Here is a 144,179-nt window from a genome sequence, read left to right as displayed (position 1 = left end):
GTGTGCACCAAATATGTGGATTCAGATGAAATGGAGAAGCACCTGTTCGCGTGTTTCACTAAAACAAGCCTCTCTTACAATAGTAAGTATAACACAATATATAGCTTGTTAACACAGTAGTAAATGGAGGAGAAAAAGAGAGAGAAAGAAGAGACAGATATTCAGGGTTAAGTCTCACTTTAAACACCTTGAATAAACATACACTTCATTTTATCACCATCACCTGACTAGAATAACTGGATTTGTTTCTCTTTACTCAACCAAAACATGTGTCAGAATATCATATGAAGGACAGAAAAACAAAAAGTGAGAATTTCTCTCAATGTCTTTCATGTCATGTGACACAGTAGCACAATCAGTTCTCATTTGAAACCTAGTTACAGTACTTAAAGCACTACTGGACATACAGTATGTGTGTTCTTATGTTGGGCACAGAGGGACCTCTTGCTTTTACCTAAATGGGAGTCAACAATACTGGGCTCTGGACCAATGTTTGAAATGCACATTTTATCTATGCTAAGATTCAAACCTCCAAAATTATTGGAGGTTTGACCATATTCACACGAAAGCCATTTTGGTGTATGGACCTTTAGGAAAAACATTCTGACATTTGACTCATGATTTTTGAATCAAATGGATATAGCTTACAGCTGATTCAGCTTATATACTGTACATGGATGCCAATGGTTTGTTGGGTCTTGTAGCCCGTTATGTGACCTCATCCATCACAGTAGCTTGGGATTCTTGTCACATAGCGTTGCCATCCAGCATGGGTGTGATACAATGTTGGAAAATACCCCCTATCCATCCCTAGGATGGCAACAATCAAACTTCATTGAGCAGTGCTATGACCCTGGCCTAGGGGTACAAGAGCACATAACAACAAAATAGGGGAGACGCAATCTAAAAAGTTAATTAGTATTTATTAAATAATCAAAACCAAATAAACAAACTAGGAATAAGCAGATGAGGTGTGGAAATCAGTATAGGGCCAGTAGTGTGGGTAAGAGTGTTGTATGTATTAACATAAATGTTTGAAGGAGTGCATAGTGGATGAGTGCATAGTGGGTGAGGTGGGGTGAGGTGAGGTGGGGTGAGGTGAGTGGGTGGGTGGAGGTGAAATCAATGATCTGCCAACTTGGGAGACAGGCTTTTAAAGGGGCATGAGCACCCGGGCCCAGATGCTCACCAATTTCACTGATGGCCTTCATCACACTGCTCCCCAAGTCCTAGGAACCAATGAGAAGGGCGAAGCAAACACAACTCATAACCAACTAAACTAAGTGAAGCATCAAAGTGAAATACATATAGCCAACTACATACAGGGAACCGTCACAAGCAGCCATAACTGAATGGTCTGGGAATCAGAAGGTCCCCAGTTCACCCCCGGCCTGCCCCAGTTGGTGTGTCAAGTGTCCCTGAACAAGACACTGAACTGCTAACTGCTTCCCGTGCACTATTAATAGCACCAACTGCTCCTAATAGTTAGGAAGGGTAAATGCAGAATACTGTATGTGACTATGAACGATGCGTAGCCTGTGAGCAAGTTCAGGCAGATATACTCAAATGAGATATGCACGTCCTCAGGGGCTTATGTAACTGACGTGTCACTAGCAGCTGACCAATCAGGTGGTCTGTTTTAGCTGATCATTCCATTGTTGTCAAACACTATCGCTGCTGGAATGTAGATAGATAGATAGATACCTTTGTTATCCCACTGGGGAAATTCAGTCGCCCAGAGGCGGCACAGCAGTTAAGGTTACAGAGTTACAGGTAAAGAGAAAGGGAAAGGGAAAAGTACTGTTGTATACAGCAATACAAGGCAAAAGGAAAAACAAGAAGCATCAACAATGCAGAGCAATGGTATACGGAAGTAAAAACAAATGAAGTGTCCATTACAGTCAGTGCTTCATAAGTGTCTCACCGTATCTTGTCATAAAACAAATAATAATAATTATCAGTGCAATGCCAATAAAAAAAATAGTTCATTCAGTCAGTGCAAATGCGCAAGAAAGTGAAAGTGCTCACAGTGGGAAAACAGCACAAAAACCCTAACCTAGGAATGTCATTAGAGGTCATAGTCTTTGAAACATCAATGTGTTTCTGTGCTGAGTGTGCTCCCACCACCACCATCCCAGCTCCACCTGTAAACTCTGTTTTCCCCCTGGGGGCGGTGGTTGTGATATATCTCCCAGCTCCCTTGTCTTCTAATTGTGCTGACCAGGGAGGAATATGTAGCAGAGCCTGAATGCCAAGATCAAAATATTCATGGTCAATTGACCTGTGTGTTTTTGTCTTTCTCAGAGGACATTCTGTCCAGAGACTCTGGGGAATGTTCTATCTGTCTGGATGAACTGGAACAGGGAGACACCATTGCCAGACTGCCTTGCCTCTGCATCTACCACAAAGGGTAAAACATTTACTAACCAACGGGTAAATCTTCACCTTCACCCCAACCTGTTGTAGGGCGAAAGAATGCCATGTTGAATAAAAGATCTACAGATGGTGCATTGCTATGATGCTGCTACCGCCCGGGGATGATTCTGCTGACAGCTCAAAACCAGCCCCCAATGCTCAAAAGGACAATGTTGTGTCTCGTTTCCACGCTGAAACCCAATGTTATTGCTTTTTATTTTAAGTGGACAATTGTTGTTTTAGCCCTTTTTGTCACAATGTAGTTATGCCAATTAATTCCTCCCCACACATTTCTGTGTTGCCACTACTGTTGTACCCTACTGGCCCTATAGATTCTGTGGTGATGGACAGATACTTTACCCCTGCTGCGCTACCCGAGCGCCCCATTCAAAGCATTATTGCCCCTATCCCCACTTCCAGGAGACCATCTGGTCTTTACAATAATAATAACAATAATAATTGAACCTTTATTAATCCCAATAGGGAGATTTAGTCTCTGCATTTGACCCAGCCTAAATGTTAAGAGCAAGGGGCTTCCACCTAGGGGTGCTTGCTAAGCAGTTAGGGGTTCAGTGTCTTGCTCAATGTCACATTGACACGAAAACAGAAGGAGCTGGGGATCACTTTCAGTTTCCAGACGGCCAATCTCCCTCCTGATCCACTGACGTCCCCCTTCCCCCCAGCCAGATAAATCTTTTAAAGCATCACCTTCTCTGTTCCTTTTCAGGTGCATAGATGAGTGGTTTGAGGTGAATCGCTCATGTCCAGCACATCCCACAGACTAGAGATGCATACAGGATCTACTGTATGTCACTGCAGTCTCCGGTAGACCCAGACCTCATCTCCACATTGTCTGTGCCAGCCCAGCATCAAAAGGTTTCTCAGGGACTAATTGTCTGCACATTTATCTGCATCACCTCATGGAAGAGCAAAGGGAGTATGGGGCTATTGTACTCGTGGAATGTCTTCCGGGGACCAATTTCTTTTCTACCTACAGTAGCTACAACATGTTCATCCAGGTACTTGGTGGAGTGAGTTTGTTTTTTAACGAGAAAGGTGCACTCAACAGACCGCAAATCTGCACCAGGGGGCAGGCCCTAGAAATAATAGCAATGTAGGCAGTTAAGTGTCTACCTACAGCCATGAAAAAGTAGTGCAGCATGTGTTGTACATTGTCTCTACAGTCTTCCTCCCTCTCTCTCATACACATTTATTGTCTACCTCTCTCCATCTTTCTCTCTGCTTTGCCGATCATCGGCACCCTAAACTCTGTAAAAGTAGCTAAAGACTGGGTTAAGAAAGCCGGACTGAATTGAATGTACATAGACATTACTCATAATTGGGGGGTTTTGGGGTACGTTGTCACGTTGATGAATGTATATTTTGTTATTATTCTAATGTCAGCTTGCACCAGTGCACTTGTATGTTTGCGATTGGTTATCCCATAAAACAGATGGACAGGAGCATTGTTGGCTAGTAAGTAAATATATTTGAGTATTGAGGTCCCTTGACCTGCTGGCAGTGTGCACAAGAAATATGATGCCTCCTCCTCTCCTGGTGGAGATACAAAATAATGTACTTGACACTCTACCTGCTGGCCCAAGATGGGATAGCACAACCTGGAGAGTCAACCAGAACGGCTTCACTGATCACTGTGTGTTCAGTTTTTAGCAGAGGACTATAACAGAGAACTATAAGGTTGAAGTTCTTGCATGAAGAATTTACAGATTTCATCTGCCTAATGGCGCACAATGTAAATAACCACGAAAACTTAGCGCCCTGCGTACTCTGCAACAGCTGTTTTAAAGTAGGATTTGCACACTTATCTCTGAACAGTGTATCCAACAGTATGGATATTCAACAGATCAATGCACAATCAGGCACGCAACACCAATCATGTATTGATGGGCCTGCTGAGCCTCCTGCTCCCCACTTTGTTTTAGTCTTTCCAGTGAGCAAGGTGGAAAAATAGACCAAGAGAATAAGATGGTTTAAAGGAATGACTATTTGGGCTGGACCACAAGCCAAAATACATATTGTCCACCTCAGTGTAAAACCAAAGTAATACTTAATTAATTAAAATAAACTTCACAAACTCTTATTTAAAAGAAACAACAACATAATAATATAAAATACATGACTTTGTCTCAAACCAGTCATGTGATCCTATAGTTTAGTTGAATAAATTGATTTGGGCTACGACTTGTCTAATTACCATTCAGTGCCATACTATGCTGCTATGTAACAGCTGTAATGTTTTCCTGTAACCTTTCTTTCATTTTATTCTCTCTTTGTACTGTACTGAAGTGCCCACAATAAACATTGCAGTCTGTCTGTCTGTCTGTCTGTCTGTCTGTCTGTCTGTTTCCATTGGGGTCCTGTGTATTCAATTCATCGAAACATTTAATGACAAACAATAATATACAATACTATGCAAAAACATCATATAAACGAGTAGTAATCAAAAAGAAAAATATGTACAGTAAACAGTTTGGGGGGCATTTCACTTTTTTACAGGGGCCAGTTCCAAATTACAGCCACCTGTAAGTGCTCTTTTGAAGGAGAGTAAGGATTTTTTTATGACTATAGGTACTAGGTAGTTCTACATTTTGGTGGCATAGTAGTAGAACCAATTTAACCCCTTGTTTGAGCCACATCTAGGTTGAACGGGATTTGTGGAGCTCCCTCTGGTGTTGTGTTTGTGGACATCTTTAAATTTTTTAAAGTAGTTTCACAGGTACATGGGTGTCTTTGTGGTGTAGTGTATCTTGTAGACCAGGCCCATTGCAAGTTGTTGTACTCTGTCCTACCCTGAGCCATCCCACCCTAGTAAAATGAGCAGTGGTTAAATGAGTTGTAGGTGTGAGGCCAAGCAGTGGCCTGACCAGTTTGTTTTGGGGGCTAGTTTGTTTTCTACCCTCTCAACTTAGTAGGTTTTTGTTATTTTACATATCTACCCCTCAGATAGGTTTCGATATTTGTGCATAGCCAGTGGACATCATATGATCACATAACAAGAACAAAATGTCCCAGAAAAGGAAAAGAGCTCTCATTAGACAATTGGAACAGGAATTGGATCTGTGATGTGTGCTGTAATGGAAGAAAAGAGAACAGAGATGAAGGGCCAGGACCGGACCAGAGGCCCCACAGGAAGAAATAAAAGATCTTGGTGACAAATTCAATGTTTCCGACTCTCAAGTCAAGTGCTGCTAGTCACCCATGAACGCAAATTAAAATCCTTGAATTCACCATCTGTTGTAGAGAATTCCAGGTATTAGTGGGCAGAGAGGTGGACATTGGACAACTATGAAAGTATAGTCGATTCAATGAGCGGAAATTAGGGGAGAACAGACAAAAGACCCTATGCTATGGGGAAAGTCAAGCTGAAAAGAGAAACAGCACACCAAATGAAAAAGTATGTCAGTCAGATTAAAATGAATGCTCAGAGAAAGGAATAAACAGCACATTAGAAAGATGTGGTATTGCATTGTGAAAATAGTACCAGGATATGTGTTATCTGAGGACTCTCGGTTGATTAAAGTTAATCTATATTGGCCTGATATGCAACGAGATGTTGAACACTTTGTAATGAAAGAATGTGTGTTTCCAGATAAGAAACCTAAACAGACCAACTCAAGGACCAATGTCTCTCTAGCATCAGAACTAATCACTCTTTTGAGTTACAGTGGTCTCAGTCAACTTCCATCACCTGGTCCACTCCAGAGAAGACTAAAAGTGACTATGAGTAATACTAGTCACAATCACTATAGTTGGGAATTTCTTTGTCACCTTTTTTAGCATCTTAAGAACTGGGTGGTGTTAAATGCTCTTTTATGAACCAATATCACCCACAAAGGACAGTTGGAAATATTCAACAGGACCTTAACACTTAAATCCTATATACTTCATTGAGCAGGGTCTCCCACGGGTCTGTTCTTGGCCCTCTCCTTTTTTCCATCTACAAACCAAATTTCTTTGTCAAAAATAGCCAACCTACAGCTCACGTGTTGTGGGCTGTAGATCTGGTATTTTTGCCAAATGTCCGCCTATTGACATGCCCAGAATAGGGAGGGTTCATGTGGTTAAAGCATAAAACCGACTGGGAAAGCCATCTCTACAAGGTTCTGCATGTACATATAACTCGGCAGGCAACCGAGGTTGTTGATCGTCCTGTTTGGCACACGAGCTGCAGGCCAGCGAGTCACCTACAAAGACTTTGTGAACAAATGGAAGGAAAGGATGACAGAGGCATACCGGATTGCATCTAGGTCAGCTTAAATGTCTGTGTGAACACAATATGACAAAAATCTATGAAGCAGGCTGGAGCCAAGTCTGGGCAAGATCCTCAATATAGATGCTACAGGGCTTCAACAATATCTTCTGCAGAAAAAGGTATGACTTTAAGATTCTGTTCTGTATGAAAGTCAAGGCATTAATGATTTAACTTGGGACTGGCGAACCATGCATAGACTTGCTCCAAGTCTATTGTTTGTTTGATTGATTGATTGATTGATTGATTGATTGCTTTAATGACAGACAAATATACACTACTATGCAAAACATCACATGAACAGAATACAAAAACAAAAATATGTACAGTAACATTGCACATAAAGGCCTTCAAGTGTCCTGGAAACACTTATTTCTATTGGTTCAATCCTTTGAATGTGTTTTCATGTCTTATGTAGAGCAGGTAGAATTGTCTCTGTGTGTGAACTGTGCTATCTAAATAAACTTGCCTTGCCCTGTCTCACATGAACTAACCCTGTAAAATAAACGGGTCTAGTTGAAAGAGTTTGTGCCCCTGCTAATAATCGGAAAAGCAATGGAAAGAAATTATGCACAGTGCATCAAGAGCAGCATATTAGTTTTGCTTCTTTGACTTATTGTTTGAACATTGTAGTCATTCTATCGAAGTGGATTGGGTCAGTTTGAGGAAGGAGGAAGCAGTTAAGCCCAGTTAGGAAGTTACATTATGCGTGTAGCCTGTTTTATACTATGGTGTGGCCTTTGCTGAATCATAGGTAATGGGTAAAATCACTCGATAAGGTTACAGGAGTAACAGGACAAGCACTAAATTGATTGAGATCTCACAAGAGAGAAAAGAAGTTTGCCACAGCAGACTCCCATTCACTCCATCATCTCCACCTTCTCTTCCTCAATGGCCTCCCATTCATCCACCTTCATCTCCCACTCTTGCAGAGTCTTCTCCTTCTCCAACTTTCTTGTACATATTTCTTATGTTTCATACCAGTAACCTGTAAGCTGATTGTATGACGTTCTGTATAGTAGTGTATATTTGTCTGTCTCTTATATGTCATCATGAGTTGTGTGCGTGGGATAAGGATAATTCCTTAAGGATAATTCCTTTTAACAGGTCGTTCATGAAAGTCCTTGTGGTCTTGTTTCCAATGAGAACCTGTGAGCAATTAGGGGTTAAGAGTCTTGCTCAGGGACAAATTTCATTTCATCGACACATATGCTGACCTGGCCTGGAATCGAACCTGGGGCAACCAGGGCCTCTGGCTCCCTAGGCGGGTTCACTAACCATTCAGCTATGGGAACTCATTTTAAACAAGCTTAGTGCTTTCTGAGTTATCCAGTTTAGTAGACCTTGTATTGTGAATTGTACTTCCATGTACTGTTTCTCATGTCTTACTAAATAAAGTACATCAATCACTCCAGTCCAGTTGGTGGCAGTAACGCGCCTATAAGGAAGTCACCAATAATACGTAACAAAGTAGAGTTACGTCGTTTACGCAATCTTACGCTTGCAGTCCCATACAATCCACAACACAAGCAACGAACAACACACGTTCACTAGCTGGCATCCATTAATTGTATATTTCGAATGAACTAGCAGCATTTTTACATAATTACTTATTTCCTGTATCCAACGTTAGTTACTAATCTGGGGTAAGTGTTTGAATACATATTACTAAATGTACGTGAGTTTCCTGTCTCCAGAATGTGCTTAGTTAACAAGCTAATGTTACGCTAACAAGCTGTCCAGCTAAGAATCAAGAAGGTTTATTTGTCACCGATTGATTGAATACTTTATTGTAAGGTTTTTTTTAAAAGCACACATAGGTACAGATTTATACAAAAGGATGCTAGAAGGATAACCCCTAGAAAGCCTATGGCCGCGGCGTTACAGACCCAGCACTCTGCTCACAGCTGACCACAACAAACAACATTAGCAGCTAAGCTAACTGTCTGCTGCTAACCCTAAAGAAAGGAATTGTGACTCATTCATCACAAACAACCTCTATAATCAACAGTGGTGGAAAGTAACTAAGTACTGTACTTAAGTACAATTCTTAGGTATTCGTACTTGAGTATTTCCAATTTCAAGTACTTTTACTACTGGTGATTTAACGTCGTTTAATGCAATCAGATGGGACTTTTCTGTTTGGATGAATGGGCTGTCAAGGGTTGGTGTTGCAACTCTAGATGCCAGATAGCATTATAGCATCTGAGTTGCTTGCGGCTAAGGAGTACCTAGTGTTTTATAGACCAATTATTTGTTTACTAACATTGAGCCTGGACGCACAGGTGATTGTTTCACGCAATCAATTCCCAACCTGTTTCGGGGTGCACTGGTTTCAGCACACCCCAACCCCCTCTTGTGTGTGTTGGCTAGTGAGACGCGTCCTAACGAGACCTGATATAATGGGTTTCGTTGCGCGCATACTGGCTGCACGCAGCCAGTATGACGTCGTCTGTTAAGGGGTCTATACTAAAGCAGCAGTAGTCACATAAAAATGACTAATGCGGAAGATACCTTTGTATCTATACATTACATATTGCTAACTCCAAGGGTGTTCAAATGTAATCAATATTTGTACACTCTGAGTTAAATTGAACTGTAATTATTGAATTCTCCATTACGGTATGTATATGTTTAGTAGAGGAGATATATGGCTGGTAAAGTTAATTGTATGCATAATGTGAAGCTCTCAGACTCTGACAGTAACCTGTGCTTCCTGGTGATTGTGTGTGAATACACAGTGTTTGTTTCAGTGTGTGAGCGGACAGTACCAGGAGATCAACATGTCGTACATGCTCTCACATCTCCACAACGGCTGGCAGGTGGACCAGGCCATTCTGTCTGAGGAGGACAGAGTCTTGGTCATCCGCTTTGGTCATGACTGGGACCCAACCTGTATGAAGATGGATGAAGTTCTCTTTAGCATAGCTGAAAAGGTTTGCTTAAGCTATCTATCCACATCCTCCCACCCATCCACTCACTGACTCACTCTACCTATCTGGTAGTACACACGTGCGTGCGCGCACACACACACACACACACACACACACACACACACACACACACACACACACACACACACGCCACCATATGCAAGAAATTATTGCAAAATAATCATCTAAGACTATGTGTAACTGTCAACATATATTAAATATTCAGTTGACATTATTGCCAGCTTGCTAATTTGTGTTAATTCTGTTTTGAGCACATGAACAGTATACTGACTTCAGTTTACTGTACAATCATTCTGCCAGGTGAAGAACTTTGCAGTCATGTACCTGGTGGACATCACAGAAGTGCCTGATTTCAACAAGATGTACGAGTTGTATGACCCCTGCACTGTCATGTTCTTTTTCAGGTAAAGTACTAAACAGTTTTGCCTCCATTATAAAGTAGTCTAAATGTCATTTCAATGTACGTGATTTTCTTAATTGAATTTAGATTTTAGCAAGCAAGTTCAAGGTGTCACTCGAGGAATTACAACTTAAACCTTAGTATTCCTATTCTGGGGGGAACATTTCACCGAAAATAGCAGATCTGCAAGCTTGCAATACGTACAGGGAAAAAAGAGCGGACCAAGTACAAATCCAACTCCAGTCAACTAAAATATAACCAAGTAGAGTGTTTAAGTGGTTGACATTTTTTAAGGTGGTCTACAATGTACCGTTTTTCATGTTTCTGATATGTGCATTTTCCCAAATTAATGTGTTCTAAATGAATTGGCCAATTAATCAAATCAAGGCTCCTTGCAGCATGATTGATTATCTTTGTAGAGGCCAGTAGTTATGGTAAATGCTTCTCGAAAGCCAGTCGTGTGTGTGTGTGTGTGACCAGGAAATAACCAGCTTGTGAAAGTTACTTAAAGTTTTTTACATGCACAGATTGATAATCTGTGCATGTAAAAAAAAAAACGTTTTATCAGTGAATCTCATACATCGCGTCTTTATTATTGCAAAGTAGTTACAAACCTGTCTAGTTAGTAGACAAACCCACCGCAAACTGGGCTGGCTGTTTTCTTGTTGACAAATGGAAAATGTCATTGATAAATACTTGACTTGTTAGTTTCGCCAGGGAAAAACATTATGAACCATATACAAACTGGGGTCTTATCTGTATGAGGGAATGAAAGAGGAAATCATGGAGAAAGTGAAACTACTAGCTAAACATGAAATCACTAATGCTGAATGTTTTTGTTGTTTTCCAGGAACAAGCACATCATGATTGACCTGGGTACTGGCAACAACAACAAGATCAACTGGACCATGGAGGACAAACAGGAGATGATAAACATTGTTGAAACTGTGTACAGAGGTGCAAGAAAAGGAAGAGGTCTCGTTGTATCCCCTAAGGATTACTCTACTAAATACAGATATTGATGTGGTTTCCCCCTCTTTTTTGTGGAGTCCAGTTGTTTCCTGATGTTTTGGACAAAGACTACAAGTTGCAGAAGACAGACATTTTGTTTTTGTTTTTTTCCTTTACTTTACTTAATTGTTTCCAAGCCTTGCTTGTCACCGCCAGTCATATGGGACAATATTGTATTTTAATTTTATGAATAAACATTATGGTCATGTGATCTTGATATTTTAATTAAATATACTGTGTTATTTGTATAGGTTGATAATGAATTATTCATTTTAGATAAATCAATTTTGTCTGGGAAACGGTCAAATCCAGTCAGTGTACAATTCTGTAACATGTAGTTAAAAGCTAGGAAGGGTGTCATATGCCATTGAAAAAACATGAATGGCACTGACCAGAAAATAACAAACTGGTTATTTATTTTTGAATCTAGGTGTTTGATGGAACAGCCAATCCAATGGTATAAATTATATCATTAAATCCCGTAGCCTATGGGATTAACATGGCAGTGTAGGTACTTATTGTGTCCACTAGATGGAGTCAACGGTGTATATACATTTATGTATACGGTTGACACCAAGGCTTCAGAAAGCCAAATCTGCCTCCCTCATGTGCGTGCGTCATTAATACAAATTAATACAGTCAGTGCCATATTAATCTGAAGTTGAGCACTACCATTACAATATTTCTCCGATATTCCTAGATTCTAAACATGCTGTGAAATTCTTTGTAAAAAATGTTTTCTTTTTTTAAAGTGAGGGTTCATCACCATACTGGCATGTGGACATTTTCATGAAAATTGACTTTTGCCACAGACATACAAATTAAGCGGTCAATAATATTACCAGAAATGCATAGACCTAGCTAAATGTACTATATTGGTGGACTCCTAATGTGCCATAGACTATATAGCACTGTCAATGTGCTACACATTTTGATGATGGTAATTCTACATTCATTAAAGTGGTGTCTTACCTATTCTGAAGAAAACCTGCAGACTGGCAAGTCAGCCACTGTACAGTATACTGGCTGTATACAGGTACCAATGCAGCATGGTCCAAGTCTATTCCATATATGGGATTTCAATAATTGGGTTTTATTGGTACAGTCAATGCTTTTGTAGCGGCGTTTCGTTGGCTCGGTTCAAACTTCTCAAGTCATCAACAAACACTGATGCACCTTGGAGACTTGTCATGTATGCAGGCAAAGAACGCATTGTCCACAACTTAACTTACAGTTTGCAGATTTACTGATCCAAAATGTGAACATAGACAGTACAAAACAGCTCTGGCCTTCTCTGTTGTTGGTAAAAAGCCATTTTTCCACCCAGGTGCATACCCTTCCCCAATCACCTGTCCTAGATAAGCCCTGGAGAGGCGTGCCCACACAAACAATAAACCAATAAAGTACCAAAACTAATACTACTACTAATACCTAATAATAAAACAAACACTGTGAAATGGCTTCTACAGCTTTCATTATAAGTTACATGTATAACAAAATAAGAACATTTTAATGGTTTTAATTAAAGGTTTGCCACAGACATGGACAAGTAAGTCTTGCCACGGACACATTTGTCTTCTATGTCCATGTATTAGCAGGGGTCACATTGATGACCCCTGCTTAAAGTGCTTCAGTGCAGTAATGAGTCTGTAATGTATCATATTGTCATACTGTATCACCACTATGTACCTTGAAGGATTTGTGTTGAGCTTGTTTGCACCCCTCTTTAAGAAAATAGATCTACTAGCTCACAACACAGTGCACTGTGAGCTTGTAGATCAGCTTTGTAGTATAAAATATATCACTTTTAACTTTATTAAAATGTATTTACCACACACCACAAACAAAGCTCTTCACTCACACATAAAAACATTTCGACATAGATCTAGACATGTCATTTATCTCATAAAGCAGACCGTCACCAGTGGTCCACAGATTGTTAGCCCCCTTGCTAACTGGGCTCTCTCCATTACTGGGAATGATTGAGGGACAGAGGGGCATTTAATAGTGAAGGAATGTGTCGGAGAATAGAGAATGTGAATAGACGTGAGAGCCGTTCAAACCATTCTCTCATTGATATCTATTAGCTGTCACAATGATCATTTGTAGGCCCCTCATAACCACACACACACACACACACACACACACACACACACACACACACACACACACACACTCAGCATTATGGGTAACGGAGAGCAATCTATTGAGTGATAGATGGGGTGAAAGGGCACAAATTCTCCCCCTGGATGTCCATTTAGAGAGAGAGAGAGTCTGTGTGCGTGCGTGCGTGCGTGTGTGTGCGTGTGTATAGCCTGGTCTCCTGACCTCTCCTGAGTGTGCGTCTCTGACTTGTGACAGAATCAGGATGGTCAAACTTTACCACTCCACCTACACACTGCAGTGATTAAGTACAGCCATTAGCCCTGAACTGAAGACGTAATTAAGTCAATGGAAAACAGTATGACCCCCCTCCACCCCCTACCTCCCTCCAAGATCTTTCTACCGCCCTCCCTACCTCTAGAGGAGAGTTGTATCCTCAAAGTGTCAGGAGAGAGGGAAGAAGAAATGGGTAAATAACAGCTGGTCATCAAAAGGAAGAGAGGGGTAGCAGAGGAGAGGAGGTGAATCACCGCTCTGACCACAATAACACACCGGGTGGAAATGAACCCCAGCATCCATATTCTGGGGGGGACATTAGCCAAAACAGCAGATCTACAAGATGCTTTTTTTGTTTGATTGGCTATTTTTGGCAAAGAGATTTGGTGTAAACAGAAAAAAAACGGTCCAAGTACAACTCAGGTCCAGTTTACTAAGTCAACAGGGTTGAAGTGATTATGTGACTATTAGCCTATAACAACCTGCCTGAGGAGATCAGGCTTGTTAAATAATTTTCTATTTCTATTATTGCTTTTTATAGTTTTATTTTTAGATGAATCACATGCCCGGAATTTAATTGCCCTTGTGGACTAATAAAGTGGTATTGTATAACTATAAAACATACTTTTATTAAAATGGTCTTTCCATGAAGAAATTACGAAATTTTATTGTTTAAGTCCCTTAATGTTTTTTATTTCTTTTACATTTTCCTCAGTTTTTAATTGAAATCACGCAACTTTGCTTTGATAAGTACTGCGATCTCATCATACACAATGAGATCTGTCTCATTTTGCAAAATGTCTCATGTTAAAGCAATATTTCTCTACAGCTATCAAATCAAATTCTAGTACATCGTTCTTCAACAGGGGCCTCAGAGTTACTACAGGGGGGCTGCCAAATTGTTTTGTGATACAAACGTTTTATTCATTTATTTATCTAGTTAGTTATTCAAACAAATAATTTAAATGTCTGAAAATACACATCAACATGAATCTAAAATATTAACAAGGTAATAAGTAAACAAACAAAACATTTGATTTACGCAACACTGATGATAGTGCTGTCAAACGAATCCATAAAGACATGAAAGCTGCAGCATCACTTGGAAGCAACCCTTTTTTTTTAGCAATTAATAGAAAAACCTTTCCAAACCAGTCTCAAACTTGTCAACGTGGGGGTTACAATTGAGGAGTTCCAGTATGGACATTGTAGATCATTAGTTCTCAAACTTTGTCATGTCAAGGACCCCCAAATTGACACATATTAGCCCGTGGACCCCCATTTGAAAAGATATGCCAAGGCTCTAGCAGTGATTCTTAACCATTTTAATTTCAAGGACCCCCAGTTTGACATGCATTAGGCTACGGACCCCCATTTAATGGCATTTCTATCTCTAGGACCCCAATTTTTATTGTAAAAATCAATGTTAATTTAACTGTGTGTACACAAACGGAACCAAATGTACCCGTTAGGGTCCATTTGGTTCCATTTGTACACTCTCTGAGTTACAGACTCACAAGGGTCCATTTGGTTCCATTTGTACACTCTCTGAGTTACGGACTCACAAGGGTCCATTTGGTTCCTAACTACCATTTAGCTGGGGACCCCCTGGAACTCCCTCAAGGACCCCTGGGGGTCCCCGGACCCCACTTTGAGAACCACTGTTGTAGATCATTATGGATATGTAATAGACCTAAGACATTCACTGTTCACACGTTTGTGTGTGTGAGAGAGAAGGGGGGAGTTGTATAGTATTCAGTATATAGGGGACTTCCATACACACACGCACATACACTCAAAATTGTGGTAATCCAGGATCTGTTTTCCACTGATAGTGTTTAAGTGGATCACTACCAAAGAAAGGGCAGACAGACAGTAAGGATCATCTGGGTACCAGGGGAGGTTGTGCTGGCATACCTCCATCCCTTCCCACTCCCTCCTCTCTCTCTGTCTCTCTCTCTCCCCCCATGTGGTTGCCCACAATGGGGGAGGGTAATCTGCCACAGTTCGGGAGACCCCACTTCCCCCCACTGGCATTGCCACAGAAACACACACATAGATACATAAACCTTCCCGCTAACAAAGTGACTGCTGAACAGCAATTAGCATATCTTTTTACAGTACACTTTTCTTACACTCAGATACGTATAAGAAAACGGTACATCTTGGGAAATGTGGACAATCTCAACGTCAAACGTCCATCATATAGTCATCACATCGGCACACAGTCATTGATGGATTTCTGTAAAAGTAGGGTCCAAGGTGATCTTTATTGTTATCATCCTTTTTGTTCGGCTCCTCTGGCTTTGTAGCAATGCTGAACCTTTGTAGAGCACGGACCACAGAAGCATAAAAATGGTTGACAATATTTGGACTTATACAGTATTACTCCCAGGTAGCTATACAACCCAAGGTTGTACCAAAGTTCAACTTCACTTTAAAGCAGAGTGCAGAGAAATCACTCCTCCTCTAGAGATAGGCTCTGCCTCTACATACAGTCAGCAGTGTCTTTCAGCCCCAGGCGTGGTCTGTTCCAGTTTACTAAGCACACAAGCTACTGAGTCTATGCACAAGGATCCCAGAAAATTGGCACTACTCTGCACTGTTATTTTGAACGTTCTTTGTCGGGTGTTTTGCAGCTCTACTGTAAATGTTTGCAGTGAAAGAAAGAATACCCCAGAAGCTTCTCACAAATGCAGTGTTGTGTGAAATGAATGCATGGGTCCTTATTCAGAGCTTACATGCAATTTCACATCAAGAGACCAAATAAATAAATGTATACATATACTACATCTGTATAGAAACACACATGCACGGATGCACGCACCTGTACGCACTCGCACGCACTCGCACGCACTCGCACGCGCGAGCGCGCACACACACACACACACACACACACACACACACACACACACACACACACACACACACACACACACACACACACACACACACACACACACACACACACACACACACACACACACACACACACACACACACACACACACACACACACACACACACAGCTAAAACCATTCTTTCCTTCCTCTAATTCCTTCAAAGAGAATGCGGAACGAGGGGCTTGACAGAGACTTTAAAGATATGAAAATATGTCAAACACTAAAACCACTGAGAGAGAGAGAGGCAGAGAGAGAGACAGACAGACAAGACAAACAGACGGGGGGGGGGGGGGGGGGGGTCATTCTGGCCACCAGGGAATGCCTCAATAAGTTAAGTAGGACCATACAGGTTGGAACCAGACCAGATGTGTCATCATACAGATAAAATGACAGAACACACATAAAAAGCACACACACGCCTCTCCCTGTGCGGCATAAACAGCCCTGGCCAAGACGACCAGGGCTGTTTATGCCGCACAGGGATAGGCACTGACACACTTAGGGAGTTGGTGTTGTGTTTGCTTAATTCCCTCTCTTCCTCTCCCTCCCTTTCTCCCCGTACTTGTGTATAGCCCTCCCAAGGACTTGTGACTAACTGGATTTGCATCTCTCAGCTCATAATTCCCAAAGGGAGCCCCCCCCCCTCCAATGTGCGCACACACTCCCCAATCTGCAACAGATCAGATGGGGGAAAACAAAGCTCTCCACATCTATTTAACTGAAGTCCCTGAGTCACATAACAGCCCAGCTAGTTGCACAATGCTGATGCAGTAGTACAGATACTGCACGCCTGCATATTACACACACATACTGTACAGGTACATTAAGCACAGATGCATTGCAGATGCATCCATACATATAAAATGTACATACACAAGCACAATGCTCAAATGCGCATGTACACAGACACACCTAGTTTAGTGAACACGCAGGGTCCAAACCATTCACCTCCATTTACAAACAGGCAGCTTCATTCACAAGCCTAAGCCCTAATTAGCACCTGCTCTATGCTCATGCATGGGCCAGGCCTCCCTGCGACACAGGAGGTGTGAATCTGAGAGGGTGCAGCTGAACCAACAGGACCAGCATACACACACTCTCTCTCACACACACACACGCGCGCACACACACGCACGCACGCACGCACGCGCGCACGCACGCACGCGCAAACGCACACGCGCGCGTGTCCAAACAAACACGCGTTACCATGAAGGACTTAACTTTTATATAGGGCCCCTCACCTTTGAAAGAGTGCACATTTTATTGAGGTAATCTCTCCCTTTAACTTTAGTGTCAGATTTATAAACTTCCTCCATCACTTATGCACGCAGTGACACACACTATACAGCAGATGTCACGCTGGTGATAAACTGTTGGTGTGAGAACGCGTAGGTGTATGAGTATGCATGCATGTCACCCTTGGTCAGTCTTGTCCTTGTGCAGTTTTGGTCGCACGGGTGAGATAATAAGGCGTTCTCTGCAGAAGGTATAGTAAAAAAAAAATAGATTGTGTCTGACAGCGTAAATATGGACCCATTTTTACACTCTCCTGAGTTAAATGAATACACAGGATTTTACTGTGTGAGCGTGCATGACTGGCCAGCGTGGCCGCGCTGCCGGGGCGCTGTCCTTTCAGAACCACTTTCTCCACTCATGTTCCCAATCTGTCTCCATTCCACTTCTGTCTCCCTATAACACCCATCCCTCTCTCACTCCACCGTCCCAACCCATGTCTATTTTTCCCAGTCTCTTCTCCTCCACCTCTCCATCAATCCCTCTCTCTCTCTCTCTCTCCATCTCTCTCCTCTCCTTTAAAGCCACTGTCCCCTACCTGCCTTCCTGCACTGGTACATCCCCATGTCTCAGCCTCTGTCAATGTATTTTGCCCTTATAAGGAGAGAGGGAGAGAGAGCTCAGTCAGACTGTACTAACAGCGCACACTCAGCAGGGGTGCTCCGAGCAGGAGGCCACTGCGATTGTGGTGAGGGGGTGAGGGGTGAGGGGGTGGCGGATGGAGGGAGGAAACGTTGAGTAACTACACTTCCGTCAGTGACTCCTAATAAGACGGAAATAGGCATACAGAGGAAGAGAGATGAAGGAGGACCAGAGAGGGAGGGAGAGAGAGAGAGAGAGAGAGAGAGAGATTATGTTTAGCAAAGGCAGGTGAATGTCTACGTCAGTAGGTTGCTTGTACAGTTGCTTATACACCTTAACCCAGGAGTCCCTTTTTCGACCATGTCGTTGTAGACGAAAGTTCTCCAAAATAGCCTAGGCCTATATGCTTTATTTATACACGACGCCTACAAGCGTATAGATCAGCTACTCTCGTTATATGACATTGTCAGGTTTAAGTGGTTAATGCATAATGCTCAAATGTTGACCCATGTTACACAGAAAGTGCATTTTTCTCCTGCGTGATGCCATGCCAACTCACCGGCTATATAAATGTACAACCTCCGGGGGAGGTGATATAGATGAACGGTGTGCTATGACGCATGAGTAAAGTGTCAGTCCAAACACTGCATGTTCCTGAGAAGACTTAAAACTGAGTTTTGAATTCATGAGACAGAGGTACTGTATGTACTGTACATGCCTAATTTGCATTTGAGTTTAATATGACTCATGCTCACACAATAAAACATTAAAAATACATTTACATAGTAACATACATTTTATATAAATATAAAAGGGTATAATAACCCTTTTAATACCACACAAAATAAAACAATGTTTGAATATCAGTCTTGTGCCGTGGAGTTTCTGCAGCAGGGTTGCTACTTTCAGCCTGTTCTGAACTGGAATTCTGTGGAATTCTGTTACTAAGAATTGATATATAGGTTAAAATGTCCCTTGGGGTATAGGGAGGGAAAGCAGGTCAATTCAATAATAATAATAATAGATTATTAAATAGAGAGAGATAGATTAGATCACAGTATCTTCTCTGATATCCGTAACGTTACAACTATATAGAACACGCCACCTTTGGATCAAAGTAGTTGTGCCAAAATAGAGTTAAACTGTCCTCTGTTTTGATTTGATTGATTCATGGCATGGCTTCATAGAAAGTGATTTTAGGCAGGTACTGTGCACACTGGCATTCATGCAATGGGAAGCAGGATAGGACAATTGACCTACAAATAAATAAATGTGAAAGCCCATTAATAATCCAAGGTGCTCCACCTTTTAATGCTCAGGTATTAATATTTTAGCAAACAGACTTCCACATCCATCCTACATACTATGCTGCTGCAGGCTCCATCTCAGCTGTCTGAAAAAGGCATCTGGGGCTAATGTATGTAATGACAGGGAATAGCAGATTGAGAATGTCCAAATATAGCCCTCCTCACTTCTCAGACTTGTAGGACTCCAGATCGGTTCTAATGGCAAAGGGGAAGTCAATTCACACTGAAACACATCCAGTGCTTCCCTTCAGCTAAACAGCTCCAAGATTGCCAACTAAGCTCTCTCGGTATGTCTGATTAACAGAGTTAATGAATGGCTCAATAATTATCACCTCTTTATCGCTAATGGAAAGCTTTCCACAATATCTTACACCAATTGACTTCATCATCATCATCACCGCCCACTATCACTTTACACAGTGAAGAGAATGTCCATTCATTGTGGTCTCTTGACTCCAGTGAACAGAGGCTGGCTCGCAAGGCTACCTTGACTCTGAGGCTACTGCTGCAGAGAGAAGGAAGAGCAGCAGCATCCTCTGGTCAATGTGTCGCTTGCTTGCACAGACGTGCGTGCGTGCACCCACACACACACACACACACACACACACACACACACACACACACACACACACACACACACACACACACACACACACACACACACACACACACTAGACGAGCAGTGTTCTCACGTCAGTGTGAGTCTAGCCTTAACAGCTTAGAGGAGCTACTGAATTTCATGGTGTGGTGAGATTTGAAGAATTTAGATTTGTTAGAATAGATTTGTTAGGATGGATTTCAGGGTTCCATGCAAGGCCTCACATCAAAGCAGTTATTGATTCACAGAAAATGGGCAAAATATTCACTCTTTCCATCTCTCAACGTACAGTAAACATGTGGTTTATATACACAATATACAATATACAATATACAGTATATATACAGTATACATATACAATATATATTCTATATATGCTGTAAAGCCTATTTGACATATTTGGGTCATTAAGGGTCACAGGTCACATATGCAACTTGCCTTAGGCCAGCCACTGTTTAGTATCATGCATTCTGACTTCTCAGAATGTGAGAAAGAAGAGTGCATGAACATATTCTATAAGGCATTTGTTCTTTTAGGTGGCTGGCTATTAGACCATCTCTATATGAATTCCCCAACAGATATTGCAACATCGAACCTGGTGGTAATGATATTTCATAAAAGGGAAGGCTATGGAAAAAAACAGCAATTCCTTTCGCTATCATAGCACACTATACTAAATGCAATATTTGATGTCCATCCGTTTGCATCCGTGTCTTGTGATGTGAAAGTAACACTTTGAACAAAGTCCACTTCTCAGAAAGACCACAACAGAAACAGGAAGACTCACATTATATAATTAGTCGCTGCTGTCTTCCTCTGGTTTAACAGAAACACCATGGTTTTCACCAACAGACATAGCAACAGACTCTGGGCTGTTGTCGCAATCAGAACTTCACGTGACTGCTATAGTTGAGCAATAGCCTAATAAAGTTCTGATAAACTTCGGCGTTGTTCAACAGAGTATTAAATTAAGTATATATGTTTGGAATGTTGCATCGATTCGGCTGTCACATCCAGATGACAAGCAGACACTCGCACTCAGCCGAAGCTCAATTTATACTCCATCGCATGACGTCGCTTGCCGACAACAGCTCATCCTCAAGCTAGCTTATTTTGAAGATCAGCTTTTGTCGGCATATGACATGTTGTACCAGAGTATAAATTAGGCATGCTCTTCAAATATTGATAGCCGGCCCAAACAGCCGTGGCAACTCACTGGGCCAACGTCTACCTCCTCTCTTCTTTCTGTAACCAATTACAGGAACATAAACTGTTTAAAGGCAGCATGTGTAACTAACATCACTTCTCACTGGATCCCTCATCCAAAGGTTTGGTAGAGAGAGTGGATGGATTATGGCAGAGTTAGCTGTCCAAACTCCAAAGTCTTCTCCCCTATGTCTGCCTCTGGGTGGGCTCACAGGCAGCCGGTCAAGCTGGCTACCGGGGTCCCAGACAATAGACAATTCTGTTCCCACCCTACTCCCTACACACTCACACACACACACACACACACACACACACACACACACACACACACACACACACACACACACACACACACACACACACACACAGAATGGGATTTAGGCATGGCTCATTTAACCCGGCCGGCCGGGCCCAGTCGTCAGGGGCACGACCCTCAAGTAAGGGGCCCAACCGGGAGTTTCACTAGCCCAGTACACAAAGTATTTGCATACACACACACACACACACACACACACACACACACACACACACACACACACACACACACACACACACACACACACACACACACACACACACACACACACACACACACACACACACACACACACCCACACACACACACACACACACACACACACACACACACACACACACACACACACACACATCTAAAATAAGTACAGTAAAGAACAGGCGGTCAGTGTGAACCCATATGTTCTTGTGTACAGGACTACAGTCTGTACATGTCTTAATTTGAATGAACTTTGACTGAGCTCTCACCTACAAATAAAGTCGCAAGTCATTGTTTTTTTCTTTCTCTTTTTCGTTTCTTATCTGCAAAGTGAGAATTTCCATTTCCTCTCTTCAGCACAGAGGCGCAACAACGTGCAGGCTGCCTCACCCACACACTTTGACAAAAATACACTCAAACGCACAGCCTTATATATTCACCATGGCTCATTTTCACACAGTAGAGTCCTCAGCGTTCATTGAATTTTGCATAGACAGAAAGAGTCACTCTCACAGAAACAATGTCAAGTACAATACAACTGTACACGCACACACACACACACACACACACACACACACACACACACACACACACACACACACACACACACACACACACACACACACACACACACACACACACACACACACACACACACACACACACACACACACACACACACACACAGGTCCTACCAGTCATCAGGCTAGTAAATGTTAGTGCAGGGGGGGGGTCGTATTGCAAGGACATGCTGTGTGTGTGTGTGTGTGTGTGTGTGTGTGTGTGTGTGGTGGGGTCTTTGTGACACAGAGGGAGAGGGGGAGGAGAGAGAAAGAGAGGAGACAGAGGGAGGGGGCACACAGCGTTCCATTTCCCATAGATGAACAGCTGCTGGGCCAGGCCTGCTGTCTTGAGTGCAGAGTGAGAGAGAGAGAGAGAGAGAGAGAGAGTGCAAAGAGAGCGAGAGAGGGAGGGCTGTGTGGCAGCGTGAGGCAGTGCGTGTGCTCAGTGTTTAGGTGAATCCACAGCCCTCTGGCTCACAAGGATAAAGGATCCTCTCCTCTCCAAGGCAGCAAAACAACACTGGCACACTTTTCACCCCCTCCCCTCTCTCTCTCTTCATCCACGCTTTCATCGCTCCGTTTCATTGCAAGCGGCATCGGCTCTGGGTTTCGGCATTTTTGTTTCTTTCCCTCCTTTTGTCCCATTCTTTGTTCTCTCCTTCCATCTGTCTCCCCGCCACCTCCAGTCCAGAGAGAAGGAAGAGCAGCAGTACATCGGTGGAATCATCCCTCTCGCACACCCAGCCGGTAAGCAGAACCATCACTCCCTCTCTCTCTGTATTCATCATCCTCCACCCGCTCTCTCACGCTGGCCCGGGAGGCGGAATGTGGGGGGGTTCTTAACCTGGCTACCACCTCCCGTCCCACCCCAGACCAATACCGGGGTCTACGCCGAGCTAGAGTGGGCTTGGCCAGGGGCACGGAGGTTTTGGAGGAGAGAGGCTTGAATGGGAGGGAGGGAGGGGGGATACAGAGACCGCTGCTGAGTGAGGAGGATACGGATGCAGTTAGATGCTAGAAGAGGACTGATGGCTGGTAGTTGAGGATGGGACAGAGATGGGGTGTTTGACTGTGGACTGGTGCTGTTGTGTGTGTATGGGGGGCTGCATAGTGGGTCATGTTGCTGGGGTAAGGGTCAGTGCTGATTTAGCCAGAATACATCAGCTTCCTACGACTTGCCCTCTTTCTCTGCAGTGCATAGCGGCGCGAGCACGCACACGCACACACACACACACACACACACACACACACACACACACACACACACACACACACACACACACCTAGCATGTTTGAGCAGTAAGTCTATGGGAGCCATTCTTCCAAACAGCTCTAGTGTACATAAACGTGTCTGTGTGTGAGTGTGAGCCCATGAGGCAATAAACATGCATGACAACACATCGTGTGTGTGTGTGTGTGTGTGTGTGTGTGTGTGTGTGTGTGTGTGTGTGTGTGTGTGTGTGTGTGTGTGTGTGTGTGTGTGTGTGTGTGTGTGTGTGTGTGTGTGTGTGTGTGTGTGTGATAATAGAGTGGTCACAGTGCATATGTGACCTAGAACCATCGGCCCACATGCACCATATATCACATGAATGTGTTTATGATTGGGTGTGTTGTGTGTCGTGCTGTTACGTGTGTATGTGAATGTGTATGTATGTGTGTGTGTGTGTGTGTGTGTGTGTGTGTGTGTGTGTGTGTGTGTGTGTGTGTGTACACTGCATGTCAAGCATGTGCCTGTGCAATTCAGGTCCATTATCACATCCATTATATCACCTACGGTTAATGTCAATATGCCAGGCACTCATCATGGGGCATAAGAGAAGATGTGGGAGGTGTGGGGGCGTATGTGTACGCGGGGGTGTGCATTTCCGCGTGCACTTGTGCAAGCACTCTCTGCAAACACCCAGCTAAAAACAATAGCCCCACATTGCACGGCTGAGCAGGAGGGGTGGGTGCATGCGGCTAGAGAGGTGATGGAGGGAGGGAGGGAGAGAGAGAGAGAGAGAGAGAGAGAGAGAGAGAGAGAGCGAGAGAGAGGGGGAGAGGGAGAGAGAGAGAGCGAGAGAAAAAAAATGAATGGCAGGGTGAATGAATGAGGTTTTCAGGAAGCGTTTGGTTTTCAAAACGTTACGAGACCCGTGCTGTTCCACACAGAGAGAGGAACAGACGGAGAGGTGCTGTATAAGTGGGTGTCCATTTTTAGCACGGAGCAGAACCGCACCATGGGTGAAGCTAGCGTGCTACCATGTGACTCTGCAGGTCTGAGCATTTCTTTGTGTGAGAGAGAGGTTAAGGGATGAGAGAGAGAGAGAGAAAGAGGAACAGCAGAGAAGGTGATACAGTATATAAACAGATAATTAGGTGGAGGGAGAGACAGGGACAGGCATTCTGGAAAGACATATGCTGTAATCTTCAGAGTCCGGGTCTAATCCACATGAGTGGATTAAATTGATGATTTTACTGCCATGCTGACTTTACGATGGATCATAACAACACACGTGCACGCTGTGCACGGATCCTTTCATTGTGCGTGTCCTACATGAAAACCTGCCACATTATAAATCACACAAACTGTGAATAATACTTTGATTTTAACTACTCAAGGCCTCTTTCAAAAATAGTGAAATTAGCAGATCTACAAGCTCACAATGCTTTGCATCACAACAGTGCTGGTAGAGTTTCTATTTTCCTTTCAATTAATTAAATAACCCTCGTCTTACATGACCTGTGTACACTATGCATAATGGTTGTAATAGGCATTGGCACAGCCTAATAGACAGTAACACGGGTTGTATATATTTGGTCATGGGCACAACTCCCTCCACAAGGCTACATGGCATTAACACATGTATAAATATGTAGATCATGCCCCACTTTGTATGAATGAATGAATAGTAATTCACACTGAAACAGCTAATGTGTGTGTTCGCCGTATGTCAATACGAGTGTGTAAATATGTGTGTGTTTTCCTGTCTGAAATGGAACGATGGCCGCTATATGGTATTTACTCCCGCTGTTGCTAGGACACTCCCTTTGAACATTTTAACCGAGGCTTTTCATTGGCTCACAGTGATGATGCAAGATTCTCTCTCACCCACCCTCCCCTCCCCACCCCCAAATCTTTCCCGAGCACCCATAGAAACATGTTCGTGTGCATCTTTCACTTCACTCTCCTCCACCATCACTCTCCTCTGTCTCTCACACAATCTTACTGTCCCTCTCGCTCTCTCTCGACAGCTCTCCTTTTTCACTCTCTCTCTCTCTGTCTCTGTTCATTAATCTTTCTCCTTCGTTAAGTCCATCCTCTCATTAGTTCATCTAACATCTCTCTTCTTTCCTCTGCTTCTCCTTGGACTTTGTAGCCTCAGCATTTTCTAGACACTTCCGTCTCCCCCCGGCCAATCAAATGCTTGCCAACAAAATGTTTTTTTTAGGAGGTGCTTTATTTCAGATAGGACAGTGTAGAGACAGGTAGAGAGAGGAGTCGTAACAAGGAGCATTACGGTCTAGCTGACACACCCTACATTTTTTCTTTCTTTCTTTTAAGTAGTGGCAAGTAGTGGTCTCTTATAATGCCACAAAAGTAATACCAATAAGAATCTCTCCCATTGTTTTTAGCAGGATTAGCAAGCACACTGTATGTCTCTCGCACATTACTCACATTATTCTGTACTAACGAGGGTACAGTATCTTAGCGACTTGAACCGTAATCTCCCTATTCTGGTCATGTTATAATAAGTGAACATTTGGCGAAAATTGGTGAACATTTGGCGAAAATAGTCTGCTGTACAAGCTTACATTGTGTTGCAGTACGACACATTGTGAGCGACTAAAAGATTTGGTGTGGGGGGGGGGCAACTACAGACCCCTGGGGGACCCCGGTCAACGAGGTATATAGGGTTTAAGTGGTTAGTAGCCAAGTAGCATTAGCATGTGTCAGGATTATCAGATTTGACGAGGCGGAAGCTAGCATAGGGGAAGACAGTGTTGCTCTCTTCATGCTCTTTCATTTGCCTTGACATTTCCTCCACCTTCTCTCACTTGCTCCACTTGCTTATAATTTATAATAATAATTGAGTTCCCGCTCATTTGGGGTATTTTTGTCAGTGTACATTTGCACATACGTGAAATTTGTCCTCTGCATTTATCCACCCTCATTAGGAGCAGTGGGCTCTAGTAACACAGCGCCCGGGGAGCAGTTAGGGGTTAAGCGTCTTGCTCAGGGACACTTCGACACATACTGGGTGGACGGAGGGGGGGACGGAGGGCGGGGGAACTGGGGACCTTCTGAGTCCCAGACGGCCTCTCAGGCAATTCACTTCATTGCTGTTAATTTCACAGCTAGCTGCTGTGCATTTCACATCACAATGCATATCGTGTGTTAGTAGAGGCACACAACCTTTTGTTCCAAATTGTATTGGGTAAATATATAGGTCAGGAAATTGGTGGCTGGGGGTGTGGCTATTTTATGGGTTGAGGGTGATTGAATGTATGCAAAGAAGTAAAGGCCAGGGGTAGGGAGGGAAGGAAAGGATTGTGGGGGTTAAAGGGAGGGACTGAAGGACAGTAAAGGAGGGTGAATTGTGGATAATGCTGGAAGTGTATTACTGTAATAGACCAATTATTTGTTTACCAACATTGAGACTGGACACTCAGGTGATTGTTTCATGCAATCAATTCCCAACACATTTCGGGGTGCGCTGGTTTCAGTTCATTCAACCTCCTCTTGTGTGTTGGCTAGTGAGGCACGTCCTAGCGAGACAGAATGGGTTTCATTTGGTGCCGGCCTGTGCATACTGGTTCTTATCAGCGTGACGTTGTCTGTTAAGGGGTCTATAGTAAGCTTTAAAGTAACGTTGAACTTTGGTGAAACCTTGTATTGCATAGCTACTTGGGCATGTTATGAATCCAAATATTGCTTATGTGCCCTTCCACAAGCAAGGAACCAAAAGTAGCTCTATTCTATTTACTGATCCACGAGGGGAAATAATTTTCCCGTATGTGTCCCAGCATTGTGCTGCGCACGCGGGAGCACTTATAGAGGTTAAGTGTCCTACTCAGGGAAAAATCGACATGAAGCCTGAAGGAGCTGAGGATGGAATCGGGGACCTTCTGATTCCCAGAGGGCTGTTGTAACTGTACTACCACCCAAAATCTCACTGCATGGTGAAACGTGTCTCAAAGTCATACTTTCAGTAAATAAATGAATGCAGACAAATTGGATTCTCCCAACAGATGACAAAAACAGCCCCAATATGCAATTTTGGAAAGGTGAAATGGCTGCATTCATGTTATATTACCCTTGGCAACGCACAACAAGTGCTAGGTCACCAAAATGAATTTTATGTGAGCGTCGAGGCCAGCAGGCAACAGTACCAGAACTAGTTTTTTTAATATATAATGCCTTTGCTTTGTTCGCGTTTGTTTGTGTGCTATGAACATTTTGCGTCAAATTACTGCTTCCATTTCACAGAGCACAAAAGCAACAAATAAAAGATGGACAACATATGGACTTGCGTGTATAAAGCCCAGGTAGCTATACAGGCTTCTCCATCTAGAATCTCTCGTTTCCACATGACATATCCCATCACCTTTTTCTGTCACCATGGAAGCGATGTCACCTCACCACATCCAATCATGATGTGTAATGATCTCCTCCAGCCCTGACCGTGTGTGTGTGTGTGTGTGTGTGTGTGTGTGTGTGTGTGTGTGTGTGGGGGGGGGGGGTAACCCCAGCTGATAATAAAACACAGGAGTGCTGTGTAATGTGCTCTGTAATCACTGTCTGCAAGGTGCTATTCTTCACCCTTAAAAAAACAAGCTGTTTGTCAAAGCATTCAGGCAGAGGGTGTAGTAGTGATTCATCCGTTCAGAATGGATGAAATATACTAAGAGCTGCATCAGAGCGACACTGGGTGTGTCATCGTAAGTAGGAGAAACTCCCCCAAATGACTTTGGATAATGTGTCACTATGCTTGAGTGGAGGCCAGAGAACAGTGAATGGGCAATAACAGTGATTCTCAACCTTTATTCACATAAAGGACCCCCAGCGAGCCACTGAACCCCATTTGATGTAAACTCCTCAGCGTTAATTCAACTCTGAGTGAGAGATTGTACAAATGAAACCAAATGGACCTGTAAAGGGTCCGGTTGGTTCCATTTATCCACTCTCTCTGTTACAGACCTGCAAGGGTCAATTTGGTTCCTAAGTATCAATCATCAGCTGGGGATACCCCACAACCTCTTTTAGAACCAATGTACTTTTAGAACAAATGCCCTATTAAAACAGTATATTATCCGTAATACGTTCCCCAATGCGTCCCTCTATATTTTGAAAATTCTTGGGAAAACATTATCCCTACATTATCCCTATCCCTATTATACCCTATATCTAAACACAGTTAATCCTATTGACTGACCTAATCTGTCACTCCAACAACATCTGTCACTGCAGGAGCTCTTTATTCTCATTGTTTGTTTGTTTGTTTGTTTGTTTGTTTTCACTGACACAGTTTTTGTATTAATGTTTTACTAACATTATATTCACTGAAGGTCAAAAATCAAAGATGAGGAGAAGAACCAGTATTGGGGTCAGGCAATGGTGAAGGTTTTGGGAGCGTCATCATATCTGATCCTCTCTACCTACAGTAATCCTGTGGTTTAATCCAGTCATGTTAGGGAATCAGAGATTATTCCCTTGGAACTGAGCTGATCCCATTATAGGGGCACAGGGTGGCACCACAGGAGGTAGCAGGTGGTATAGACCCGGTAGCAGGTGGTAGAGACCCAGTGTCTGCATTTAACAATGTTCTTTTTTGGGTGATTTTAGACCATTTTGTTCATTTAGACTAGACTTTAGGCTAGAGAGACAGGCAGCTGAGGGTCGCAGGTTGGAATTTAACTAAGGGCATTGCAAATTATGTGATCAACTCTCCAGTCAGTTACCTACCGGCATGCCACACTTATTCTATCCAAGCTAACAGGACGACACTGAACAAGAACAATGTACAGTTTGGAGATTTGTTGTTACAGAGGAGGGGGAAATACATGCAGGAACAATACATATGGCTACATGAAGTAGGGAACCCAAAATCCTGTTATTTCAAACCTAGGCTTGATCAAGATCTCAGATTTTCTGGGATAAGCAGAACTACTTTAAGAAAGGTCAACCAAAAAGGGGACGTTGTAATATGGAGATCAGCGGCAAGTCTAGACTAGTCTCGCGTGGCCAGCCGTCCAATCTCACTCCACTCAGCATGGAGGTCTGGGAAAGCTCTCATTTGAAACAACACTGAATGAGCGAGCAGCTCACTCGCTGGGGTACGTGGCTAAACTGTGATCGACTAGTAACAATTTATATCTCTCAGCCAAATCGGAAAAGAAATGTATTAATACATAGCCGGAGGTATGTGCACTGCACAATATAAACAAACACGACACATAACAACAGCTTTTGTTGGCTCAACGTTACTTGCTACAGTCGCCATGTTTGTACTACTGATTAGTAGTTTAAAGTTGTCAATATTCTTCATGTCAAGGGACCCCCAAATTGATATGTATTTGGCCACAGAACCCCATCCGAAAAGGTTTTGTGCCAGGGACCCCATGAAGAGAAGATTGTGTTAAAAAAAAAAATGTTTTAGGTTAGATTTGTCAAAATGTAAAAAAAATTGCAGATGTTCAAGCTCGCGTATATCTGCTATTTTTGAATAGCCAAAGTATAAGATATGGTTAAAGTGGTTAAAATGATTGTGATGCCATTAACTAATTACGCTAACCGTGCATGCACACACACAAGCAGTTCCTCTTGCTATCAGCTATTACATCCAGCACTGCAAAGCATGTACACATCTTAAGAGGTTTGATCACACATACAAGGGACCAGAGGTTAGCACTTGACAGACCAATAAGACTATTAGCGCATGCCAGATGGATGTTATTACTTTGACACTGGAAACACAGACTTTGTTCAAGGCTTTCTCCTATGAGAAAGACTGGGAACGAGGTTAGTTGAACTCTGAGATTGCAAACATGAATTACTTATAAGGGTATTTTTTGACACTTTTAGTGAAATGAATGCTGTGGATTTTGTGTAGTGCAAAATCTCTCTACGTCGTCCTCAGACGAGCCCTCCATCGGAGTCTCCAGTCATCTCGGTTCTCCAAATAAATGTATTAAATAAATCATATAAAATCCCGCAGCAAATTGTACGACGGCTATCATTTCACTTGGTTAGGATACTGAAGTCTACTGTACAACATTTAAATTAATACATTTCTGTGAGACATGGACACTGAGATCAGATCCCCCCCCCCATTCATCCTCCATCATATCACTTCATGGTTGCTTGGTTGCACTTAGAAACGACTGAAAGTCCAATTACACTCAGTTAACATTCCTGCTCTGTGAGTCGAGATGAGTGATACTTTATCCACTAAGACAAAGCGACAGGCTGGAGACAATCACTTCCTGCTTCTATGAGCAGTTGTGGCAGACTTTGCTTCTTAGCTCTTTCTTTCTCTCTCTCTGATTTTGATGGAGACAAGGGTAAATATCTCCCTGTTATTATGAGATTATGTTTGATACAGTCTCTGAAGACTTCCTACAGATATCATGGTACACTGGCTATCAATCAGATCAATCGCTGGCCGCTAACATCGATAGTTAGCTGAACTGCCCGCCCTCTGGCTTCATTTAAAATCAATACCACCAATTCAGTGTCTTAAAAGAGAAAGCGAGATAGAGAGATAGGTAGAGAGAGAGAGAGAGATAGATATAATATAAAGAGGTAAATTGTCTTTTTAGCACGAATATCTCAATTGATGCCCCTGTTACATTAATTAGCCAGGAGAGATGCATGAAAAGAATCATTTAGAACAGGCAAGATACCTGCAGGTATAGGGCTGGGCGATATGACTTCAAATCAATATCACCATTATTTCAAACCTTTGCCTCGATCACGACTAATGAACGATTATTTCAAATAAATAGAGAAAATAGCATATCTATGAGCTCACAACTTGTATAATACACGGTTAAGTGAGTAATCAGACTAATCGATTTAGTCGATTATAAAACAACTCTGTGACATTTGTTGATGTATAAGAAAAAACTATTAAAAAAAAAACTTCCTTCTAGATTATTCGGTTTTAAATCTTCTAAATGTCACTTTCAATAATTGCTACAGGTATACAGTGTTTTTCTGACTTGAATGCAGTGTGTAACTGAGGGACCGAATTTAGCGTGACACAACTGATGGGACAGTATTTGGTGCGGAACAGCCCAGTATCACTCTGTGTCTGTTCAAGTTCCAGTTCTGCTATGGGCTCACAGTAGGCTTTCTAGTGTTTGATCAATCAAACTGGCTGGTTTACAAACATGCCTGCCTGTTTGCACCCATCCCACCGACCCACATACGCGAGCACACACACACACAAACACACACACACACACACACACACACACACACACACACACACAGACACAGACACACACACACACACACACACACACACACACACACACACACACACACACACACACACACACACAGGTAACCAGGGGACCGACAAAACAACCAACCATGGGCACCTCCAAAAAAGAAATAGAGAAAAGCGAAAATTCACATTGATCTACACCATGGGACTGTTAACAAACACTCAGCTTTTTTCATCTCATTCTCACCAAATCCATCATTTATTTTCTCTCTCAGCTTGAGCCAAACCTCCGCTCACACAGAGCTATTTTTCATACCTCAGAGCATCACTAGCCTCATCTACTCATCCTCCCACTGGGATGGAGAGGAAGTGTATATTTTCTTGCCATGGGAGAGACACACTGCAGCAGCAGCAGCAGTAGCATGATGAAGCATCATCTCCGTCAAGGACACGGGTCCTCCTTCTCCCAGTCTGTGGAGAATGGATGACCTCCACACACGGATCTGAATATAGATTCTAGGTCACACAGAGGTTAGGGGCCATTCATTCATTCTCCATGGTCAAGAGCTGAAGAGATAGGGAGGGATAGAGAGGGAGGGGGGCTTGAAGTGAGACATTTAGTATCATTGCCTAGTGAAATATTCTGTGAATGTGTATGTGTTAGGAGGAATAAAGTAACACTGATGAATGGAGTGACAGGGACAGACAGACAGACCGACAGACAGACCGAAAGGCTAACAGACAGATAGGCAGCAGGTTGACAGACAGACAGAAATGAAAGATTGAAAATCTGAAGACAAAAGCACCATTGCAAGACAGTGGGACCCCAGGGAATGCAGTTGATAATGTTATCTGGTTTTATGGTAGTCCCTCTGTGATTTACTCTATCTCAAGCACACACACACACACACACACACACACACACACACACACACACACACACACACACACACACACACACACACACACACACACACACACACACACACACACACACACACACACACACACACACACACACACACACACACACACACACACAGAATAGTGGTAGGGGGGTTCGATTCAGCATAACATTTTTTTTTGTCATTATCTGTATCAAATTGTTGACGCCAATAATCGATTTGTAATGATTATTAAATATAATTATACATTTATCAATTCAAGTTTATTTTATCTTATATTATGGCAAGTGTTTCTGAATACTTTTTTAATGGAAGATAACACAAGTGAAAATGTTATATCAAAGAATCACAGAATCCCAACATATCGAAGAATCACAATCTTATCGAATCATGGCCCAAGAATCGTCAATGATTCATCATATATCGAACCACGAGGTTCTTACCCTGTCACAGAATACATGTTTTCCCTGAACCACATAGATCAGTACTGTATGTACAGTAACAGTCCTTCAGACAAAGACAGTCTGTCCATGCAGACGTGTATCATTTCACAGGGGGTTATGGAGACAGAGAGGGAGGGGCAATGCTACAGCATGTAGAGCAGTGGTTCTCAAACGTGTTCAAGTCAAAGTACCCCAAATTGATGAAGTATTTGGCCGCGGACCACCATCTGAAAATGTTTTGTGAGCCAGGGACCCTCAGAAGAGAAGATTTGTGTTAAAAATTCAAAATATATCTTTAGATCAGATTTGAGATTTTTCGTTTTTTTCAAAAATTGCAGATGTGCAAGCTTGCGTGAGCTTGTACAGTATATCTGCTATTTTTTGAATAGCCAAAGTATAAAATATGGTTAAAGTGGTTAAAATGATTGTGATGCTATTACCTAATTATGCTGAGTTAACAGACAAATGCACGCACACACACAAGCAGTTCCTCTTGCTAGCAGCTATTACATCTAGCACTGCAATGCATGTACACATCTTCAGAGGTTTAATCACACATACAACAACAGCAGCAGGAAAGAGCTAAAGTGATACTGAACGCTACCATTTCTTTTCTTTTTGTACGGAAGTCCAAGTGTTATTGCAGGCTTTGAAAGGCCCTGGAGCAAAACTATGGTATTAAAATATTAATGGATACATTAAATAAGCTATATATCAATCTTGGTGAAGGATTAAAAGCAGAGCTATACTTCTTTTATTTTGGGCATCTATAACATATATACAGTACATAGATATATGTACACACACGCACACCATAGAATGCAAATTAATCATTATTTAATGATACAAAATATGCAAGTCCTTTAATTTACACATTCTCTGAAGAAGAGAGTCATGACATCAACCCTTTGATTTTCATCTCCTCTCAAGTAAACGAGCCATGATATGTCTCTTCCTTGACCCCAATTATTTTATTTACTTTAAAAAGTAGATCATGCTTTAGTACATTTTCAATCTACTGTATCAGACAATGGATCTAAACAACGCTTAGATATCGATGCTCTCTCTGCCTTCTTGTCCCATCCCTTTTCCTCTCCTCTGCCTCTCTCTTCTTTGTCAGCCTTGCAGTGGAGAATCACAATGCTCATTTGCAATCATGGTTTCATGAGGCACCATGCTCTAGTCTGGACTCAGGATGCCTGTTCTGTGCGCGTATGTGCATGCATGTAGGCGTGTGTGTGTGTGTGTGTGTGTGTGTGTGTGTGTGTGTGTGTGTGTGTGTGTGTGTGTGTGTGTGTGTGTGTGTGTGTGTGTGTGTGTAAGAGAGGGCTAGGAGATGGGGGGAGGGGTGATGCCAGAGAATCATAACCCTCCTCCTCCCCCTCTTGCTTTCCGCTACTTCGTCCCTTTCTCTCTCGTTCAGCCGCTCTACCCTTTTATTCACCCTCCATCCTCACCTCACTGAGGGTCGGTATACCATGCTGCGACCGTTTACATTCAACAGACCAGACATGGAAGACCCCGCATCCATGTGTTTGTGTGTGTGTGTGTGTGTGTGTGTGTGTGTGTGTGTGTGTGTGTGTGTGTATATAATTTTTGCTTGTGTCTTCTTTGTGTGTGCGTGTGCGTGCCGAGGGCTGATCAGCTGTAACATTCCATCAGCGGTCAATCTTTAGGGACGGTCTAGCTGGCTCTGACGCTGCCACCTCCCATTTACTGCTGAACATGACTCTTTGTCAATGCACATCTCCTCTCCTCTCCACCCAGTTTATCCTCTCCTCTCTACTCCCCCATCCCTTCCTCTCATCTGCTACAGTATAGACAGTGAAAACTGTAATGTTAATTTAACCCTGAAAGTGTAGAAATGGACCCCTCACAGTTAAAAAAAACACACCACATTTTACTGTGTACCTTCCTTCCCCTTGCACTCTTCTCCTCCTTCTTCTCTTAACTAAAATACAAGCTGGTGGTGCAACAATAGCTGTGGCACTGCCTCAGAGGGAGAGAGTGAGAGAGTAATATGAGAACAAAGAGGGATTGAAAAGCGAGAGGAAAGAAAAGACACACGATGGAAAGGAAAAAGGTCAGAAGGGTATGAGTCAGGAGAAGATGAGTGAATGGATGACAGAATAAAAGAGGGAGAACAGAATGAAGAGGAGCAGGCAGGGGTGGAGAGAGGGGCGCACATCAAGAGAGGAGGAGGTAGGGAAAGGAGTCAGGGAGGTGGAGAACGAGTGAGAGGAAGAATAATTGTCCTTTGGTCTTCAAAGGGATGTTTGTTGTTCATCGGGCTGAACTAACATGAACTGAGTACTTTGGACTCCAACTCCAATCAGACAGATTTTTCACATGATGTCATTTTATACCTCTATGTCTCTCTCAAACACTTAAAGGGAACCCAATTTTGAACATAAATCCTATTGTCCTGACGTGAGGAGATTCCCCATGTCTTCTGTGTATTTCTCTGCGAAAAGATGATGTCAAATGCATAATTTCACGGTGAAACAACCACGCTTGATGTAATTTCACAGAAAAATACACAGAAGACATAGGGTATATTTGGGCCACACTATATTCTGATCTGATCTGAATAATTGGAGTTACAGTAGGTTGGAAATCTGTGAAGCTTTCCTTTAACACCAAAACATTTGAAGTTTAGAGGCCGTCTCTCCTTGTCTCAATTTACTAATCTCTAGAGATGACAGAGTAGTTTTAAAGTTTGAGTTACGTCGTACGTATCAGGTGATAGGGATTCATAATAGGGCTCATAAAATGACACTGCTGATGTTACAAAAATGCATTCCTGGAGCCTGGTAAAATATTATTGATTGTGGTATATAGGCACAGTAATATAGTTTACTAGAGATGCTTACACAGGCTGAACTAAAAACTGTAAAATGTTAATCATTTTAGTTTCACTTCCATCCTCGTTGAAAAGAAACATGCACCTGACGATAGCATTCTGTGGAGTTCGGGTATTTCCTGATTCACGTCTATTGACCTCTCGTGACCTCACCGCGTCCTGACTGACCTTTAGTCTCCGCTACGAGCAGATCGATATGCATCGGTGGAATCATCCACAGAGTAAACCATAGTCAAAACAAAGCTCCCTTGACATGGGTACAGACATGTAATTCTGGGGAGTGGGTGTGGTATGGTTTACAACTCCCTGGACTACCAGAACAGTCAATAGTTACATTTATACGGCTTGGCTGTCAGATGCACTCTGGGGAGTGCATCTGATGGAATGGAATGTATCAATGGAATTTTTATCTTTTCCCCATTTTCCCCCTAATTTAGTCGTTCTGCCAATTCCCACTTCCCCTTATACAGCAGTCTCGCAAGCCAGACTGTTACCTTTCAAATGCTTCCGTCATACAGGAGCACGGAAGATCTGAACGCGATCCGAGGGTAAAGCGGATGTCCCGCCTCCTCCCTGCTTCTGTTTCGTCTTTGCAGTCGGATACATTTGTCCTACTGTAAATCATATTAGTCGAAGCATACATAGCTTGCTGCTTAGCAGAAATGGGAGTTCAAAAATACATTTTAAAGACATTTTAAAATACATTTTTGTGAACAGAAATGACAAACAGTTGACAGCTTCTTTTCTCAGCTTTCGGGGGGTGTAGTTCCAGACTCTATAAAGCATCCGGAGATTGTGGAATACTGTAGTTATTTCGCTACGCGAGACTACTTATACAGTAATGCCTTGCTGCTGCTGACCCCTAATGGTTGGTTTGTTAGGGACCGGTGTAGATGAGCACATATCCCCTCCGATACATGTGAAGTTGCCAGCCACTTCTTTTCGCCTGACAGTAAGGAAACGCTATTGTTTCTAGTCGCTAGCGCAGCAACAGAGTTCGCCCTCTCCCCACCCGGCTTCCCTCTAGCGAACACAGCCAATTGTGTTTGTTGGAGCACCCGGTCAAGCCCTAGCCACCGCGGAGGTGTGGTGAGCAGGAACTTTGCCCCTGTGCCACCCTAGTGCCTCAGTGGACTGGTTGTTGGTCAGTTCCATCATCATCATCTACCTCAGGGGTGTACAATATTTCTTTCCAGAAAATGTTATCCATGTTTTGTTTATTCATGATAATGAATGGACAATTAATTGTTCGACAGCTGATAACAGCCAAGTGCACGCACACACCCACACACAAGCACCATGGTTTGACCATAAAATTGGTCTTCATCAGGCAAACAAATATTTCTGTAAGGTTTTTAAAGGCACACCAAAGCTTGTTGTGTCAAATGCAGATACACAAATGCATGTACGGAGAAACAATAGGTTATTATCAGCAAATTCAGTTCAGAAATTACTCTGTGCAGTGTTTACAGTATAATAAACAAATTAAATACAAGTATTTGTTCATTACATATGATTAAATTGCCATTCTAATATTGCTCTATGCAATTCTGCAACCCAGCAGACCATGACCTGTAACTCACAGTTTGTGCACTACTGATCTACCTACAGTACAGTACATGTACACTACCTACCTATGTGTCTGTATTAAAGTATCATCCATTTAACCATGCATCTAATCCATCCATCCTATCTGATTGATAACTCTGAACAATATTGACTCATAGCAACCGCTGCGCGTTGCCATGTGAATCGAAAGGCTTGGTTTCCTTGGCAACTACAGTATGTTCCAATGCCACTCTCACTCCTCCTGCCTGCAAATCGGTGCCGTCGCGCGGGAACCTTGTATCTCCATATTTCAACTTTTTATGTTTTTTCGTAAATGAATGCCCTATACTTCGTCATAGGATAGTGTCAGGCAAAGGTAGCCGATCCACAAGCTCACAATGCACCGCGACACGTTGTGAGCTTGTAGATCAGCTATTTTGGAAAATGTTTGAAAGTGAAAGCAAAAGAGGGTCTGTGGGTTTTAAAAATACTGAACCAATGAAAAGTATTAGCAAGAGCTTGTGACTAAATAAGAACTACAACAGATCCATTGGAACAGAGGTTCTTTTTTTCTGTTTCCTGAAAAGTAACGCTTTTGGACATACAAGGTTTCCACCTGACAGCGACAAAATCATTCTTGATAAAATGCGATGATGCAAGGGAAGCAGAGGGAGTGTTAATAGTTACACCAGTCAGTAACACAGTCTACAGGCAGTGGTGAGCAGGACACAATGAATTATGTCCTTCCTTTATCTTTTAATTATTTTCTGCCGTTGTCGATATTACCTCATGTGTACGTAATAAATGTATAATTAATATTCATTTATTTACCCATAATGCCCACATTAGCCTCTATATATATCTTGTATATCGTTTCTAATAGGCATGAATTATCTCAGAAATAATAACTAACTGATATAGTTGTATAAGATATAAGTATTTCTTGTAAGTTAATTCTGATTCTATTAAATAAAAGGAGGCTGTAGGCTGTAATGTGCGGGGTTGTTCGTTATTCTCCTGCCCTTCATTTATGCCGTACATGTGCGCCTTTCTTTGCCCTTGCTGACTTTGTGCAACTTGACACCTAATGCCTTCCTGACCCCCAACAATGTATGATGTTGAAATCTATGTTGACCTCCATCGTTCTCTTTCTGTCTCTCTCTCTCTCTCTCTCTCTCTCAGGTGGTGGGTGCTCATGCTGTAACCAGTGTGTGGAGCTGACGAGCCCTGGTTGATGCAGTGAAGTGTTCCGCGGGGATAAACGCGAGCAACGGTAAGAATGAAAGATGAGGGCTCGGGAAGAGGAAAGGGAGGAAATACAGTACAGTTAACACGTCAACACAACATCTGAAAGCAGCAGACCGCGGACAAACACCATATGGGCCACGTCGAGAGGAGGAGATGGAGGGGAGGAGGAAGTGAGATAGAATGAGGAGTTGACCAGGGAGAGACATGATGATGGTTTAAGGAGGAGAGACGAGGGGAACGGGAGGATGTATTAGAAAACAGAGAAAATGTTCTCTTTTTGTATTCAAAATCGTTCACATTTTTACAAGATTGGCTATGTCTTAATAGCTGAAGTATAAAATAGGGTTATTGTGGTTACATTGACTGTGACGCTACATTAACTAATTTAGCTGGGGACCCCCTGGAAGCCCCTCAATGATCCTTGGGGGTTTGAAAACCATTGATGTTCAGGAGGTAAATGGAGGAGTGAGGAGGGTGTAGTCATAGCTTCATCTGTGTACAACACAGCTGCTTCACAGCCCACTGCATTCAGCTAGGGCAGGCCTTTTCAAACTTCAGCATTGGTTTAAATTAAGTAGTATAAACGTCACAATTGTAAATGAGAAAAAAATCATAGTGAGGATATTGTAAGAATAGTCATTCATACAGTAAATGTTTCTGTATTGTAATAATAACTGAAATAAATTAAACTACTACTAATTCAGTTGTTACGCCATGGAACCCCCTCTAGGTCCCACTTTGAAAACCACTAAGGAGATAGGGCTTCAGCAACAGAGAGAACGTAGCAGATGGATGGACAGAGGGAGGAAGGGAGAGAGAGAGAGAGAGAGAGAGAGAGAGAGAGAGAGAGAGAGAGAGAGAGAGAGAGAGGGAGGTGTAATGATTTTATCATTGATTTCTCAGTAGTGAATCGCAGACAGGATGGTCAAAGGCGAGCGTTTTTGTTTCTGTACTGTAGTTGTAGTCTTGTATTGTACACTTAGGGTTTGATCTCAGGGTTGAACATGCAGAATGTTTCAGGGACACTCCGTCTTTTCAGGCTGGGCTAGAGAGAGCTACGTCTGTATGGTGGTGCTTTTCAACCGTTCAGTTAGAGAGTGGAGATGTGTCTTTATAGAATCTGAAGGAGCCACTCTAGTTGGTTCCTCTTGTTAGACTACAGATGAGCGGTGTGTGTGTGTGTGTGTGTGTGTGTGTGTGTGTGTGTGTGTGTGTGTGTGTGTGTGTGCTGCGTATAGGCCCGGTTATATAAACGAAGCACTTTGCTCGATTTTCAGGACGACTGATTTTCCAAGTGTAGGCTGAGTACATAGTGAAAAAGAACAAAGTCCACACACTGGTTCTCAGCATCACTTTTTAATTGCTGCTTGACAACATTTCGATCACTTGACCTTCACCTAAAATTCTTGTAGAAGGTCGAGTGATGAAAAAGTGGATCTGAGAACCAGTGCGTGGAATTTGTTCTTTTTCACTGTTGATCTGCCGTTTGTCCAGCACCTGTACTTTGATTGGGCAGTGCATGCACTATCTCTTCTAGGCTCAGTACATACTCATTATGTATAAGGGATGGGCATGGCCACACATACGCATCAGAATTGTCAGCATGTTGGCAGGTAACGTTCAATGCATGGAGTTCAACATTGGTGAACTTAACTGGGCATCAACCAATAGGATAGAAGCGCGTGGCTGACCCCACTTGGCAGGCAATTCGCTGATGAAAATGAAAATGAAAATGAAAAGAAGAACAATCCGCCCACAATCCGCAAGACAACATGGCGTTCGAAGTCTCACATGCATTTGCTACTCCCATTCAGTGACCGTACATTAAGGGTACGGTCGGTCACACATGCACAATTGCAGGGGATTGGCCAACGAATACAGACGCATCAAAGGATACGGTCACAGTCGCATACCTTTCATGTCCATTCTATGCGATTCTATGCGATGGGGTGGCGTTTCTAGCTGCGAAGCATTGTCATGTCACGTGCCCTCGCCTAGAACTGAAACACGTTTTGCCGCCTCAATGCCTCGGCATGCAGAGGCTCCACCCCTTCACTTACTTAGAATGGACGTAAACGGAATGTGACTGTTCAGTCGCGCATGTGTGACTGTACCCTAAATCAGGCGTAAGTATGAGTTTATTAAGATAGAGGATGTAAAATAACCAAGTGGCCACAAGGCACACTTCCGAATTCATAGAATTGTCACTGCTAAGTATAACTTTCTTAATCTTTAAGTGTGTGTGTGTGTGTGTGTGTGTGTGTGTGTGTGTGTGTGTGTGTGTGTGATGACTAGAGAAACAATCCGTGGTTGTGTAATATATGGAAGCATCAGTCACCCGCATTAAACGAGTGCGCGAGTGTGTCTTTGCTCAAACCAATCACCACTTTCATTTGCGCACTTATCATCTGTTTGCACCCGAAGGCCACCAGTGAATCTGGATGGCACCATGACAGAAATGCTCTGTGACACAGACAGGAGGCGCCGGGAGTGTGCAGCTGACTAGTGAAATAGAGAAGTAAGGAGGCCACGATGGCTGCCGGCGCTAATTTTTGAGGAACCTAAGTTGGCATCAGAGACAGAGAGATAAGAGATAGAGAGTTTTGTCGTCACAGTCCGCAGCTAAATACACTATATCAGGGGTCTTCAATGTTTTTTAGACAAAGAGAGATGAAGCAGGAACCCCCAATACATATTGTACTGTAGAAAATGGTGTTGCCTTTTCATAGATTTCATATATAGCTTCATAGACTTGTTTGACAGCACTATCATCAGGGTTGTGCAAATTAATGTTTTATGTTTGTTTACATGTTTCCTTTTCTATTAATTTTCTATTAATTAATGTTGGATTAATGTTAATTATATTTTCAGACATTTAGCTACTTAAACCCTCAAGACTTAGTAAACTTGACCCTTGGCTAGGTACTTGGTCTGCTCTTTTTTTCCCTCTACACCAAACCTCTTCACCGAAAATGGCCAACAACGTGTGGCACTGATGCGTTGTGAGCTGGTAGATCGGCAATTTTCTGCGAATGTTCCCCCAGAGTAGGGATGCAAGGGTTCAAGTGGTTAATTTGAAAAAGAAAAAAGGTTCCTATCACACAAAGATTTGGTCTCCGACCCCCTGTTGAAGACCCCTGCAAAAGACCCCTGCAAAAACAAAGAAAAAAACAAACAGCGAAATGATTTAGAAAGTATATGTTATGTTGAAGCTAAAGAATACAAAATAATTTAAATCGTGCAACCCATCAGCCACGGGAAGGAAGCAGAGAAAACAAAACAACAGTCTTTAAATAGAGGGCTGAAAAAGAGAAGTGTAAAGTGAAGTGGACAGAAAGATCAACAGACAGATAGACAGACAGAGAGAGGGAGAGAGAGAGAGAGAGAGAGAGAGAGAGAGAGAGAGAGAGAGAGAGAGAGAGAGAGAGAGAGAGAGAGAGAGAGAGAGAGAGAGAGAGAGAGCGAGAGAGAGAGAGAGCAGAACTTCAGAGTCTGTGTCACTAAGGGAACGAGAACTGGTGCCACCCTGGGACACCTGTGCCCACTCTGAAGAGAGCCAACCTGGTATTAGCTCACTAGCACCGAAAGGTTGCATTTCCACACAGCCGAGAGCGAGAGAGAGAGGGAGGATAGGAGGACAGGAGGAAGAGAGGAGGAAGAAGAAGAAACTGAGGGCAAGAGATACAGGAAGAGGCAAGATAGTCTTTCAGAAAAAACGGTAAGGAGAGAAGCTGGTTTTGCAGAATGTCATGAGGGGATTTCGTCTGCAAAGCTAATTCTGATTTGTCTTAAATATATCAGTGTTGTTGGGTGGAAACCTTGCTCGTCACAAGCTTTCATTAACCTCTTAAACCCCTTATGGGTAACCGGAGTCCCTTAGGGCTCAATACTAGTGGCCTTTCGGTTTTCCGTTATTGTGGGGAAAGCTTTTGCCGAAAATAGCCGATCGACAAGCTCACAACGCGGCGCGTTGTGAGCTTGTCGATCTGCTATTTTCAGCAATACCGATACTGGGGTTTAAGTGGTTAATACTTTTCATTGGTTAAATATTTATGAAAACCAAAGACTTAACCACTTTCAACCCAGTGTCCATAGCTTAGGTATTATAGCCGATCGTTTTATTTAAAAAAAAATCTTTCCAAAACAGCTGATCTTCAAGCTCACGCGTCACATGGCCACTTTTGCTACTTTTGTGTGACACTGTCACACGACAAAGAATAAACTAGGGCACTCATTTATGGAGGGAAAAAAAACAAACATATGGCGATACAAGGTTTCTGCCTGATAGTGACAAAGTAACATTGGGTGAATTGTCTGATGCTTCATATTAACAAAAAAAAAGTCTGCTCCTCCATTTGACCTGCCAGATGTTCCTAAAGATGGTTGTATCAGTTTACTATAGTTGTGTTGCAGTAGTGCTGTTGTAGTCACCTGCACAGCGTGTGTGTGTGTGTGTGTGTGTGTGTGTGTGTGTGTGTGTGTGTGTGTGTGTGTGTGTGTGTGTGTACCTATGAGCTTGTCAGGCACAAACACGTACTCCTAGCTGGATGTTGTTTTCCACATGCACTGCTGAGTGGCAGCAGACCATTATAACCAGGCCAACAGTATCCTGGCAACCACCAGCCAAGGCAGCACTCTCTGGATGGATGCATCACATACCATTGTACTGTATGCATATAGTGTGTATACATATAGTGTGCGTGTGTGTGTGTGTGTGTGTGTGTGTGTGTGTGTGTGTGTGTGCGGGCGCGCGCGTGCGTGCGTGCGTGCGTGCGTGCGTGTGTGTGCGTGCGCGACCTCTAGTAGTGGTTCTCAATCTGTGGGCCAGGGCCCCAAGTGAGCACGCAACTAATTGGCAAAACACCAACATTTTTATGATCATATGAAATTAACATAGAAAAAAAAATAACAATAACGTCATGGTATGTTTTTCCTTGAAAAGTAAGTTTTCATTGTAATACCACTAAATGGGAGCTTAAAGTATACTATGTTAGTTCCATTGATCGAAGCCGGAACACAATCAATTAATTGATCATAACATGCTCTGAAAATGCATGCGGCCCACCAGTCTGTCCACTTAACACGGCAGTCAATGAATGGCTATGAATTTCTTTTGCTGGGGATCCCTTGGAACCCCCTCCAGGACCCCTGAGGGTCCCCGAACCCCACTTTGAGAACCACTGGTATAGGCCCAGTACAGTAGCTCCTCCTAACACACACTCAGCCTGTTGGATTTGGCAGTGATCAGAAACCTTTGATGCTTACAAGCGAGACTTCTACGGTATCTTGGATCTCAGCATGACTTCACCTTTGCAATGACCTTGTCAGGCTCCAAGTGTGAATATGTAATTAATATATTCATAGCATGGAAGTTCAGCCTGTATCTTAGACCAGGTGGTCTAAAGTCAAGAGGAGTCAGGGTGATTTTCATCACATTTTGGAGCTTTTATCTATCGTTATAATCTTGCAATAATTATAGCTGGAGCCATGGACAGTAACTAAGTACATTTACTTGAGTAAGTAAAACGTTTAGCTTGTAGATCGGCTATTTTCACTATTATTGATATTTTTGGTACTTTGTAATTAGTACTTTTGAATACTTAAAAGGCTAGGACTCTTCAGTAGAGGTTTGGGTTGTGTAGTTACCTTGCCATGATGTAACTCCAAAGGTGGGCAAGAAATCTCATAATATTATGATATGTAATATTTGACCAAGAGTATTTATACTTTGACTACTGGAGTTGAGTACTTTGTCCACCACTGTATAGCTGTGACTCAGCAGGCCAGCAGGCAGCTCTCTCCATCTCTCTTTCTCCAAACACTATTGATTTAACTTGGTAAGATAAAACTCTTATATATATATACACCGGTATATATATATATATATATTATAGACAACACAGAACGAACATCTACCTAGAATACCGTGCTGTCTTCTCAGCTACTGTACATCGCGGGTGGTAATTCTAACTTCCTCCCCATCTCCCATCTCTATCTGCTCCTCAGTGCTGCATTGCAACACCAATTACTGCTGAGCATCAGTGAAAAGGCCTGTGCTTTTTGCAGGACGGTGGCATCTCGTAAACATGCTAATGCTAGGCATACATTACTCGTGGCGTGGCAGTAGCACAGAGATGTAAAAGGATATGAAAGCGGAAGTGAAACTTGGTAGTTGCCTCAAAAGGCAGGTTCCCTCTCTGATCATAGCAGGTGGAAACTGAGACTAAACAAGGCCTTTGTATCTTACTGATAACAGTGAGACTAACATTGCAGAGAACATGAGTGTGTTTTTGCATCTGAGAGCAGATTTAGACCTTGTAACAAATTAGGATGTAACAAGTGACAGATTATATTTGGTCAAGGGGCAATGAAATCTTTAAATTGGTTGAAATTGCATTTTCATTGATTTTGTGATGACATTGTGAGTTGGTAATGGATAATGAAATAATCACCAGATATTAAAACAAATCAAGCAATAATACAATTATAATAATAATACAATATAATGAAAAACGCATTTCAATATCAGTCTAAACGTGTACTGTATATTATCTGGCAGTTATACTATGTTAGCAGATTGTAGTACATTTGTTTCACTAAACTTTGCCCAATAAAGACAGTTTTTTAAAGACTCTAATCCACATCTCTATCCAAACATTTATCTTTTCTCCCCTGAAACCAAAGAACCATGGTTTCAACCTGAAAAATAAGCAAAAACTTGACTTGTATGATATCTTTTCCACTTTTAGTAGAGGTGCACAATATTAGATGCAAGCACAACAGTGCTTGCATCTAATGATTAATTTATACTCCATCATAGAAGATATCAGCTGTATGTACTACACACATGTTCATAAAGGAATCTTGTCCTAATGGATTTGTCCCACTTCCCTTTAGGCCTATTATCCGAGTTGTTTTATTACAGTGCTTTTCTATTGCCCATGGGCATGGACGTCAGAGAGCTTGCCTTCTCTCATAAAGGTTCTATAGACTCCTGTACATGAAGGGTATTAAGCAAGAGTACCTCCCATATTGCAGGCTTTTATTAAGTTACAACAGTAATGTAAACGGATTAAAACCCCTGCTCAGCTCTACAGCGGCTCCCAATGAGCGAGCTAAGTGATTCAATGCTGGATTTACAGTCTTTTCTAATCAAATACAGCATGCATTCTAGATTTCAATGCAAACTGTGGTTAGTGTCAGTCATTTGTGATTGGTATGTCTGACGAGATGCCAAGATGGAAGAAGAAATGCGGAAAGAGAAATGAGAAACATGCAAAAAGGTTCAAAAACTAAACATCTAAAACTAAACTAAAACTAAGACATCTAAGAATAGCAGTGTGGCTTCCATGTGGATCTCTCACTGTGACGCCAGTCATATACATATTTGAGCAAGGTTTCAGCCCTATCTGACCTAATTGAGTTTAATTAAAGTTTAAAATAAAAGTTAAAAATAAAACATACGTATATTTGAAACATAGTACATCCTTGGCATACTTGCAGCATGCACAAAAGATCTGGCACCAACTGGTCCAGCGGTTTGCAAGATTATCCCCGAACTCACAGACACATACAGCCCCTTTTCAAGCCCCTAAAGCGCCACTCCACAAGAGCTTTAATGCAAAAGATAATTTTATTTCAGATACATATATACTGTATACACACTCATGTATATCCAGTGCATTAAAACTAGATGTAAGGCTAAAATATCAACAAAAGGAACAATACAATATTGCAAAAGATGTGCCGATCTCTTTGGGTTGCCAGGTTCTGTGTACTGTATGTATTTTGTTGTTTCCTTCCGTCCAGGTTGCCAGACATGGGGAACCTCATTAAGGTCCTAGGCAAGGATTTAGAGAATTGTCCACATTTTTTCCTGGACTTTGAAAGTAAGTGAGCACTGGGATGTGTGTTAGTGTTTGTGTGTATGCAATTGAAATGTGTGTGTGCGTTAAGTGCGTGAACCAGGGGCGCTGGTTGTGTAGTTGTGGGGTTGTGGAGGGTATGTTTGGACATGGGGTCGGCAAGGTTTTGATGGTGTGAGGGAGTGACGTTGTGGATGTGGTTTGTCATTATCAGACGCTCTCTATTCCCACTCCTGGACGTTGAGGGGCGTCATGTTCTATCTGAGCCATTTGGTTCTCTGTAGTCTCGCGAAGGCAGATGATAGGATGTCTCCACCTACCGATATGTCTGGTGCCATCTAAATTCAGTGCAGTTGCTAAAACTGTGTGGAAATACATTTTAAAAATAACTGCATTGCAGAACTAATGCAAAGTCTTTAGGGAGGTCCTTCATATCTGAATAGTGACTTGATGATTTGTTTTCAAAGTGGTAGGCATACATTTGTAAGTGGCTGTTGTTAGCTCTCCACTGTTCTAGCTATTACATTGAATTTAGATGTCACCACCAGATGTATTGGTAGGCGGTGATCTACAAATCGCCTGACTAGGTAACATTTGAACTTCGAGTCACATTTTCAAATGATAAACTTCCGGGGGCAGCTTCTTCTCTTAACCCATTCAATCCGGGAAAGCATCTGTCTGTGTCATTTTAGATTTCTTTGGCTATTTTTGAAAAACTTTGAATATATATATTTTTAAAGCGAACATTTGTAAAATATTTTGTTCCAGGGACCTCCAGAAGCAAAGATTTGAGTTACAAATGTTCGCTTTAAAAATATATATCAAAGATTTCAAGCTTTTTTTCAGAAGCTCATAGCGCTGCACCGAGTGCCTATTCTTGAATAGCCAAAGTATAAAATAAAGGTTATAGCTCAAATCTAAAATGACACAGATGCGTTCCCGGATTGAATGGGTTAAAACCACGCCGTATCAAAACCAAGAGTGGGATTACAGACTGTCTTGAGCACCCGTTGCCATCCCACCTTCACCCATCATGACTCCATCGTATACCATTCCAACGACAACCCCAACCTGTTATAGCCAACTCCCTACACTCCACTCCTCGCACATCACACACACAAACACACACCACACATCCCCCAGACACCCATCCCTCATCACCCACAGACTTCTCCCCTCTTTCTGTTCCAGGGGGCTCATGGGAAATCTCCTGAAAGTCCTGGCTTGCGCCGAACTTGAGCATGGCCAAATAGTTTTCCTTGACTTTGAACGTGAGACCATCCGCTTTTTTTTTTCCTTTTCTTTTAGTTCTCCCTTTCTCCGTGTTTCCTTTGCTTTTTTGTCTGTGTTCATTCCGTCACGCAGGGTTCGATTTGGTGGGGGAATGGGGTGAAATCCATCCTCTGCTTTTGATATCCCCCCCTCTATGATCATACTATTTGTATCGCTGGTGGGGATATGTTTTATCCCTGCTTCTGGTCAGACTATATTTAATACAGTACATGCATTTCCTTTTGGGAAATGTAGACGTTTTATCTTAACACAACAATGTAATAATTTAATTAAACATGCCACATTAACCCTGGCATCCCTATTCTGGGCAAATGTTTCAAAATCGGTCCAAATGTGTCAACATGTCACAAGATTTTTCTTTTCTTTAAGATTTATACAGGCCTATAGCAAAAATAGCAACACATCGCAATGTGACATGTTGTGACATTGAATTGAATTGAAATTGTGAGCTACCACTGTAGATCAGTTATTTTCGTTATTTGTCATACAAAGAGGTATACAGGGCTTAAGTGATTAAGAAAATGTCTCCCCGTTTCTTTTTTCTTTTTTCAAATCGAACCCTGCAGTCACTCTATGTTTACCAGTGTCATCATTTCAATGCACCCATTGGCCCCTGTTCCCTCCCTCACACGCTCCTTAATCTTTTGTTTTGATTTCTGCTCAAGGGACTGGTATTTAAACACCACTCAGCTTCTGTTTAAACTTTAAACAGAAGAATAAAAGCCTTTAAACGTTAAAGCCATCTATTCAAGTATAGTCAGCTGTGCACGGTGGGCGGCAAAATGGAAAAGAAAAGAAAAAAAACAATAATATAGTAATGCTCTGATCAACTGTTTTATTTCTCTTATAAACAATCTGTGTGTGTACATATACACACATGCTTAAGCATGTGCATGTGTGTCCAAATGTCTAAAACAAATATGTATATATTATATGTATACACAGTACGGTATCTAGACATGTGACCCTCTGAGGGTATACTTACAATGTATCTTTGGTGCTTCATTACATTCAGTATACAGTAATACTGTATATAGAGTGACGGTCATTGATATGCTATAAGTGTACTCTAAGTCTACATAAGTACAACACATTTTGATATAGGTAAAGGTATCCAAGAACACATCAATAACATAATGACATCATAGTTATACACATCTTGATTATAACCTTTAACACAGTATGTATAATTTGAGTGGTTTCAATTATTTATTTATTTTTACCTGGGTGTATGAGGTGGAGAGAAGGCAGGGGAATATAAAGATACTCAGTGTACCTTTATGAGTGTACGTTTACCCATTGGCGCTGGTTAAATTAGACTCTTCAGGTTAAAAAGATGTTCATGAGATAATGCTCTGACCTCAATTTGGACTCTGCATAAATACAAAAGAAATGACAATGAATACCAGTCCTTTTGATCTTTCTATCGCTTGGGGATAATGATACAAAAATTACATCATTATCCCTCTAACTCTGCATCTTCCCTCTGTTCTAACCTGTTGTGTGAGCCAGAATGATCTACCAGTGTGTGTGTGTGTGTGTGTGTGTGTGTGTGTGTGTGTGTGTGTGTGTGTGTGTGTGTGTGTGTGTGTCACTCTAACCAAGTAAACATGGCCACCTCCATTCACCACCCTCTCATCCTCCCAGTCAATGGATTTTAGCCTTAATCTATTCCAGCATAATTCTTCCTCTCCCAAACATCCCTTAACAGCTGCTTTCTTACTTTTTGACTGATTGTATGTTACAAAAGGAGCGGGCAGGCTCACTGATGGCGAGAAAGAGAGGTTGTCTTAAAGGTTGAATCACACCTTCATCCATAATGGCAGTGATTCACTTCAACTTCAAAAAGGACCTGGAATTGATTAGGTTGAACTGTGACAACTCTAGACACTCCCCTTCCCCCAAGCCATCTGTGAGCCGTCCTACTCAACCCAGAGACAATAGTCACCTCTGTCACACAGTTGGAAGTCTGATCTAAAGTTAATCATAAAGTTCTACGGAGAGCGTAATGTTAGCGTATAGGGGTGCAGCAGTTAATCGAACTAACCGATTTATCGATTATACAAAATAATCGATTATAATGCAAATAGTCGATTTTGGTGGGGAAAAATGTTTTGCTTCGATAATCAGTAGTTGCAGCGATATCAGCGTAAAGTCAGGAGCCGTAACTTGATGCCTTTCTGTTAAGTGCAATTAATGATCATAAGCAAAACGGCAAGTGACTTCCAGCCACAGGCTACAATGCAGTATCATTTGGCAAACCAAGAAACTTAAAAGCATCTCTGGACATGAGCCTAACTAAACCTGGCATTGATGCCAGTATTGCAGGGAGAAAATTTACTTAAAAAATACCTCTACCCATACTAATTCGTAAATCATGCTCTGGACCAAATCCATATTTGCTTCATTGTTAGTCGATGGACAAAACAGAACTTTGAGTGCATTTTGAGCCCTGGCTACACATCAGTTAACATTGTGATTTTACTGTGACTGTTTATAACAGCAACAGAGGTGGCTGTACAGTGTGTATATACTGTGCATTTACACTTTCACTTTGGGTGCACAAAAGCACTCAGGTGAGCAGCTTGGAATTCTGGCCTCTACACAACAAAATTGTTTAATTAATTTAATACATTTATTATTTAACACATACATTTTTGGACCAAGTTAAATTACCACTCGAGATTTTACTGTATGTGATCTAGAATAGAACCAAGATAATTACAATTACACATAATACACAATAAAAGCTATAAGCCCGAGGATATTTGAGGGACCCTGTCTGCTCAGGGGTTTTGGAACCACCCCCAACCATGAAGGCATTCCCATACACACGCTTTAAGCAGATGTCACATACAGTACCTGAGTCATACATTAGGCACAGATGACTCAAGAAGAGAAAGTCCTTGTGTATGCAACACATACACGTGTTCTGGCTTGTGCGCCAACAGTACACTGCATAGGCAAACAATGCATTACAGAACTGTTACTGGGAGATGCCCTGCAGCAAAATCGAGTGCATACAGTTTGTGTATAGTGTTCAATGTGTACAGTATGTATGCCTGAAGGCCCTCCCCAGTTGGCTTAGCTGATCTCAGCATCAACCACATACGCTATTTAAACTCCATCATACAACAAAATAACAAAAATGTATGATCTACACCTTACAACATTCAGTATTTGACCATTTGTGACGATTTTTGACATTGTCATGACATGCCTAAAATAGGCACGGCAGGTTGAAAGTCTAACCATACCCCCAAAAAAGTCTAACAAAAATTGTACATACTGTAGTAAACGTGATAGAGCTAAAAGTAAAGATCATTACAGCTCTCTGATGGGGGACTTGTGTCATTCCAACCCCATATAAATCTTTGCCAAATTATTTTTTTGTGGCATTTACAGGTCACTAGTTGGACAACAGTTCAGTTCACCAGACGTCTGGTGATGATGCGGTTCTAAATTATCCCCTGAAAGTTCAACTGAATTATTGTCCATCTAGATCCCACACAAGCGCCAGCTACTCCTTAATCAAAGCCAACGTGTGTGACAGAGCATGACTTGTGGCTTGGGTTTATATCCATCTCTGGTATTCCGATCAGAACGACTAATCTATAAATCTAATCTACAGTTCACAGGCCAGATCCTGACCTCAGATGTGCATGGCTGTGTTAACTCATAGACAGCTCGAAGTGAACTCGCATTTGATTACTTTGAATTGTGGTGATACCTTTTAAAGGGGATTAAAGGAAGTGGTTACACTGGTGACTGATGTCAGGTTTTTATCTGGTCTTTTAAGGGCTATATCACTTGACATCCCATCAGCGCCTCCTCTGCTCTCTAACGCCTTTCTCTCTTCCCACCCCTTCCCCTGGTACATTCTATTTTACCCTCTTTTTTTTTCTTTCTCTCTCTCTCCCCCTCTGGTTTATCTCTCCTCTGCCGTCAAACATCATCTCCATCTCTCTCGTCTCTCTATCATCCCCTCCTCACTATCTTTCGACCCCTCGTCCACACCTCCAATTCTCGCTGCCTCGCTCTCGTTTCCTCACTCCCTTCCCCTCTTTCGCTCTCTCTCACTCCCTCTACTTTCTTCCTTCCCTCTCTACCTCCCCACCTCTTGTACTTGTTTGCTTCGTGCCTCTCGTCTCTCTCTCCTTCCTTCTACCTATTCTCCTCCCTCTGTACCTCTCCCCCGCTCTCTCGTATGTCTCTCTCTCCCTCTCCAGATGCCCAGCCCACGGAGGCAGAGACAGCCGTATGGAACCAGGTCAGCGCCGTGCTGGAAGAGGCTCATGGGATCCTAGCAGAGCTGCAGTCCTATAACGGGGCGGGCCAAGAGATACGAGAAGTGAGAGGAGGCTGCATGCGCACATTAACCAGTCAATAACACGTGTTAAACATCAATACACTGCCAGTTGGCTATTGCTGTTTAGTGCGGAAAATGACACCCACGTGCTAGTTCCGCCAGCACTGCCAGAACCATTCTGACATGCTTTTAATGACAGAGTGTCTATTGGGTTCTGGAAAACAATTTAGATTTGGGTGTCAATGATGATATTCATTGCATAAGTAATTATTTATATTGCAGTTCAATAGTGGCTTCACAGTTATCGCAATGACATAAAGCTTTCGTTAACCACTGTAGATCGGATATTTTCGGACAAAACGTAAAGTGAAACATGTTTTAAATAGGGCTTAAGTGGTTAAACCACTGGCATGCTTCGTCTGTGGTTGATCAAATGTTTGCTCATGGTTTGATGGCTATGCACCGTTGCCCATTTTGTTCATCTGCCACCCTTGTATGAACAACTCCTGTTGCTGTCTTTGACCTGGCTTGCTAACAAATACTGACAGAACAGATATCTCTCATTGCCTCCTAATCTTGAGGGCTTTAAAGGCCAAAACAATTCCATTCTTCCGCCCCAGTCATGCATCATGCATGCTAATTTGAAACAGAAACTAGTGCTCGCCAGTGATGTTGTCTCAGTAACGCAAGTGGTGACCACTTGGGTTATGTCTGCTGGTGAAGCGGTAAAAAATTGTCTCTCCTGTTTGAAATTCCGTGTTTTTGTAACACTTCAAAATTATGCGGGACCAACGGCTGAGACCTTTAACAGTTTGTCTTGTGAATAGCAGATTCATACTCTCAGCACAATATGACCTTTAAAGTGATATTTCACTTGGCTAGACCACTTCAACTTTTCCACATGATGCTTGCATCTTCAACACAGTTCAGGAGCGGTCACCTTCAACATTCAGGTTTCGTTCTATCTTGATCCCAAAGCCATTACCAAAGTGAAATGTTGCTTTGAAGGGAGACAGGAAAGGGGACGTGTGTAATATTTGGAAAGTAACGTTTGTTTGTGTTTGTGTCTTTTTCCTCTGTAGGCCATCCAGAACCCAGGAGACCTGGCTCTTCAGGAGAAAGCATGGAATGCAGTGTGCCCCCTGGTGGCCAAGCTCAAGCGCTTCTATGAATTCTCCCTGCGACTGGGTGAGCATGGGCAAAACCTTCTACCTGCTTTTTGCGTTCCTGCTCTCCCAGAAGTTAACCACTTTCAACCCGGCATCCCTATTTTGGGCAAAATGTTTCAAAACAAAAATGAATGAAAAAAACAATCCCAAAATTAAAAAATCTTAAATCTTCGGGGGGAAAAAGAGAGAAAACAGCCAATCGGCTATAAGCGCTATTTCACCTGTCGCTCATTCGGTCTACTAGTTAGGCCTGGGGCAGCAGGCAAATGCAATGCCATTGCATTTGCCTGCTGCCCCAGGCCTATCCTGCCAGCTATGCCATTGCAGCAATGGCATAGCTGGCAGGATGGAAAACCAGGAGTACCAGCGGACCCAGAGGACCTAGTGGACTGGGAACCATTGACAAAGAACATGACAGGTGTATATAGAGCGAGGCGTACTGAAGGGCCTAAAGCAAGGATGAGATGAGGAGGGGAGACATACAGTAACAAGGCAATGGAGTGCCATAACAATGATCAATGTGGTGATGTTTTTACTTAAAACACAGAACGACTCAGGCAGCATTCATAACCTACACACCACGCATCCTTCCTGACATACACCACACTCTGCCGCATACATAAATACTCTTACATACTGTATGTGCATGCGCACAACCTCTCTCTCTCTCTCTCTCTCTCACACACACACACACACACACACACACACGCACACACACAAGTTCTCATCTCAGCCAGCCCTGCAGCAGGCTGACCTAGCAGGCAAGCAGCCGTTGCTACGGAAACAGTGGAACATGGTCGTCAAGCGGCGAGAGAGAGGGAGGGAGAAAGAGAGAGAGAGTGAATACAGGCAGAGGAATCTGTTCAGTGGACACCGCCTCTGCACATGACACACCGTTTCTCAACATCGGTTCCGGGGTCCCTCCAGGGGGTACAAATGGACCCTTACAGGTCTGTACCCCTGAGAGTGTACAAATGGAATCCATTTGTACACTCTCAGAGTTAAACTAACACTGATAACCTTAGATTGGGGTCCCAAAGATAACATTTCTTTTTTTTAAAGAAAAGGTACCATTTGTACACTCAGTTACAGACCCACAAGGGTCCATTTGGACCCCTGGTGAGTCCCCGGACCAGACATTGATAAACAGTGTGATAATACCTCCATCTACTATACCTCATCTGGTCACCCAACCACAGCAATAACAAGCTCCAACTAATAATTAATGGTAATGCATCAATGATTCATGCCTGCACTCTAAACATTATTACCTCTTGTTGACATCGCCCTAAACCCCCCTTCCTCCCCTATCTGCCCAGAGAAACAGATCTGATCACATGACACTTCTGTGCTTCTGACGAAGCCCCCCCCCCCAAAAAAAAAAAAAACACAGAACATATCCTTGTATCTTTTCCCAATGCACCGGCAGATCTGGTGCTCTCCCAAACATACTGTAGAACCACACCCCCTATAATGAGCACACATCTCAATGCCTTGATTTATATTGACTTGGATGGAATGGCAATCAGCATCATGTCAAGAAAATTGCCACGTATTTAGAGCTGCACCTTCGATTAATCAAATTGAGAAGCAGTCTGATTAGCCACTTAAGCCACTATTTTGTACTTCCTTGTACAACGGTGTCATGCAAAAATATACAAATATAACCGATCTACAATTTCACAATGTGTCGCGACGCATTTTGAGGTTGTTGCTGATTTGCTATTTGTGAAATCTATGATTTTATTAAAATCAATTACTTTTTATAATGAATTAAATCGATTACTTCGATTACCTGTTGTACCCCTATGCGTATTTCGACATTCAGCCCGCCTCGGTGGCGGTGCTGCCAGGCAGCGGTCATGGCTCTGCATGTGGGAAGAACATCAGCATGTCGGTGTCTAGTATTCACAGCTCTATGCTTGCTGAAGGGGTGACAGCAGGAGGGAGAGTTGGTAGAGTGGGGTTTCTGCCCGGGCCCTTTAGATGAAACGCATCAGCGCTGTATTTATAGAAGGCCCCTGTTGCATTTTTAATGCGAAGGAAGAGATGGGTCCTCGGGAGACTTTGGTGCTGAGGCGTTACTACACTGACTGTACAGTCTCCATACGGTCAGGGTTCAATGGGTTATCTTTTAGCATACATGTACAGTATGTGTGTGAAAAAGAGGGCATGCATGGTCACTGTTACATCAGGTCATGTCAAAGCATGGGCTCCCGAATCACACACGGTGTTGACTGGTACTACTGTACATGTGTCGAATTATGTTCTGCGATATGACTTTTGCTTTTGAGGTCTTAAGCACAATACATACTTCTGCCGAGGTCCGAACTCTTTTTCGGAAAGGGAGGTGATATAACTACAAATTGACCTCATTCTGTGCTTCAGAAAGCTTATAATGGGAGTCAGTGCTGCGTATTTACGCTATGCTGGAAACATCAGCAGCACGAGGAGGCGCCGAGTGTCTATTGTGCGCTGTGTGTTCACGTCTGACTTTTTATTATGCTTGCCAAGGAGTTTAAATATTTTCAACTCGGGCGTCTTGCGTTTTCAGCTGGGAAATAACGCTTTGGTGGACTTACAGCCTTATAGAAACATTAAGTTTCATCTTACAGTATGTGTGAAATATTGCTTGATAAGCATAATTTCTGAGTGTATAATCAAACTCTGAGAGTATGCAAATGGAACCAAATGGTCCCTTACAGGTCCATTTGGTGCCATTTGCATACTCTCAGAGATTGATTATACAGTCTCTACATTTGTACAGTCTCAAGAGTTCTAAGGGGATAAATTAACTTTGTCCATTGCAGTATGAGTATAAGATTTGGGGGTGGGAAGCTAACGCCTTTGTTTGTATGTATTCAGAGAATGCCCTGCGCAGCCTGTTGGAGGCGCTGACGAGCCCGCCATACGCTCCCATGCAGCACCTTGAGAGAGAGCAGGCACTGGCCAAACAGTTCGCTGAGATCCTCCATTTCACACTCAGCTTCGACGAACTGAAGGTGAGCAAGGAGAGGGAGGAGAATGAGAAGAGTTGCTTGAATAACACCAAGAAGCCTCGTACAGGAGCACATCACCCATTTTCAACCATATGTTCAATATAATTGGTCCTCACTAGTGCTCATTATAAGTTGCCACAATTTCCATCTACTCGCTTTGTGTCTTAGAGGTGGGCTGTGGAAAGTTCATAAACCTGCCTACTAATGACATCATCAATGGGGATTCCAAGCTAACTACAGCCTTTCTCTTCCTAGAAGGTTTGCATGCTATAATAGAAGTTATTGTTCTTGCACCAATAGAGTAAAAGAAAAGTCGTTGCCATCCATTGGTAGGTAGGCAGGTTTCTGAACTGTCCGCAGCCCACCTCTGAAACACAGACCAAGTAGACAGAAATGGTACCATCTTATAATGGACACTAGTGAGGATCAATTATATGACGATACGTTGACAATTGAGGTGAAGTGGTCTTTTGAGTACTAGTGTTGTTTTATCGTGTTTGTTTACCGATCCAATAGCTGCAGTAACACTACTGGTTGGTGGCTTTCACACAAACAAAAAAAATGAAATAAAAAATTGCAGAAATAGCAGAGCTACAAGCTCTGCGTGTAGATCGGCTATTGTTTCTGTTGTTGTGTGACACTGTAGTTTAGGCATTAATTTACTGGAAAAAATGTACAAAGTTGAACTACAGATACAAGGTTTCTGCCCGACAGTGACGATAACTTCTTATTAATCATTTCCCCATCACCTTCCCTCTCTCTCTAGATGACAAACCCAGCCATTCAGAATGACTTCAGCTACTACAGGAGGACTATAAGTAGGAACAGGCTGAACAACCAGCAGGTAGGCCTCGTCAGTCCATGTTTAAGTTCATGGCAGCAGTAACATTCATGTTATAAACGCATGTAAAAAGAGACAAGAAAATACATCACAACCAGAAACATTTACAAACTAAAGTGCTATGGTGCTGAAGTGCAATTGCCTAGGTCAAAAGTCAATCATTAAGCCTAATTGCGGTTGGATTCAAAGTCACTACAGTGCTTTGTGTGTATTCAATATGCTGTGGCAGCATACAAATATAGCAGTAAATCCAAATAATAATAAAAAATCACACCCTGTGTGAAGGTAGCGGCGCCTTTGATACATTTTGTCATCGATATGTGTTTATAATGTGTTTATAGCCATGTGTCACGTGAAGCTTGACCAATCACTTTGTTGACGGGTCTGACCAATCAGAACGTTGACGGTGAACACGGACAAAGTCAGGCATAGAGCAGCATATCCTGCATAGAGCAGTCCTATGTTGTCACGTGACACGTGACAACATATTGTCACGTGTCACGTGACAATATGTTGACGGATATGTTGACGGACATACGGACGGACGGGCATACAGACAAAGTCAAATGTAGGAGTGGTTGGCACCACTCAAAAACAGATCAATATTAGGTCGTTGAATATCTCTGTAATCATTTTGTTAGCACTTGTACACTTCCACCCAAGTACTCATGCTCTTCAAAGTTCATGTACGTATACACCTGACAGAATAGACCGTTCCACTAATAATCTGTCAATTTCAATCACTTAGCGCAAATGAATATTATCTTATATCTTAATGTTTTTTTTTGCCGTGAACACAGCTGCATTAGTGTAAGCCACGGTCGGTTGGTCTTTGATTGAGTGATTGAATATTTTATTGACAATTGAAAAATACAGCAGTTCTATACAAAAGTCAAATGGATTAATCACAAAAATGCCAAAGGCTTCTTTCCATTGTGTTCCATGTAAACATTCAACATCTATACAGGCAATAATACAACATACGAACAAGAAAATACATACTAAAAAATATGGAGTTCATCAATTCAAGTAAACTTAAAAAAGGAAATTGGGGGCCAGGGATAATAACGTCTGTCTGTCTGTCTCAGTTCAACAAGTTTTCGAGAGCAGACCGAATGTTGGATGCAGCATATCACAAATTATATGCTTCTTTAAAGCCACAATCTATCACTTTCATGTACATTGTCTCCCTCTCCCGGCACAGATAGGTAATTGACGGTGCAGCCAGTGCACAGTCTGCTTCAAACTACTTTATAGACATAAAACCAGTAGGTGTCCTACCCAACACTAAAGTGGACATTTATCAATGGAAAAGTATCAAACAACCACTGCAGATGTGTTAGTTGTATTGTATTAACATACTCTAATATTCAGATTGGTTCAAATAAAACGTTATTCATTAAAATAAGCCCTGGATTTCAGCTATAAGCACAATGTATTTGGCCAATAAAAGACACTGAAATGGATGTGTTAACTGTATACAACAAAGCAGAAGACAAACTATCACCCAGAATTGAACAGCTAAATAGATTAACTTATGAATTGTATTCATTTATTTTATCTCTGCAATCCTGATCCACACTGTAAAATGTTTTAATTGTCTCCGCCAGGCCGAAGGCGTGGCCGGTCGGCTGGATGGACGGGCGAAAACAGTCTCGACACTATGTTTTCACCCCTGTCCGTCCGTCCGTGTACAGCTAATCTTCGGCACTGTTGGACCGATCGGCGTGTACACGTGCACACTCCCTGGAGGCCAGAGCAGAACCTCTGCCCCAAATTTTTCCAATCGGCCTCCAGGTGGACGATTTCTGCAAATATTACTCCTACAGATTTTGTCCAAACATCACGCAAATCGGTACATATTATCTCTATAGTTATGTGATCAAGACAAATCTGTCCAATTTTTCATATTCTATCCTGATTGGCTATGATTGGCTTCTAAAGCTTGCAGGAGTGGCCCATATTGAAGAAGATGCCTCGAATCATGAGGCATTTTCCACCCAATTGTTTTTCAAATCACCACCATCAGACAGATTTTAGCTTAACACATTTTTTCTTACAACTCCTACAGATTTTGTCCAAACCTCATGCAATTCTGTATACATTATCTCTGTAGTCATGTGATAAAGACCAATCTGTCACATTTTTCATATTCCATTCCGATTGGCTTCCAAAGTTTGTGGCGGTGGCCCGTTTTCCACAAAATGCCACACATCATCAATGCAGCGCCCGATTGCTGCTAAACTTTGCACGCACATTCTCACTCGTGAATTTTGCAACATATCTATCTCCATAATGAACCTCCATCCCAACATTTTTTTATCTTCTCATGGTGGCACGACAACAGTCCACTTCACGTTTTGGCCTATATCTATGAACTATGAAACTATGAAAGTTGAGCAGGGAACCCCCTCAATGACCCCTGGGGGTCCCCAGAACACATGTTGAGAACCAGTGAACTAAGTGATTATTTGATTCACAGCTGGAAGCTGAGAATGAGGTGAACAACGAGATGGCCAATCGGATGTCTCTGTTCTATGCCGAAGCCACGCCCATGCTGAAGACTTTGAGTAATGCCACCACTAAATTCGTCTCAGAGGTAAACCAAACCTACTCCCCTTATTCATAAACTCCCTCTTCTGGCTTTAACCACTTAAACCCTATATAGTTTGTTGCACACAAAATAGCGAAAATAGCTGATCTACAAGCTCAAACTTGTAGATCTACTATTTCTATTGAATCTTCTGCAATTTCCGTCTATTAAGACGTGCACAGAATGGACGCAAGGGTTCATGTGGTAAAAACGCCTTGTCTGCGATATACTGTGCATGCTGTACTTTTCTGACTACTTCAATGCGTCTGGACAGAATATGCATTTAAGAAATACCATTCAGATAGATCAAAACTTCAGTTGCCGCCATGGCCATGTTTTTTGTTTTGTTTTTGTTTGTTGCAAAAGTGCAAATAAATGTTTTACTAATATGCTTTGTCTCCATCTTGTGGTTAAATGCTGTTAGTGTACTTGGATGGATAAACTTGAGTCTCTCTAAATTGCCATCTTTCTCTCTCTTTCTCACACACACACATACAAACACATTCTCTATTGACCAGTGTCCTCTTATATTTCTTTCCAGAATAAGACATTGCCCATAGAGGACACCACAGACTGTCTAAGCACCATGGCCTGTGTCTGCCGTGTCATGCTGGAGACTCCGTAAGTGGCCTCCTTTCGTTTGCCTCTCCTCTGTCCATCCCCCGTTTACCTCTCACCCGTCCCTAGCCCATGAAACTCGAGCAACTCCAATGACTATTTACTAGTCCTTTTTAATAGAGTAGACTACTTGAGACACTAAATTGATGACAAGTGCTTGAGTTAAGTGTACAGTACCTCTGCCCTTCACCTCAGGTTTTATGCTAAATTGCCTCAAATCGAATATAGGAGTCGTTAGTGACCTGGGACCGTGATTACAAAGTGCTTCAGATGCTTGTGGTCCTCGATTGGCTCATTCTAAGCTGTAAAACCAGAACATGTACATATCAATTTAACTCAGAAAGTAATAAAATAGACTTAAAGAGTTATTGTGCAATCTGTAAGTTTTATGCCTTTTTTTCATCTTACTTTTTCCATCTGTGTCTGTCGTAGGGAGTACCGTTGTAGGTTCACTAACACAGACACCATGCTGTTCTGTATGAGGGTGATGGTGGGCGTCATCATTCTCTACGATCATGTCCACCCAGTGGGGGCTTTTGCCAAGACCTCCAAAATCGATGTAAGTGCTGCAAATGCACACACACACACACACAGATCTACAACAAAAAAGCCATAGAGAGCATGCACATATACACTACCTGTAAATAAACTAAAGTCTAGTTGTGTAGCTGTACAGTATGTGTGTTTCTGGTTAAGAGTCTCTCAACATGTTTAAATGTGTGTGGGTGTGCGCTGTGATTGGGTGAACGGTAATGAGTTGGTTGACCTTTCCCTATAGACTGATTTATACTTTTCCGTAAAATGGTGTCACGTGCTGAAAATAGCTGATCTATAAGTTTTTTGGCAAGACAGCATAACACTGTGTTGTCTTTGTGCGCTGCAGATGAAGGGCTGCATCAAGGTGCTGAAAGAACAACCATCCAACAGTGTGGAGGGACTCCTCAACGCACTGAGGTAGTGTGTGTGCATGTGTGTTTATGTGAGAGAGAGAGAGAACAAGGGAGAGAGAGGTAGTAACAGAAGGAAAATACGGAGAGAAAAGAATGAGACACGCAAAAGAATATGGATACAAAGGGATCATACTGTAGATGGTGACAATGGATTTAAGTTCATTAATACATTGTTAAATGACCCTTTAGTTTTAACATCCTTTAGCAAATAAGAAAAAGGTGTTGATCGACCTAGGGCTGCAACTAATGATTATTTTCTACTTTGTAGATATTTTTTTCAATTCATTACCAGTTTATTAATTTAGGCCAGACATCTTGAAATGGAATAAATTGGAATGAATTTCTCAAGCTGTGAACAGTGCACACAAGAAATGTTTACAATACACATCCCTAGACAGATTATTCAATTACAAAAAAATGTTTTGATATATTTTATGCCAATTGATTGACCAATAATCAATTATTTGATTAATGGTTTCACCCCTGGACGACAAGTACATATTTCAGGTTGATTTAAATAGACCTTCATCTGTTTCCATGTGTCTCTCACATTAATTTCTCCTCTTCCAGGTATACGACACGGCATCTAAACGATGACAGCACTTCCAAACAAATCAGGGCCCTCCTGCAATGAGAGACGCGCGGCAGAGAGGAGGACGAAGGAGAGAGGGAAAGAGGGCACACAAAGGAGGAGCGGAGGAGCAAAGGGAGGAAACCAACACCAACGGCTGAAAAAAAAAAAAACCTGTTTGTTTACAACGAACGAAAAACGGTCCCCAGGTTCACAAAGACCTGATGATAAAAAAAGAGGAAAATTATTATATATATTGTCAGCTGTCCATCATTCTGTCTCTCATTTTATAAAATAGAAAAAAAGAAATAAAGACAAAAGCCAGGAGAATAAAATATAGATATATATTAAAGAAAAGTGCAACACGGACGCCAGATGAACATAGGTAGTACTAAAGAAAAATAAGAGGAAGCTATATCGCAGAATCAAAGACAAACATAGACTGAAAATGTATTAAAAGAAGAAAAAAGAAGGTTCATATCCCAACGTTAGTTTGACGAGTATTTTTGCACACACTTTGAAAGCAACACGGTCTCTCCACTTAGTAAACTGGTGAGGTTTAACAAAGCCTCTTTCCCAATCCAATTCCTTAAGCCTTGTCTGCGGTCCCTCGTGGAGGCATGCAGAGGGTCAGTTTTCGAGGCTGTAGACATAATAGTGGTGTGGTAGGGTGCCTGGCCTTGCGCCTTCAGCTGCACTGACCTCAGGCGACGCACTGAGCAATGTGATGGATGCCCTCCGGAGATTTGCTTACGCCTGTTCACGTCTTCTTTTTTTTCCCCTCATCAGTGCAGCTGAAGGACAGGAGGCGAGGGAAGGACATGAGGAGATAAAGCCAACTTCGACTTTTAGAATGCCTCCATTATAGTCAAAATTCCTCTTCATTCATCATCATCAAGCCATTCATTTGCATCAATGGGATATGTGGGTTTTTTTCTTTCTTTTTCCATGGCACAAAAAACATCTTAAGTAGTGTGCTCGGCTTATGCGGTTCGTTCTCCACACAAAACCGTTGTGTGTGTTGTTTGGCTTTACTTTGAACGATGTTGTTGCTCTGTGGTGCTAATGTGGTTTAGGACACAATAATAGCTTATAAGAAATCATTTGGCTCTAACTGGCGCAAGGCCACCGGACATGATAACTTCATTTAGCCTTTTGATCAACACAGACATGTGAATTCAGGAAAGCCATAACTCCACAACCGCTCTCATCCATTCAGTGATTTTAAACGGGTGCTTTTAAGAGGGACAAATACAACATGTGCCGTGTTATGTGTGTCCCAAGACAGGAGAGGACAATAGTAAAGGCTGAAGAAAGGCATTCTGGGAAAAACCGCAGCACACTTAATCCTTCAACCAGTGCCAAAGCTGATTGGTTTACACACTTCTTCTTCTTACATCATCTGCCATGGGAAGGGGGGGGGGGGGGGGGGGTCAGAAGTGTGTGGGGGTGGGAGTTATAGCCTTGTAACAATGCTTGGTAATAATGAAAGAATGACATCACCACACACGAGATCAAAACACAACAACACACAGAGGTATGTATTACTATAGTTGTGAGGACAACAACGTTTTAGGACGGCATCGTCTATTGACACTGGTGCGCAAACCATTTCTCTTGCGAGGACCAGGAGAATGGTCCTCACAATGTCTGTTTCTGAAATTCTTCTATATCTTCCAAGTATAGTAATACAAGTACACACACACACACACACACACACACGCACACTCTCTCTCTCACTCTCTCTCTCTACAGGAGATCAGAATGTTTCCGTGTACATAAGTGAGGCTTTTTCCCCCCATCTACCATCTACAAGACTAGTTTGGTCTTTTCTTGAGGAAAAACACACAAACAACTGCATACAGTCCATTAGAGTTCTTTCTTTTTAGCGAGGCTGGTTAAGAAGTAAACAATTGAATAAATGGGTATTAAAAATGAGAATTTAAAAAAAGATTCAAACAGAGATTCAAAAGAAGTGCTGTACTTTGGATGTCTATAGCCCTTAGTCTATCTTAATTTGAACTTATAATATATTTTCTATACAGGGGTATGTGCACAAGCATATTCTGTATAAATATATAGATGGCATGTTGTAAAAGTTCTGACAAGAAATGTGTAAATAAGGTGTTTTTATTCATTTTTAATTGTTCAGTGATGCTGAAATTGGGTATGTGTTGTCTCTCAGAATTACCATGCGTTTTGGCTTGGACCATCGGACTTGCCGTAGTCATAGGTTTTCAGAATTCCAACTTCATATTGGCGAATGACTAAACTGAGGGAGGGGAGGGGCTATCATTGTTGGGGGGGCTGTCCATTTGCTTGTTATTTTGTACATTTTGTGCAACAATAAACTTGTCATTTATTACATTCAACCATGGATGTTCTGTGTCTGCGTGGTTAGTCTTTTATTTAGAAAACGGATCGATCCGTTGAGGGAAATGAGAGGAAAGAAGGCTGGATGACAGGGGGGTAGCAAACCAGAACGTGAGAGGGAGTTGGGAAGGAGGAGGTGAGGGCAGCCATGAAGAGGAGGAAAAATGGGAAGGCAGTTTGCCCAGATGACATACTGGTGGAGGTGTGGAAATGTTTATGAGAGACAGCAGTTAAGTTCCTCACTAGACTGTTCAACAAAATCTTGGAAGACCAGAAGATGCCTGAACAGTGGAGAAATAGTATACTAGTACCGATTTTCAAGAACAAGGGGGATGTACAGAGTTTTGGTAACTACAGAGGTATACAATAAAGCTGATGAGCCATAGCATGAAACTATCGGAAAGAGTAGTGGAAGCTAGGCTAAGAGGAGAGGTAACAATTAGCGACCAGATTAAGCCAAGGAAGAGCAGTGTGGTGCGAGTGACGGACATGTTCACGGTGGGGGTGGGCCTGCGTCAAGGATCGGCACCGAGACCTTTCTTATTTGCATTAGTTATGGACATGTTGACAGATAAAGTCAGGCAGGAGACCCGCGGACAACATTGTTATATGTAGTGAGACGAGGGAACAGGTTGAAGAGAGCCTGGAAAGGTGGAGGTATGCACTAGAGAGAAGAGGAATGAAAAACAGCAGGAGTAAGACAGAATATGTGTAACTAAACGAGAGAGGACAGTGGAACAAGTTAGGATGCAAGGAGTAGAGGTGGCAAAGGTGAAGGAGTTTAAATACCTTGGGGTCAACTATCTAAAGTAATGGGGAGTGCGGAAGAGAGGTGAAAAGGAGAGTGCAGGCAGGGTGGAACGGATGGAGGAAGTCAGGAGTTATCTGTGATGGAAGGTTACCAGCCAGAGTGAGAGGGAAGATGTATAGGACGGTAGTGAGACAAGCCATGCTGTAGTGTACGGCTTGGAAACAGGGGCACTGACGAAGAGACAAGAGGTGGAGCTGGAGGTGGCAGAATTAAGGATGCTACGATTCTCATTAGGATTGATAAGGAAGGACATGATCAGAAATGACTACACTAGAGGATCAGCCCAGGTTAGGTTTGGGGATAAGGTCTTGCTCAAGTATACTTCGACACTGACTCTGGGGGAACCCGGGATCGAACTGCGAACCTTCCAGTTCCCAAGCAGTCGCTCTACCTCCTGAGCCACTGCCGCCCCGTGGTTGCTCATTTCTCTCGCAAAATCTGGCAACACTGGTCAGGAGGACTCTCTCAAGCTGGACCAGTGGTTCCCAAACTTTTTTGCTTAAGACCCAAAAGAGAAATTTGATGTCTCTCCCGGACCCAAACTAGTGAAAATAGCCAATCTACAAGCTAATTAATGGACTTTAAAATGTATTTTTATAATTCTTTTGAAAAAAATGTTTGAATTAGTTTAATACACTAAAATTGTGATTTTTTTGAAAATCTTTTGAAGAAATAATAATTAAAAACAAAATGTAGGAAACAAAAAATAAAGGGGTATTTACTCACGACCCATACAAATTGGTCCGCGACCCACACATATGGGTCCTGACCCACTGTTAGGGGAACAGTGAGCTAGACAACTCTTCCACACTCTTCGAATGCTACAGAGAGTCTGTACTTCCGCCTCCTGAATGTCATTATGCATAGCAATCTACAAAACAGAAGAAATCCGCATTGCTAATAGCATTTTTAAAAGGTCTTTAATGATTAGATGATTATCAATAAAGAAGCTATAAGCGAGTGCAGGTATTTCTATTGTTTTGTAAAGAATCTGGCACCCAGTTGAACCTGAGAACCGTCCTTTGGGTTGAGTGCGCCATTCCTTTGAAATGCACAGTAATCTGTCATCTGATCATTTCTGTTCACAGAAATAGATCTTCTTTCAGATATATTTTTGAATTTCCATTTCTGTTAATCAGCAAGCTAGGCTTCAACTAATTCGATTCACATCAGGACTTACAGTATTTATGCAACTGCAAAGGCAAAATGGAAGTGGGGGAGGCTGGACATCTGCTTTATTTTCTGCCGCTTACAATGTATAGACTGTCACGGTGCGTTTTAACAGCGGGCGATTAGGATAGTATTTTCCGGAAGTGCATTATATGTCTATGAGAGCCGGCAACTACTGGCGATAGGGCGAAGTGGGCGGGGGGCGATGAAAGATGGATTTTCTTTATCTTTTGGACGATGTCGCCCGGCGATCGCCCGAGAGTCGCCCGCTGTTAAAACGTACTGTTAAGTTAGCATTTGAAACTTTTGTGGGCCAACAGTCTTTCTAGACTAGGAGGACTCCCAATACAGGCCTAAAAGCTTGATTTATACTTAGAAAGCGGTGTAGATAGCCATTTTCAGCATGGTACACTGTCACGCAACGGGTTATAAATTAGGCATGAGTAGTAAGACGCTGTCTATTCTTGTCAACGCTGTGCGACGTGGCTATAAATTAAGCTTAATGGAGCTGTGTGATGTGACAGACAGATGCTCCAGTAAAACAGAAATGGGATACAGGCCAGAAAACTTGTAAACACCCACTGAATCAATCTTATTCTTTCAACTCAAAGCTGCAATCTGAAAAAATTGATGTCCAACCCGAGATTCAAACACAGGTTTCACGCACAAGGGCTGACATTTTCTACTGCTGAGCAAAGATGGAAAGCCCATTTTGGCTGGGGAGATATTGTGCTATTGCGCTTTGAGCTTCAGGCAATACCTTGTGTCAACCAGTAGTGGTCCTACCAGAACACATAAATACATTTGTTTTATTTTACAATACAAATTGACAATACATTCCCAGCTTAATTTGCTTCGTGGTTTGCGTGGTCACCTGTAAAGAAGTGTTTTTTTACCCATTCTGAATGATATTGCACATTGTATATGTTAGTGCCTTCAGTGGTGCTAACAACTTATCTTTATTTCAAATAGCTTCAACAAGGACAACCACATACGTATATGAAGTAGATGCATTGAATATATTCATGCTGTAGCCTAGGTAACAGCGATTTACAGCTGGTTGAGGTGGGGTTAGATTCTGACAACTCTGCTGAACTAAATCTGCCTTATTTTGCAAAAGATTGCACTGTTAAGCCTGATTTATTCTTTGTCGCATGGCAGAGTAGTGCGCCAAAAATAGCAGATCTACAAGCTCACAATATGTCACACAACATGGAATAAATTACTCAACTCACTCTTTCTTCACTCACTTCACTCACTTGAATTCCCCCAGTGTTGATCTGCCTTTCACTTAAGCAGTAATGTGCTAATCTAACCAAAAGGGGGCAGCTTGAGATCACGTTGAGGAAAAACTATACTGTCAAACAGTACCAATACAAATGCATCTCTAAACATTCAATAGTACTGTTCATTTCCTGGCCTTGTGGAACTGTGGAGACAAAACAAACAGCGACGTTCTCTGAGCCAGTCAAAATTTCCTCATCAAGTAATTTTTGGTTTCGGGCCTTGTGGCTGATAAGCTATATTCAATAAGAGCGAGGAGGGTGTCTTTTCTTCCTGACCGGTACAGCAAATACTACGATAAAACACACAAGCACTGGGCTCTGTTGGAGTCTATACAACACCGGGCCCATGTGAGTTCTGGCGGGCAATGAGGAAGGATAGTGAACTAAGCTGGTGACCTTAAAGTGGGCTTAACAGATATTTTGGCAAACCCAACGCTGTCAACTGTAGCATTAGCCTGGAAGTGCTGTACAGTATGTGAGTGTTGGAATGTGTAAAGTAGGGCAGGGGGACACAGGAGAGGGTGCGAGAAGTTATATATGGAAAAGAGAACAGCGACCAGGCACAAATGTACCATCTTGTAGGGTAACGCTGCCCCAGTCCACTGTTGCAAGGGGGATGCAACCAAGTCCAAATTAACATGATGATAAGGGAGGTGGACCTGTAAAGATAGCAGGCAAATACCTCCCTAACAGTGGAGGGGTAGATGGTGGGGAAAGAGAAGGGAACGGAAAACAGAGAAAGCATCAGCCTGTTAGATTAATGACTGCAAGTGTTAACGAGAACACAGAGTGTAAAAATGGTCTTGTATTTGCAGTTGTGTGTCTGTATACAATACACAATAACATCCTGGTGTTGATTTAACATTTGTACACTGAATGAATGAATTAAATTAATAAACTAACTGATTTTCCTGTGGCTTTGGAGGCCTAACAGGCAGGTGAGGAAGTGCTCCAAAGATTACTTTCACACCTGAGCATAATATTCAAGTCCTCATCTACATTACTTTCCCCTGTCAATGTGAATAAAGTGTGCAATATACTAACTAGTCATTGCTAGATGGGACCTGACATTTTTCAAAGGTAATGCGCAGACTCACCAGGTTATGTTATGTGTTATGTTAGTATGGTTCAAGTTTAGGCATGGGTTTGGTGTGGTTAATGTTAGGGTAAGGATATGGGGAGGGCGTTCAACAACAGAATGAAGTCGGCTTTGACCAAAGTCGGCTCCCATCAATAAATTGGTTACTTTATTATTCCAGATAGATCATTAAAGTAATAAAGGTCTGCAGGAGAGAGCTCCGAGTCACAAGCAGGGGAAAAACTCAACTATGTGCAGCGGATCACTCTTCAACTGGATGTCTCCAACAGTCAATGTAGCTCGGATAATCCAAAGGTTCCCCTGGAATGTTTAGCAAATTCGGTTTTCCACTTTGTTGGCTTAAGTCCTTTGTCTGTTAAGTTTGTAAGCTGCCACAGGGCTTGGCCGGGGGAACCGTTTAACCGTTAACTGCCCTGGAGGGAACACCTTATCAGACAAACTGTAACTAACTTATTCAAAAGCAGTTTCCCTCCCTTTGACTAACCTACCGCCTTTCATAAGAGTTGAGACAGCCCACACGGACAGTCCCTTTCTCTCGATTTATCACACACTTAATAGATAACTCACCATAACAGCAGCTATATCAACAGACATTGTTCTGCGCAGAAATGCAAATCAGCTTTGTTATTACTAACAGTTACCAACTGCCACTCCACCCGCACCACACAAACATAACTTCACATTAGCAACCGTGCGCGCGCGCGCGCGCGTGCGTGCGTGCGTGCGTGCGTGCGTGCGTGCGTGTGTGTGTTTATATGCAATTGTACTGGTACTCTTCTGATGGGCAATGCATTTTTATATTTTGAAATGTCTTTTTGAAGCAGTTAAAGTATTGAAAATGACTTAAAATGGGCAGTTTTGTCAAGTATCAGTAACAGTTTATAGAGAATGATTCTGGCCAATGGAAGGTTGTGTTCATGTCTATAAATCCATATGATCACCAAGAAATTCACAAATACAGACGACGTATGCAAACCATATAAATAAGGATAAAGTCCTTCACACAGCTGGACCGGGTTCGATTCCGACGTGAGGCCTTTTACTGCCCGTCTCTCTCTCCTGCCTTTCCTGTCTCTCTCTCTATCACTAGGAAAATAAAGGTCCCCACCCCAAAAAAAGAAAAACGTCATTAAAACATCAATTTACCCCCCGGTAGAAAAACATGTTCTTTGTAGAGTGTGCACGCTGCAAACAACACAAGCAAACAACAGTACAGACTATCAAAACATCTTCTCCACTGATAATTATGTCTACAATGTAATAATATAGGCTTCTATCAGTGCAGTTCCATTTCGAACACCCCTATACTTAAATCTTCCCCAGGCTAAGTACCACGTCTATGCTTTGTAATTTACAAATGAAACACCATCATAAAATATCACATAGCGATATATTTGTATGGCTTGTAAAACGATACCCAGTGCATAAGATGTCATCATCTAACAATATGAATACCATTTTCTACACACAAAGCCCATGGCATGAACATGCCCAGTGAAAGAATTGACAGACCCCATTACATAACCCCTGTGACTGGGATCATATGTCGCCCTATCGTATGGCATTCCCCCCGAGATGATACAGAACAGTGGAAGCCAATCCATTAAAATGATAAATCTGACATATGGTGCACTTGTTTCAACATTGGATCTACAGCCTTATATGCACACATCCCTGTTAAAGAAAATAATAATGATACTTTATACATTAATATATAAAGGGAATATGTAGTGATTATTATTTGATAATGCACAAGGCATGACACCATGGTAAGTCCCCATCTGCCCTTTTGCAGAGCCATATGACTTCTCTATAACAGGGCCCTTTGTTTGAAATGAGGTAGAGGTATGTATGAAACAGTGTGTGTGTGTGTGTGTGTGTGTGTGTGTGTGTGTGTGTGTGTGTGTTTAGCAGCTGCAATTGGCCCACATGCTCTCTCAGTTATAAGATCTAAAGTTACACTAAGTTGCATAACGGCCCTAAAAACATGCATGAGCCATGTGCTTGTGCACACATAAGCACAAGAAACAGACACACAGATACAAAGCCTCTCCTGTCCAGTCTGTGTCCAGTCCAAAATTCAGTCGCAGTACAGAAAGGGTTAAGCACTGCAGAAGGGGAGGTGCCCAGACCCGCCCACCGTGGTCTCATTTGCATATTGGGCGGGAAGCTCTGGTTCTTTGTTGCCGCTACACCCTGCAGAAGCCCCGCCCCTGCAAAGGACCGCACTGGCGGGAAAAAGCCGGCTACAGCGCACACACACAGACACACACGCAATCAAAAACGACAGACAAGCAGGCAATCTAGAAGGTGAAGGTGCAACCGTTTACAAGTGGCACGCCCGTTTCCTCTCTCTCTCTCTCTCTCTCTCTCTCTCTCTCTCTCTCTCTCATTACTGCAGCAGGAGGAGCACAGTTACAAGGAAGGAAGGATGCAACCAAATACTGATAAACAGGATATCTAGAAACACTGATAAACTGATACCTAGAGAGACTTATCAACTGTTAACTAGAAAGACTGATAAACCACTTGAACCCCAGCATCCATATTCTGGGGGGAACATTAGCCAAAAATAGCAGATTTACAAGCTCACAACGTGTAGAGCTGCTTTAAGTGGTTAGAAAAACTGGTAAACTATTAACTAGAAAGACTGACCAACTGTTAACTAGTAAAACTGATAAAATAGTCCAAACCACAGTGACGGTTGGTGGTCAAACAGAATAGACATAAGAACTGCTGCTATCTACACTCTTATCTAACACACACAGACACACACAAAAGAATGTGAGCGGTAGAACAATGACATTTATGTTGTCAGTCAGACACAAAATGTGGAGGCTAAGCAGAATTTGCTTGTTCTAAAACAATGCTGCAGTCTTAATGTATGTATGTATGTATGTATGTATACAGAACATTTACCTCAAGTGACAATGTGCATTGTGTGTGAGCGTGCATATATGAGTGCGCACGTATATATAGTGTGCGTGTGTGTGAGAAAGTGCTGTGTCTCTGCCCTCATATGAAGCCATGCCCTGGGAGCGGGTTCACTGGGTTGCTGGAAAAACAGGAAGAAATGTCACGCTCTGGTTTGTGGAAGAGAGCGAGAGAGAAAGTGTGTGTGTGTGTGTGTGTGTGTGAGAGACAGAGAGAGGTTGTGAGAGAGAGAGAGAAGCCCCACTTTACATAACCAGGCAGGAAATATGCAGCAGAGAGAGAGGAAGAGAGACACTGAGAAAGAGTAAAGACAGTGAGAGGAGAGAAAAACAGACAGGCACGAGAGAGAGAGAAAGAGAGAGAGAGAAGAAAGTGTTAGACTCACAGGAGACGGAATGAGAAAGACAGAGGGCACAAGAGAGAGCGAGAGAGAGGCAGACAGAGAGGAAGATGTAGAAAGAATGTGAACAAGACGGTGAGGGAGGGAGGGAGAGAGAGAACCTACTGTATAAGGGATATAAAGGGATGCTTGCATACGCCCAACCTAAGCTAGCTCCCCTGGAGGCTGTTCACATCAAATCAGCTCTCTTTCTCTCTCCCCACCCTCTCCCTTATTTCTCTCCCTCTAGAACACTGACTGTGGGAGCCAGGAGCCAGACAGGGTGACAAAGGGAGACAGAGCGACAGAGAAACGGAGACAGAGACAGACAGACAGACAGACAGAGAAAAAGATGCAGAGAGAGAGAAGCGCACAGAGAGAGTCCCACGGCAACGTGAACTCGTCCAACCCCTATAAGCCGCGCTCACACAGGCATCAATAAGTGATGGTTTGTGCCGTGCTCGGGATGCATGCATCACTATATACGACTCCTCTGTCACAAAAGCACACCGTGTCCTTACTGCATTAGACACCAACCCGCTCACCCCACACAGCGCGGCTGCATGTGTGTCCTCATTATACACCTGTGACGAGGTTCACACTTAGGGTGGCCCCCATGCACCCAACATAATATTTTTTTTTATTCTCTATACAATTAACTTGTGTATAGTGCATATTGAATCACCTTGTACATCACAATAGCTGTCAACATTTTCAGGGTTCTTTTTGCAGGTGTCTCTATTTATTTTATTTACAGTATTATTCATTGTGATTTTTACTCTCAATATTTTTCTCCCCCATCCTTAATCCTATTGTACTGCCATTATAAAAATGTCATATATCCTTGGCGGGTGGGGATGGGTGGGAGGTGTTGAGGGATAAAGGAAAAAAGGAAGGAAAAATCATAAACCCTATTTTGTTGACCAGGGTCCCCCATGGCTCTATACTAGGTGTGCTAGTAATTCCCTGTACACCAAATCTCTCTACTGAAAATAGCCAATCTACAAGCTCACAATGCATCACAACACCACATGATGTGAGATTATAGATAAGGTATTTTTGCAGGACGTTTGCCCCCAGAATAAGGACTCTAGGGTTCATGTCGGTAATTATGATGTGCAACTAACCTCAATAAAAATGATGTATACATGAAATAATTATATATTATTATTATTATTATATTATATATATTATTATATACAGAAACGGTGGGAAAAACAAGGCTCATTCATGAGAATGGCTTCTGTGCTGATCGTGTAATCTGAGGCATGTAAATAAAGACATTCAGCATCCTTCAGACAGACACGCACATACACGTGTGCACGCTCATGCACGCACACGAACAATGCCATCTTATCTGATAAGACTTACACCTGACCGTGTTGCATTTCCCCTGTTACGCAACAGCAACTTTTGTATTTTGTATTGTCTTGCCCTCTTTCCCAAAGCCAGTCAAACAATGACTCTATACGAAGGCAGCACACACACACGCACACACACGTGCAGATGTGCATGCGCATAAGCATGCACGCAACAAAACAGGGGTGCCCAAGCGGTTCCATACCAAGGACCCCCAAATAGACTAACTTAGACTCTGGCTGCAGCCAACCTATTTTGAAGTGTTTTTTCTTTTTTTTCGAAAATTGCCGATCTACAAGCTGTAATCTTGTAGAACTTTTTTATTTGTTTGTTGGGGAGGGGGTTTGGTGACAATGACATGCCCAAAACAGCGATTCCAGGTTGAAAGTGGTTAAACTGGCAAAATAATTTACACATATGTGCCTTTTGCGATTCCATGAATGCACCCATAGAATCCACACACGTTCAGTCACATGCACGTGCATACACAATGGGGTGCAAGCAAGCACATATTTTAAGAGAGGTGATGAGAGAACAATGTCAGAAGTATGGACACATTGTACTCAAAACAGAACTCTCTCTCACACACACACACACACACACACACACACACACACACACACACTTATCAACTGTCTGGGACTTGTGTTGTCTGATATCCGACCTCATGCCAACATTGGTATGTGAACTCAAGATTTTATTTTCTTGAGAATTTTCAGACAGCCTTGCCTTGAGCAACAAATGCAAAGAGTTCGCCGTCTGTTGACAATAATCCTTCGTATTCCACGCATTGCTGCAGTAGGCAGACATTCTGAGACCTTCAGAACGCTGCAACCTGCTGACATTCAACCTTCATAACATGTGACTTAGGCCAAAAAACTTGCCAAAGTCTGGAGTAAGTCAGTTACTCACAAATAATTTGGTCAGTCAGGCAAAAGTCAGGTTTATAACTGCCAAGTCTAAACACAAATTGGCCTAAATCACTTAATCCTCTTTTGTTACATAACTGACAGACAGTGTTATTTGTCTGTCAATAGTCATATATTGTTATAAACGTTTTGGGTGAAATGATTAAGAAATATCATATAGTTTGTTTTGGTTCATTTTGTTCTGTGTTCAGAAAAACTTAAAAGATGACATTATTTTAAGAAGGTGACAACCGTAGAAGCAGAGTGTCTCCATGATGAAAAGCAGGTGCGAGTGGAGGAACATGAGCTATGGGAATCACACAGGTGAATGAAATCATGATTCATCATTATTCATAATTCAGGGCTTATTGTTGGTGTAACCACGCATTATGTTATCGTTTGACAGGAAGTAATTAAAATTGGACCTTTAGGGACGTTTGACATAAAAATACAAATGTAATCTATTGTTAGTTATATCTCTATTATGTCCACAGATATGCTCTAAAAATGCGATTGGTATTTTTCATGACATCTTAAATATCAACAGAAATCTCTGCGCAAGTACGTTTGTTTCTCTTGTCGGATGCATATGTGTGTTTACGGTCCAGATGGCAGAGAGTGTTTGGTCAAATGGGATTAGAGATTAGGATTAAGTGGATTTCAAATTACCTAGACGCACAGTCACTAGATGACATACTACTATTGCCGGAATGGCAGGGATAGGCTTATGCCGGGAGGTCCAACAACACAACCACACGCTCGCTTTCATTCATGCACACGCGTGTGTGCACACACACACACACACACACAGCATAAATTCACGTGAGCATCCCGGCTGCCCTGTACAACAGGTATCCCTCAAAAACCCATCATCATCATTTCATAACAAGCATTAGATGGTGGGCAAGTCCCTCTGTCAGGGTCAGTGGGCAAAAACAAAATCCATGGAAAACTGGACAGCGAGACAGACACACTATAGGCTATACAATGTGTTACATAAGGCAGCCTGTAGCTTACCCCTGATGGGCCTCATGCATAGGACAGAATGTGCTCTCACACTGCTGTGTGAATAAAAACTGCTACCAGAGTTGAAGTCACTACAGCCCAGTATCAGACTGTGGGATGGAGATAGAAATAGAGCAGTGGTTCTCAACTTGTTTTTTTATTTCAAGGATGCCCATAACTCTTGAGTTAGAGCCATTTGGAACCCTTACAGGTTTAGCGTCACTCGTTCATTGACGCAGCTATTGATATGCATACGTACATAGACAGAAACTTTGCGTGCACGCGCAAATCACAGCTCCCAAGCACTCTCAAACAGAAGTGGTCGTCAAATGTATTTACTCAACAAAAGCAGGCAGGAGGAATGCTTGACTTTTAGCACAGTGGAGTTGTGTGTGTTGTCTCGGTGTGTTCGACACCGATCTCGTGGATCTCCTATTTCAAAGACGGCTCCTTTGATGTGGCGCTCCAAATTGCTGACTTGCTGAGGCTAATGAGTTCACCGAGTGAGTCTGTGTGTCTGTGGATGATCTACCATACCACACACACCGCTTAAATCACTAATTAGCCTTGTGACCGTGTAGGCTGACCTACTTCTATACTTGTGTACTGTGTGTGTGTGTAGTGTTTAGAGACACAACGCAGAAACCTATGTCACTGAATTGCACAAGTATGCCTCTTTTATACGTCGTGTGTGATTCAGCAGTGCTTGGAGGTGCCAATCTCAAGCTCGAGCACTTTTGTTAAGTACGCTTTAGATAAGCACACACACACACACACACACACTACACAGCTTCTGAGAATTATGTTACCCAACACTCCGCATCAGCTGAGAGGGTTCACTGCCAGAGGGGAATGGATTCAGTGACCTTTCATGGCCACTTCCTTGTGATGTAACGATCTCTTGTGGGTTTTTATTTGGCTTCTGTGAAGGTTCATAGTGATGCACTTTCACAGAGTCGTCGTGGAGGACTGAGGAAAGCAAAATACAACCATGAGGGGGAAATGTTATGACCCGCCTAGCGAAAGGAATCAACTATGAGTAACAGGATATGCAAAGAGAAGAAAGAAATTCTGAACAAAAGGAGGATTTAGATGGAGAACACACGTCGGTTACCAGGATGACCTTTGCTATCAATGTCTCTCTCATTCTGTACGATAGCCACCTGCTAAGCAAGCTTGAGGCCTGACCTAGATCGGCTTGAGCAAATGTGGGACACACACACACACATCCAGCTATTATATAGTTTGGTATATATTTAGCTGTGTAGTCAGAGCTTGAGAGCTTGAGAACTAATTTGCTACTGTATGCGTTACGAGTGAAGTATAATTGTTAAGAAAAGAGACTGTAAAAGAGAGACTGGCGTCAGTTGGGGTTTTGTGTGTGGGTGTGTGTGTGGGGGGGGGGGGGTGGAAAACAGAACAAAAGAGAATTAAGAGGAAAAGGGAGGGGGCGAAAAAAAGAGAACGCAGGCAGGTGAAGAGAGGGAGAGAGCGCGCCAAAGTGCACCTTGGAGCGGGGCCAGATATTGTGTAAGCAATTTTACAGACTTTAGAGCAGGCAGGCGAGAGGCAAAACAGACAAACCGTGGCTGAAAGGGGAAAGACAGACATGCAACTGGATAAACAGAGACTTGCAATCTGTGTGGTGAGATCATGCTTCAGACCTGGCAGTTTTTCCCCTTATCAGAGCAGTGTCATGATCTAGGCCAACACACACACACACACACGCACACACAAAACGCCAACCAAGGGCAAAGTCATTTTCAAACTAGGTATTAAAAATACATCATTTTTATTATGGAAATCATAAGTGGGAGGCAGCAATAAGCAAGCATACACCCACACTTCATAAACGTATCAGTAGATAAGAGGTCACAGATGTAACCAGGAAGGTGCTACAAGATTGGCAGCATAACAAAACCCGATTGTCTTATTTAAGGCATGTTCAGGAGAATACCGCCTTTGATCTCACGGTTTCACACTGTGAGTTCGAGACTTCTGGCACCTCATAATCCTTCCAAAATCTTCCATCCAATTTATGTCTCTGTGTGTCCATAGTGCATATAACCGTTCCAAGTATTACGAGCTCCATTCCAAAAGACGACGATGACCAATGAACAAAAACCTGCTACAAGTAGGGAAAACAATATATATTTGGGACATTATACGCATGATGCTGTTGTCGAGTTTAATTTATACTTGGCCCGTTTTGACAAGCTAGCTTAATTTAGCTTAATACAAACAGCATTTTTAAAACGGAAAAGAGTTGGGCCTTTATTCTCAGTAAACATGAATCAGCATTACAGCACTCTGGTTTTAAGTACACAGGGTGAGGAAAATATAAGACATAGACCTTCATTGCTCCAAGGATCGTGATTCTTATTAAAACGGTTTGGGCTTCCATCCTCACTTGGGCCAACCATGTTTAAATGGGGGAGAAAGAAGCAAAGCTTCCGATAATAAAAAAAATATCTACCATCTGTTTGTGCACACTGGAAATGGAAGGCTGAGTCAAGAGGAAGGCCGACAGTCGGAGAGACAGGAAGTGCTTCCGTTGAGCGAACTTCACCCAAGCGAACAACAAGTGACGTTAGCTTATGAAAACCTCCATTAGCTCATTATTGGAGCCCTGTATAGTCCCATATCTACAGTGTCTCAAAGTGCCACAGGTGTTTCCCTCTTTGTGGGCCTTGTGTTTTGCAAGGTCTCTCTGGAGGCCTCACAGGAGTCTGGGGCTAGATTCGTGGAAGTGGTCTGAGTGTGGCTCTCTACAGTGGGTGTGTGTGGTGGTAATGTGGTACCCTGGGATTGGTCAGAGGCTGCATCAGACTTCCTTTTCTTCTTCACATGGTAGTGGTGCTTCTTGGACTTTAGGTGGGCTGCATGTAAACATCATGAACAAAGAAAGTTACTTAAATGTCAACTCATATCTGTATGTTCGGCTGTATTACCCGTTTCTGTTTGGTTCCCAGAATAGAAAAGTAGAAATATGTGAGACTAAGGCCCCACTTACACGTTAACGATCAGAACAGAAAACGCCAAAGTGCCATTAAGTTCTCACTTTTTATTCTACGTTTACACAGAGACGCCAAAGTGATTGAAAACACTGTAGTGTGCATGCCAGGTGGCTAGGTGGCGGTGAGCTGTGCTGCCAGATAGACCAGTCACACGCACGGAGGACCATTTCTGTTCTACTTCCTATCACAGCTGTTTGTTTAAATCGATGTAATAGCACACACGCCGTGAGCCAATGTGAGCCATGACATCACACGTTTTGCCGTTTACCCCATATTGCATCTTTACACAGAGACGCGAGGCGGAGCATTTTCAAAGATTTCCACTCTGGAAGGGGGTTTCACTTTGTTGCGGTTTTAACCCCCGAAAATGCCAGCACATCTGAAAATGTATTTTGCCGTTTTCTCTAGAGACCGTTGTCATCTAAACGGGGCCTCAGGATGTGAACTAAGTTACACTATATGTTCCAAGATGTTGCTGTTCTGCATAACCTGTAATATGTGAACTGACGCTCTCACCTGTCCACTCCATGTCACCGATGATGACCTTGTCACAGAGCTCACAGGTGTGGCGGCTTCGCTTGTTGCTCTGCTGTGCCCCCTCTGTTCTGATTGGCTCAACAGCTGGCAGCTCCCCCTGATTGGAGATTGATTGATTGACTGTATGTGACATATTTTATTTCACGATCAATAAAGACATCATACATCTGTAACAAACATCTGACCCACCATAATCAACAGGATAAAAAAAGCTTACAGCTTGTTTCCCATTGCGGGCCTTTAGTATGAGGTGTGTATGATAACATGCAGTGTGGTGCTGTTGGGTGCATGAGACGCATTGAGTTCATGATGTGAGCAAGTCTCTGAATGACAGGTACACCCACGCATTCACTCATGTGTGTGTGTGGGGGATACATCAGACACATATTCACAATATACATATCTACAATATCGATGCGACAAAAAGAGACGTATGCAGGTTTTAAGTGCTTACTGTAGCTCATGCCAGCGCCCAAACTGAAACAGAAAAGCTACAGTAGGTGGTCGCAAGGCAAGACACAAGAGGAAGGAAGCCAAACAAATAAAAGAAAGGAAGGAACAAAACAACGGACGGTTGGAAGATAACAGAAATGAGGAAAAAAGGAAGTAAGGAAAGAAGGAAGCAAGCAAAGGAGGAACAAAAGCAAGAGGGAAGAGAGGAATGCAATGGAAGAGGAGGAACGAAGAAGGGTGGACGCTTCCCCTTTCGTAACAACAGGAGGTAGAGAGCAACGGGGAATGATGCCAGGCCAGGCTGGTTGAGGTCGGTCGCAGCCCCACCTTTCTCAGACAGTCCAGTATCTGCAGTGCGGGGGCCAGCGCTGTCTCCTCCCACCGCGACACATCTGTCACGTCCAGACCGTACACCGCAGGAACGTTGTCTCCTGGCCCTACACATCACACACACACGCACACGTGCACGCAGGGGTGAGAGGCCATGCAGATTTAGTGTGAGTCAGACTTAAGCTTTGTAACCAAAGGGGAACCAGGCTTATGCTTGGTGGCGTCACACTTCGGTGAAAGCAAAGTCTTCTGATATGAACAGTCTGCAGTTACAGTAGGAATGTCAATTGGATGATGAGGCGGAATGGACTCCTGGTGTGAATGACTGTACTGAGAAGGAAAGAGAGAGAGATAGGGTGAGAGAGAGAGGTGGCTCTGCGTCGGAGAGAGCAGCCGCACCCCGGGGCTGTGTCAACCTGCTGACTCACACTCGCTCGATAATGTCTCTTTCTCCTCTCTCCTCCTTCCTCCCACTCTCTCTGTCTTTCTTTCCTTTTGCATGCTTTCTCTCTCTCTCACTCACTCCCTCTCCCTCTCTTTCCATCAGTCTCGCTTCAGCTTTCACTTGCTCTCTCATTCTGCTCTCTTCCACCCTCTCACACACATTCTCTCTCTCCCTCCCCCGCGTTACTCTTTCGCTACAGTCAGCAGTCTTCCAAGCCAAGCCTCAGCACTAAACAGCAGCAGAAGTCCCTGCCTGCCCGTCGATCTGTCTGTCAAATGCCTGACTATCTGTCTCACACTGCCTGTCTATCAATTATATCGGTCGGTCTGTCTGCAGTATCAAACAGATCTGACTGCATGTTCAACACTTAAGTGCCCCTGCCCTACATTGACTCAAGGCTCGAAAAAACTATGGGTGTGTCGTGAGTGTGTGTGTACATTGTAGCACAGTGAGAGAGTGATTTAGCAAAAACAACATACAGATTAATATAAAATCACACCTGCGGCAATGTATTTAAAAGAGGAGAGATCGAGATATACACACACACACACACACACACACACACACACACACACACACACACACACACACACACACATTAATCCTATTAACCTGTAAGGCTCAGTCAGTCAACTCAATTATGGCCTAATCCTTTACACACACAAACAGCATGTGTCACTAAGGACCACACAACCTATGGAGTGAAACTAACCCCTCTAGAACTGTCCAAACTCCATTATGGGAGGTAAATAAAGCATGTGACTATATGACTGATTTGACTGTACAGCTTCAGCGGATAATGTCACTTAAATAAATTAGCCTGTGTATACATAGTGTGTGTGTGTGTGTATACTGTTTTACTGAGTGTACAGCACTTTGGTTCAACGCTGTTGTTTTAAAATGTGCTCTATAAATAAAGTGGATTTGAGTGTGTGTGTGTGTGTGTGTGCGTGTGTAAATTGTTCATTTTTATGCAGCGCCTTTATCCAAAGTGTTTTACAATATGCATCACATTCACCCATTCACATAGACACACCGACATGCATCAACCTGCTTAACTGTTAGGAGTTCAGCGTCTTGCTAAAGAACACAAAGACTAAAGAACACATGCGAGTGTGCGTGCATGCGTGCGTGCGTGAGAGAGATCGGTGTTGGTACACAATGCATGCCACAATATAAACCCAATTTCAATGTGACGCCTCATACGATGAAGTACCACATGTGAGCTCTTCTGGCCTGAATTTACATTACTGCTGTGAAATGTTACACCGGCCACTTACATCCACATGACCCTATTATTCAGTGTGTCAGGACCAGCTGTTGTTCATTAAAAAGCCAAACACGACGTGGTGACAATGACAAAGAATAAACACAGAAGCCTTCAATTGCAAGTTATTAACTCTACTGACCTCCTAACGGCTCGAGCACCCGCCCGTTTAGCTCCGCTGAGTCCGCTAATGAGCCAAAACTATTGTCTTCCATTTCATGCGCCTATGTAGCCTTATACAGTAAAATGCTTAAGTGTTAATTTATGGGTCCATTTGGTGTGTACACTCTCAAGAGTTAAAACGATTTTACTGTTTACAGACTCAGAGCAGGCTAATTTCAGAGGGGGAGTGTGTGCACTGTGCAGTGAACGTTAACCGTAGCCTCTGGTTCCACTGACGCGGTTGCCGTGTGTGTGTGTGTGTATTTTTTCTTGTATTTTAGTGTGTTAGTCTTTTGTGTTCATGGTAGAACGGCAAGCATGTGGTATTTACAAGCGGCACCTGGCATAGCTATGCCATTTCCAGGGTTGAACTTGTCTCTACTCTCCTCTTACAGGTCTTCAGGTCTTTGGTAAATACTTGACCTCGACGGCAGCTGCTCAACAGTCTCTTGCCTTTTCTCTTTAAACATTTACTTCTTCCTTTATCTCTCTTGCCCTCTCTCTTCCCTCTCCACCTTCTGTTTTCGCTACCTTCCCGTCTCCTGGGCTCCGCCAGGCACAGTGGAGCAGAGAGGTAAATAAAAAAGGTGGGATGCGGTGGGTTGCCAGATGCTGGACGGACCTCTCCCGCTACCAACCCCTCCCTCCCCTTCTTGTTTGGTGAAATCTTACTCTGCTAATCCACTCTGTAGAGAAAGAGGGATGATAAGGAGAAGTGGAAGGACAAAGGGTGCCCTGCCCCATGGATCTCACACACACACACATCACAGACTGCATGCGCTCCCTTTCAGGCGCAAAGGGAAGATCGCTTTGCCAACAAGAAGGGGCAAGCCGTGTCGCACGGCAGCTGCTGCTGCTTGTGTGTGCCTGCATTGAAACGGTACCACCTGTTGCAACAAACGGCCAGGAGTCATTATTATGCCCTCTGCCCACAACCTGGCGCTGCCTTGTATGTTTGTCGAGTGAGTGAGTGAGTGTGTGTTCGTTCTGTTATAAAAAAATTAACGAGACACAGAGTCCTCATCCTGCCTCTAGTGGACAGCTGCCTCACCCAGATTCTCCATCACAATATTTATGTCTATTTCCGTCTTCTTTTTTTGTGTGTATCGCACTTTATTAACCATTATTTTCTCAATCACCCCTCCCCCATTACCACCATCTATAACCGTTCCTTTCTCTCTCATACTCCATTTTATAACATTTCCTCAGATCTCCAGCCCTCTCATCAGTTTGTCCTTAAACAACGAGGAATATAACAGAACCTGAATATACTGTAAACGTGGTGATAAAGAATATACTGTAAACGTGGTGATAAAGTGACCCACGTTTTTTTTCGGAATGAGGTACATTTTTCATGGCAAATAAAAGGCATTAACCTGTATGAAATGAATAAGGCATCAAGTATATGGTGCATCAACTATCCTACTATGATGTGAAATACTCGCCGGCGATTTTCGAATGTCACGTCACGTCATGCCCTTGGTGTGTAAAGACCTTAACAGAGGTGATACGGAGAGTTTTTGTGGTGGCGAAGACCAAGGCTTGGCTTTTATCTCTGGGTGGGGGCTGCAGCCTACCGGTTGGCAGCACATGCTTCAGCTGTGCGAGTGTATAAGTGTGCTTGTGTGTCAGAGGGGGGTGTGTGTGTGTGTGTGTGTGTGTGTGTGTGTGTGTGTGTAGGGGGGGGGGGGGGGTTGTCACTTCCTAACAGACAAGAGTGCAAACTCGCCCAGCACCTGTCGCCACAGCTGTATCAAATTTCCTCCACTATCCATCCATCCATCTCTCTCCTTCTCCATGCCCTCATCCCTCACTCACGTTTGGGACTAAAAAGACACCGATGTTACTTAATACTCACCATGCTTCAGCTAAACTATACCTGGGTATCCTGGTTACAGGTGTGTGTGTGTGTGTGTGTGTGTGTGTGTGTGTGTGTGTGTGTGTAAGACAGGATTCTTTTCCCCTATGAATGATGAGACATGCAGGGAACGCACGCACACACACACTTTCTCTTAGAAATTATAATAAATGATTTCTTATTTCTGTAACTAGCCTTGCTCTACGGGCTTCTGTGTGTGTGTGTGTGTGTGTGTGTGTGTGTGTGTGTGTGTGTGTGTGTGTGTGTGTGTGTGTGTGTGTGTGTGTGTTTTAAGCGCGCGTACTCATCCAGCCCTCAGTGACCTCCTGCTAACTGGAGTTTGTGTGGTCAGGGCAAATTCCCAGCAGCTCTGTAATACTTCAAAAGATTAGCCTGCTCAGCTGAGACCTACCAGGCATTGGGGGCCTTTGTGTGTGTGTGTGTGTGTGTGTGTGTGTGTGTGTGTGTGTGTGTGTGTGTGTGTGTGTGTGTGTGTGAATACACTGGGACTCAGAAAATAGTCCCAGTGTATGATGGTTAAATATTAAAAATAGTAAATATTTGGATTTAACCACTTAAACCCTATACTTGGTTGACCGGATTCCCAGGTGCTCTATACTAGGCATCCTAACCTGTTTTCACTCTACATGTGACGCGTTGTGAGCTTATAGATCGGCTATTTTGGCAACAAATTCCCCCCAGAATGGGAACACTAGGGTTCATGTGGTTAAGATGTCATGAAGGGGTTACTGGGCAAGGTGTTTGCCTGGGACAACCCCGGATGAGATCTGTTCTGGGCTGATGCTTCGATGCCTTCGGGTGAAAGACATGAGATGTCAAAGTGTAGCGCCGCCCTAATGTGTCATCCAGGGTGAATCTTTTGGTGGGGAGTGAAGTGCATTCAATGGTTTATACATGTATTCCCTGAAATTATTTTAAAAATAATCTGGATTTTTATAAAATAGTATTGGTGGGCCCAGACCGTTGGCCTAGCAGTCCGGGCACTTAAGCTCTAATGTAGCCTGACAGTGCATTGCGGGTTCGAGTCCCGTTCCTGACGATCTTTGCTGCATGTCTCTCCCCATCTCTCTCCCTCTCTGTTTCCTCTCTATCTCCACTGTACACTATCAATTAAAGCCAGAAAAGCCAAAAGAAATCTAAAAAATTATAACAATAGTATCTGTGGAGCAAATCACTGGCTTAAAAGCTTTGAGAGAGCACTTCGTGTTCATACAAACACATTTTGAACTGTCTTAAGATCCTACAAACGACATGTAGGAATACTGATTTAACCACTTTCAACCTGGCGTCCCTATTTTAACTCATTCACTGCCTAGAACGACTAATTTTTTTTTTTATTTGACCCAAAGACCAAGGAGATTATGATTTTTCGAAGATCTAGACTCCCATCCACTTCCTTGTTAACTTAAAACTTAAACATTCTGTATCTCGGCTCCTGAGTACTTTTTTTCTTCAATGAAAAATCTCTGGCAGTGGGCAAACGCGGCCAGAAATAATTCAGGCAGTGAATGAGTTAAGCATGTCATTGGTGAAAATATAAAAATAAATAAAAGATAATTTTAAAAAATGTCTAAAATGTCTAAAATAGCAGTTTATCGATCGGCTATTTTTGCAATTCGTTGCACAACAATGTATACCGGGCTTAAGTGATTCAAGCGATGTGGTGGTGATTGAGGATTAGATACTGTATTCAGGGAGGGAAGGAAGGAACGGAGGAAGGATAGGCTGGACGCCGGACAGATGGACGAACGGATAGATGGAACAGTGGAGGAAAGACGGAGGCAAATATCTGTACTGCAATGGCCAACTAATCTATAAAGGATTTGTAACTAAGGCTTTGGCACCATGTCTGTGCCAATTGAGTTGTTGAAAAAGTCAGACTTTCTGTACTTCTGTAATGAGCTTCATTCATTTGTTGTCCCTTTCATTAGCCTCGCTGACCCCTGGTGCTGACAACAGCTGAATTGCAATCAGAATTTGCTCAGCTGATGTCAACGTGGAGATTCCAAGAATGATTAATGGGACAATGACTCATTTATTTATTGATATTATATTGATATTATATCAAAATAATTAATTCGGAGGACAAATGTATTTTTTATTTTCTTAAAATAGAGAAAACAGCAGATCTACAAGCTCACAACACAGCACAATGCAAAGTGATGTGAGCTCGTAGGTTGGCCATGGTTGTATAACCGGGTATAAAATAGCATTAACTCTCTCAGTGCCACACAACGAGATATCCTGAGTTTTTTCTGAATGCCCTCAGTGCCAGAACGAAAAATCCAGAGTTTAAAAAAAATATACATATATATATTCTTTTTTTTTTTTGGAAACAAATGTTCAGAACCCAATATATCATTATCTGAAGATTTGCAGCTCCATCCACTCCTTGTTTAACTTATAACTGAAAAAGGCTGTATCTCGCTTCCTAAGCACTTTTTTTTTACTTAAAAAAAAAAAAGAATTGCTGGCACAGTATGAACATATTTTTTTATGTCATTGAAGTGGTTACTCAGACTTATCAATAAATAAAACCATATATTTAATAATTAAACACTGCGCTTCTCAATTATTCGATTAATCTAAATAGTAATCGATCGAGAATAATTGCCAAGAAAATAATCGATAGTTGCATCCTTAAGACACATGCATGTACAAACGCCCACAGGCCACCCATGCACCTGGGTCCACCAGCGTTACATAGACAGGTGACAACAGGGGACCATATGGTGTGCGGCGGGTAGGTAGGCGGCCAGGCAGGCTGTCAGACAGAGAGCTATTGAGGTTTAGAGCCTGGCTTGTCCTAAGCCACCTGGGCCTAACAGGATTAGAAGGCTGCTGGGTTACTACAGGACACACTGCTAGTGGGGCAGAGAGGCTGCTGAGGCACCGTTTGGGAGGGATGTGCAAATCCTTGGTCCTGTAGTGTACACACTTGGACACTGTGAAAAGATATGGAGTTCCAGGGGAATTCTGAGAAACTGTGACCCAAGTGGGGAAATCCATAAATGGACAAATGCTGGTTCATTATGGCCAACAGCGTTTGGAATGTTAGTGTGACCCCAGAATAGGGATGCTAGTGGTTAAAGTTGACATGAAGGGGTTACAGCGCAAGGTGCCTGGGCATATCCTACTAAAAACATGTTTAGGCTGTTTAGTTAGTGTCACCCCAGCATAAGGATGTTGGGTTCAAATGGTTAAAGGTGAAGTGAATGGGTTACAGGGCAAGGAGCTTGCCTGGGCCTGTTCTACCAACTATAGGTTTTGTCTGTTAAAATCTTTAACATTGCTTGGTCTGGGTGATAAAATTGGTACAAAAACTCCAGCGTAAACAAATAAACAAAATTAATTAACAATGTTTGAAATGTTACTCAATGTGTAGACTCAATATACAACTCTGGAGTGGGTTCAGATTATTTTGTCTATAATTAATCAAAACACTGCTACATTCTAGGATTGGACATTATAAACAATGAAGAAATATTCATGCTGCTATAGCAACCACTTTGCCTGTTTGACCTCGTCCCATTGCAAACTGTAGTAGTGATAATGTTGCACTGAATGGCAGGTATGATAATGTTAGGATCCAATTATAATTTAATATAAGAACTGGTTACCATGCATTGAAACTGATAGAAACTAATGCTGGAAAAGTACTACTTTATCCAAAGAGGCCAAAAATACAAGCCTGTCAACAAATCACATACTGGATCAAAGATGTCTAAATAAGATGAATGACTCTGAGCCACCATCCTGACCTTTTTTAAATGTTTGGAACAGGGTTCTTGCATCTTCTTGAATGGAAATTGTTCTTTATGACCCAGGGGGGCGTGGTTTTGACATCAGACAAAACGGCAATCAATAGCTATTGATGAGTGACATCAGCTGAATACAGCATTACTGTGCAGACAGAGGGCAAGGACATCACAGTTAACTTTAGCCAATGAGGCTCACATTGTAGAAAAATATAGCTACACAATATAATACAGAATATCTTGGACTATGTATATCTACTACATCATGTGACCACAATTATCTTGCAATATTTAGCTCTGTAAGTAATCTTTATTTATATAGTACCTCTCTAAATGATGTCCCCTATACTTAACAGCAAACCAAATAGAGTACTGTGCTTAAAAATAAAGAATCCAAATGATTATAATTTGCTCAACAAATGATTACCAGTACTTAATTATCTCTAAATAATTACAATATATTGTGCAGCCATATCTGCAATTCAACTTTATTCTTGTTGATCCCATAGTCTGCTAGTAGGGTATAGGCATGGTTGGTTGTTCTACACGTACGTATCTAGTAGAATACTTTGAGCATTCGGACTTGATTGTTTTTACATATTGTGTGACGCTGCAGTACAATGGAAAACTGCACCACTATACTGAAACATTTGCAACCTAACTACATTGCAAGTGTTTAAGAAGCTTTAGATGTGGGGTACATAAAAATACAAATAAAAGTCCTCATAAAGTGCAACTGGGGTATAAAAAAACCCCACATATGGTGCATATTCAACTAAATGTAGAAACCATACGGTCCACACATGCACCAGAACTGAGGTCAGTTCAGCTGTATTTTATGTGGTTATTAGTGCTGCAACAACTATCAATTATCCTTTTAGTGAATATTCTATCGATGACTTTTCTGATTAATTGAATAATCGAGAATGGTGAGGGAGATTTCTTTTTTTTATACAAATACGTTTTATATATCAATCAGCGTAAAACAATTCTAATGATTAGCCTGATTAACCACTTAAGCCCTATTTTATACTTTACGGTGTAAAGTATAACACCGTAAAGTATAACGGTGTTGCCGTTATACTTTGTGTCGCGGTGTCGTGCAAACATAGCGACTATAGCCGATCTACAAGTTCACAACATTGCGACGCATTTTGAGCTTGTAAATTGGCTTCTTTTTTTATGAATTAATGTATTAGTTTGATTAACTGTTGCACCCCTAATGGTTATCACTTCATTCATGGTTATTTATTTAAACTTCTGGAAGTAAAAATCGCTTCATATCATTATTGATTTTTTTACCCCTGGTGGAATGCCAGTTCCCATATTGATCACATTGATATAGAGGACATGGCTGCCGCAGCCCTGACACACCACATTACTGCATGCAACTTGATTATCTACAGTAGCAGATAAAAGTACGCAGCGGCTGAGGGGGCGGGGTTGTAGTGTGTTTAATGGAGTGTGTAAATCCCATCATGTTAAGTGAATGGTGGTTAGAAAGGCTATGGAATGACACACACACACCCATGGTGGTATTACTATACTTGTGAGGACATTGCAATTTGGCATTTCACAATTTTTGGCATTTCACCATTTTTCTAACCTTAACCCATTTAGACCTGAGGCCGATTCTAAAAACACCTTCTAAATCCTGACCTAAGTTTTCTGAAAAACTTCAAATATTCATTCAAAAATTACACAAAATGTATGTTGCTATATAGTGTACATAGCAACAACAACCCCAAAAGGGGTTCACGTCTTGAAAGGTACAGTATAGTTACAAATAGGGGTTCCCATCCTAAATGGGTTAAAGCCTAGTTATATTTAGTTGTGCGCCAGTGTCGCACATCAAAATAACCAATCTTTTTTTTACCATAAAAACAAACATTTCTCTTGTGAAGAGCAGGAACATTTTCCTCAGAATGTCTATTTCTGAAGTTCTACTACAGTGGAACAAATTAAGTGTACACACACAGGGGGGCACTCACGTTTGAGAAAACGGTTGCGGACCCATTTGTTCTGTTTTCGGGCATAGCGTCTTGTAGCGACCTTCAACGCTTCAATACCTGCAGAGAATGAGAGACAGATATGGATCGAGAAGACGCACAAAAAAACTAAAACAAAAAATCCATAAACTGATTTTCTTTTTCAGTTGATCCATCAACCAGTCATGGGATCAATGAATCTCCATGGCTGTGATTAGTATGTGAGGTATGGTCTGACCTCTGTGTTTGAGTAGGTCCTTCTCCTGCTGGGTAATGCTCTCTGGAGCGATCAGGTACTCATGGAACTCCTTAAAACCTATTGACTGGAAGATCCCATGCTGATAGTCCTGACTGAGAAGAGGAGGAGGAGAGGAGATCAGGAGGAGAGAATAGGAGAACAGGAGGAGACGACATAATTAGGGATTCAATCGATTATTGATAAGTTAATAAAATAATCGATTAATAATCGATCCCTATTTGGGCATGTCATTATATGTTAAAATTCTCAAAGTTATTCAAAGATTTTCAAAACATTTCTAAAATAGCAAAAACAGCCAATCTACAAGGCGAGCTTGTAGATTTTCCATTTTACTTTTAGGTATAAAAATAATGCTTCAATGCATAATCAATTATTCGATTAATCTAAAATGTAATCAATAGAATAATCACTCAGTAAATAATCGATAGATGCAGCCCTAGATATTTAATATATTCCTAAAAAGAAATATCAAACAAAATATAAAACCAACAATTCTTTCCACCCAGTCTGACAATTCTACACATTTAGTGGCTTCTCATCTCAACTTTATCTCACTATCCCAACCCTTTGGCTGACTGCACATGGAATAGCCTCCGGGGGACATAGTGACAAGCAATGATCTCCATGGCGCAGGCAGAGCGGCTCACGGTGCCAGGACTCTATGGCCAGGCTGCCGTCAGACGTGAGGTTAGGCTGGGTAGAGCAGCAGGCAGAGGCCTGAAGCTTGTTCATGTTCAGACATACACTGTACTGTACATGCTCAGACAACCAGACACCAGGGAGAGTGAAGAGAGATTGGGCAGCAATACGTTTAAACCACTGGTCTACAATAAACTGGATGGCTAATGTACGTCCATTAAGGTTGAAGCAACTTGACTGAAGGGTTATGAGACCATATTTAACAAATTTTGTAATTTTGTAAAACGTGACAGAATGACAGCAATGTGTGATGAAAGTGGGATTTATCACATTTATCACTACACTACACTGCATTTAGTAAATAATCTATCTGTTAATAGCGGGTATTGCCATATTGCCAGTAGGGTACAATAGCAGTGGCAACACAGAAACGTGTGGGGGCATAACGCCTAAATTGGCTACTATAAATGTATACGTTTATAGGGGTTGCTTTTTTGTAAGCTCTATAAGAAATGAATTTGTATTGATCAATGGGGAATACCAACATGATGTTTTTACAAATGAATACATCATCAATCCAGACTTTATTATATATCATTATTACAAGGCTCAGATAAATGCATGATACTGATTCTGACAGTTCTGCGGTCTGTTATATCAGAGTGAATAGCAGACTGCCGTTCTCAATAACAGACCACTGCTCCGCCTCTTGCTATGGAAGCACAAACTTGTAAGCAAATAAAATAATTTTCAAATCAACGCTTTGTGTCAAATTATCGACTTAGCTCATAAGTAGCCGTGTAATAAGCAAGTCATTACTGGAAGATTCACCCAGACAGGGTTTATTTTAAATAAGGATCGCTTCACTGTATATTATCCCTTACGTGGGTTAAATGCGTTGCACACAAGAAACCATAACAGAAATCCAGAGAGGAAAGAGCAGAAATATGAATATGACTAAATGGGCAGATGTAGAGACAGAAATCTGAGAATAGGGCCGGAGCACACAGGAAATGCAGAGTCAAGGGAGGAAAAGACAGAGCGAGCGAGGAGAGGGAGAGATTTGACCTTGATGTCTGGCTAGCCTCACAGGGAGAGGGAGAGAGAGGGATAGAGAGATGGAGAGAGAGAGAGAGAGAGAGAAAAGTGCTTGGGTGATCAGATTGTTTGTGAGGCTGAGAGGGAGTGGAGTAGTTGCAGAGATGGAGAGAGAGAGGGGGGGGTGAAGGAGTGGCAATTGATGGGTGGGATGGTCTGATCGTGCGATGGGGGGGGTGAAGTGATTCGGCGGAGGGCAACATGCTGGGCATCGTGCCATCGGTGCATCAATTTCCTGCAGCCACACCCCAGTCAGAAACATGCATGAAAGCACACACACACACACACACACAGTTGGCAGGAGCAATAGTTCCTGACTGTCCTGCCTTCTGAAGAGTGAAGAATCTTAAACAGAACATCTGTATGTTTCAAAACATACATTAATCAAATAATTTGAAAATGTATTATGGAGCCTGGAAACATATGTTCACAAATCTTTTTTTTTTGCCATTTCTTAATATATTTTATACATGTATGTATATATATATATATATATATATATATATATATATATATATATATATATATATATATATATATATATATATATATATATATATATATATATATATATATGTGTGATGTACAATGGTATTAGCTAATACAGCATCACACATGTATTAACATTTCTTTTTAATGTATTAACACTCTTGATCACGATGTACCCATACAGACCCTCACTCTCCATTATGTAGTACGGCCTGCCTCTAGTTCAGTCTGTGAGCCTCTTTGGAAAGAGCAGTGCGTAGTGTGTGACCTGTCTGAACATGCTGCGCAAATAACTAGCTGGATATATAACTGCTCGGCTGAACTCACATCACCCTGGATATTGTCGCTGTCGGGTGGAAACCCATTATGTCCAAAACTGTTACTTTTCAGGAAATGGGGAAAAAATAACCTGTGTTCAAATGGATCCACTGTAGTTACTATTTAGTCACAAAGTCTTTTCATTGTTCAATATTTAGAGTTCAATATTTACAACTCATAGACACACTTAACCACTTTAACTTTCAAAATGTTAGCGGAATAGCGGAAATAGCTGATCTATAAGCTCAAAACACGTTGCATTACGACACATTGTGAGCTTATAGATCTGCTATTTTTTCTAGTTCTGTACGACACTGTTGTATGACAAAGTAGGGCATTAATTGATGAAAAGACATAAAAATGAGAAATATGGAGATCCAGGTTTTCGGGCCCTACAGCAACAATATGCATATTTGATCAGAGGACACGAGGATGTGTAAGAGGGTAGTTCTCTTTGGACTCAGGAAAATAAGGTTCAAGACCATTTATATAATAGTTTAACAGTATCATTTAGAATCAGGGTAGAAAGAGGCCCATTCATATTTGTCACTTGTCTGTGTTTAGACAGCTAGAAAGCAGAGAGAGAGACAACTAGAAAAAGTGCTCCTCGGAGCACAGGTGTCCGCCAGGTCAGGTAGATTATTGTGGTCCAGCAAAGTTCAGAATTCACCAATCAGGATGCAATACGAAAAATCGGACGGTTCCGTTTGCGTGATGTTAAAAAAAAATGTAATGAGTAATGTAAAAAAAGTTTTGCAAAAATCGGCCTCTATAATAGAGCAATGTTAAAAGGGTGGCATTTGCTCCTCAACGTAGTGCGAATGTGCGTGCAAAGTTTCACCGCAATCGGACACTACGTTCATGATTTGCGGCATTTTGTTCAAAAGAGCCACTCCTGCAAACTTTAGATCTTAGCCAAACAGGATGGAATATGAAAAATCAAACGGATCTGTCTTGATCACATGACTTTAGAGATCATGTGTACCGATGTGCATGAAATTAGGATAAAATCAGAAGGAGTAATATCAAAACATTTGTTTTACCTGTCGGTCTCCTGGTGGCGCTATAAAAGGCTAGCATCTTTTTGCACTGGCAGATTAGTCTGGTTTCTAGGCTAATAAAAGCCAGAATGCAGGGTACAGGTTTTTCACCGATCGGTGCAGTTATAGGTAAAAACACGAATCGGCCTGTTATAGTGCCACCATGACAAATTTCAAGTGTCATTTCTTCCTCAGCCTAGTGGGAATGTGCGTGCAAAATTGCATGAAAAATGTTACGCCATGTTCATGAGAAAAATCTGAAAGACCTGTTTCGTTTAATGACTATAGAGATACTGTGTACCGATTTGTGTGATGTTTGGACAAAATCTGTAGGAGTAGTCCAAAAATGTATTTTCGCAAAAATCAGCCTCCTGGTGGCGCTATAAGAGTCCCATGTGAAAGATATGGGGCAGGGGTTCTGCTCTGGCATCCAGGGAGTGTGCATGCACACTTTCGCTGCGATCAAGCCAACAGTGCCAATTAGCTGTTCACAGACGGACAGGGTGCAAAACATAGTCTTGGCCATGCCTTTGGCCTGGCGGAGACAATGATGGGGAGACACAGACAGAGAGCACGGATCTTATGTGGTCCCAGTATGGTAGCTATCCATACCCCCCCTCCCCCAACCAAACACACACACCCACACACATAGAAATGCTAGTTGAAGGTGAGTTTCCAGACAGTGGGTGGTGCCCGTTACCTGCTCAGGGTCGCAAAGGTCAAAAGTCAAGTCAACAAGATATATAGGTGCAGGCAGGGTATTTGCTACCTGTGATCCTGGACTTTCTGTTTGTTGAAGCACAGGTGAAAGTCTCTGAGCTCCTCTATCAGTCCTGCAGACAGCATGTCATCCACACGGGCATCCAGCCTCTTGTCCAGAGCTAAAGGCCAGGGAGGGAGAGCGAGAAGAAAGATGCAGTGATGGAGAAAAAGAAAAAGAACAGACACAGAGACAAGGGAGAGTTAGTGGGCTTTCTAATAATGCCCTGACATTAACATTGACATATATATTGCTTTGAGAAGCAGACATCTCTGCCAAATTAAGGTGTACCCTCCTTACCATCCATGCTGGCATGCAGCCAGAAGATGCAGGGGTCTGGGTACCTCAGTGGGCCCCCCAGCCCTCCCCCTCCCTCTTGTGCCTTCTGCTGCTCCAGCCAATAGCTGTGTGGCATGCCCGTCTCCTCGTGCACCTGCAGGCTCCTGCCAACGTCAGTCATGCAAGACACTGTCAGAAATCCATCCCCTTTTCAGGTGCAAAGGCAAGTTCACCTGAGTGTTGCATCACAAAATGGCTGCCATAACCATAATTGTAAATCCAGAACGCTAAAGCCACTTGCAAACAGAGTCTGTTTTATTTGCACATGAAGCAATAAACAATTGATGACGTTTACATGTAAAACAAACAATCACTTCTCAATGACCTCATGCACACCTACACGAAATGAGACTGGCTGCAACGAGACCTCATTTTTTTCCAGTCAAACCCAGTTCGCTTCCTGCCTTTGTTGTTTTTTGTTGCCGATTAAAAACTGACTGACCAATAAATAAACTGCATCAGACTCAGTGTGCAAAGACCTCAATATGGGGATTTTAAAAAGCACTGAGATAAACTCAAGAAATGCTACATCAAAGCTTTGTTGTATGCCATTCATTTGCCTGTGGCAAATCGTCTCAGTCCCTGTGATCTTCATTCATGTTATACTGACTGAGCAAACGCCTGAAATCAATGAGATTACAGTCTACTACATCCAGCTCTTTAGTCATGCCTGGTTGGGCTCAGAAGTCAGAAAAGAGAAGATGATAACTGTCATTTTTCTGTCCCAAGATTTCCCTGTCTGTCTTTGTCTCCAGCATAAACCTTTAGCACCTCACACAAACCAAGAAAAACCTCTAGGACAGTGATATGTAATTCACATGCACACGTATGAACAAGACGCAGCAGAGACCCAGACAGTGTCAAACAGTTCCAAATGGACATACTATATTACACAGGTACAAACACAAAATGCACAGGCTGTGGTGGAGGGAGAGAGAAAGATAGATAGACAGACAGACAGACAGACAGACAGACCGACCAACCTGGCAATCTTGCGTGTATCATTGGGGTGCAACATTGCAGCCATTGCAGGATCGACCTGCGTCAGTCTCTGGTGCAGCTCAGCTCCACCCAGTTTTTCAAGCTCCACCTTCCTGTCAGGAGACCCGCTTCCCCGTCCTTTCTTTGACTCGTCATTCCCCAGCTGCAAGAGGGGTATACTATACATGTGATGAAACCAAATGGAACTTTTCATTGAACCAGCAACTTCCCTTTACTGGCCTTTATTAATTTTTCCATTTGGCAAAGGTACCTGGTACTCTTTAGTAATGACCTCCATCGAGGTTCCAAGTGAGCTGAGGCAATACCAAAATGTGACATGTCTGCAGATTACTGAGTTGTCACAGAGAATCATCACTTGCATGATTGCATCACTACAGACCCCTATACTGCATGGAAGCTCCCGTTAACTGTTTGCTTCCTTTTAAACTAGCTGTTGTAAATGTGAACTGCATGGCCTATTTCTCATCATAAACAGTTTTGTTGGACTATACAGGTGAAATAGAGATTGTCAGCATTAGCATTAACTTTAGCATTGTGTAGCACTCACATCACTATGATGACCAGGCCAGCTACATTGAGGGGATCTTACCTGCACTGGAAAACTAAGTAAAGCCAATACAGTGGAGTTGAGCCGGTACCATGCAGTGGAAAAAAGATCTAACAGACCTAAAGGTCCACATCAAAAGAAGGAATTTATCCCAAATCCCAAAAGGGTAGCACATCCAAAAAAATCAATTAAATGGAGGACAAAGTACTCACATTTCCACTTTTTTTATTGGCACACCAATAAAATGAACGTTTACGCGTTTCGGCTATGAGCCTTCCTCAGACCTAAAGGTCCTTACACACCAGGGATGTTTTTTTGTGTGATTAAGTCACCCAAAAAAAGTATTATTTATGTCATGAGCACATCTACACACAATGCGGATATTATGCAGCGATAAAGAGACATCATTTTTGGAACAAGGTTGATATTTCACCAGGAATCATTTAGATGTGAAATCAATTCCGTTGTTCTGATGTGAGGAGATAATATAGTAGTGTATATAAATAGGGCTGTCGCGATTACAAATTTAAGTTGACGATTAATTGTCACAAATAATTGCGGTTTTGGGCATTGAACATTGGAACATATGAATAAAAACTACATTTCTGTTTAGCTTTTAGGCTTCGTAATCAAAAATTGCACAGGGCAGATATGACAAATAACCTAATAGTTAAAGAACTTAAAGAAATTACTTATATTTAATCATTTTATACTTTAAAATAATTAAATAGCAGGACTAGCTAATCTGCAAGCTTATTTTTTATATTTGAAAATGTATGAACATTTTTCAACATGGAAACGATTATGCAAAGAATTATTGCGATTATCTCAAATTATTGCGAATAGACGATCATGTAATAATTGTGACAGGCCTATATATAAATTACATCAAATATACCCAGTCTTTCCGTGAATTTCTCTGTAAAATAATGTTGCAAAATGACGACATCAAACACGTCATCATTTTGCGACGGCAACATTTCGCAGAGAAATACACATTTTCCCCAACACCATATATTATCTCCTCACATCAGAAGAATGGGATTTAGGTTCAACATCGGAAACATTTCTCTTTACATCAGAATGGACTCCTCTGGTACCCACCGCCGTGTCCACCAATACCTTCCACAATAGGGACTCAATATAATAATTGGTTCCTCCAACGACGATTGGCAGCTTGTCTCTGCTGTGCATGTCATCAATGTGGGAGTGCGTTAAGTAAGATACAGGACATGCATCCTACATACGGCAATATACAGTATGAAAGAAAGACGTAATAGGAATACTGACTTGGTAAATGGCCCTAAGGTTAAGCACTTTCAATCTGGCATATGGCATCCCGTCCATACGGGCTATGGCACCTTCACCACAGATCCCATGGCTTTGGGAAAAGTGAAAAATAGACTTCCTCACTTCCTGCGTATAATATATGCCAATTGTCAATGCCCCTGTGCAAGTTCAGACAAAAATGAACATGGTCAGATGGACTAACAGAGTTTCTCATAGGATTGTACGTGAACTAACTGCTCAAACTCCCTCTCTCACACGCCTCCCGCCACTACGTAGACAGATCAGTGTCTCTCCGAGCATGCTGGTGTGTCAGACACCACATCTTCTCCGTCGCTCTATCTTTCCTCTTCCCTTGGGTTCTTGTCTCCCCACCTTTCCCTTTTCTCCTCCCACTTTCCCTCCTCCTCCCCGTCACATCCCTCCCTCTGTCTCCAAGCGGACGTAATTAAATAACCGCTAGGACAAGATAAGGCCCATCAGGTATCATCACTCAACCTTCCGCTCCAGCTCACATGTGTACGCATGCATGCACGCGCACACATGCACGCAGATGCCCCAAATAAAAGCAGAAAACAAAAACAGCCCCCCCATCCTTGCATCCCTGTCGGGTGACAGAGGTGCTGAAACACAGGATGGAGAGTGAGAAGGGGGGGGGGGGGCTGGCAGAAGGCAGAAAACGAACACGGGAGGAAAATGAGGTGCAGTGGAACAGAGAAAGGAGTCTGGAGAGGATGAGATGACAAATGAGTAAAGACACCCAGAGCGAGAAAGACAACCATCATGAGATGCACAGTGAGTGGGTGAGAGAGGCAGGAGAGAAGGGGGGGGGGGGGGGGTATGTGAGCAGCATGTTGAGTGAAGGATTGATAGCTCATGATGCATCATTATGTCCATTGGCTGCCTCTTAAAAGTCTCTGGAGCCTCTCAGCCTTCTAGAACACGATCACATCCTCTCTCCTCTCCACCTCTCCCATTCAACTCCTCTACAGTGTTGCTTTCCATCCTAATCTTTTTATTCATCTCTCCTTCTTTCCACCAACCAGCAGGCTAGCACTGCACTGAGCCTATTCTTAGAGCTACTGCAGCCTCTCGCCGCACTGGCGACTGAACACGTGTGTGTGTGTGTGTGTGTGTGTGTGTGTGTGTGTGTGATCTATTAATACTCTTTCTAGTTATTGCCTCCTCTCTTCACATCTGGGTGACAGCCCGTGTCTGCGGGAGGATGTGAGTGCCTACTGCGTGTGTGTGTGTGTGTGTGTGTGTGTGTGCGCGCGCGCGTGTGTGCGTGCGCGTGTGCGTGTGCGTGTGTGTGTGTGTGTGTGTGTGTGCGCGCGCCACAGAGACAGTCTCTAACTATTAATATCTTCTCTAGTGATCTCACTTCACATTTCAGTGAAACATCTGCAGCGAGACAACGAAAACCAGGACACTTTCTCACACTTACAAGTCCCAGCACACATGCACATACAAATTCCCATAGGCAAGTGGACGCGCCGTACATGGCCACGCATGCCGCAAATGAAAACCAAAATGGTCAGCCACACACCAATTAGAAAAGGTCAAATCCAGACGAATCATTTCTGGTAGTTAGCACATTATCATTATGCCGGGAAAGGGGGTGTGAGGTGATACCAGACACTTTGGACAGCAGTGCGATGCTAAATATTGTCCCTTTGTTCCTTTGCTGTGACAGGAAGGATATTAGAGCCAGCGCTTTGTTCCTGAAGTCGATCACCGTGTAGCTGCTCACCAGAGGGTCCACAAAGCTGATCATGTGATGTCTGCACTGGGCGAGCTCCTCAGACGTCACCTTGTTGGTGATGATGTCCAAGCCTCGATACACCTGAGAACATACCAACACAGCCAATCAGCGAGCATACCAAGCAAAGGGGATGTGACCACCAGCAGCGCAGAAATATGATAATGATCATATTTTATGGGAAAAAAATAAAATAAAATAAAAGTAAATAGTGCAGACTTAAACATGGTTCATATAGCCTGGATGCTTAAGACCATATTTTTGAAAAATGTGGACACGGCTGACAAAAGCGCCATTTTTTTTTTACATGTTCTCCATGACCTTAAGTTTCATTTTGGAAGGGGAGCCACACCATCAAGATGGCAGAAGGCGGCCATCTTGGATTACAAAGATGGCCACCATGCAATATCTATAAAAGCCAATATCTCAGCTTCCAAGCCACTTGGAAGGTCAATCTAAGTGTCAAAATATACATTTTCTGGGACAAGGAATGCAATAAAACTATAGGGAATATCAATAAGTGACTAATTCAGCCAATATTAGATAATTTGGTCAATTCTGGCAATATATGTACACAATTATGCATGCTTCGGCTAGATTATGCACAACATCTCTGTGTGTGTGTGTGTGTGTGTGTGTGTGTGTGTGTGTGTGTGTAGCCATGCAACACAGAGAGGGGAACATGAGCACCTTCTTTAAACATGAAAACCACCCATACCCTCCTTCTCTATCTGACAGAGGGAAACTACGGCTGGGAAAGAAGTCAGATCTGCTAAATATTCTGACACAGAAGACACAAGAAGAACCTCCAGCTAAGTTTGATGTCAAAGTACTCGATGGAGCTGCTGTGGTGCACTTCCTGTCCACTACCAACATTACCACATTTGACGAATATGCCAGTTGTGTCTTTGTTCCCCACATCATGAAACACCTGGAGATCTCCAAAAGAGTTGATGTGGTCTGGGATACTTACATCACCAGCAGCATAAAAGAGTCAACAAGGGAGAAGCGAGGCAAAGGGATACGACGGAAGGTGGCTGGTCAGAACAAGCTGCCGGGGAATTGGCCAGATTTCCTGCGTGATCCTATAAACAAGCAGGAACTCTTTACCTTTCTCTCTGGGAAGATTGCATCCACCGCCTGGCCAGAGGGCAAGCTGGTCTTCATCACATCTGGCATCACAGTGGTCGGCACAGACACCAGCCACTCCATGCTGCCATGTAACCACGAAGAGGCCGACACCAGGATAGTGATTCACCTGCTTGATGCCCTGGAACATGGCTGTTCTACCTGCTTGATACGCACTGTGGATACGGATGTTGTCGTTATCCTCATCGGCAAGTTCCATGCCCTGCTCACCAAGTATCCAGCAGCAGACATCTGGGTTGCTTTTGGCACTGGCAAGAACTACACCTATGTTCATATAAACACCATCTGCCATGCTCTGGGCAAAGACAAGTCCACAGCACTTCCCATCTTCCACTGTTACACAGGCTGTGACACAACATCAGCATTCTGCGGGAAAGGGAAGAAGTCAGCATGGGTGGCGTGGAAGTCCTACCCTGAGGTCACCCAGGCCTTCAACTACATGGCAGAAAATCCATCCACTTCAGTGACCATAGATGCCCAACACTTTCAGCTTCTTGAGCGTTTCACAGTCATCATGTATGATAAGACAAGTGATTTGGAATCTGTCAATGAAGCACGGCGAGAGTTGTTCTGCCAGAAGAACAAAACGATGGAACACATTCCACCAACGCAAGATTCACTGTTGCAACACGTGAAGCGAGTTGCCTACCAGTCTGGGATCTTGGCCACGTCTGAACTGGCCCAGCAGCCGACACCCAGTCCAGAAGGATGGGGATGGACATTGGATGACAACAACCAGGTCTGGCTTCCTGTGTGGAGCATTCTACCGATGGCGTCAAAAGCCTGCAATGAACTGGTCAAGTGCGGTTGTAAACGTGGTTGTGGTGCAAGGTGCTCATGCAAGAAGGCACACTGGAATTGCACAGATCTTTGCAGTTGTCAATGTGACAGATAATTTGAATGTCAATTCACTTCATGCTCCATGTGTCTGACTGCTAACCGAGTTGAAAATTATGTAAATATGTTGCTAGAATGACCATATTTATTTGATCTTGGCACAAATAAACATCTACTAGTGGTATTCTCAATCGCTTTATTGCATTCCTTGACCCAGAAAATGTATATTTTGACACCAAGATTGACCTTCTATGTGGCTTTGAAGCCGAGATATTGGCACTTATAGATATTACATGGTGGACATCTTTGAAACCCAAGATGGCCGCCTTCTGCCATCTTGATGACGTGGCTCCCCTTCCAAAATGAAACTTATGGTGATGGAGAGCATGTAGAAAAAATTTGGCGCTTTTGTCAGCCGTGTCCACATTTTTTTGTTAACAGCCCTCACTAATAGTTAATATATGCTGCAGTGTGTGTTGTCACAGTCATATGTGAGGACATAAAACTAGTCATAAATCTGAACAGAGCTGCAGTTACTGTACATAAACACATCTGGGTCAAGGATTGGCTGAAGCGAAGACTGCTCCCTGGTATATTCCAGGGGACATTTCTGTTTACCTATGGGGTGGTTTGAATAGTCAACCCTACAGCAGCATGTGCGGACACCAAGAAGGCACGAGGACCATGATGAACCAGGACTGTCATTGGCAGCATTGCGGCGCACACGCTGAACCATAACACACACATAACACCTACACCTTTGTCCAGATTGCATCACTAAGCAAGGGGCTTCCTCGCAGAATGTTACAGCAGCGTGTCAACAACTACTGCTGATCATCTCGCACACATATGCAAGCTGACACACGCACACGCATACCCACACACACACACACACAAACACACACACACTCACACTCACGTTCAAGTCCAGAATGCAGTTTGGACTGTTTCTGAATTCTCACATTTGGGCCTCTTTTAGCGGTGATACTCAGCTCTGGTCCCGAGGAACACTAATCTTTAGGGCCGTTTCCCAGGCAAATCTGATTCAGCAGTCCAAAGCAACGATTTGAATTATCATTTGGTTGTCTCATTATGCCTAACTTTAGTTTCATCCAAGTTGGAATAATGAGACAGAAGTGGAACACGTGTTACTGGTCAAATTAAGCTCTAAAGGGAAAAACCATAAAGGCTGTTTAACGACTGAGGTCTCTCAAACGAATGATTAGAATCGTCAAGTTTTACTGTTAAAGGTGGTTAATGGCATTCAGCTGATGTGCCAGGTACTGATTTGACAGCTTCACTTAGACCAGAGCGGACAACTACTTTACAGAACGACAAATGATAGAAGGGATGAAACTTCACAGATGAGTTCATCGGTTTTTGGGTTGCATCTGTGAGCTCAGACGTTTTAGCACATCTCTTGATAACGGAGAGAACATTTTATTATTGAGTTATTTTAAGTTAATCAATTAATCAGGTGTTCCAAAAGGTAAATGAACTGCTGGCTATTGTTAATGCATTCTATAGTCTACCAGCACTATCCACCAAATCTGACTGCTTTCATTCAAATTGTCTGTTCTTAAAGGACGACTTCATCCATTTTCACCCATCTTCATATAATAGATCCTCACTAATGCTCCTGATAAAATTGTGTAATTCTTTTCTACTCAGTCTATGTCTCATAGGAGGGCTGTGGACACTTCAGAAATCTGTCTACCAGTGACATCATCGAAGGTTTTTTTTCTTTTCTTCAATATTTCAATATTTAGATTTTTATTAACACGAGAGCAATGGCTTCCATTATAGCAGGCTAACTTTCCAGGAATAGAAAGCTTGCAGTTTCTATTAGCTTGGATTCCCCATAGATGATGTCGGGATTCTGAACTGTCTGCAGCCCTCCTCTGAGACACAGACTGAGTAGACAAAAATGGTGCCATGTTATAATGAACATTAGTGAGGACCAATTATATGAAGACAGGTTGAAAATGGGTGAAGTCACCCTTTAACTCGATTTAAAGATAATCTGTATTAACTACAGTATAATTCTAGTTCATGTACAATAGGTTGACAACCTATTGGACATGACTAGAATTAACACAATTAACATAATACTTTTAATAAGCTTACTAAGGTACAACTTGTACCTCAGTAAGCTTATTAAAAGTATTAAGTATATCTGCTGGTGTAAAGCTGCTACTCCAACTTTAAGTCTCAGTTCTTACAGTGCATGGCCGGGAAAAAAAAACTATGCACATCTGATATGACATGATGTCATGCATATGAGCTGTAGTCTGTATGTATGCAAGTATGCATGTACTGTATGCTCCTCAAAAGCAGACCAATCACATCTCATGCTACGTCCATGTCTACACCTGTCAAATCAAGAAACTTGTGAATGTATAACACCAACATTGTGCTTGTGAAGCTCTTTTGTACTTATAGGTGACGCTTGTTTTTATAAAGATGGTTATTTCCATACTGTCACCAGTCAACATGACATAAACATACAATACATTGACACCAGTCAACATGAAAGACATACCGTCCCTCAACATGACATAGACATACAGATACACCTTCTGTCTCCAGTCAACTCAACATTAGACATACACTGTCACCAGTCCACATGCCCACAAGCAGCCAACCTGTACATTGCAGCTTTGCCACTGAACACCGGATTGTGATTTTTATGGCTCACCATTATTAGACTATGGCTAGTTTATGTTCTGTGTCATGATGACCTGTACAAAAGGCTGACCATGAACGAGGTCTGGTGCGCACTCGTGGAGTGAGTGCACGTTGGACATTGGGTGCACGCACGCACCGTCAGTTAAGTTAGCGCATCTTTGATCTGTCAAAGCATGTGGTGTTACATCAAACAAGTTGCTCAAACGGTTCATTCATGTCAGTCAGAAGTGTCGCAGACAGTTCATATTAAGAAGTTGTGCTCGAAATCATGTCAGGTTTGTGTGCGTTCAAGCAAAACACACCACACAAACACAAGTGTTGTACTGTGCTCATTCAAGTCTTCAGTAAAAACCCTTAAAAGGAGAGAAGTTGTCAGTGTCCTGTGTTCTAATGAACACCCCTGGAGTGAAGTGGGGAAGCCGGACCAGCCAGCCAGTATAGAACAGTCCAGATACAGTCCTTTCATTTTGCTCTCAATAACATGACCACCACTGCATAAGGACATGATTCAAAGTCAATTAATTGGTTGGCTTGATCTTAGTCAGTTTGTACTAGTTAGTTGATCATGTATGTTTTTCTATACTGATTGAGCAATTTACAAGCACTTTTCTGATCCTATAAGTAAAATATTCAAAGAGGTGATTTTGCATCACTGCATGTGGGAAGCTCAAATTTGACCGATTGTCAATTAAACTACAACTACTGTAATCAATGATCACAGGCTTAGTCAACAAAGTCCTTGAATATTAGTCGACTAACAATATATTTAGGGTTAGGACAGCTAATTGATACAATGAAAATATAGAATATGCACATATCTCCTGATATTGAATTTCTCATGTGAATGTATACCTTCATTTAAAATATATCTAATATTACACAGTTTGTCTGAGTGAACTGATATACGTTGTTGATGATTTGTCTGAAAAAAGTAATCCTGTATGAAGTCTGGATGCTTGTGGATGCAGCGTATGGTATTTGGGCTGTGCTGCTGCACACCAAAAGCTGGGAGCAAGTCAGAGCAAAGAAACCCACTGAACCCAGCTGATTATTTATTTACAGCAGCTATGCACGACACCACTGTCACTGAATCAATGAATGGATGGATGGATGGATGGATGGATTGAATATTTTATTAGACAGAAGTGTAAACAGCACGTGGTACAGTAAGACATTTAGGCGAAAAAGGATAACACCACAAAAAAGGTCCTGGGGACTTGTTCCATTGTGGTCCTATGTATTCAATTCATCAACAGCGCATCAAATATTACACGTTAATAAAACGGCAGTAGAGTAAGACACCTCCTTTCAAAAGGGAAATATAACTAGCTCCCCTTGTGACCTTCTGATAGATGTTTTTTCAGACCGATTTTGAAAGAAACCAGTGATCCACATCCTTAAATGGATGGTGTCAGGGCCTTCCACATTGTGGTAGCAGAGGATGGATAGATGGACAGATGGAGTAGTTTTGAAGAAAACAAATCTGGGGGAAAGGAGGATAAGTAGAGTGTGGAAAGAGGAGAGAGACACAGAGACAGCAGTGCGCAGACTACAGCCGAATTTACAGCAGACCTACAAGCTCATATCGCGGCTCATGCGCAACACGTCGTGAGCTTGTAGGTCAGCTATTTATGCCGCACGACACTATCGTGCGACGAAGTATGAATCACGCTTGAGAGACACTGCGTTCCGGTCTAAGAGAACAGAACGCTTTCTGAAAATCATCACTCATAATAACCCAATCAGTCCCTCTACGCTCACACTGAGACTGCACAGTAATGATGACGACGAGACAGGCTGATGGCTGTCAGAAAAGAACAATAGAAAGACAGACATTCAGATTGGACTCAAGCTTATATAATACGTTAGTATTTGTTACGGTGTGGCTCTGTCTGTAGGAGCCTCCAAGAGTCTGTCTATATCTGTGTGTCCGATTTGTCCGGAGCTAATCTCGCAAATGTCTTGTGCACACTGCCAGTACTGCTAGTGAAGTACTGAAAAAAGGCTGTAAATGTGGACACTGGCAGGGTCATACATCATACTGTATTTGTATGACGTCACAGGCTGGCCACAGGAAGACCAAGAATCACATGGGTACGCCTTTCCCATGTAGATCTTGAGATCCGGTTTGATCCGATTGTGTGTGTGTGTGTGTGTGTGTGTGTGTGTGTGTGTGTGTGTGTGTGTGTGTGTGTGTGTGTGTATGTGTGTGTGTGTGTGTGTGTGTGTGTGTGTGTGTGTGTGTGTGTGTGTGTGTGTGTGTGTGTGTGTGTGTGTGTGTGTGTGTGTGTGTGTTAATTTGCCAGTCTATGAGGGTCATGCGTCTCTCATTCTGAGCCACACTCCTCGACTGCTCCCTGGTTTGCATGCTTTTGTTCCTCCAAACAGTTCCTCATACACAGCCAGAGGGGGCCCTGCAAAACACACAGACACCCACCCACTCGAACCCACACCACACTATTCACAAGGGTCAGCGCAAATCTCTCTCTCCCTCCCTCCCTTCCTTCTGGTATGTGTGTGGCATCTTTCATTAATAACCCCCCCACCCCCCCTCAAACACACACACAACCTTCCTTGTCTCTCTCCCATGGTTCTCCCCTCAATTTCCCCATTTCCACCATCTCTCTTTCATATTCACACTAACTGCCTCTAATCCCATTAAAAAAAAACACTAAGCTCAGATTTGTGTTTTGTTTTTCCAGCGCAGGTTAATTTTAGCCTGCTTTATTATAAAGCTATATAAACAGTAAAGCTTTCCAACCTACCATCTCCTCACTCTCCTCCTACTCTTCGTTCTGTCTTTCCGTCCATTGTTACCTGCGGTAGGTCTCAGGCATTGAAAGGAGGAACGTGGGATATATACTTAATTATAAGCTCTCTCTCAGTGTGTGTGTGTGTGTGTGTGTGTGTGTGTGTGTGTGTGTGTGTGTGTGTGTGTGTGCCCCTGTTTGAACCCATAATATCCATGTGATTGCATGTGTCTGTGTGGAATAATCTATGATTATGATGAGGGTGGAGTGTTTATTGACATGTAACTACTTATATGGCCCTCTAGCGCCATCCCGTGGTAAATGACCGTTTGTTCAGAAATGACGGAGTGATGACGAACTTCCGGTTTAGCGTGATTTAATTATATACTTTCATTAAGATTTAGGTAGATTAGCGGCTTAATCCGCGCATAGAAAGTATTGTCCTAGTAGTGGGGTGATTTATGTATTTACTATCTAACTTTCTGAGGGTTTTTTAAGCTATTTGTTATGCCTGCCATCGTGACCAAGTGTACTGCGCATGCGTCAGCTTTCCTAGCACCGGGGTTTTGTGGTTAGTATCTCAGTAACAAAGAAGAGCCGCGGTGGGCAGATGGTATGTAAATTAAGCTCCGACCTTACACGACATAACTTATTTCTTGCATATATATATTATACCTTGTGAAGATGTATTTCATGTCGGTAATGATTGCTATGTTCTATGTTTTATCTGCAGGTTTATAACCTGCTAACTACCGTTGTAACGACCAGTATAGTGTTAGATATGTGTGTGAGAGTTTGTGTGTGAATGAAACAGAAATAAAACGCCATAAAAGACACTTGTTTGAGTTGTATCCACTGGCCACGGCTCTACCTACCTTTCCAAAGGGTGATCTACGATTACATAGGGTGTGATTGATTAGATATTTGGACAGTTATAAACCATCGTCGCCTCCGGAGGAGGAGAACGTGTGGAACAGACGGCGGGGAGAAAGCGGACGTGACGACCGGACCACTTTCACTCGACGCTGCACGGCGGAGAAGCCATCAAAGGGAAGTAAAATAGCGCTCATATTGACTACTAGTGGTAAAGAAGGCTTTGAGGACAAAAGGAGAGAAAGGCTGTAAGCTAAAAGACGTAAAGTGACTGTTTCTGTGGATGCTGCTGCTTACATGCTAAGTGATAGTTCCTTGGATGTTTTGCTAGAAGGCTACGCTACGGCTGCTATGCTACGCTGCTACATGCTGAGTTCTTTTGTTCCTTGGATGTTTTGCTAGAAGGCTACGCTACGGCTGCTATGCTACGCTGCTACATGCTGAGTTCTTTTGTTTCTTGGATGTTTTGCTAGAGAAGGCTACGCTACGGATGCTATGCTACGCTGCTACATGCTGAGTTCTATCGTTTCTTGGATGTTTTGCTAGAGAAGGCTACGCTACGGATGCTATGCTACGCTGCTACATGCTGAGTCCTATTGTTTCTTGGATGTTTTGCTAGAGAAGGCTACGCTACGGATGCTATGCTACGCTGCTACATGCTGAGTTCTATTGTTTCTTGGATGTTTTGCTAGAGAAGGCTACGCTGAGGATGCTATGCTATACTGCTACATGCTAAGGAGCCCTATTGTCTCTTGTTGAGATACAACGGCTGCTGTTACGCTGCTACTTGCTAAGTGCTATTGTCTCTTGGATGTTTCGCTAGAGAAGGAAGCCCTATTGTCTCTTGTTGAAGATACAACACACTGCTACATGCTAAGGAGGCTGCAGCAGCGCTCTATTGGTTTTGCTGCTATTGGTTTTGCTGCCTTTGACTTTGCTGCTATTGACTTTGCTGCTATTGTACTCTCTGCTGCGATCTGCTACCTAGTGAGCCGTAATCAAGCTATTCCGGAGTCCCTATATGTGTGCTAAGAGCCCATAAGGGGGACAATAAGACGGACAGTATTATGGCTGATGAGATTAAGAAGAAGCTAAATGGTGCAATAGCCGAATGTGGGGTATTAGCTGATCGGTTAGACGATGCAATGGCTCGTAAGCCAGCCGAGGAACTGGAGAGAGAGAGAAGAGCACTCCTGAATGAGGATGAGAGAGTCTTTATGTACCTGAATCAGTATACTACGGTCTTAACTGAGGATGATGCGACTAGAAATGAAGCAGCGATTGCCGGCGCCAAGGCAAAGAGGAGGACCTGTAACGAAAGGTCCTTAGACACGGATCGGAGGGTCCGGGAGGCGCTATGGTCCCGTTTTGCAGCACCGCAGATGGACACCCTAAGGGGGGAGTTCGAGGATGCTTTGGGGAAAGTCAAGCTACTTAGCTTGCAGCCAGCTTCCAGGGATGATCGAGAGATAGAGAGAGATAGACTACATAGGAGACTAGATGACTATTACCAAGGAGTAATGGAATGGAGGAGCATTGTCCCTGAGAATCACGGAGCCGAGATTCGGAGAAGGCACAAGGACCAGAAGGAGCAAATAGAGGTGCTGATGGTAGACTGGGCCAGGGAGGTTAAGGAAGCTGCCGAGAAGGAGGAGTCAGTGGTGGTGGTAGATGAGGGACACAACGACCCGTCAAAGCATACTACGACCCCAGCCAGCCCGCAAGTGTTTAGCCTTAAAGACCGGCCTGCTGTATCCAGTGACGTTATCATCTCTAAGCGCGCATATGTGGGGCCACCCACGTCCTCAACACCAGTAAGAGACGGTGGGACTCTTGTCATTCCCAGCCTCAGGCATACCACCACATCTGCAGAGTGGCCGTACAGGACAGCACGGCGTCACTGAAGCTCCGCAGGCAGCGTTTGAATCCCACGGTTGGTCAGGCATGGCATCTGGAGGAGATGGCAGCGCCCAGTACTACAGGCCCAAAGTCAAGGTGAAGCCGATTAGTCTGCCTATGTTCTCCGGGGACAGAAGGACCTACTGGAACTGGCGGAACAATTGGGAGAAACTCCAGGGACATGCAGAACCCTCAGGGTTAGAAGTGTGCAAGAGGGCTCACCTACTTGACAGCCTGGAAGGGGCACTGAAGACAGAGCTTCGATTAGATACATGCAGAACGTCAATGGATATCTTTAGACTCCTGGATAACCGGTTTGGAAACAAGGGCACTACTGCTCAGGTGATCCTGGAGGAACTGGAGGAAATGCCTGCGGTGAAGGGCAACCAGCCTAGGAAGGCAATAACCTTAATCCAGACAGTGGAAAGGGCACTGTGCGACCTAGAAGACCTGGAAATGGTGGGGGCCATCAAAAATCCTTTGATGATCAATAGGATAGTAGGGAAACTTCCCGCGGAGGTCAAGAGGAAATGGATTTCCCATGAGCAGGACGCCATGAATGATGTCAACCAAGGGAATCATTTCGACAAGCTCTTAACGTTTCTGAAAGTGGAGGAGGGGATCCTCGAAAGGCTAGCAGAGATGGATCTTGGAACCACCTATGTTAATGAGAAGACGGCCCAGCGGGAGAAACCGAGAGAGAGGAGGCAGGAAAAGCAGTCATTCACCAAGACAGCAGTGAGTGAGATCAAGAGGGAGTCCCAGCGAGAACCGTGCACTATGTGTGGAGATGAAAAACATGGAGGACGACTCTACGTCTGCCCAGCCTTCAAGAAGGCTAACCTGTCAGTTAAGAAAGTCCAGGTAAAGAAGACAAAGGCGTGTCCCAGATGCCTGAGCGTTCACGGGGCCAGAGCATGTAAACAGGGTTTTCCCTGCCGAAAGGAAGGGTGTGCTGGGGAGGACGCTCCTGCAGACCATCATTACCTCCTCTGCCCCAGCTCAGAAGGGAGAGGGGCGTCAACCAGAAGGGAGACCCGGGCCGAAGAGAAGAGAGGGCCTCGTGGCCTGACAGAGGATCAAGAAGCCTTCGCGACCAAGCTTAGCCCAAGCCAGAGGGAGGAGTTCAAGAAAGCGTTCACTAACAAGGTGACTTCAGAAGTATGCTCCAGGAACAGTCTGGAGAAAAGTGGCTTAAAAGAGCTACCAGTCCTCATGATGCTTGTGGATGTCACAACAAGAGGAGGAGACTATATTGGAGCCCTGATTGACCTCGCCTCCGACACCAACTATATCACGCACCAAGCCGCTAAAAGACTCGGACTGACTGGTGAACCAATCACACTGGTGGTTTCTGGAGTCGGGAAGATGGAGGTAAGGGTCGACACAAGGAGATATCTCGTGGCAATCAAAGTATGGACCCCAAGAGGAACCTTAAGATCCCACGAGATGATCTGCTACGGTTTAGATGACATCGCCAAAGTGGATCGAGTGGTGGAATCAGAAGAACTGGAGCAGTTCTTCCCAAGGGTCAGGCCAGGAGAATTGGCCCGTCCCGAGAAGATTGAACTTCTTATCAGCACTCGCGAAGGCCGACTAGCACCGCAAAGACTGCATAGAATCGGTGATCTGGTGCTGTGGGATGGTCCCCTGGGAAAGACAGTGAGTGGTGTGCATCCGGACCTCTTTGAAGAGGTGGAGGTGACAACACGCCATTCATTAACACACTTTGCTTGTTCCATGAGGACGGCAGCCATTAGGGTGGAGGAACACCTTTTCAATGTCCCAAAGCCTGTGGGCAATGTGGAAAAGGGACACCATTTCAATGTCCCAGAGCCTGTGGGCAATGTGGAAAAGGAACACCTTTTAAACGTCTAAAAGCCTGTGGGTAATGTGATAAAGGCAACTACCGCTGCAAGCGCTACCGATGCCATAAGCTGGTTGAAGATGGACAGCATTGGAGCAGCATGTGACCCTGCATGCGGGGGCTGTCGTTGCGGGAAATGCTCTCCGGGAGGAAAGGAGATGACGCTGGTTGAAGAAAGGGAGATGGAGCGTATAAAAGCAGGCTTGACCTTCAAAGAAAGGGATGAGCACAGTGGAGAGCCCCACTGGGATGCAAAGTACCCCTTGAAGGAGGATCCGGCATCACTTCCCAACAACCGCAAAATAGTGGAAGCAACGTTCCTACGAACAGAGAGGCGCCTCGAAAAAGATCCCAAGTGGAAAGAAGCCTACTCCAGTCAGATGCACGATTTGGTGGAAAGAGGAGCAGCGGTGAAGTTGACAAAGGCTATGATGGAAGAGTGGACTGGACCAGTGTGGTGGGTGAGTCATCTGGCAGCACCCAATCCCCATTCAGTTACCACACCAGTGCGTATCGTCTGGGACAGCAGCCAAGAATACAAGGGAGTGAGCCTGAACAGCATCCTGCTAAAGGGTCCAGACGTGCTAAACCCCATTCGGGCAGTATTACTCAGATTCCGGGAGGGAGAGTTTGCTGCTATCGGCGACATCAAGAAGATGTACAATTCGGTTTGGCTGGAAGAGCAAGAAGTCCATCTTCACCGATTCCTGTGGAGAGACTCACCACAGGACAAGATTGAAGACTATGCCGTTGTAAGGGTGAACATGGGAGATAAGCCAGCCGGATGCATAGCGCAAGTGGCTATGAGGGAGACTGCCAATCTTCCTCAGTTCTCCCACCTTGTGGATGAAAGAAGTGTCATTCAGGAGAACAGCTACGTAGATGACATCTTTGCATCAAATAATGACCCAAGCAGACTTGAAGAGATCCTGGAGGGGGTTGAAGCTATACTGAAGACAGGAGGCTTCCACCTCAAGCCCTGGGTCCGGTCTGGGCAAAGTGGGAGGATTGATGCTACAGAATCCAAACCTGAAACACTGATTCTGCCTAACCAGCTCAAAGAAGAAGACAACAAGGCATTGGGAGTTGGTTACCTCGTCCGTGATGACAAGCTCTTTGTCATGGTATCCATCAACTTCTCTAGGAGAAAGGGGAAGATGAGGACTGGAGAAGACCTGAGCGAAGAGGAAGTTGTGGAGATGACGCCAAACCCATTGTCACGTCGGGTGCTACTAAGCCAAGTTGCTGGACTGTACGACCCTCTGGGTCTCGCAACACCAATGAAGCAAAAGGGAGTGATTCTCGTGAGGAGAGCCTTCCAGGAGGCCGGAAACCTGACGAGAGACACCTGGGATGAACCACTGTCTGATGACCTCCGTGAAAAAGCAGTGGAGCTATTCAAGGAGTACACAAGACTGAGCAGCATCACGTTTCACAGGAGCATCACGCCCTCCGGCTGGAGGGGGAAGCCCTGGGGTATCACGTTTTCGGATGGAAGCTGTGAGTCCTATGGGGCTGTACTGTACCTAAGGTGGAGGACATCCGATGGTGTAGTCACCCGACTGATAGAATCAAAGGCAAAACTAGCCCCTCTTGACCAGAAGGGTGACGCGGTCAAGGCCGAAATCTGTGGAGCTGTGTTCGCCTCTCGTCTAAAGGGCTACGTGCTGAAGCATGGAAGATTGGAAGTAGAGAGATGGTTCCATTTCGTAGACAGCCAGACGGTGCTAGGTGCCATCCAAAGAGAGAGCTACGGGTTCCAGACGTTCTTTGCTAATCGAGTTGGGGAGATCCAGAAGGCTGGCCCTGTAGAAGACTGGTGGTGGATACCTGGAGCACTAAACGTTGCTGACTTAGTGACAAGGAGCAGCTGCACCCCTGAACTGCTCAAAGAGAGCTCTGTATGGCAAAATGGTCCTGACTTCCTGGCCGATCCTGAAGAAGAATGGCCCATGAAATCTGCCTCCGAAGTAGTGGCTGCTGCTAGAGACGTCGTGAGCAAGCTCCAAAGAAAGTCCTTCTCAGCTGTAACTACGAGAGCACAAGCCAAGCTGATGACTCCCCCTGACAGTCATGAGAAGAAAAAGACGGACGACGGGGCGCCACAAAAGTCTTCAGACGCGACAGCCCTTCCTCCCTCAGAAGAGAGCAAAGTTCCCCAAAAGCTCTGGGGCGCTGCGCTTGTGGACCAAGTCGACCCAAGAAGATACAGCACGCTGACCAAGCTCTGTAATGTAATCGGCTTCGTCAGAAGAGCAGTGAAGTTCTGGTTATCACGGAAGAAGAGAACCTGCACACCAGTAAAGTGGGAGGCCTTGACAGTGACTGAACGTCAAGCTGCTTTCGAAGAACTAAGCCTGGCAGCTCAGAAAGGAGTGAAGTTTCCTGAAACTACACTAAACAGGCTTGTAGTCCGTGAGGAGAAAACTTCTAAACTGTTACTGTGCCACGGCCGAGTCCAAACTATGACTGAAGGACGGCCCGGAGTGCCCTTGATTCCCTACGGGGAGTGGGTTAGCATCCTTCTGGCTGAAGAAGCCCACCGGGCCAACCATGAGGGAGTAGCTGGTACCCTTCTACGAATAAGGGAAAAGGCGTGGATTGTGCAAGGACCAAGAGTTGCTCGAAAAGTAATCGACTCCTGCATTCACTGCCGGAAGAACAGGGCAAAAATGTGCCAGCAAGTTATGAGCGACCTCCCGCCGGAGCGCACAACGCCAGCTGCACCTTTTGAATACACAACGTTGGATCTCTTCGGCCCTTACACCATCAGAGATGCAGTGAAGAAAAGGACTAGCAAGAAAGCCTGGGGCATTGTCTACTGCTGCATGGCATCAAGAGCAGTGCATGCTGACGTCGTAGAAGACCTATCAACAGAAGGTTTCCTGAAAGCATTTCAACGCTTCACTGCCCTGAGAGGCCATCCGAAGAAGCTCTGGTCTGACCAGGGAACCAACTTTGTTGGAGCTAAGCCAGTATTGGAAGAACTTTACAAGTTCCTGGCAAGTGTCGACAAGGAAAAAGTCCAAAAGAGAGCTGCCGAGACTGGCACAGATTGGACGTGGGTATTCCACCCAGCCGACTCGCCACACCGAAATGGCGCTGCAGAAGCAGCAGTTCATGTAATGAAAAGAGCGATGAGCAGCGTGGGAAAAGAAGGAAACATGACGGCACTGGAGTTCCAGACCCTTCTATACCTGGCCGCTAACCTGTCTAATGAGAGGCCTATCGGCGCTTTGACCCAGCTGCAAGACGGGAGCGTTGAGGTCATCTCCCCCAACTCCCTCCTGCTGGGGCGCGCAGGGCCCAGTGGCGACCCCGGAGGGTTCGATTCCACTGTCTACCCATTCGTCCGTCTGAGAGCGATCCAGATCGAGGTGGACAAGTTCTGGAAACGGTGGAGCCAGCTAGCGGGTCCAGGACTCTTCATCCGTAAGAAGTGGCACACCCCTGCCAGGGACGTCACCGTCGGAGACCTGGTATGGCTCGCTGACCAGAACGCACTCAGAGGCCGTTTCAGACTGGGTCGAGTCGTGGAGGCGTTTCCTGATGAGAAAGGTGTCGTCCGAGACGTGAAGGTGAGAACCTGCCACAGCCTTCCTGCCGGCACCAGCCCTTCCAAGAGTGACCAGCCCGTCGCAAGTTGCCCGTCCACCATCCTCCACAGGGACATTAGGAGGCTGGTGGTTCTTCTACCAGTAGAAGAGCAGTAAAAGAAGAAAAGATTCCCCACTGCCATCCTCCCTGGAGGTTGGCGGTGTGTTTCGGTAAGGCCAGTTCCGTGCCGGTGCAACTTGGTACAACTGTGACTGGACATGACCGAGGTCTAAGCCCACCTCTGTGCGGGCTTGTACTTCTGTATGTTTAGTTGGCAGTTGTGCTTTGTTGCATCTGCTAGGGCTGCGCTTAAAGGATTGTATGCTGCATCAAGGACCACGAGAAGGATCTCACCATTTTTGTAACGTATTTTTCACCTTTTACAGACAATATTTCGCGTATTTTGCGTTTTTTACAGACACTGTTTTGCGCCTTTTACGAACAATATTGACGGCCTAGTGCCCATTATTTTTCCCTTGGAGAAAAGTTTCAAATGCATGGACTAAGGGAGTTATGGGTGGTGGTCCTCTTGGGTCTTAAAGCCATAGGACCAAGTGGGAGGTGTGGAATAATCTATGATTATGATGAGGGTGGAGTGTTTATTGACATGTAACTACTTATATGGCCCTCTAGCGCCATCCCGTGGTAAATGACCGTTTGTTCAGAAATGACGGAGTGATGACGAACTTCCGGTTTAGCGTGATTTAATTATATACTTTCATTAAGATTTAGGTAGATTAGCGGCTTAATCCGCGCATAGAAAGTATTGTCCTAGTAGTGGGGTGATTTATGTATTTACTATCTAACTTTCTGAGGGTTTTTTAAGCTATTTGTTATGCCTGCCATCGTGACCAAGTGTACTGCGCATGCGTCAGCTTTCCTAGCACCGGGGTTTTGTGGTTAGTATCTCAGTAACAAAGAAGAGCCGCGGTGGGCAGATGGTATGTAAATTAAGCTCCGACCTTACACGACATAACTTATTTCTTGCATATATATATTATACCTTGTGAAGATGTATTTCATGTCGGTAATGATTGCTATGTTCTATGTTTTATCTGCAGGTTTATAACCTGCTAACTACCGTTGTAACGACCAGTATAGTGTTAGATATGTGTGTGAGAGTTTGTGTGTGAATGAAACAGAAATAAAACGCCATAAAAGACACTTGTTTGAGTTGTATCCACTGGCCACGGCTCTACCTACCTTTCCAAAGGGTGATCTACGATTACATAGGGTGTGATTGATTAGATATTTGGACAGTCTGACTCAGAACACATGTCTGTACATCGTGTAAAAGCGCTAAAAGATTGAATGGAATCAAACTCAATCTTTAATGAGAACAAGTGGTCCCAGGAGCGAACCAGGCTCAACAACTTAACACATTCACTGCCAGGGGCTTTCTAATACTGCCAGGTAGCTTCTGCCAGCATTTTTAAGAATTCTGACAATTTTTTCAAGAACCACAGAATATTTATCTCCAGTATGATTGATCCCCTGATGGTTGCTAATCACAGAGGAAATCGCTGTGCTTCCGTGAAAAAAAAAGGTCATCGTGACCTCCCGTTCTCTTGTTATACCAAGTTGAAAATAGCATGTTTCGCCCCCAAAATACATAGTAAAAACACAGGAGCCGAGATACAGGACTTTAAAGTAATAAGTTAACCAGGAAGTAAATGGAGCAGCAAATCGTCAGATCACGTTATCTTGGGTTCTGGACGTTTTTCCAAAATGACGGAGATCTCCGCCAATGACGGCGAACAGGTGGATTTTAAAGGGGCTACACCATGAATTAAAAAAATATATATTATATATAAATATTGCCCCCTAATACGTTTTAAACAGGTTGTAAGCCTAAAAAACATCCAGATATTTTTTCTCACAATCTGACTGTCTGTCAGTCCAAGCTTTTTCAGCTGCAATACCAAAACGTCCTATTGGGCAGGGGGGAGCTACTGAGCAATTCTGTCTGGCCATCATCAATGCAAAATCAGGGCAAGTGACATCACTTGCCCTGCCATTCTGAAATGGCCTGTTCAGACACGCCCATTCAGGAAATCCATGAAATGAGCATGAATGACTGAATGTTAAAAAAATAATAATAATTGGGTACAAGAGACACTGGGGAGCCCAAAAAATACTAAAAACCTAAAAAAAATGAAATTCATGGTGTAGCCCCTTTAAATGGCGGAGATCTCTGTCAATCGCAGTGAATGTGTTAAGTGTGATTTATACTGTCGCACGACCGGTGACACGCAGTGAAAATGACCTCAAAGGCTATTTTCGAGAAAAGTGCTGAACATTTTCGCCTGTAAATGGCATGACCAAAGTAGGGACACCAGGTTTAAAGTGGTTTTAAACCGCATCATCCGAGCTTGTTGATCGGCTGAAGCTTTCCCCACAATAACAGAAAAGAAAACAGAAAAGACAAGTGGTTAAGACAGCAGGGTAGGACAACAGGATCGAACCAGGCTCATGGAAGGACAGGGGAGACAACAGAGAAATGAAAAGAGTCACTTGTGGAAGAGTTAACAAAGAGGAAGAGAAAAACGCCTCAGGGAAGGGAAACCGAGAAAACAAATTAGCCTCAGACGAGCCGGTGAAAATGAGCCACAAATTACAGCGTCGCCCAAGCTAGCGGATTGGTTACTGAGCCGTAAGGAATCAAGGATAATATCTACATATTTAATCCAGTTAGCGATTATATTCTAAACAAATCTGAAAGGGGAAAATGATTAAACGCTTGGTGATCGTTTGGTGCTAGCAGTCAGATCTTGTCTCTTTTCTATACGTCTGTTGTTCAAACTGTGATGTTGTACTGTAGCACGGCCTGGTTTAACAGCCTATCAATGGTATATAAGAACAAACTGTATAGCCAAATTAAGATCTGCGCTAAAATAGTTGGTAGGCCAGTCGAGGCTGTGTTACGTTCCTTTAAAGAGGCCCAGATCAATAGTATGCTTAGACTGGCAAAGAGCATCTCCTCTGACCCCTTACATGTTTTAAATGATGAATATCAACTGATGCCCTCCGGGAGGCGGTTTAGAGTCCCTAAATATAAGAAAAACAGGCTAAAGAACTCTTTTGTACATCAGTCTGTTCTGCTTTTAAACCAAAGTCGGTAAACCAAGAGGATTTGTTCTACTGTTCTTGTTTCTGTCTGCTTCTGTGATGTATGTCCTGTAATGTACTTTGTGTAATGTTTTGTGTATGTCCTACCTGTATCTTGAACGGTGACGTCATGGACACAAAGCAAATTTCGGTGAAAGCTGACAATAAAGTTGTATCGTATCGTATCGTATCGTTGTGAAAGTACAGGCCATTACATTTGTACATGTCTTTTACATTTGAAAGCTTTTTAGTTTTTACTCTCCCGCAGTTAAAATTGCAGTAGGCTACATAGACTAGAGAACGTGTTAGTTTTAGTTTAACTGAACACTTAAATTGACTTAACACATTTTACAACCTCAGAGTTCAACTAACTTTCCTGTCTATCTTCCTGTCTATACTGCAAAGGCCTTCGGCCATGCACTGTAAGAACTGAGACTTAAAGTAAGTTGGAGTAGCAACTTTACACCAGCAGATATACATAATACTTTTAATAAGCTTACTAAGGTACAAGTTGTACCTTAGTAAGCTTATTAAAAGTATTATGTTAATTGTGTGTTCATTATATTCATGTCCAATAGGTTGTCAACCTATTGTACATGAACAAGAATTATACTGTAGTTTATACAGATTAATTAATTTAACCTGGAGAGTAAAAATTAACCAGATTAAAATGAAAAGGGTCAGTATGTGCCTAGAATATAAGCCACTGCTTATGCCTACTGCTTCCTGTGCTGGTGAGAATGTGAATGGACCAGATCGTGTGGAGGCGGTGTGAGTCAAGAGAATGATGGACAGACAACAAACGCTGAGGAAATAATGTTAGGCTGGTGTGTGTGTGTGTGTGTGTGTGTGTGTGTGTGTGTGTGTGTGTGTGTGTGTGTGTGTAAAAGAGAGGGCACCACAGACAATGAGCTCAGTGTTCCAACTTTTTGGTCTACAGTCGGCCTGCCTGCCCAACCTTACACCCAGCACGAGACAGCTGCTCCCCTTCTACAACACGCACGCACGCACGCAACACTTATAAAGGGAGAACAGGGTCAAAGAGAGAGACAGAGAAAGAAAGAAAGAAAGAAAGAAAGAAAAAGAGAGAGACCTGCTGTAGCAGAGAAAAAAAGCCAACAGAATAAATGAAAGAGGAGGCTAACACATTAGAGAGAAGAGATGGTGCAGATTATTACAGTCTGGGTAGACGGGTACAAAGTGTCCTTAGGCTGACCTCTAGACACCGACAATCCCAGCCTACTTCCTTCCACATTAAACACACCAACTGTAGGCCAGCATGCATTACTTTTATCCACCCTTTCCAAAAACCTTTATTATTAAACCCTATTTTTATCCAGAACATCCCTCTCACCCCCCACCCCCCGCCTCCATCCTTCAAATCATCCCTCCATCATTTTATCCTCCTCTGTGTCTCTCTCTCTTCTCTCGGCAGGGAATGGCCCAGTAATGCCAGACTAATAAATCATTCATGACGTTGTTCTCCACCTCCCCCTTCTCTTTCTCTCCTCCATCCTTCTCTTCCTCCATCTCCTCCCTCGTTGCTGCACTGTAGCAGTGACCGCAGCAGACATCGCCACGCCCACTGACTGCAATTTACAGTGCATGGATACACAAACGCACGTTTGCATGTAATAAAAATATATAACTCGCATTCTCTCAATAATGCGCACAGACTCACATCTACTGTATATAGACAGATATACACAACTTCGATTCTGTCGCTGATGTACAAAAAGCTATCAAGGAAATTAATGAAAATGGGAGGGAGACATCATCATCTGAGTTAAAATGCAGACACATACATCAAACCCCAGACAGTTCACAGGCACAGCCACTTCAGCAGAGACAGAAAAACAGAGAGAAAATCAAAGACAGAAAGAGAGAGAGAGAATGATGTGGGACAGATCAGAGAAGGAGTGGATGGATACAATTCATCTCTAATCTGAGCGTGGGATGACTGTCACATTGACACACACACACACACACACACACACACACACACACACACACACACACACACACACACACACACACACACACACACACACACACACACACACACACACACACACACACACACACACACACACACACACACACACACACACACACACACTAGGGCAGGGCTCCACCAATACTTGGGGCCGGCCATAGCAGGAATGGGTAGGCCACCTGGGAAACAGAAGGTCCCAGGCTCGATTCCCGGTAATGTGTCGAGGTGTCCCTGAGCAAGACACTTAAACCCAACTGCTCCCACCCCTGCACTCGAGTCTGCCCACTTGGGCAGCAATCAGCTGGGTGAAGCTGAAAACCGAATTTCCCCTGCAGGATCAAATGGGTCTAATCATTATTACTGGATTTTTGGGGGCGATGCTGAAATCAGGGAGCAAATAATTCTGATAGTGACATATCGGCCACACAATATATATGGCAGGCAGTCGAGCAGGTGGGCAGGCGCAGATATCCCATTTACAGACTACGCTGGACTGCTCGTGCCCCGTGCCAATGGCATAGTCTGAAGCGTCTGTGGTAATGGCGAACAGAGCCTCAGCCTCAGGTGACGTATTGCAGGATTGTTGTGTTAGCTAGAGAATTCTTGGCTGATATACGAACGCTCTGTTGGGTTGACAATCAGCCTGTGCAGTCTGAGCTGCTCAAAATGAGTCTGGAGTTGGGACAGGTGCTCTGCTCTGGAGGTGCCAAATGTGGTTATCAATATCAAACCTTTGTTACAAATATATGCAAAGTTGGAGGCGAGTTGGGATATTTACAGTCGTTTCTGTCGTTGAACATTGGAACATTATGCATAGAAATCACATTAAAAACACTAAAGTTGTACAGGCCAGATATGACAAATAACTTAAATATTTAACACATTGCCTGCCAAGGACGCATATATGCATCCTTTCAAATCCAACACTTCACCGCCAAATACGCATACTGTACATGCGTCTTAGTCTTTTCAGTGGTTTACGATAGATGGTGCTCTTCACCAACCTATGAATGATCCCTTGACATCCAGAAAACGACAGAACCGGAAATGACATCATCCAAAAAAAATCCACTCCGTACACTCCAATTCTCAGTTATGAGATTTAGACTCGTGTCTCCACGGACAGATCGTTTGTTTACATCCGGGTTGGAAAAAAAGATTGGTGGATCGTCAAAAAGACTAAAAATAAGGTAAAACCACTGGCAGTGGCGGATTAATTAATTAATTAATACCTGGCAATGAATGTGTTTATACTTTATACTTCAAAAAAACATGAATAGTGGAAATAGCTGATCTATGCAACACGCTTAGGGCTCAGAAATAATTATGACGATTATGCAAAAAATGTTTGCGATTATCTCAAATAATTGCAATTAGGCAATTATGTAATAGTTGTGACAGGCATTCGCTGTTGACGGACACCGCCCCACCCCATAGGAGCACATGCAGTCATTGCAGTGACAAAGATCACGCTCCCCACCCCATTTCAAATCAGACAACATACTACAGTATATGCTGGTAGATATATTTGCGATAGGCGAATATCAGCTGACCAATACATTGGTCAGGCCCTAATAACACATACACAGGGATGAAAGCATTAGAGTCCTGAGAGCAGGGGCCACAACATACCGATATGGGATTCACATTACATTGGTTATCAATCATATAAACTTTCTGATCTACAAAGGTTTTACATCCTTATTTTCTTACAAAAGACTGCTTGAATATCAGACAACCTTATTAAATAGGGCTACCCTATATGGGCCAAGGTGACATAAAAGCATTCAGCCTTGCCTGCCAGACATGCCACATCGCCCAAACTTGTGTTCCATAGCCACAGTGCTAACGTTGTCCTTAAACGGTAAGACCACTTTGGTAGAGGTTTGGGTTGTGTACCTTGCCATGATGTAACTCCAAAGGTGGACAAGAAATCAAAAATAATTGCTCCATTGATTAGAAATTGATAATTCAAAATATGCTCCTCATTGACTTACATTGTACGGTAAAACAGCTCTCAAAGTCACTGTTTTAGCACATAAATGTACCCAAACAAAGCTGATTCAGACAATATAGAGCATCACCAAACCCAGTACTGTTTGTTTTTTTAATAAAAATGTCAACTTCATGTTGATTTTACTATTTGAAGATCTGGATCCGGATCCGCGGAAAAAAACAGTACTGGGTTTGGTGATGTTCTATATTGTCTGAATCAACTTGGTTTGCGTTCGTTTATGTGCTAAAAGAGTGACTTTGAGAGCTGTTTTACCGTACAATGTAAGTCAATGAGGAGCATATTTTGAATTATCAATTTCTAATCAATGGAGCAATTATTTTTGATTTCTGGTCCACCTTTGGAGTTACATCATGGCAAGGTAACTACACAACCCAAACCTCTACCAAAGTGGTCTTGCCCTTTAAGAGAATATGGAAGCTTCCCACCTCTGTTGTTATAATCACTTGGCTAATACTCACTGTACACTCACAGCACTAAATAGTTTTTCTCTTCATACCACCACGTTCACACCCACACACACACCAAAACATTAAATTGCTCCCTGGAACCTCAGGTGACCCCTCTCCCTGCTCAGAGGTTCTGCTCTGGCGCCCAGCGAGTGTGCTTTCGCTGCAATCGAGCGATTAGCTGCTCGCAGACAGAGACAGACGGACACACGGACGGACGAACAGAGTGCAAAACATAGTCTCTGCCATGCCTTCGGCCTGGTGGAGACCATAACTACATAAAATATGAGAAAGGGAAGCACAATAAACAATACCGCACCTTAGCGTGCCAGGAGATATTCCACCTTTAGATTGTGATCTAAAGAGACCCAATGGGTTTCCACTAACCCTATCACTGTGTATCAAATAATGAAGGAAAGAATCACATGGTAGAAAAAACTAAACATAAAAGTGAGACAACCAAAATCCATAGACCGTGTACTACATGAACAATTAACCCATAAAACCTTGTCTGGCTTACATATGTAACCCAGGTTGACCATCATTTTGTAAATCTTTCCATTTGTGAAGTGAAAAAGTAACTTTTCTCCATATATAAATGTCATCGGTTCGATTCACTAAGCTGTTTACGCCCATATTTTGCGGGAATATAAGGGAATTTACGCAACTTCCCATGTCAGTAGTCTGATTTAGCGGGACTTCCGCTTCTGCGCCGAGGCTGACTTACCAGGGATCAAAGCTTGCGTATGTCTTTAGAATGCTTTATTCTTCATGCAAAATCAATTAAAATAGTGCCAAACCTCAAACAAAATATGTATGTGCCCAAAATGTTCAACACATACGTATATATATAAAAAAGAAACTACATTGCTAGTAGCCTATGCATAATACTAGTACTACATTCTACTGATTTTTATTTATTTTGTAGGCCATCAGTTGCATTTACATCTGAATTATTAGGTCTCTCAGCGTGTTTGTGAGTGGCGGCCGACTCAGACAACATTTCACATAATGATGAAAATAGACAAAAATATCATGCCTTAATGTCACTGGAAGGTTGAGACGGGCCTCCATTGTATCGTGGTATTAATTTATAATACTGTAGGCTACTGTATTTATTTTTTTAATTTTTCTTTGGGGGCTTTTATGCCTTTATGGATAGGACAGTAGACTGACAGGAAATGGGGAGAGAGAAGGGGAGTGACACGCAGCAAAGGTAGTCGGGATCGGGAGTCGAACTCGCGACACGCTGTCAGGCTGGCATTGCAGCCTAGGGTGCCTGGACAGCCACGCTGCCGCCCAGGCCAGGCTACTGTATATTAATCACATGAACACCACACACAATAGCCTGATAAGTCTTACCATCTGATGAGTTAACAGTGTATGAAGTCTAGCTGTTCTGAGTTCCGACGTAGGACAGTGATTAATCCAAAAGACGAAATTCACCTCAGTAATCAATAAAGCTCTGGTCCATAATCTATCCGATAGCAGCGTGCCAGTATGCCCTGCTGGATCCTAGCATCATCTTTTTACCACGCTAAAGGTGAGCAATGTTCAGTAGAAAAGGCTTAAACTGTATAATATCCATTTGTTGTTGTCTTATTAGCCTATTATTTGGTGGTGGGATTAAACTGTAAACTTCTAACACGTGACATGACAGTTGGCAATTTACTTTATAAACGTTCAATCGCGTGAGGGACTACGCTTCCGCTGATCAGCAAGTAGTCATAGGGTGCGTTGCGCCACGTTATAAGCTTGTAGATCTGTCCATTTTGGAGAGCAGCGTCGTATTTCGTCTGTTTCCGGTTGCCTTTTATGGTCTTCAATGGGGCTTGGAACAATGAATGCATATGATCTCCCACATGAACGCGCCTCTGACCGTCAGGCAAAAATGAGGAACAACTGCGATCCGCACATTTGAGGGACTTACACACCCCTTTGTGAATTGCACATCGGTTTTTGCTTCGAGAAAATACACCCTTCTTTAGTCACTTTATTTACATGTTATTTACGACCAGCTTAGTGAATCGGCTGACTATATTGCAATGACTATATCTGTCCTGTCCTCTATTTTAAGTGATTCTGATCCTAATGCAGCCTTTATAACCAGGAATAGACAACACCAGATTCAGATTCAACATTATTGTCACATCACACGAGCACAGATGAAATTTTCTTTTGTAAGTTAGAAAAGACAAGAAAAGAAGCATGGAAGGCAGTAAGGCACCAATGTCAAAATAAAATCTACACTGGCAACACTTACGCCATATCATGATATTACGATATCCAAAGTCTCAAGACAATATTATCATTCACTCCCAGTCATGTATCACGTGACGATATTGATATAATATTGATATTTCCCAAGCCTTTGTACAACACTCGCAGGGCCTAATTCATTAACAGTACAGCCTGGCACTTGTGCATGCCATAGATAGCATGTTCATTTAATGAGTGAATAATATCCCCTGCATTTCCAATGAACTCTGGGTAGGGGGCATGAGCCGGGGCTAGTCTGTAGGGGAGGGGGCACAGCATAACACAATGGGAGTGTTAGGGAGTGTGGGAACCAATTCTTCCTGGGACAATGGACACTTCCCACTGGTCACAGTGTGCCCATTCACTATCAGCTGCTAGCCTAGCGTTGCACGGCACTGAATATGCACCGGCTCAGCACAATGCTGCTTTCTCCCAAACAAGACCAGACTGTTTCCTATCCCAAAGACAACACGCACGGTGCTAGCCTACACACAGCCTCTTCTCACATAAGCAGTTTCTTTCTGTGTGCGTCTCTCTCTCTCGCTCTCTGCCACTCACACACTTTACACTCTGTCCTCCCCATGGGGGACAGAGAGAGAACAGTCAGAATTTCAACTTGCCAGTAATGGGCGGGGTTGAAAATCAATGAGAAAAAGCGCATGGAATTCCAGGAAATACTCCCATCAGGCTCTCTCCCTCGCACAGGAGTGTGGTGTGTACTGTACATCTATGACTGTATTAGTCTGCCTGGCTGAATACAGAGACACGTACACACGTACAACGGCTATAGCAACAAGTTGTGTGTGGATTGTCAAGATTGGCTTGGTCTAGTCTGCCGTAACTAGGCCAGTGCTGTTGGTTGTAGAGATATTCTGGGCTGAAGCGTTATTAGCGTAACCCAGTTAGCCATACCAGTGACTGGTGGAAGACTCACTCCCCACAGAGGGGGCACACTGTCAAGGACACGGGGGGGGGGGAACACGGCATTCACACTGGGAGAGAAAAAAGAAACGACCGTGAAATAGCCCAATGACGGAACAGACGTCATCATCACTGCCTGGTGCCAGCAATCACTCTTCCATCAAAGAGCAGATAAGGTCACCATAGTCCTTGTTAGAGATTGTCAAATTGGAGGGAAAGCTGGAATCGTGAGGTTTTTTTGGGGGGGGGGCTATGGGTGTGTTTGAGGGGGGGGGGGGTTGAAACACTGGGCGACAGTGTCAGTATGACCCAGACAACAGCGCCAACCTTTTGTGCGTGTGATCTCAGGTTGCTATCGCAACAGAGCCTGAGAAAGTGAGGAGGTGGGCGGGGCACAACTGTGAAGAAAGCCAAGCAATGCAGCGTGAGAGGTTTTCATGCTGTCATGCTGTGACACACAGGGAGAGAGAGAGAGAGATGGGGGGGGGGGGCAAACACACACTGACAGAGGGTCATAGAGAGAGAGAGATAGGGAGATTTGGAGAGCGAGGGGAAAAAAGGCCATTGGAAGACATCATGCTAAGACCTGTTGCGAACTGTCATTTCAAAATCCATTTATTGTCATGATGTGATTAAATTTAAAGCTGCAGTCCGGAACTTATTTGAATGAAGTAGAACTTTACTTTTACTTTATCTGTATGGTAGATAAGTCATTCTCAACCTTTTCAGTTTCAAGGGTCCATTTGGTTCCTTTTGTACACTCATAAGAGTTACAAACCCATAAGGATCCATTTAGTTTCCAACTATCAATCGTTTAACTGGGGACCCCTCAGGGACCCCTGGACCTCACGATGAGAACCAGTGTGTAGAGTATGTTAATACAATATAGCTTGTACATCTGCAGCAGTCGGAGGTAGTCTCCCTAATCTCCCTAATTTAGACCCTTGTGTCAGAAAGGACACCTACTGGTTGACAAGCAGTACTGCCTGGAGCTCATGAGCACAATATCTCCCATGGGCAATCGTGCATTTCTCTTGGGTGAGATATATACATTTTATCTCCCACATGGGAGACCTGGGCTCGAATGGCCTTGAATGCCGGGTAGGACAAGGACATAAAACTCACACATTGCAGCTTAATTACTTCGTGGGAATGGGCCCTAGGGCTTACAAAGTCGTTGAGTCTTCTAGCACAGCCAAATTAAGGCATGCTTATTCCTGTTCCTCACTGGAAAAATGTTACCCACATCTGAAACCGTGTACTATAATTCCAGATGGAGACCCCGTCCTGCGGTTATCAAACAACAACACTGGTTGCGCTCCCCCAGGTGAACAGTCTTGGCCCTGCATTTTGTACCAGCTCTTGTTTCTCTCTTACTATATGTTAGGACAGTGGTTCTCAACCTGTGTGCACATGATTTTGGTGACAATTTAAGGACTTTTAAGACCTTAAAAAAAATGAAAAAAATGAAAAAATGACTACGTCAAAGGTATTTCAACAAACTATTCTCTAAAAACTGGTCATTCTCTCCTATTGAGGACATGTTGTGGATGTATGATCCACATAAACTGTATCTTTCTATCAGTATTGTCACAATTTGCTGACCAGGAGTCCAGGATGAGCATTGATTAAACAAAAAGTTGCAAAAATGACCTGGAATCAGTCGTTCTAGTTAAGTATTATCACTAATTACAGAGTAGTTAATGCTTAATGTCAGAGGCAACTCACCACAAAGTCTATGTCATTTATTTATATACAACATGTATATATATATATATATATATATATATATATATATATATATATATATACACACATACATATATACATACACACACACATATATAGATATATATAGTTGTTTTTTATTATTACTATTTTTAAAGCAAATCATTTTTACTCAAATCTTCGCTTCTGGGGGGTCCCTGGAACAAAATATTTTTGAGATGGGATCAATATAATTGAGGCTCCTTGACATGAACAAGTTTGAGAACCACTGACATGGATAGGATTTAGAAGACATCTGTAGAATCGGCCTAAGGCCAAGACAATAATAAGCCATGAGTGCATTTTGAGTTCATCTCTCTCTCCCTCCCCTGTAGGTGTTGAGGTGCATGTAATTGTTAAACGCTATTGCTCCTGTCTGTAGAATATTATAATGTACTTTTATTTGGTCTGCTTTCCGTCCCTGTCAACAACAGTCACCACACACAACACACACACACACACACACACACACACACACACACACACACACACACACACACACACACACACACACACACACACACACACACACACAACCATAAATCTACATCGTGTGGCAGTTAATTTGTTAATGTACAAATTAATTATACCACCTGCATTATTGTGGTCATTTGCAGTCATTGATGTATGGAATGGGCTGCTTTCTGCTCGCATTCTGTCTTTCATTCACAAGTAACCTCGCTAAATCCATCTAATTATGATGTCATACGCTCATTAAGTCAATGTTTTGTTGTCAAGCCTCGCTGACACGTACATAATTTGACAATTGATCCTTGCACTTTAACAACAACATAATACCACGACGATGGCTTCGACCAGTGATGGAAGAAGTACTCACAAGTAAAAGTATCAATACTGCAATGCAATGTAGATATACTCCGGTGCAAGAAGAAGTCCCGTATTCAAAATGTACTTGAGTAAAAGTATCAGCATCAAAATATACTCAAGGTACCAAAAGTAAAAGTACTCATTGTGCAGAATGTCCAATTTCACAAGTTCAAAATGTTAAAACGCAAATGATAGGTCCTTCGCGACGTGTATTGTGGGCTTGTAGATCAAACGGTTGAAATATTATATAGGGCTTAAGTGGTGACGTGTTTTGTAATAATAATCTACACATCTACAAAGTAACTAGTAAATAAAGTTTTCAAATAATTGCAGTGGGCTAAAAGTGCAGTATTTTCCTCTGTAATGTAGTGGAGTATAAGTAAAAGTATTGCAGATATACTGAAGAAAGAAAAAGTACCTCAAAATTGTACTTAAGTACAGTACTTGAGTACATGTACTCAGTTACTTCACACCACTGGCTTCGACCAAGAAACCAGTGCTCTAATGCAGATCATTTCCCCGTGTTTCTGTCATTCTTACCTGCATGGAATCGGCGCTGATTATTTCGCCCTGAAGTCGTTTACCGATCTCCATGGCTAGTTTAGACTTCCCGGTGCCAGTGGCTCCTAGAATCACCACTAAAGGAGGTAAGATGTTCCTCTGCACGGCGCATTGCACAGTGCGAGCGGACGCCGCCATGATGCTCTGTCTTGCACTCAACCAGCTGACAGCCTGGCGCATGCGCAGTGAGTAAAGCCTGGGATGTAACTAAACTACAGCAGTGGTTCCCAAACTTTTACATTTCAAGGTCTCCCCTTAACTCTGACAGTGTACAAATGGAACCAAATGGACCCGCGTCCATTTGGTTCCATTTGTACACTGTCCAGAGTTACAGACGTCTAAGGGTCAATGTAGACCCCCCCCCACCGAAGCTAAAGGAACCCACAGAGTCCCTGGAATCCACTTGGAATACCACTGTGCTACAACAGTGGTTCTGGTTCCCAAACTTGTTCATGTCAAGGACCCCCACATTTACACTTCTTAGCCCACGGACCCCCATTTGAAAAGATATGCCAGCTCAGGGAACCCCATTAGAGACATCATCAGTTTGACATGCATTACGGTCTACGGACCCCCATTTAATGGCATTTCTATCTCTGGGACCCCAATTTATATTGTAAAATCAATGTTAATTTAACTCAGAGAGTGTACAAATGGAACAAATTATGGACTTGTTAGGGTCCATTGGTCCACACTCTTGAGTTACAGACCCATAAGAGTCCATTTGGTTCCTAACTATCTATCATTTAGCTGGGGACCCCCTGGAACTCCCTCAAGGACCCCCAGGGGTCCCCGGACCCCACTTTGAGAACCACAGTACCACGGTGTTGCTTGCCAAAATTAACAAACTGTATCAAAATATTGATAGATCTCCAAGCTAATAATAACACACAACCACACAGCTCTTACAATAACAGAGCTGTCCTCCACATAGATGGAGGTATGCTGTGCATTTATCTTTTTTTTCTCTTCTTTTTTTAATATTCCACATGAAATGTGTGTTTGTGTGTGTGTGTGTGTGTGTGTGTGTGTGTGTGTGTGTGTGTGTGTGTGTGTGTGTGTGTGTGTGTGTGTGTGTGTGTGTGTGTGTGTGTGTGTGTGTGTGTGTGTGCATGCCTGTGTGCATGCGTGCGTGCGTGTGTGTGTGTGCGTGTAGTCTGAAGTAGTCTGTTTGGTGGAGAGTCACCTTTAAAGAGCTTACATAGAGGTATTTGTACTTTACTTGAATATTTCCATTTGCTAATTTCACATGCTAATTTATACTTCACTACATTTCAGAGCCAGCTTTAGAAGTTACAAATTATAAATCAGCTAATAAATTATATTTTACACTTTAGGCTACCCATCAGTATATGCAGTAAAGTCGTTAAAATGAGCTCCACCTTTACCACTTGTACCTTTATTTACAGTCCAATAACCTATGATTATGAAATGAGCATTCTACAATGACTACTTTTACTTTAGCTAGTATAAGTATATTTTGATGTTAAGTGGTTTAATTATGTTTTGTTAATTACCAGTAGATAAAAATGAGGAGCTACACCTAGTGAGTCCTGTAAATAAGCAAAAGAAAGTAATTCTTGATTTTGTCTGAGTCATTTTTTTTTCTTTCGTTTTTTTCTCAGGGGCAATGCATTTTAGTATGTTCTACTTGTAACATTCAGCCATGTAATTGCATATTGAATTTGGTAATGAAACGTGAGTCACACTCCTAGACTTAAATCGTATTAAACTGGCAAAGTCAGAATTAACAGGACATGTAGCAGCCAGTATAAGTTTGTAATCTAATTGTTTACAAAGTATTAGAATGAATTAACACATTCTTGAATGGATCAGATTTTCCATAACTAACTTTCCATTAAATGTCTTGACAGGGGAAAAGGAATGGTTGGGATTGTTTCTATGGAAACTAGCAGCTGAGCAGTAGTGAGAATAATGCTTGTTGCCATGGCAGAGGTACCAGGATGTGTTGCCTAGGAGACCGTTCAGAGTTAAAGCAGGATGAAGAGAGGGTGAGGTGATGTGAATCCACTCATACAGGTGGTTGTTATATTAAAACACGTGGCATAATGCTAGATTCTGAACCAGGTCAAACTAAGTGATGCATTGTGGCCACTATTAATAGTTGTTGAAAGCCTTGGTAGAGCATAAACATACACAAACCCCATGGTTGTTGTATCCATTTATCACATTATGCTGATATGGTAATGGTGAAACAATTTACTACAAAAGAATAACCCATCACTGACACTGCGTCTTGAAAGTGTGAGTATTGTGTGTCTGCAGGGGGACATTGTATTCAATCAAACAGAAGCAACAAATATGATGGCTAACATTTAGTTTATTAATTGGATTGAACATACTCTCCCATACAGATAGGCTAATGAGGTACTGAACAAAGTGCTGAGACAAGGCTCCATAGTGGCCAATTTATACTTTGCTGTACGACCCCTTCGACAAGCATCACTCAACAAATATGTATTTTTTGTCAGGTGAAAGAGATGTGCAACAAAGTGTAAATTAACCTTCACTCAAAGAAAGCGATGTCCGCTGCTGACCATGTCTGTGCTGACCGCAGGGACCAGTGACCCAAAACAAATAAAACGCAAAAGAAGCCTATGGTCTAACTCCCGAGGCTCTACCCTCCAAAACAAAGAAAAAGAGCGATTAAGGCCAACATTGGTACACTATGTGCTGAATCTATTAGCTAGGACATATGTAGCTTGTTGAGGAGGCAGAGACAGAGTAAGTTAATGAGGCTGATTGCTAGTAATAAGTACCATGCTCAAAAGCATCATTTTTAACCCATTCCATCCTCTCCTTGACCAAACTTTCCCGTCCTTACTAACTCTTCTACTCCCAGCCTCTCTCCCTTTGCCTCATGAAAGGCAAAGGGGAATAATCCAGGCTTTGGGGATTACAAATTGTAGCATGGGGTATTTTCTTCTCAAGGGCTACAGCCCCAACAAAACCACAAGTCCCCTGGCAAAGAGGGCATGCTACTTACTGTGATCAAGTGGTTTGCAGTACAGTACTAGTTTCAGGGCTACAATTGTATCTAGGATATGGCTTATGGACACAAAATGAGCACCGGGATTGCTAACAAGCATAGAGCAATCTCTGACACCGCATAGCCAGTGTTTTAACAAGCAGATCCTCTTTAAAAAAAACACCCACCCACTGTCAGATTTGACAGTGTGCTAGCTACAATGATTTGATTGAATACAGGGGTATTCTGGCAAGTTGATCTGGAAAGAAGAGAAGAGACCAGCTGTAGTGTGTCAGCACATAACCACCAATAGGGCCCCAACCGGCTACAATACAAATAAAACATTAACTCACACCCAAAACAACTCTGTATGAAAATATAGTACAAAACGTTTGTTTTTTTCTTGACAACTGACACGTACAAATCAACAAACCAAACAGTAAAGAAAGCAATTAGGCATTGAAAGTGGTCTCACAAAGTGGCTAGTGTGATCAATATTCAGTTAAGTGTTTTATTTTGACAGTTTTTTCCATAATCATTTTATTAACAAAAATAGAAGCTTTGAGTTATCTTTGAAAAGCCAGCGAGCCTGGCCCTGGTTAAGGACACAGGAAAAAGAATCCAGGAAGAGTATAGTAGACAGCTCTGGTTTTGGTTTGGAAGGGACTATACAGCGAGGAGACTATATACAAACATCCAAACAAGACAGTCTACATACCATGAAAGGCTTTTCTAGGCATCGTTTCAAACATAAACAAAAATAAAATACAAAATTATAAAGTGAACTCGATTAATTCACAGATGATATCAGACAGCAATATGAAAAAAGAAATGTCATTTTCAAATCAATAGGGCTTCATTTCCAAGCAAAAGTTGGCATTGCTGATACATGGGAATTAACCACTTTTACCCTGGCATCCATGTTTTGGGCATGTCATTATAGGCGAAAATGTACAAAAACAGCAGATCTACAAGCTTGTAGATTGGCCATTTTGAAATATTTGGGAAAATTTGGGAAACATTTTGAATATAGGGCTTAAGTGGCTAAACAAACAGATTAACACGTTTTTTTGTTTTGAAATCTAAGCCGACATTCACCTTTTGGCTGGTCTCGATGGCACATCACAAATAAAGATATAATGGAATCATCATGATTCTTATTTCTTTACACGTGCATAATAATAAACTCAAACATTGGCTACATGGCATGCTAGTGTATGCCTCTGTCCTGTCGTGCGTCACTCACACTTCCACTCATGAATAATGCTGCAAAACAGTCCGTTACCATGGGCATGGTGATGTCATAAGGTCCTCTCGTGCATGAGGAAAGCAACATGGTGATGTTATTGGCTGGACCTGCAGGTAGAGAGGTTAAGAGTGGAACAGCAAAATCTGAGGCTGCTCTAGAGATGCAGATAAAGCAGCACGGTCCTCATTATTCATTTGTGCCCATATAACTTGTTTCTCGATGACTTCAATAATGCCCTTCACCTTTCACATTACTAGAATCTGTAAACCTTAAGCTAGGAGAACAAGGGATTTAGCAACCACCTCTCACCAAATTGAACAGCGACAAACTCTGTCCTATTAAAAGTTGCCTAAATGTGACCAATTGTATTGGAAAGAGAATGCCTCAAACTTGCTGGATGACTGAGAAGGGGAATAAATAAAGAAAATAGAACAGTATAAAACAAATAAAATGTTTAGGGGAAAAACATGATGAGGCCAATAGCAAGAGAGCGTGAAAGAAAAAAGGAACAAGCAGAAATAGGTTCAGGACAGGAACAAAAATGACAAGTTGGGTGCTTTGCAAAAACAGTGGGCAAAAGAAAAGGCTGGCCCACTGAAAGGCTAGATTAAGAAATTAGAAGGAGGAGGAAAACCAGAGGGAGTGAGATTCAGCAGGCTTTGCAGACTTAACAAGAAAGGGGACACCCCACAGCTCAGAGTGGGCCCAGCCCAAGCAAGATGAGGATGATTTCTAAGACCATGCATGACTCAAACAGCACAGCTGTAGCAGTTCAACCTTTGACAACTTCAGCACCTGCGCATCGTCCAGCAGCAAGCCCCTTATGTTGAAAACTATCCTCCACTAGCAAATATTAATCACTCAAATTATTATATAATTTTTTAAACAAGGGATATACAGTATAGCAGGGAGATAAAGCCAAAATATATATATAACAATGGGCATATTAATCATACCCCTAAATTAACAGTTCCCTAGCTTGTTGTCCTGAAAGGCTAACTGCCCTGTCAATCACTCAGAAGCTAATGTGCAAACAACAAAAATAGAAAAACAAAAATAAAAAAGTACAATCCACCCACACCACTCCACCGTGACCCACTCAAGAAAGTGAATATTAGTGTGTTTTCTCCTTCATTTAGTCCCATTCAGTTCTGCAAGTGTAAATGCGTTTGTGTGTGGCGTGCCGTGTGCCAGTCCTCTGGTTCAGGATCGTTTGAGCTGTGCCAACCTTCGCAGCAGTTGCAGCTGCCTGGCTTTCAGCTGTCTCCTCTCGTGTGCCTTCTGCCTCTCATTGGCATGCAGCTGCTGCAAGTACTCCGTGGCACGCGTCAGGATGGCCACCTTGGGTGTCTTGGGGCACTCTGCCAACCCTGGGATCTCATCCCGCAGCGAAAGGAAACGCGAACGCAAGTCATTGCGCCGCTTGCGTTCCAGGAAGTTGTGTGCCTTGCGTTTGTCCGTGTCCTCGCAGTCAGAGGACTGGGGACTGGAGAGATGGGAGTAGGACTGGGACTTGGAGGGAAAGCTGTGGGGGTGGGAGGAGGAGGAGGAGGAAGAGGAGGATGAGGATGAGGATGAGGAGGAGCACGAGGAGGGGGGTGAGGAAGGTGTTGTGGAGGAGGTAGGCGAAGAGGCGTTGGGGTTGGGTGACTCGGACCCGACTCCCGCAACGGCAACACGAGATTTTCCGCTCTCTGAGTTCAGGGGCGCGTGGCCAGGCCGCGGCTGGTGGGGGGGAGAGTTCTGCGGCGTTTGGGGGACCTGGATGGAGGTCTCCTGTCGAACCCGCTTGCGGGGGGGCTCCACGTGTGGGGGGAGAGTGTCCGGGGAGGGCGCAGCATAGTTATGCTGCTGTTGGTGGATGGAGATGTGGAAACGCTTCATGCCGGGGTCCAGGGGGTCCGCTCGTACCGTTATGGTCACTGGTTTGCGGGTGTTGACCAGTCGCCGAGGCTTGTGCTGCTTGTGCTCCACAGTCACCACATCAATCTCCTCTTCGTCCTCATCATCCTCATCTTCGTCGTCTGAAAGGGGAAACAAGGAACGTGTTAATCAAAATGCCATTGAGGATTTTACTCTTAAGTGTGAGAGGCAGAGAAAGTACAGACAGCAGCAGAGTCCCAAGGAATGATTGTACCACAGTGAACTCAACATCTGCAAAACACACACACATTCGTCTCTCGAATGCACGCTGCAGAGTGCACAATCTCACGCATGTCTCCACTAATTACTGCATTAGCTCAGTTTCTTATGTGAAAATGCCCCCGCCCCCCAGATAGAGAGGAGAGCGAGCTGCAGACAGTTTAGAGGCAATCAGCAATGCACACATCTAAAACCTTTCGCCCCTCTATTTACTCAAGTGGAAATTAGCTTTTAAAACGTGTGGAAGGGCCTTATCGGCTTGATCCCCACCAGCTGACTAGACTCTTGGGAGATTTCATTGCTCTTGTAAATTGAAACACACTTTTAAAGTAATTACATCCCTCCAGATTTGACTGCTCACGGGTAGTAACAGCTATACATGAACACTCAGGAGCATGAAGGGCTGATGATGGATTAATAAAGGGAGGGTGGGGCACTGAGCTATTATTCTTTTATGGTTTCGAAGTGACAAGAAGATCTCATATTACACGGTACACTGAAATACAGAACAATGCCAGTTTTGTACCAATATATCAATCATTCCCTACAACTGTTCATCCGCCTCCTGCTTGAGCAAACATGCAATGTTTCTCTTTAACAGTGTGACCTAATGCTGAGGAGTAAATAGAATAGAATTCCAGTGTAGCTGGTAAACGGCTAATCCTGTCCTATTCACTGCCTGAACTCACTCAGTCCAAATCCACCCACTGACACAATTGGCACTGCAGCCTGTTGAGTGAAGGAATGCTGGCGCCCTGCACTGCTGCAACAAGTTCCCATTGTGACATTCCACACACTATTATGTATGGTCCAGCTCAGCATCACATGGTAACCTAAATACCAATCTAGATCATATGGGTTCATATTGGGTATGGGATGAAAAAGTAGGTCTCCAATTAGGGGAGGAAAATTAAATAATTAGTGGGGTAGGCAAAACTAAAACGCCTCGTTTGTCCTCCCATACCTAAATAAAGATCAGATGGATATCATTATTTAATTTATATAAAATCTAATTCAGGATAGGATATTGCTTGTAAGAAGAGGCTGGGAGAACAAGGAAGAAGGTAGCAGCTGGGGTTTTGGACCCCTGCCAAGGAACAGATGTTTGAATGGGCGGGTCGCTTTCTAGGCTTGAAGCATGTGTTGCATGCACCAAAGTAACGCAATGCAGTCATAATGTGTGCAATGTCAGTCCTTACTGATAAGGCAAATAAGGGCGAGACACAAAATGAAACATCAATTCCAACAACCAAACACAAAATCGTAACACACGATCGTTGGTTTTGGAAAATTGCCAAACAAGCACATCACATGTGTTTTGCATTTACTCTTAAAGCCTGATCTATACTTAGTTGCGTGCTGGTGTGGTGTTGCATGCAATAAATAGCAGATCTACAAGCTCACAACACATGACGCGTTGTGAGCTTGTAGATCTGCTATTTACTGAGCACAACAGTGGAACAGACAACTATAAGTAGCCTATAAATTAGGCTCAAGAAGCTGGTTCTACTGACCTGATGAGTCGGTGTGAGACTCCGAGCCGGAGGACACTTGTTTCTTGCAGCCCCCACCGGTCAAGGGGAACGTGAGAACGGCCGCTGGATCCACGCAGTCCGCCGCCAGGCTGCTGAGGAGCGGCGCGTCGGACGCCGGGAGGCTCTGTGCCCCCCTTGTCCCCGAGGGCGCGCCCCCCGGTCCCGTTTGTACTTTGGCCACCACTGACCCTGACCCGGCACAAGAGGCGTACCGCTCCCCGGCCGCCACTGACCCGGCGGCGGCACAAGAAGAGGCGTACCGCTCCCCGACAACTTTCTCCAGCTGCTGTCCGGCCGAGAAGCTGCTCCACATACAGTCCTGGATGATGATGGAGCTGAGGTTGCTCAACGTTTCACCGGCCGTGCTCACTTTGCAGGGCACGTCCTGCTCCTCGTCCTGCCCCAGGAACTGAGAGACCCATTCCAGTTTGTCCCCGAGCGTTTGTCCGACCTTGTTGTTGCTGCTGCCGCCCGACGACCCTTCCACAGTCCGGATGGGGGACATGGGCGGGGTCGGCACCAGCTCGAATTTCTTCCATATGTCCTCGCTCGGCGCCGTGGTGGACTTGAAGAAGTCCTCGTCCGGGTCGTGGAGATCGTCATAGAAGTAGTGTTGGTAGTGGTCGTACTCCATCATCATCTCCCAGTTCTCATAGCGGGACGCCGTGGAGCTGACGCCGGGCATTTGGACCGTGGGCGCCGTGGCGGCTGGAGGGAGTCACTCTTTATGACCTCTGTCTGGGAACACATCAATGTTGTGTCTTATCATTATTAATGTTGTGTTATGAACAAATTAAATCGCCATGCTGCTTTCTGTTGATCTGGGTTTATTTCTAGGATCTGGGTTTATTTTTAGGATCTGGGTTTATTTCTAAATGCACCCATTTAGGGCCAAAAGTGTGCATGATTGATGATACTTCAAGCAAGCCACCGTTAAGCTGTAACATCATGTATCCCAAGCAGAGCAACGAACTACTAACTTGCCTAAAGTTGACACTTCTTTGGTACATTCTGTTGCTGTTGAGAACTTTAAAGTTTCGCAACAGAGTTGCATTACATAACAGCACTGGCACTGCTCTGGTACACTGACATCTCTGTTCACCAGCCCCACATTATGGAGATTAAAGGTCCCTGAAAGATGATGGACCCCCCAGAAAACATCTTTAAGTTGCATAACTATAATGTTCTAGCCTTGGATCAAGACTATCATAGATGTATTTTAATCGAGTCTGACTTAAAGTCAGACTCGATTAAAATACATATATGATAGTCTTGGTCCAGTGCTAATAATGTTCAAGCTCCTGCACAGTTGATCAGTTAAAAACTCCCTGGTTCTTCAGACTAAAACAATTCAGCTGCAAGGCAAGCACTAATCAATTTGCTTCAATCGAGAGACCAAACTTCTTAATTAAACAGCCTTTAGATCACGGAGTGACTCTTTGTGGCACCACTGCCAATTACACCTGAATACACACATCATCACGGAACAAGTTCCTGAAGAAACAGCCAAGGATGTCAAAACTATGTTTTACCTGGCGTTAGAAAGGAAAGCGCAGCTTTGAGTCTTCATGGATTCATCACGGTGCGCAAAAGACCGAAAACACATCCGATCCAATGATTCCGTATCAGTGATTGATTCAATAAAAAAGGGGCTTTCCCCCCCGTTTTTTTTCTTCCCGATTGTCCTTTAATAGTGCCGATCGTGCGTGTCCCACGCCTCAAAAGGGCTGGATTGGTTTTAAAAGAGTCAGTGTGGCTGCGGCCACTTTCTACGCTGCGCTTCTACTGCACTACTTGTTTCAGGGAGGGAAGAGTTGGATATATGCATAAAAGGCGGGTCGTAGTAGTGGAGCCACGCCCACCGTTTAAAGGTACAGCGCGGGCTCACACACACACACACACACACACACACACACACACACACACACACACACACACACACACACACACACACACACACACACACACACACACACAGCGCAGTGTTGTTATGAAAATGAACATAGTATGTAACCGACCCCCCCACTGATGTAATAGTAATTATACAAACAGCAATCTAGTGTCAATCTGTGTGTGTGTGTGTGTGTGTGTGTGTGTGTGTGTGTGTGTGTGTGTGTGTGTGTGTGTGTGTGTGTGTGTGTGTGCGTGCGTGCCGTGCGTGCGTGTGTGTGTGTGTGTGTGTGTGTGCTTGCAGGTGCGTGCGTGTGTGTTTGTATTTGTTAAATAGTACAATTTTTAGTATAGGCTTAGTAGAATTTAAGAAATTGAAAATGTCCTGTGGGGGGGATTTTGGGAGTCGGGCATAAAATAAGGAACATATTCAGGTTGTGGGGTTAGGATTAGGTTAGCTTTAGGTGTTGTGGTTGGAATTGTATCAAATTTATACTTAGTTTCACACTGGTGTCGTGCATTGAAAATAGCTGATGTAGCTCACCTATTTAATCAAATTAAAATGAAATGGCATTCATAAAACCTCTGTTTTTAAATGTTGGTGTCCTCACAGTATAGTAATACAAATAGTAATACAAACGTGTGTGTGTGTGTGTGTGTGTGTGTGTGTGTGTGTGTGTGTGTGTGTGTGTGTGTGTGTGTGTGTGTGTGTGTGTGTGTGTGTGTGCGTGCGGGTGCATGCGTGCGCGCGTGCGTGTGTGCGTATAGTGAGCGTGTCTGCTGCATACTGTCATGTATAGGCCTACATGCATACATGTACCAGTGTGTGTGTGTGCGTGCGTGCGTGGTGTGAGTGCACACACGCACAGGGACACATGTATGACAGTGTGTGTGGTTCATTATATGATATCATGTGGACATATGGCAGTGGTGTCAGATGTCCGCGGTGCATCTCAGAATCTGTGTGATCAATATGAGCCTTATGATGTAAAGCCCCCCCCCTCCGAGCGAGTCAATAGCACTGCAGCAAATGCCCCTTGTCTGCTATGTCATGTGTGTCTCACGACAGCTGCGCACACACATGCACACGCATACACACCCGTACATGTGTGCATGCACACCACACAGCAAGAGCGGCTGACACTTTGTCCTCTCTGCATGTCATGCTAGTGTTGTCTCCTTCTCACAGTCCTTGGTTGAGGACTATAAAAATAGGTAGAGCCTGACCGATGCCAGATGTTTGGGTCCGATGCCGATTTAGGAGAGTCGATTTGGAGATTGCCTATGTTTTGACTGTTATTTTGTAAAAAAAAAACAAGAAGAAGGAAAAAAGGGCAGATGTGCAGTGTGGAATCTCAAGATCTTCTGTTTTAGAAAGAAAAAAACCCTACACATTAGCTGCATAATTGTTGATAACAATGTCTTCAAAAAAGTTAAATAATGGCCGATATATCAGTCCGACCGATACATTGGTAACGGCCTGACCGATATATGGGTCTGGCCCTAAATATAAGCCACACAAACTTTGAGACGCAAAAAAACATGTTGCCTCTCCTTCTTCCTGCAGGAACAAGTGACAGTATCTTATATTTCCATTACTGTTCATCTCAAGCTCCACTATAGCAGTGGCAGTGAATCAGACAGCGTGAAATCATAGTCTGTCCACCGCATCTTCCCATCAAACTCGGAACCCATCTTCCCTCCATCCCCCAAAACCCTTTCTTTTGTTGCTCACTCCTCCTTTCTTTTCTCTTACTCAGCTCCACTGAAGCCTACTTGAGTGGAACTACTCTTACACCTCTGCTTCTGTCTGTCTTTCTATACACCTGCTGCCATCCCTATCCCCCTATCCCTTAAGCCTGAGTTAGTATACTTTGTCATACAACGTCGCTCACCAAAAAGAGCAGATTCTCAAATGGAAAACACCTTGCAACACTTAAAAATCGGTTCTTTTCAAGCGAGCTACACAGTCATGTGACAAAGTGTAAATAAGGCTTTAGGCACTACAGGACCTCAATGGAAATACGCCACAGGTTTTTTTGGGTTATCCTTTTAGCATCCTTTTGTATAAATCTGTACCATTGTGCCTTTTTTGCAAACTGTTAATAAAGTATTCAATCAATCAATCAATCAATCAATCAATCAATCAATCAATCAATCAATCAATCAATCAAACTACTGATCAAAACAGATCTTGACCCTCCATGAAATACTGAGGCATTAGAGGCCTATGTTCTTTTCCCCCAGGAGAAACCCCCACATAGACAGAACCACAGAACAGATCTTAAGAGAGAGACAGAGGTGGCCTGGCTTTCTCTCCATCACAACAACCCAACCCAACTCTAATCTGATCTGTGTTTCTTAACCTCTGTGACAAAGCTTTCAGCCCCATCCCTGTAGGCTTTGAAAAGCATCCTACATTTTGAATGAGGTTTCCTATAGTGAATAGGAGCAATGACACGCTTTGCATGTTCTGCAAAAGAAAAATCTCCATGGTAGAAAATAAGTCAATTAAATACACCCCTGCTTTTACAGTTTTCTTTTTACACAGTACTGTTTCAATCATTTCAATTGTATGCATTGTGTGTGTGTGTGTGTGTGTGTGTGTGTGTGTGTGTGTGTGTGTGTGTGTGTGTGTGTGTGTGTGTGCGTGCGTGCGTGCGTGCGTGCGTGCGTGCGTGCGTGCGTGCGTGCGTGCGTGCGTGCGTACGTGCGTGCAGTTTATAGGCAATTTGATTGGAATGTGAATGCAAGTTAGATAATTATGTTTTCCTCCAGACTCCTGTGTGGCAAACAGACAGACATATCGTTATTGATCCTGTGGGGGAAATTCAATGGGGAGAAATTCAGTGGTCCCCCCACCTGTGGCTGCAGGGGGGAGGCATATGGTTAATTTACTGTAATTCCGTTGTGGATTAGTGAGTGAATCTCTTTCGCATGGCAATAGGAGGGGAATCTTGTGATGTGTGAGGCTCCTCAGATTTTTCTCTGTCTCTATCGCTCTCTCTCTCTCACACACGCACGCAAGCACGCACACACACACACACACACACACGCTGGGTGTCTTTTTTTTTACATAAAAAAGTACCTGTTTTCAACATTCACTATTTGTCTCGTCTCGGTTTTCACAATACTTTTTCACATCATGTTCTTTTCTGTTGAAAGGTGCAGTTACTAGATGTGCTTGCTAAGTGCTGAAATAATTGCCCCCCATCGTGATGAAAACAGATATGGTGCGCTGCATACATGTGTGAATGCATGAGCGTGTGACGTGTGTATTCACTGAAGTACATGAATGTGTGTGCATGATCATGCACATGCATGAACATGTGTATTCATTTAAGTGTCCCAGTTTCCATGTTTTACATTATGGTCACCATCATAACCTTAACCTAAACCTTAACCCGCAAAATGCCCAATCTGATTCCTACAGTATCCCTAACCCCAACCTGAGTCCCATGGGATTAGAGAGCCATTACACCTCTGCTACAGGTGAAGTAGAATCTGCTTCACACAATAATTAATCAATGCACACATGAAGATAAATTATGTTTTCTTTTTTTTTACCCCATAGGAAAGGAAGCACAAGAAGGAAGAGGGGAAGGATTTCACATATCAGATCCCAAAGGGAAATATCACAGCAGCCACATAAACATGTAATATCTACAACATTTCCCTGTGACCTTATAGATTTCCCAGAAGAGTGGCAAACGTGGATAAAAAAGCAAATAAGCACGCTGACACCCACTGACACCCACCAGAGAGCGGTCCTTCAGAGGCAGTCAGTGCTAGGTTGGATGGCCCGAAGGGTTTCACTCTCAACTAAAGAATGGTGTTACTTTTTACATCACTTGAAAGTAAGGCAAGCACGCCAACAGTGAGGCTGTGAGGCTCGTGAGGCGCCTGAGCCTGCCCTGAGTAAAGCTGTGTGCCCACGTCAAGCAGTCCATGTTGTTGGCAAGCCATAGTAGATGGAATAGGTTATTACCTGTTTCAAAATTGCACATATACTGTATGCAAGACGTTAAGTAAAACAAAATGAAAAGCAGTGGTGTAAAGTAACTAAGTACAAATACTTGAGTTATTATTATTATTATTTTTTACTTTACTGGAGTATTTCCAGTTTTCTGTACTTTTACTTCTACTCCACTACATCTCAGAGGCAAATATTGTACTTTTTACTCCACTGCAATTATTTGAAAACTTCCACCAATGGTAATAAGTTAGATACTTCTCTTGTCGGCCAAAGTGAAAACACAGTGTCCATTGATCGTGAGTCCTACAGTGCAGCGTGATTATTATAATATTCTTTTATCCACATTTCCCAGTCTGTCTGGAAATGTAGGCATTTTCTTGTGAATAGAAACATTCCCCTTTTTGACACATTTACCGCACATTACACATGCACAAGACGTATTGAGTACACCGAAAGAGAGAGAAAAAAGGGAAAGGAAAGACGTCCCTTGTACCTCCAACCCCGACTTACTGTTACCGATGTCATTGCATCACAATGGACTCCCCTACTGCATGGAAGTCGAGTTGAGTCGGTAGCTACCATACAATGGAAAAGCGCCATTTGTTAAGGCTTCTTACATTACCAAGTTTTTCCAGATTTCCATACTTTGGTAAATTGATCAGTTTGCATATGATCTACCCTCAAGTTTTGTTCAATTTAAAATAACATTAATGCTTGTATGTTACTTGTATGTTTCTATTAATTATATTGATGGTCATGTACCAATGATGTATGTTTCTTTTCCAAGGTTAGTTTAAAAATGTTTTGTGTATTGCACAGAGGTGGGATGGACACATACTGTTGATTTAACTCAGAGTGTAAAATGGACCCTTAGGAGACAGAGTGGAAGGTTACAGGCTGTGACAGCAGGAGAGGAGATGAGAGGTCAGGGTCTTCCTGGGTCATCCCTTCATTCTGACTAGGGGACCTCAGACCTGTCAGACTGATCAATGAACACCTAGGCTGGGATCCGCCCACCCACGAGCGCGCGCGCGCGCGCGCGTGCGTGCGTGCGTGTGTGTGTGTGTGTGTGTGTGTTGCGGGGAGTTGACTTGATTGACTCTGAGATACAGGAGAGGGAAAGCAACAGCTGCTACCTACTGGATAGCACTGACCCCATCCCCTACTCATGCACCCACCCACCCACCCACACACACCCACACACACACACCCATACACACAGATAGTAAGACATTAACAATTGCTGTGTAGCTAAGCACCACACATGGATGTGTGCGCAAACAAATGCACACATGCACGCACTTGCACACTTTCTCTGCCCTCCCAGAGGATCTTCTCAATAGTCACCAAATGTACAGTATAAATATCAACTTGCCAGTAATGGGTGGAGGAATGTTTTCATTTTAATTACAAAATCAATGTGAGAAACCAACACATGGAATTCCAGGAAAACTCTCTCCCTCTCACTGGGGTCTGGTGTACATCATCCACAACTGTAATGCCTAACTGTCTGGCCACGTTTCTTTCTCACTGTCTGTCTGTCTGTCTGTCTGTCTGTCTGTCTGTCTGTCTGTCTGTGTATCCTGTGTATCCTGTTTCTATTTTTGTGTCAATCTACAGTAAAGTCACTTCTACTAGGACACAACTTTCTCGGCAGATAACATGCACAACAACATGCGAGGTTAAACTAACTAACTGACAGCCATTGATTAGCAGTTATATGGCAATGTATCATATTGAGAGGAAATCCAGTAGAGATGCTGAATAATGAATGAACCAGAAGAAATGTTGTACTGTTGTTATGCTCAACTGATGAAAGGACTCAGGCGGTTGGAAATCATAAATTGAGCTTGTATTCTCTCCTGTATTATAATGAAGGTTACTTGTTGTTATTGTTGGTGGTGATGGTGGGAGGAGGAGTGGGGGAGTTGGGGTCTCTGCTGTCTGTGATTTGCAGGGAATAGCTGCTTGTCATCTTCATTTCCCTCCTCCAATCTGGTTAGGACGAGGAATGATGGCAGTTTATGTAAGCCACAGGTTATCCAGCAGCCAGACTGCTCTATGCCTTTGTGTGTGTGTGTGTGTGTGTGT

General features: G+C 43.1%; 5 protein-coding genes across 10 annotated transcripts in view; 3 read left to right on the top strand and 2 right to left on the bottom strand.

Moving 5' to 3' along the window:
• Positions 1–4,736, top strand: part of LOC311062236 (E3 ubiquitin-protein ligase znrf2-like) — an 11,276-nt gene extending 6,540 nt beyond the window's left edge. Inside the window, exons 2-4 of the mRNA XM_084081115.1 lie at positions 1–82; positions 2,305–2,410; positions 3,143–4,736. The exon at positions 1–82 is cut by the window's left edge and continues 14 nt beyond it. Of these exons, the coding sequence (XP_083937241.1) occupies positions 1–82; positions 2,305–2,410; positions 3,143–3,200 (246 nt within the window). The 3' untranslated portion in view covers positions 3,201–4,736. The remainder of the gene's footprint in view (positions 83–2,304; positions 2,411–3,142) is intronic.
• Positions 4,737–8,191: 3,455 nt separating this feature from the next.
• Positions 8,192–11,261, top strand: txnl4a (thioredoxin-like 4A). The gene is made up of 4 exons (XM_084079962.1): positions 8,192–8,331; positions 9,427–9,621; positions 9,940–10,043; positions 10,890–11,261. The coding sequence occupies exons 2-4, from the start codon at positions 9,469–9,471 to the stop codon at positions 11,059–11,061; spliced, it is 429 nt and encodes a 142-aa protein (XP_083936088.1). The 5' UTR covers positions 8,192–8,331; positions 9,427–9,468; the 3' UTR covers positions 11,062–11,261.
• An 11,566-nt stretch (positions 11,262–22,827) lies between these two features.
• fam49al (family with sequence similarity 49 member A, like) lies at positions 22,828–63,449 on the top strand. 4 transcript variants are annotated; one of them, XM_084080948.1, is made up of 12 exons: positions 22,828–23,142; positions 38,771–38,861; positions 47,893–47,972; positions 52,224–52,345; positions 53,386–53,491; positions 56,338–56,474; positions 57,238–57,315; positions 59,795–59,911; positions 60,447–60,526; positions 60,956–61,082; positions 61,407–61,477; positions 62,044–63,449. In XM_084080948.1, exons 3-12 carry the CDS (start codon positions 47,900–47,902, stop codon positions 62,105–62,107), a joined length of 975 nt encoding a protein of 324 aa, XP_083937074.1. In that variant the 5' UTR covers positions 22,828–23,142; positions 38,771–38,861; positions 47,893–47,899; the 3' UTR covers positions 62,108–63,449. The 4 variants fall into 4 exon arrangements, with proteins under 4 accessions (XP_083937074.1, XP_083937075.1, XP_083937077.1 ...); XM_084080949.1 differs by lacking the exons at positions 22,828–23,142; positions 38,771–38,861 and adding an exon at positions 42,450–42,554; XM_084080950.1 differs by lacking the exons at positions 22,828–23,142; positions 38,771–38,861 and adding an exon at positions 46,706–46,725.
• A 13,742-nt stretch (positions 63,450–77,191) lies between these two features.
• Positions 77,192–128,450, bottom strand: LOC311061582 (tRNA dimethylallyltransferase-like). Of its 3 annotated transcripts, XM_084080269.1 has the most exons (11): positions 128,287–128,450; positions 98,688–98,828; positions 96,800–96,898; positions 95,130–95,290; positions 94,108–94,250; positions 93,817–93,928; positions 89,443–89,555; positions 89,208–89,285; positions 79,703–79,812; positions 78,902–79,019; positions 77,192–78,247 (listed from the first exon to the last, which is right to left on the bottom strand). In XM_084080269.1, the coding sequence occupies exons 1-11, from the start codon at positions 128,443–128,445 to the stop codon at positions 78,024–78,026; spliced, it is 1,458 nt and encodes a 485-aa protein (XP_083936395.1). In that variant the 5' UTR covers positions 128,446–128,450; the 3' UTR covers positions 77,192–78,023. The 3 variants fall into 3 exon arrangements, with proteins under 3 accessions (XP_083936395.1, XP_083936393.1, XP_083936394.1); XM_084080267.1 differs by lacking the exon at positions 96,800–96,898 and having other exon boundaries at positions 98,736–98,828; XM_084080268.1 differs by lacking the exons at positions 96,800–96,898; positions 98,688–98,828.
• A 3,343-nt stretch (positions 128,451–131,793) lies between these two features.
• On the bottom strand, positions 131,794–138,000 carry myclb (MYCL proto-oncogene, bHLH transcription factor b). Its single transcript, XM_084081333.1, has 3 exons — positions 137,755–138,000; positions 136,202–136,960; positions 131,794–134,569 (listed from the first exon to the last, which is right to left on the bottom strand). The coding sequence occupies exons 2-3, from the start codon at positions 136,905–136,907 to the stop codon at positions 133,749–133,751; spliced, it is 1,527 nt and encodes a 508-aa protein (XP_083937459.1). The 5' UTR covers positions 136,908–136,960; positions 137,755–138,000; the 3' UTR covers positions 131,794–133,748.
• Positions 138,001–144,179: the final 6,179 nt, after the last annotated feature.

The sequence above is a fragment of the Gymnoscopelus microlampas genome, assembly GCF_963454915.1.
Source record: "Gymnoscopelus microlampas genome assembly, chromosome: 15".
In the NCBI taxonomy this organism is placed as follows: domain Eukaryota; kingdom Metazoa; phylum Chordata; class Actinopteri; order Myctophiformes; family Myctophidae; genus Gymnoscopelus; species Gymnoscopelus microlampas.
This window is presented reverse-complemented; position numbering and strand designations above follow the sequence as displayed.

Coding starts and splice junctions, on each gene's coding strand:
- txnl4a (XM_084079962.1), top strand. CDS start 9,469: ATGTCGTACATGCTCTCACATCTCCACAACGGCTGGCAGGTGGACCAG. Junction 9,622..9,939: donor TCTTTAGCATAGCTGAAAAG/GTTTGCTTAAGC, acceptor TCATTCTGCCAG/GTGAAGAACTTTGCAGTCAT. Junction 10,044..10,889: donor ACTGTCATGTTCTTTTTCAG/GTAAAGTACTAA, acceptor GTTGTTTTCCAG/GAACAAGCACATCATGATTG.
- fam49al (XM_084080951.1), top strand. CDS start 46,578: ATGTGCCGATCTCTTTGGGTTGCCAGGTTCTGTGTACTGTATGTATTT. Junction 56,475..57,237: donor TCAGCTTCGACGAACTGAAG/GTGAGCAAGGAG, acceptor CTCTCTCTCTAG/ATGACAAACCCAGCCATTCA. Junction 61,083..61,406: donor CCAAGACCTCCAAAATCGAT/GTAAGTGCTGCA, acceptor TGTGCGCTGCAG/ATGAAGGGCTGCATCAAGGT.
- LOC311061582 (XM_084080269.1), bottom strand. CDS start 128,445: ATGGCGGCGTCCGCTCGCACTGTGCAATGCGCCGTGCAGAGGAACATC. Junction 98,829..128,286: donor TCAGCGCCGATTCCATGCAG/GTAAGAATGACA, acceptor GTATGTTCTCAG/GTGTATCGAGGCTTGGACAT. Junction 94,251..95,129: donor GATACACGCAAGATTGCCAG/GTTGGTCGGTCT, acceptor TGACGTTGGCAG/GAGCCTGCAGGTGCACGAGG.
- myclb (XM_084081333.1), bottom strand. CDS start 136,907: ATGCCCGGCGTCAGCTCCACGGCGTCCCGCTATGAGAACTGGGAGATG. Junction 134,570..136,201: donor GTCTCACACCGACTCATCAG/GTCAGTAGAACC, acceptor TTCCCCTTTCAG/ACGACGAAGATGAGGATGAT.